This window comes from Thermobia domestica, chromosome 15 (assembly GCF_964235325.1).
Source record: "Thermobia domestica chromosome 15, izTheDome1.hap1.1, whole genome shotgun sequence".
Lineage (NCBI taxonomy): Eukaryota > Metazoa > Arthropoda > Insecta > Zygentoma > Lepismatidae > Thermobia > Thermobia domestica.
Window position 1 is genome coordinate 153,388,190 of NC_137468.1, and position 144,179 is coordinate 153,532,368.

Here is a 144,179-nt window from a genome sequence, read left to right on the forward strand (position 1 = left end):
ATTACCTATAATATCTGCTCTTGAAAGCCTATTGTGAAAACTTTAGGGGGCAGGGGAAATTTAGGGGGCGGTCCCCCATGACCTCCGTGGATACGGGCCTGTCGTGAGCCCCCTTCCCAGAGATGTTGACTTAATATATAGGTCAAATAACACAATAGTCTTATTTTTGGTGTACACAAAATAACTGCCAACCAGAATACCTGTGCCCTTTCACTAGCCCCCTCAGGAAATTAAAGCTATTGCCGTTATTGTCTAGCAGTTCACAGTCTTCTATAGTCGTTTTGCATGTGACTTTGAGCCCAAAGACGGTGTAAATCGGACAAAATTTGGGGATCTTGTGAAAAGAAGGCCATTTTTCAAGATGGCGCCCAGAGTCACACGAAACATATTGAGAAGCTGTCTCCCGGCTTTTTTTCTCATTTACATGTTGCTTTAAACACTCTGACTAAATTTCGTGCTGGTAACCGGAAATGCACGATCCATACAAATTATTGCACTTACGGACCGCAGTAGCAATGCCGGGGCTGATAGATAGTTTAGGACGTGAACGAAAGAACGTGAATCCAGCTATCAACAAAAGATATGCCCTTTTCTCATTGTGTTTACGACGTAGGAACAGAAAACTCAGTGCACGAAAACAGCGTTTATCCATTATTGGCTGTGCATCATGTAGAGGTTGCTTTATACACAATATGTAAGAAATTACGCGAAAGTTTTAAATTACTATCAGATGTCTACACAAACTTCTGATTTTCTAATAGAAAGAATCGGAAATCATATTCAGAGAAATAATACGTAATACCCTGTATTCCACTAATATAAATGTTGGCAGTTGCAATAATAACAACAGTAATAATAAAGCTCTAATAAAGTTACTGTCTGACTGACGATGAAAATTCTCCTATTTCCATCAGATGTAGGCTCTGCGTTTTGTTTGGCGATCGGTTTTAATGACAAAAATTAGAAGATCAAATATCGAATTTTGAAACCGACCAAAAAGCCGCTAAAAATTTCCCCCTCAATTTGGGAATTTTACCCTCCCCTCAATTTTATTTATACTTTTATTTTTATTTTTCTAAGGAAAGATCCCCAATATTCATATTTTCGAGTTAGAGATTTATTTATTTCTTGATTGTCATTTGAGGCCATTTTCAATTCTCCTACGGGTAAAACTAACCTTCCAATCGAAAAAGACTTGAATAAAGTGATTTATGGATCTCAGTCAATGGATCTTCATGGTTTTCTTTTCTTCTTGCATTGGGTCATCTTGTACTTCTCATTGAGCCATGAATCATTCCCTCTAACTTGCCTATTTTTTGCCAGAGATCTGCGGGAGAAGCCATCTGCTGGACGCAGGCTAATAATTAACAATAATAATAATAATAGTAATAGTAATGTTAGTAGTAGTAGTATTAATTGATAGCTTGTTTTAAAAGACGTAGGAAAAGAGCTCACGACCGCCTAAATTCCTCATTGAGCATATTACTGTGCCAGAAAATGAGCTTGAAATGATATCTCTGAAATAGTTTTCTCTTTTTATTAACCTTATGGTATCCAATAAAAAGAAATAGAAAATGGATAGACTCGCAAGGGCTTTGCACAGTAGGTTAGCTACTCTCTCTTAAGTACTTATTATAATGTAAAATTGTCAACAGTGAATGATTTAGAGCTCAATACTGAATACGAATTAATTTGATTTTTTTTTAAAGCCCAATGACTGTTTACTTCTGAAAAACAGTTGTGATTTAGAGCTCAATACTGAATACGAATTAATTTGAAATTAAAAAAAAAAAAAAGCCCAATGACTGTTTACTTCTGAAAAGCAGTTGTTAGTCGTTCCACTCAATTTGCCGACAAAATGGGCGTGGGTTGGAATCCGATTCCGGTCATGGATGTGTGTGTTTGGTAAGCTCGGCTATAGGCGCTCTTGTTATGAATAGGTAATCAAAGAGCGAATGTTTAAGGTGGATCGCTAGGTGTTCTCGGTGCTATGTTAAACGCCACTTGAATAGAGCGGCGTTGCCAGCTAGTGTCGAGTGTTATCTGATGCTAGATAATAAAAGAAGTAATCATGGAATTCTGCTTGGATAGTTACTGGAGAAATTAGTTTTCGACCTTATCGGACACAGTTAAGACCGTTTCTCGAACAGTAACGGTAGAATCCAGGAATTTTATATAACCGTTATATAACCGTTCTTCGTGTTATGTTTCACATTTTATTTAAATATTAATTTACATTTAAGGAAATAGATTTCGAGAAGAAACTTGCGCAGAACGCCATAATGCGCTGTTGTCAAATTTGTACGTTTACTGTAGTAGTCACAATAAGAAAATTCCTGGATTCTACCGTTACTGTTCGAGAAACGGACTTAACTGTGTCCGATAAGGTCGAAAACTAATTTCTTCAGTAACTATCCAAGCAGAATTCCATGATCACTTCCTTTGTTATCTAGCATCAGATAACACTCGACAATATCTGGCAACGCCGCTCTATTCAAGTGGCGTTTAACACACACACACACACACAAACACACACACACACATATATATATATATATTTCGTAATAAGACCATTACTTTAAAGTACTTTACGAATACAAATGAAAATTTCATAAAACTGAGCACTTGTAGTAAAATCTAACAGCAAGTGTCATTTTATGTGCTCATTGTAAAACGAATCCAATATTTTCTTTTATTTGTTACATTTTTCGGTATCGGAAGACACAACCAAATGAATCAGTGTCTTGTGTTGTAGCTGAAACATAACTCTATCTTATAATACAATATTTATAGCATGTAACATTTCATTATACAGTAGTTAAGGGAATGAGCTAAAACATGTACTGACTTCAGGGTGGTGATCCACCTTAAAAGTGGAACAGCGGTGACAGCATTTGGATAGTCCTGGGATCGATCCCAGCAGCAAGTAAACCTGGTGTGCTTTTCATGTTTTCTCCCCTCAATAACACTCTGCGAATATCGCGATATTACTTAAATATACACTTACCTTCCACTATTCGGACTGTCATAGGTGCCTAAAGACTATACATCTTTATTCAAGAAATTTCAAATAAAAAAAAAACACTATTCATTGATTCCCAGAAATGAACAATCTATTCCATATATTTGTGGCGGTGGACACTAACGTGTTAACAATGCAGTTCATGGATATATTACCATATATTAAAAAACTAAATTTAGTATTTTCTAAGATTTCAATTAAGAAAAGGAATTATAGAACAAGCTACATTATTACTCTGAACTTTCAATTTCCACAACAATCATTCAACACTCTGTGGAAATCAACAATCTGTAATATAATAAAATTTAAATGCATTGGTAGGTTACAATAAGATTCAATCAGACAGAGCAAAGAAACAAAGAAAAGACGAAAACACCCAAGGGAAACTGGATATTCAAATTTCCTATATTATATTTGATGATATCTATTTAGAGTGAAATTGATACCTTTCAGATTTCCCACATTTTTAGTTGACGGAAATTATTTAAGGAAATATCGTACTCTCTAGATTTAACAATTTCATGTTTTATTTAATAAAGGCAATTAGCTACTCTAAAACAGAGACTATAAAAAGCTGTTGTGCAGCTGTTTGTGGGACGAGACAGTAATAATAATAATAATAATAATAATAATAATAAAAACTGTAGTAGAAAATGAAAACAAGAAAATTTCTAACAAGAGAAGTAGGTGAAGTGGTACCCGGGAATCTGCATGTGTTATATATCGTTAGAAAGATCACTTCACATGCGAAATATCTCGCTTGAATGGGGCCTGTAAGAGGCGTAGTGACCATTGGAAGGTCTGAACAAGGCACGCTCCGAAACGCCACAAAACGAGGATAAAATAGGAAGCTATGATGTAATTATTTTAAGACGTGGTATATACAGGTTTAAAGGGTAGTTGATTACGAATTTGAAATCAAATATTTACAAATCAAAAGGCGGATCCAACCTTTGGAGACAAATTACAAGAAACAAGGTACGAATATGAAATTAGTAATATAGCGATATTCTATGTACGAATTGGATACCAAGTGTGTGAAATTAAAAATACAAAATAGTGTTATGGAAGTGAAAGCGGGTGGTAGAGGTTTTTGTGGACGCGGAATACGAATCCAATGTTAAAACTGCAAAATGCAATATGACGGGTCCAATATGGCGGAGAAAAAGGGCAAAATATATGTACAGAACGGACATATGTGATTATTGCACATGTAGTAGTACATAACAGGGCAAATAGATTCAGGTGATGTTTTATAATAAACAGGTAGCGAGTTTTGCTATCCAATCATTCCAAATTGAGGGACGGAATGAAGGGAAGTTTTTGTAGCGCACATGGAAGTTTTGTTATACGAACAGACTGCAATTATATACAATAATTATTTTTCTATCAGCTGCCCCTTCCCGCCCGTAAAGAGATACGCAAGGATCAGAATGTATTATATATCGTTGGAGAGCTCAAGGCATCAAGGACATTATTTTTTTCAATGTCCCATAACTGGGACGACCCGATTTAGTTCGTCATAACTGTAAGTAGAAAGAATCCTGCATTGCTTGTTGTTATGTATTTTGTTGTAAAAGCCTGTGTTATATCTGTTTCTTTGACCTGTATCATTATCATTACTCATTCTACACTCTTTAACTCATCCTCTTACACGCATAGCAGTCCATATCTGGAGGCTACAAGTGTACATGGTAATGTGATATCAGAAAGACAGTTGTTGTCTAAGCATAACGCATACATTCACTTCAAAACGCACACGTTTTCAATTCCATTGCAATGTTTCAGTTCTATAGCAGTGTTTTGTATTTTGTCCACCATCTTGGATCCACCATTTTGAATTTACACTTTTAGTTTCCGATTCATACATAGCGATCTTGAATATCTTTACATACCAATTTAAGATATATAGCTTGTTTTTCTAATTTGTGTCCGCTATGTTGGATCCTTCATTTTGATTTGTAAATAGTATTTGTTATCAGACTCTTATTCTGCTACCTTTGATATATATATATATATATATATATATATATATATATATATATATATATATATATATATATATATAGAGAGAGAGAGAGAGAGATAGAATATATATACCACGTTTCAAAACAACTGCATCATAGCTTCCTATTTTGTCCACGTTTTCTGGTGTTTCGGAGTGTGTCTTGTTAGGATCTTCAAATGATCGCTACGTCCCCTACAGGCCCCATTCAAGCGAGATATTTTACATGTGAGGTGTACTCGGTACGACCTTTCCAACGATATATAACACATGCAGATCCCCGCGTACCACTTCACCTCCCTCTCTTGTAAGACAAGAAACAAAACAAGAGTACAAAGCGCCTTTTCACTTACTCACTGTAGTTAAATTGCAGAAATCTATTACGTGGTCGGCATTGCCGGCCGCGTGTGCATGTACTCATAAGAAAACATTGCACCCGACAAAGCCGGTGCCGGCAGTAACGGCTGCGTAGTCGGGGGATGGTCAGCCGACAATGTCGATGCATGTGCAAGTTAGGATTTGATTACATTGAAACCGAGACCATCACCGGCATTGCCGGTATCGTGTGCAAATGTACTAAGGGTACTGTTTTGGAGTTGGATGTCTGCTGCTGTTGGATAATTAGTGAAGATATCCTGTGGAATGAATTCTGCCTGTATCTGCCTTGTTCTTCCTATGAATCGCCGCCTTAATAGTGTGGTTGAAGCGGAAGGTTAGTGGACTCATTATTGAAGAATTAAAAACCGGGAAAAGGAAAGATATTTCATTTAATTTTATTATTTATAAAACTTGGACATTTTTTTAGCCTACCTTCTGTAAATGTGCTTTCATAGAGCAAAAACTTAATTTTAGTTCTATGAGATTGATATTAGTTTTAATTTGCTGGTTTAGAAGTATATATATATATAGGGGCAGATCCAGAATATGATCAAGGGGGGCTAAACAATAGTTTGTTAACTTTACCGTATAAATTATAATAACACATTATATATATTACTATACTATCATTTATTACTACACAATATATATATATATATATATATATATATATATATATATATATATATATATATATATATATATATATATATATATATATATAACTAGATAAACACACATGCATATTGGTTACGGAAAATTAATAATATATCGTCATACTATAAACAAATAGACCAACACGTATCCCATATATGTACTAAAGAATATACATTGCATACTCTAATTATAATAAAACATATATAATATATCATACTAAATAAACAAATAGACCAACACGTATTCGATAGCTGTACTAAAGAATATACATTACATACTCTAATTATAATAAAACATTAATAATATATCATCATACTAAATAAACAAATAGACCAACACGTATTCGATAGCTGTACTAAAGAATATACATTACATACTCTAATTATAATAAAACATTAATAATATATCATCATACTAAATAAACAAATGGACCAACACGTATTCGATAGCTGTACTAAAGAATAAACATTACATATTCTAATTATAATAAAACACTAACATTGAAAATACTGTAGTAACACAAGTACATAGGCTTGCATTGGTAATTGAACGAAGTGCTGAAATACAGTACTGAAAAATTGTTCAATCTTTTTTCCAATCGTTTAACTCCATTCTCCTGGGCTTCATTCTAGAGAAAAGTATTTATAAGTTGTTCCACATCAACATTTGTTTCTTTACGAATATTAGATAGAACGAGGCCATTCAGTCGTTCTTCTGACATTGTAGTCCTCAAGTATGTTTTTAGTCGTCGCAGTGTTGAGAAACTTCTCTTTGTAGAAGCAGTCTACACTGGTACAGTAGCAAATATTTGCAGAAGAATTCTTATATTGGGATAAAATTCGTCGCAGTGTTGCAGTGCATTTACTGCATTATCAGGTATCTCTTGCTTCCATTCTTCTACTTTGTTCCACACTCTCTTCCATAAAGTAAGCTCAGCACGTAGCTCTAATTCACTTGGGTTTTCAGGCAAATCTCTTTCGTATATTAATGCAGCTTGTAGCACCGTAGAGTCATAACGGTGTCGATTTGCAGGAATCAATCCCTCAAGAGGTAAGATTTGCACTAATCTATTATCAAATCTACTCTTAAGCTGCTGAATAAAATGATCAAGGAAAGGGATGAATATTGTCCTTTTGAAATACTCCTCAGGGTTTCTCGAGGTTTCCCCATCCGTTGATCTACTACCGGTTCTTGGAACTTTAATTTCTTCCCCTATATAATCAGCTCTTTTACACGCCGAATTAAATATAGACGAGAATTCTACATCCACATTTTCTCTTAGTTCTTCAAATATTTGAAGAACATTTCTCACATTGGTAATTGCAGCCGACAGATCTAATTTTGGGCTCTGCAGATTCTTACTTAGCTTAACTGTGAAGGAGAAACAGTAAGCTACAATTTCCAGTGACACAATAAAGTAGCTACGTTTTACCGTAGCACTGTAGCTCGAAGCACTGCTGGACACTTCATCACTGTACTCATTTTCTAAGTACTCAAGTATTGCCACAATATGAGGAAACAGTTCTACAAATGTATTTATAGATACACGTCTTTCTACTCAACGTGTCGCACAAAGTGAATTTAGTTTCGTTTTCTTTGTGCTACAAATAACAGACTCAGAAATGACCGTTTCTAAGACATTGGCATTTCTGATACACTTAACTTCGCATGATTTATCTACACATAGGTTTAAAGAGTGGCTAAAACAGTGTGTGTAAACTGCGAGAGGCTGTTCTGCTAAAATACGAGCCTGAACACTGTTTACTTTTCCTGCCATATTAGCACCACCATCGTAACCCTGACCACGAAGGTGCTCCATACTTAAAATTAATCTCCCCAGTTCCTCTAGTAAAGCTTTCTTAACGGCTTCACCTGTTGTTGACGTCAGTTCCAAGAATCCGAGAAAATCTTTGATTACAAAATCAACCAGATCAACATACCGCACACATAAAATCATTTCTGACTTTTTACTAACATCAGTTGTTTCGTCACAGATAACCGAATATACCTTGGACCATTTTACATCTTTGACAATTGAAGAACGTATAACTTCACCAATACATTATATTATTTCATTCTGAATAGTTTTGCTTACGAAAGTACAGTTTTTCCCCGCTGTTTCTAAATGCTCTTGCAGAATTTTGTCCCCAGTATCTAACCTGAATGCTAACGCGCTTCTGAATATATCTTCCTTACCAACTAAACAATTATCTCGTATTTCGTCAGATAGAAGAGGCCCATCATCTCTGTGTCCTCTTAATGGTAAGTTATTTCTAGCACAATAGAAAATTGTCTTAATAATTTGTTCCAACCGACGTCTATTTGATGCTATTGTTTCCATCTTTTTCGTATCCAGAATAACACTGACTGACCTGGTATTTCCTTCTTTCATGTCCAAAAGAAATTGAGTACCTCTTTCTGCCGCAAAGAGATGGTATTTTGTACTCTCGTGATAACGTAATTCTTCTGATGCCTTTTTATACTCCATCATGGGTTCCTTCACCAATGACTTCAAAGGCTAAAAAATATACAGAAAAAAACGTTAAGTTGCTTTATTTACACACTCGCGTTTAAAACTCAACTGAAAAGCCATAATACTACAATGTCACATATTTCTCATTCTGAATTTTAAAAGGGAACTGAGAGCTCCAAATCAAAACGCACTTACACTATTAAATAAAAGTTTAACACTTTCTTATTTAAACACGGTATTTCATACATGTTCATACTTGTTTTTCAAAGAGTAGTAATCGCCCCACTTGGTCTCACTTTGGACTTTGACCCCGACTTTTGTGACGTCATAGGTCAAAGGTCAATGACCTTGGCCCAGGGTCAATGACCTAGGGGTACTTAGGACCACCCCCTCTAAATTTTGGCAGGGGTACCTTGGCCCACCCCCTAAATTTTGGCAGGGGTACATAGGACCACCCCCCTTAAATTTTGGAAATTGCCAAATCTAAAAATTTGGTATGGTAGCCTAGGACCACAGTATGTACCTCTAACAGTATTGGGTGTCTATGTCGTTCCCTTTTATGGGTAAAAAATTGCCAAAAAGTCAAATTTCGGGGGTTTTTGACCTAATTTATCCCCTTTGATGAGGTGTTATTACCCTATATGGTTATATGGGCGTATACAGGGGTCCATTCCCTTTCATAGCATATGGATATATTAATGCACCCCTTGAAATTTTTGGGAGGGGTACCTTGGCCCACCCCTTCAATTTTGGAAATTGCCCAATTTAAACATTGGGTATTATAGTATAGGACCCTAATATCTATTATGATAAATTTGGGTGGTCCACCTCATTCCCTTCTAGGGGTACAAAATTGCCAAAACTATAAACGTAAGCAATACGTTATACCACGTGTTTGGTTTTTGGCTCAATTTATCCCCTTTGATGAGGTGTTATTACCTTATATGGTTATATGGTCATGTATAGGGGTCCATTCCCTTTTATAAGATGTGGGTATATTTGTGCACCCCTTGAAAAATTTGGGAGGGGCACCTTGGCCCACCCCTTAAATTTTGGAAATTGACCAATTTAAACATTTGGTATTATAGTACTGCACCCTAACATGTATTATGATAAATTTGGGTGGTCCACCTTGTTCCCTTCTAGGGGTACAAATTTGCCAAAATTTTAGTACAACCACGTGTTTGGTATTTTGGCCCAATTTATTTCCTTGGATGAAGTCCTATTACCTTATATGGTTATGTATAGGGGTCTATTCCCTATCATAAGACATAGGTACATTTGTGCACCCCCAGGAGGGGTACCTTGGCCCACCCCTTAAATTTTGGAAATTGCCCAATTTAAACATTTGGTATTATAGTACAGGTCCTCAATATGTATCATGATAAATTTGGATGGTCTACATCGTTCCCTGTTAGGGGTACAAAAATTGCCAAAATATAAACGTTGTACCACGTGTTTGTTTTTTGGTCCATTTTATCCCCTTTGATGAGATCCTATGACTACAAGGGGTCCATATCCTATCATAAGACATGGGTATATTGTTGCACCCTTCTTAAATTTTGGCAATGGGGGTCCACTGAAATTGTCCAATTGAAGCATAGTACAGGACCTCAATATGTTTCGGTGGTCCTATTTTCAAATTTTTAAGTACAACCATGTGTTCGGTTACTGACTCAATGTATCCTCTTTGATAAGGTATGGACGGTATCTCCTTTCAATTTGGTAGTACCCTTCGGGTGTAGTACGGTCACGTGATCAATGATTTGGTTTTTGATGCGCGACGAGGTCCCTGGTCAATGTTCTCTAGGAAAGATTCTTGGCATTTAAAACTTTTTTTTTTCAACTTTTCAAACTAAAAAAATGAAAACAAAAATTGAAACGAAAAAATTTCGAAACAAAATTGTTCAAACAAAAATTTTAAACAAAAAATTCGAACATTTTTTAAACTTAAATTTCAAACAAAAAGTTTTTTTAGTTTGAAACAAAAAAAATTTAAACAAAAAAATTGGAAACGAAAAATTTCAAAACAAAAATTTCGAACAAAAAAAATTTAAACAAAAAATTTTGCAACAAAAAAATTAAAAATTTTCAAACAAAATTTTGAAACAAAAAATTTCAAACAAAAAATTTGGAAACGAAAAAAAAATTGAAACGAAACATTTTCAAACAAAAAATTTTGAAAGAATAAATTTACAAACAAAAAAAATTTCAAACAAAAATTTGAAAAAAATTTGAAAAAAAAATTTTCAACAAAATTTTTGAAACAAAAATTTCAAAACAAATTTGAAACGAAAAATTTTCAAATAGAATTTAAATCAAACAGTGATCAGCTTTCACGGTTAACCGTTAAACTTTATCCGGTTTTTAACTATTCGATTAACAAATAAACGGTTTTCAACTATTCGATTAACAAATAAACGGTTTTCAACTACTCGATAAACAGATGAACTGTTTCTTTCCTTTTCACACCAGTGAGTGCAAGAATTTACAAACTAAAACAAAAAAATTTGTACTCGCTTTAAATACGCATCATTTTTGAAACAAGGTGTTAGTGTTCATTATGGATACACAGTGGAAACATCCATTTACCTGTATTCTCGCAGGGCCTAGTGGGTGTGGAAAAACGTATTTTGTGAAGCGATTACTGTCACATCTCCCAACCATGATCAATGCAAAATTTCGTAAGATATACTGGTATTATGCAGAATGGCAAGACGTGTATGCAACAATGCCAGTTCCAGTAGAATTTCACGAAGGACTTCCACGAATGAAAGATTTTCAGCCTCAAGATGGACCACATTTGATTATTATTGATGACCATATGCGAGAAGTGAATAGTGATATTGTTGATATGTTCACAAAAGGATCACATCATCGAAATATTAGTGTGATTTTTATAACACAAAATGTATTTCATCAAAGTAAAGCAAATAGAAATATGAGTTTAAATTGTTCGTATTTGGTGTTGTTTAAAAATCCACGTGACAAGTCACAAATCAAGCATATGAGTTATCAAATCATGCCTAAGCATCCACTGTTTCTACAAGAAAGTTATGCAGACGCAACAAGAAATCCACATGGCTATTTACTGATGGATCTTAAACAAGATACACCCGATGAAATGCGATTTCGTACAAATATTTTTCCCGACGATTTGCATCATTATGTTTACGTACCAACAAAACATGTTTAAATTATTGTGCATGCGAAAAGAATGATTTAGTCTGTCACGATGTCTCCTACAGTGAAACACGCTGATCTGCTACGTGCTCTGCACAAAGCTAAACCAAGATTGCGTAAAGCTATTATTGCCAATGCAGACGCTTCATTAATTCATAGTATTTGTGAATGTTGTTATAATGTCTTAAAAGGCAATGTTCCACTGACAAGTGCGCAGAAGTCAAGATTAAAGCGTTACAAGAACACGCTCCGCTATCTGGTGGACAATACAAAATCATTGGATAAAAAGAAGAAACATTTAGCCGTACAACAAGGAGGATTCTTACCTGCATTACTTGCACCTATTGTAGGAAGTGTGTTATCCAGTATTTTGTTTAAACAATAAACATCATGGAACATAGCAAGAAGATGGTTTTAGTGCCACCAGAAATGCTTCAACGAATGCATGCATCATCATCCCGTGTGAGTGAAAATCGAGAATCTAATCTCGATCGTGAAATGCAATCTATATTGAATACATCGTATCCAAGTGATGAAGAAAAATGGAATCAGTACAATAGAATATTACAGAAATATCTTTATGTGATACGTAAACAAGAAGAACCAATACCACTTACAATTACATCAATGAAACCTGATGGTGACGTCCCGAATGTTGGCGATAGCACGAAACAAGAAATTTTAGCCGCAATACCACAAATGTATCGTAAGAAAGCCGAACTACTATTCCGTCGTTTAAAACAAGATGACGCAATTACGTGGGATCATAAAGGAACAGTGTACATCAACGATAATAAAGTACATGGATCCAATATTGTAGATTTAATGTGCGATGTGACTCGACCGAGGAAACATTCTAATCCTCAAGGCTGGGAATTGTTTTGCAACTACCTTGCATCGTCAAACACACCTCAAGAATTGATCGGTAATCCACGGAGATTAAACTATATTGTCAAGCATAATAGTACAACAGCATCTGAAGGATCTGCACCACCAAAACCGGCACCTGAATTATTTTCTTCCGGAGAAGCAGAAGAAGAAGAAGAAGATGATGATGATGTTTTAGAAGTCCGACCAAAAAGAAAACGTATCATTCCACAATGGTCAACGTACAAACCATGAACAAAAAGTTGAAATCCATTTATTACAATCCAGCACATCCTGCATCATTTTCTACTGCAAAGAAATTATGGCAAGCCATAGGAAAATCTATACCTCTAGCCAAAATAAAACTTTGGTTAAACAAACAACCTACCTACACGTTACATCGTCCTGTACGTCGTCGTTTCCGTAGAGATTTTTATCTTGTCAACAATATTGATGATCAATGGGAATGTGATTTAAATGATTTACAATCACTTCAAAACTATAATGACAATTACCGCTATATTCTTACAGTGATTGATGTGTTTAGTCGGTACGGGTGGGCTGTACCACTAAAATCAAAAAGTGCCGAGGATATAGTGAATGCATTTGAAATGATTTTCCAGGAGAGGAAACCAATTGTGCTACGTAGTGATCAAGGAACTGAATTTACCAACAAGACAGTACAAAAGTTTCTCAGGAAACACAACGTGCAACATGTTACAACAAAGGATCCAGATATTAAAGCCAGCATCGCAGAAAGATTTAATCAGACATTGAAACATCGTATGTGGAAATACTTTACCAAATATCAAACATACAATTACATCAAAGTATTGCCTTTACTTGTAAAAGCATACAATGAAAGTCGGCATTCCAGTATTAAAATGGCACCTGCAAACGTTTCTCAGGACAATTTACTGGAGGTGTGGCATAACTTATACGACAAAAAGCTACAACATTCAAAACAAGATACGGATTTATCTGTTGGTGATACTGTTCGTATAAGTAAAACAAAACGTATCTTTGACAAGGGTTACCTCGAGAACTGGACTTGGGAAATATTCAAAGTAAAAGCCATTGTACCAAGAAACCCACCAGTGTGTCGACTAGAGGATTTAAATCATCAACTCATCGATGGTGTTTTCTACAGAGAAGAATTACAACCAGTACCGCTCCCTTCGACGTTCCTCATCGATAAAATATTACGTACAAGAACAAATGGTCGCAGAAAGGAGTATCTCGTCCAGTGGAAAGGATATCCTTCCTCATTCAATTCGTGGATTCCTGCAATTTCATTGAAGAAGAAGAAGAATGGAACCTGATCAAGATTTTTACGTTACACTTCCCAGTAATAGTTCCATGGATTATTTTCCAGAAAATACATTGACTTCATATATTACGAAATTACAACGACGTGTAGAGTTTCGCCAGAAATGGGATGTGGCAATTGTAGAGATTCATTATCCACATTCTTTGCTGAACATTAACAGTAAAAACAATAAAATATATTACAAATCATCAAGTAGTAATGATCAAGAACCGTGGAAGGTTGTAACGATCCCTGTACGCTATTATAACAATATACGGGATCTTATTCATGCAATTAATATACATCATAAAGAAACCAATTTATTTATATCTCATGACGCAACTAATAATATATGCCTCATAAGACATCCCAAAAAGGAAATCCATACTTCTGTACAAATTTCACCAAGTGTTAGTTTAATGCTTGGATTTGAACCAAAAAGTGATTTAAAAATATGGAAAAGGGACAATATACACCGGATGTACGATTAGGCTTACCATCACAAATGTACGTCTATTGTGACATTATTGAATCTGTCATTGTTGGAGATACAATGGTACCCTTGCTACGAATTGTCAACATGGATCCTGTGAATCATACTTTTGGAAGTCATGCAGTACAAATCTTTAATCCTGCACATTATGTTCCGGTGGAAAAAATGAATTTTGAGCAAATACAAATCGATATAAGGGATAGCACAGGTCATCGTATGCCATTCACCTTTGGAACGGTGTGTACAAAACTACATTTCCGTCGTCGTCGTCATGACTGATCCGTATTTGCAATACTACCAAAAACAAGCGTTATCCGGTATCGGCAACGTCTATGTGGGAAGTCCCTATCAAGCAGGACATGGCATTGGAAGTTTCCTTGGTGGCTTATTTCGTTCAGTGTTACCACTTGTGAAGCAAGGAGCTAAAACTGTGGGAAAAGAATTATTAAAATCAGGTGCCAATATGATTAATGATGTTGTGATCTCGAATCAACCGCTGGAAGAATCGTTTCATCAACGTATGCAAGAGGCAAAAACAAATTTACAAGAAAAAGCTAAAAATAAGTTGAAAACTATGCTGGGAAGTGGATATCATAAACGAAAATGGGATGACTGCTCTCAGTTTGAGGTTGACCTTCCAACGATCAACAACACCATCAATCCTACAAAGAGACGTAAATTATCACATAAGAAGAAGAAGAGATCATTGGCATCGTCACCAGATATTTTTGATTAATTCAACGATGGCTTTCTTACATCATCAATCCTGTGAATGTGTAAAAAGTGAATTGGACATTTTTTCAACGTTGCCCACGCAAACCAGTGTTCTGGACAATCGTATTATAGGCTACAAACCAATTAGTTCAATAGCTGAAAATTCACCAATAGAATTTGTAGTGAGTGGTAGCAGTGATGAATATATTGATTTGCCACAAACCTTATTGTACATCCAAGCACAAATTGTGAAACCAGATGGTTCCTCCTTCATCAATACGGATAAAGCAATTGCACCTGTCAATGATTTTCTAAATGCTATGTTTAGTGAAGTACAAATCTACTTGAACAATAAACTGATTTCATTTCCGTCACATAATCATCCATATCGTTCGTACATGGAAAAACTGCTCAATTATAGTGATGGAGCTAAAAACACACATTTACAAACAGCAATGTGGTTTCAAGATACGGCTGGTCATATGAACGCAACCACAAGTGAGAACAAAGGATTTCAACAACGCTATGAACTGACAAAACAAAGTATGAAATTCGATATGATTGGACATCTTCATTGTGACATTTTTAATCAAGATAAATTTTTAATTCATGGAGTGGAATTACGTGTGAAACTTATTCCTGCAAAACCAAACTTTTGTCTCATGGCCGGTGAAAGTGGTGTCAGTGCAAAAATCAATATTCTAGATGCATCGTTGCAGGTGAAAAAAGTCAACATTAGCCCTAGTGTTAAATTGGCACACAATAAAATTTTACAATATACACCGGCAAAGTATCCTCTGACAAGGGTTCAAATGAAATCATTTACCATCCCGAAGGATATACAATCCAAAACTATTGATAACCTGTTTATGGGAACATTGCCAAATCGTATTATTGTAGGATTTACATCGAATGAAGCATCCAGTGGAACTATTACCACCAATCCATTTGAATTTCAACATCTAAACATTAATTTCTTTACACTGTACGTGGATGGAAAAGCTGTACCTTCAAAACCATTGCAACCCAACTTTGAAGAAAATCTCTACATTTCATCGTACCACACATTGTTCTCAGGCTCTGGCATACATTTTACCAATACTGGAAATACAATTTCAAGAGCCGACTACAAGAATGGATATACACTGTTTGTATTTGACCTAACTCCCGATTCTTCTGCTGGAGATTGTCACTATTGGAATTTACAACGACATGGAGCCATCCGATTGGAAGTTCATTTCCAAGAGAAATTAGCAGCACCTGCAAACTGTATTGTGTATGGAGAGTTTTCCTCACTCCTAGAGATCGACCACCAGCGCAACATTATCCTGGACTTTTAAATTACAAGGTACGTATACGTTATGTATCATTTCCATTCACGATGCTGTGCGATATAAGACGAGAACCCTGGACAAAGTTTCCACCTAATTCCTAGAGAACATTGACCAGGGACCTCGTCGCACATTAAAACCAAATCATCGATCACGTGACTGTACTACACCCGAATGGTCCTACCAAATTGAAAGGGGATACCCGTCCATACCTTATCAAATAGGATACATTGAGTCAATAACCGAACACGTGGTTGTACTTAAAAATTTAACAATAGAAACACCGAAACATATTGAGGTCCTGTACTATAATACCAAATGTTTAAATTGGGCAATTTCCAAAATTTAAGGGGTGGGCCAAGGTACCCCTCCTGGGGTGCACCAATGTACCTATGTCTTATGATAGATAATGAACCCCTATACATGACCATATAACCATATAAGGTAATAGGACCTCATCAAAGGGGGATAAAATGTACCAAATACCAAACACGTGGTTGTACTAAAATTTTGGCAATTTTGTACCCCTAAAAGGGAACAAGGTGGACCACCCAAATTTATCATAATACATGTTAGGGTCCAGTACTATAATACCAAATATATAAAATGAGCAATTTCTAAAATTTAAGGGGTGGGCCAAAGTACCCTCCGAAATTTTTAAAGGAGTGCACAAATGTACCTATGTCTTATGATAGGAAATAGACCCCTATAATAACCATATAACCATATAAGGTAATAGAACCTCATCCAAGAGGATAAATTGGGTCAAAAGACCAAACACGTGGTACAACGTATTGCTTACGTTTATATTTTGGCAATTTGTACCCCTAAAAGGGAACGAGGTGGACCACCCAAATTTATCATAATACATGTTAGGGTCCAGTACTATAATACCAAATATATAAAATGAGCAATTTCCAAAATTTAAGGGGTGGGCCAAAGTACCCCTCCCAAATTTTTCAAGGGGTGCACAAATATACCCATGTCTTATGAAAGGAAATGGACCTCTGTATACGCCCATATAACCATATAGGGTAATAATACCTCATCAAAGGGGATAAATTGAGCCAAAAACCAAACACGTGGTATAACGTATTGCTTACGTTTATATTTTTGGCAATTTTGTACCCCTAGAAGGAAATGAGGTGGACCACCCAAATTTATTATAATACATATTAGGGTCCTGTACTATAATACCCAATGTTGAAATTGGTCAATTTCCAAAATTAAAGGGGTGGGCCATGGTACCCCTCCCAAATTTTTGAAGGGTGCATTAATATACCCATGTCTTATGAAAGCGAATGGACCCCTGTATACGCCCATATAACTATATAAGGTAATAATACCTCATCAAAGGGGATAAATTAGGTCAAAAACCTCCGAAATTTGAATTTTTGGCAATTTTTTACCCATGAAAGGGAACGACATAGACCCCGAATACTGCTAGAGGTACATACTATGGTCCTAGGCTACCATACCCAATTTTTAGATTTGGCAATTTCCAAAATTTAAGGGGGGTGGTCCTAGGTACCCCTGCCAAAATTTAGGGGGTGGGCCAAGGTACCCCTGCCAAAATTTAGAGGGGGTGGTCCTAGGTACCCCTAGGTCATTGACCCTGGGCCAAGGTCATTGACCTTTGACCTATGACGTCACAAAGGTCGGGGTCAAAGTCCAAAGTGAGGCAAAGTGACGCGATTACTACTCAAAGTGACAGGATTATTTTTGAGTCAAACGGATTGCGCAGATCAATGTACAGCTATTGAATTAGGGTTAATCAGCAATAAACTTTATTTTGCCCGCAGGTAGACGAAGTGCGCTTGGGTTCAGAACTCCTCAAATCTTATAGGCTAATTTATGTACAAAGAACCTATACACATGAATACTAGTAATAAAATTGATTTTAATAATTTACCTAGCGATGCTGAGTTTTTTAGTTTGGCCTGTTAGCAGCAGCTATACTGACAAATATTGCTCAGCAGTAGACAGACATGGTGTGGGTTAACTTGTCCCGTGATCCACTTTAACCCTCTGTCACCCACTTCGACCCACTACCGATCAAAACCCATCTTCATCAACTCTGACCAATGATCCACGCCCTCCTCTCCATTGACTAAAGAGTTTATACAGTAAAAGCTCTTTATTCGCGGGGTATATGTTCCATAAATATGCCGCGAATACAGAAACCGTGAATACGGAATGGTAATTTATGAGATTATAGGGGATACGTTCCTAGGTGACAAAATAAAAAAAAACAAATACATAAAATATATATAAAAATCAATTTACTGTAATTGAAGTTTTTGACCATATTGATTAATTATTATCTTCAGGCTTAGGCAATTGTTTGAAGAATTTTGTAATTTTTTCTTGCTTGGCAGTTTTTAAAAGCTGCTTCAATTCAGACTGATATTCAGCAGTGGCATTAGCAATTTGCCTCTTAAAAATAAGACTTCGTTCCATAGACGGATCAATTTTCATAAAGAAATCACAAAGCTCATTTGTCATTTATAAATCTTCACTAAGATTTTTCAAATTAAATGTCACGTTTCCAGTGATTGATGAAGCCTCTTCTTCAATGGGCTGTGAATTTAACATTTCCTCCAAGTCAGTTTCAGTCAAATCTTCATCTTGCGATTCAAGCAATTCCTGAATGTCACTTGATTCTATCAGTTCGAACCCATCTCGTCCTATTCCATTCGCAATTTCGGCTATGTTAGCAGTCAAAGGTTGAATTTGCACACATTCTTCGTCATTTTCCGCAGTCAGAGCAGGCCACAGTTTTTTCCAGTATGACTTCAATGTGTGTGGCTTCAGTTCTTTCAATGATTCTTTCATGTTTACGATGCATTTTGCTATGTCAAATTTCTTCCAGCATTCCATAACATTCATATCAGGATTACATTCCATATTATCCAATACGATTTTGAAGGTTCGTCTAATGTAATAGAGCTTAAAGGTCTGGATTATTGCTTGGTCCATAGGTCGAAGCAAAGCCGTCGTGTTGGGAGGTAAAAATGTCAATTTTATATTTGGAGCATAGTTTCAAGTTCGCGAGGATGACCTGGTGCATTGTCCAAAACTAAAACTACTTTAAAGTTTAAATTCTGTTTTTTTTTTTAAAAAAAAAAACAAGTTTCAACTTCAGAAACAAAACAATTCCGGAACCAGTCACAAAAAATAGCGTTTGTAACCTACGCTTTCTTATTAGCACGCCAAAACACTGGCAGGTCGTCCTTGTTTTGATTTTTTAAAGCCCGAGGATTTAACAATCTGTAAAGCATCAGTGGTTTAATGACACAATCTCCAGACGCATTAGAACATAGCAGCAGTGTAACTCTATCTTTTGCTGCCTTAAATCCAGGAGCAGACTTTTCGCTTTTAGAAATGAATGTTTTGTTTGCCATTCCCTTCCAAAACAGTGCAGTTTCGTCTGCATTAAATACTTGCTCAGGTTTGTATTCTCCATCAGCTACTAAGTTTGCAAATTCTTCTTGATATCGTTCTGCTGCAGCAGTGTCTGCAGATGCAGCTTCTCCAACGATTTAATGTTATGCAATGATTGTCTCGCCTTAAATTTATTGAACCAAACTTCCGATGCTTGAAATCCTCCATCTGTACATTCACCACTACAAGTACCATCAGGTTCTTTAAAATGAGCGTAAGGACGCTTTGCCTTCTCCCGGACCATTGGATCACTCAGGGGCACCCTTTTTTGGTTGCGGTCTTCGATCCATAATGACAACACCACTTCCATTTTTTCTATTGCTGGATCACGAACAATCTTCGCTGACAGTGAAGTTGAAGCTACAGACGACCTTATTTTATCTTCGGATTATTTTAATCGATCGTACAGTTGATTCGTTGACATTGAATGAGCGTGATATGGATGCAAACGACTCTCCAAGGCGTAAACGATCAAGCATTTCTATTTTCACTTTAAGCGGTAACACAGATTTTCTTCGTGTCGAAACTCGTTTCTCATTTTTTTTTAGTTGACATTACTGTATAAATTAGGAAGACAGCAGTAGACACGTGTCACTCGATCACAATTTTTGTAACGAATGAAAAGACGAAACAATAAAACACGCAAAGCGGCTCTTAGCAGAGGACGGAACGTCTAATAATGTGGGACATTTAAAAATATTTTTTGTTCATTGAGTAATATGGTTGCTTTCATCCTGTTTGTTTACATTCTCAAAAACACCGATCGCGGCGAAGGCGGCTTATGTCAAAGTGCGAACCAATACAGCGGCGATATCATTTAACAACATACTTTAGGCAAAGTTGTAATAAGGTCTATTTTACATTTTATTAGTCCATTTGACGGCGTTTGCAAAGGATATTGGGTTGGATACCTATTGGAATCCTTTTTATTATTACGCATGTACGTACTGATTAGATCCGCGAATAAAGATATCTTTAGCCGCGAAAATAGGAATTGAGTCGCATTTTTTAAATCCGCGAATAGTGAAAACGCGAATGAAGGAAGCGCGAATAAGGAGCTTTTACTGTATTTGTAATAAAACAAGATTGATTTCCGCCACTTTCGGTTTCAACAGAGAGTTAAGAGAAAAGATGGTGTTTTTTTAGAACGTTAACTCGATTCCAAAAGGGAAAAACGCTTCTCGCTATCTATTACAGTTTCGATCTATGTAGATCAGTATCGAAACCGAAAGTGGTAGTGTATTTGTATCATTTCCGGTCTCGGTAGAGAGCTAAGGGTAGAGGCGGAATATATTCTTGGGGCACTTAATAAATTTCAGAAAACAGCTTCTCGTTATCTGCTACCGTTTTGCTCTATATCGATCAACGTAACAACGGAAAGTGGTTGATTTCTGCAACTTCCGGTTTGAATAATGGGCTAAGATGGAACTTATCTGCAACTTCCGGTTTGAATAAGAGTTAAGATGGAACTTATTCTTAGAATGCTAAATCGATTAAAAGAAACAGTTCCTCGGTATCTCTAATAGTGTCTACTCTATATAAATTAAACTGAAACCTGAAGTTGTAGTGAATTTCTACCACTTCCGATTTTATTAGTGTTAAGGATGGGGATGAAATGTGTCTTTGGGACGCTTCATCGACTCCAGAAACTGCTTTTCGTTATTTATCACAGTTTTGGCTCCATAGTGATAAATGTTAAAAGTGGAAATGGTTAATTTATGCTACTTCCGGTGGGTTGATCACCTCCATTAACGAACCTCACCAAGATAATTACTCCAGCTATCGATTGGAAACAACAGAATTAAAAAAAATCTCTTTCATTAAAGAGTTATCGTGCAGAGTAAAGGCTGGACGGATGTACTCCGTCCATTGACTCTATTGATATTAAAATATTAGTATAAGTTCAACTACCTGATCGTAATAAAGATGTGGATATATAAAACATACTGTAGTAATTTGCTTAGTACTGTATGATTTCATCTGTATACATGTCATTTATTATTAAAACTTTACTGTCAAGTAACACTATAAGTTCTGGTCTAAAACATGTTGATCACATTTATTTTCTAAAAGTTATCTACTGAAAGTACATGGGTCCCTAAAAAGCCAGCCTCCGAAGCTGAGTACTGAAAGTATTGCATTTGCTTGAAATTTGCCCACACCAAGCATTCAGTTTCCCCTGTTAATAATATACAGTATTACTTGAACGTAGCCGTTTCATTACGTCAGACCAATAATTGATGAACCGCGCCTCCCCATGCTGATAGGTACTAAACTTGAACAAATTCGCGATTCCAAAAACTATAAATTGGACAATAACGTCTGTTAAAAGGGTGCCTGGTAATAGTAGCTGCTGTGAACAGCCAAAACGTATGATTTTTTTAAAATGAAAGATATGAATGCCAGAATAAGAGGCACATTCATTGATATAGTTGAGAATAAGTGAATATTAATAAAATATTGAATATTGGGAATATGTAATAAATTGGATGTTATGAGAGTGTGTATGCGTGTAATATTGCAAAATGTCTGGTCACGAATTGTGACATGCACGGTAATATAGTTATCTAAAGCATAATGCGATGTACCGTTGTGCCCCTAAAGTGAATGTAAACAGTTTGTATAACGAAGAGCTTCGGTGAAACAAGTAAAAGCTTCTGGTTGACAATTATGTTTTATTTCATATAGCAAGGATACAGTAGAGAAGAATATTTCTTTTTGGATAGTAAAACATGATTTTGGTCAAGATCAAAATAGTGCGTCTTCCTATCAATTTGATAAACGAATCATCGAAGGGAAAATGATATGAGAGAAACATTGCGGGGAACCCATCAGTGAATGTCACGAATTCTGATATTTTTATTTTACTTTTCCAAAATTTTCGAATTTCTTTATTTATATTTTTTTCCTTTGCGCAAAACTTTATTTAGATATTACATCTGTAGGGCAGGTTCTGAGTTCCGGTTCTTTTTCCCATGACTATGGAGTGATTGAGTATATCTCTGGTTGCGAGCTATTCTTCTGTGCAGGCCACATAGATTGATAGCTGGTTAAACTGGCGATGTATAAAAGCGTACCTGGGTCCAGAGAAAGCGAACATCCAAGGAAACAGTAGACACGAAGATACACTTACAGACACAAACTATAATATATAGTTAACCTTACAAATTTGACTACGCCAGCCAGGATGATATTCGGTTATGTTCGATTATATCATTCTCAAGGAAGGATGGTGAAAAAAGAAAGAAAAAGCGAGTTGGAGAAAGTGGTAAATCTTTCTAGATGAGCGTGAATAGTTGCATATTGTCTGAGTAATTGGTAGATCCGGGGAATTTTATGAAAGTTTGTAAAAAGGGAAGAGAAAAGATGTCGTGTAAAAAGTTAAATGAGACCAATCGGTCTGTGGACAAGTATAGTTGTTGTGACGAACTAATAGAAGGAGTAAGCGTGTTTTGTGGCGATTGTCAATTGTGGATTCATTCCCAATGCCAGGTATTATTGGAAACGGAAGTCACCGAACTGCAACAAAGTACGGAACCGTGGTATTGTAAATATTGCACTGCAAAACGTGCGGCACAGGTAGACTTGCCGGCGTGCAATGAAAAAAATGACACGGAGAGGGGTTCACTTGTAGTTCTTCCGCAGGTGACCGAGCCAGGAAATGATACTGTATTGCAGGAATTGGTAGAGTCACAGTCCACGTCTAACCTAGCTGAACTTTTACAGCAATTTACACAAACATTAAGTCTAAAATTTGATCAAAAGTTTGCCAATGTCAATAATCAGTTAGAACAAGTTAATGCTAATATGATTAATCAGTTAGAACAAGTTAATGCTAATATGAATAATCAGTTAGAGAAGGTTAATGCTAATGTGAATGCTAGATTCCAAATGTAAACTTTGCGTTAGGGCAGATAAATCACAGATTTTCTAAAGTGACTCATAGTATTCAGGATCTCAATAATTGGTTTGAACAATTCAAGCTAGAGACAAATACCATTATCACAGAGAAGTTTGAACGTGTGAATAAAGACGTGGAGGAGGTACGTCAAGACGTCCAGGACCTTTAGTCCACTTTCACAAGTTACCGCGAAACAATGGATGAGCGCGTAACTGGTGTGGAAAAGGAGTTGCGTCTGTCGGAAGGTACCGTGAATCGTAGATGTGACTCTCTAGCTAAAGAAATTTCACGTCTCGAATCACAACAAAAAGACGACTATTGGCAACTTGAGATCAAAGTACAGACACTCACGAACCGCGTCATGAATAGAGTACCTAAGGGAAATAGGAAACGTTTGTATACTAGATCCGTTGATTCAGACGGCTCGGGTTCTGATGCTTTAGTGGAGGTTCCAGTATCTTCGGTTGGGGAAACTGGAACCATCACTACAGTGACGGTGTCAGGTTGCCTGTCAACGGCCAGGGATACAATTTGTGAAAATGTCACCCAACCTTCCAGTCACATGCATATGCCAAATGACGTGGTGAGACGGATGGATGAAAGAATTGATGGAAAGAGAAATGAAGGGGTAATTAGCCGCGTTCCTTTGACAAGTGTGACCTGTCTGCCACATCAGTGTTGCCAACTCACGCATGTTCCACTAATGTCACCTCAGGTTATTCCGAGTGGGGTGCGTACGAGCGTTGGAGTTCTGGAGGAGGGGCACAATCGTACGGGGACTACCATCTCCGAGAAACCTTCATTAGGTCAAAATTTAAATAATATTGTAAGTTTTGGACAAAATTCACCGACGGAAAGGGGCCCCATATTAGAGTGTGGCACTCCTCAGAACACCAATGGACGTGCGGACACAGCAAAGTGCAACAAACATATCAGTATCCGATTGTCAGAAATTCGGAACTTACCCATGTTTACAGGGGAATTCGGATAAGCTAGTTTATTCCTCGAAAACTTGGAACAGAGTTTCCAATTACTAGAGGCTTCTGACCGAGAAAAATTGTTATTATTGCCACGTTGTTTGGCAGAGGGGGCTAGAGCTTTGTATAAAACGGTCGAAGAACAGATACGAACCTACGATGATTTTGTTCGGTTATTCAGGGAGTTTTCTCTCCTTACGGATGGAGCGCCTACAGAAGAAATTCGTACAAAACATGCGATATGACCGGTCGAAATACCCTCGTTTGAGAGACTTCGCCTGGAAGGTGATAGCGGAGTATTAAGCGGTGGTGCATCATCCGGATGAAGGGGAACTGATCAAAATTCGACTTGACTGTTTGCCTCCGAATGAGTCTAAGCTATTAAGAGCTGTGGAGCCCAAGTCCACACAACAGTTAATTTTAAAATTAACCGAATTAGAGGGTTATCCGGAACACACTGGAGCTGTGACTGAGAAAAATGGAGGAAACCTTTTGTACGACAAGTAAAGGTCCAAAAGAAGTTTGGAAAAGGAGGGAAACAAACCAAGGAGTCGCCCTCACAAACGGAAGAGACTAAGGAAAAAACTCCGATGAGTAATTCATGAGATTCCTCCAGTACGGAAGAGTGGAAATCACGATATCCTTGCCGGAATCGATGGAGGAATGGAAATTCCTACAACCGAAATATGAGAGGTCGTGGCCAGGGAAGACCGCGGTATGACCCATACCGAGGGGCCCATGAGTAGCCTATGGCTATGGAAATAGTGGAGAATACGGGAATTACCCAAATGGATCCCAGGTTTTCCCAAATGGAAATGGAACTTCTGGTGGGATGCGTGCGGGTCCGCCATACGCATCGGGTGTACCACCACCTGGAGGGGGTAGTGTACCCCATACAACGCCTTCCCCAGGGGTGAACATGGCGACTGTGGCGGGATCGTGCCCATCTTACCCGACGTTCGCACCAACGTCAGTCGGAAGTCAAACGAATGAAAACTGGACGGGAAATGCATATCGCAGTTCTCAGTGGAGGAGATTGCGAACTGCGAGATGAATTCCCTCACTCCCCAAGAAGAAGGTAACGTCACTTCGTGTAAAGTTTCGACCTATCAAAATACATGTTTGGCGGATAATCTCGTTTTGGATAGTAAACCGTTAATCAATTCAAAATTGAACGTTTCGAAACAGAAATTTTGGAACATCGCACAATTGCTCCTGTGTTTTCGATTTGCTTTGTGATCGATGAATGGGAATGCGAGAGTGATAGTGACCGAGGGGTCATTCTCACATACCCGTCACCGACATTGCAATGCTCGATTGGTGGTTTATCTCTCATCTGTATCCTGGATTCTGGTGCGGATATCTCACTTCTGTCTATGGATGCGTGGAAAAAGATTCAATCAGTGTATCCATCTGCTAAGTTACGTCCGAATACTAACTTAACGTTAAAAGGATTTGCTGGAGATAAAGTTCATCATGTTAAAGGTTTTCAAGTTTTGAATTTAACCATTCAAGGTCATATTTTTGAAGTGCCACTATACGTGGTAGCCAAATTAAAACCCGATTGTATTTTAGATTATCCTTTCTTTATTAGATACACAGTTCTCCTGGATTGTAAATTGCGGAAAGCTTCTTTGGAAACATTCATCGGAAGTGGTAACGTGGAATCTAGAGCAACCCAATCGTTGTCTCTTCGTAATTGCTGACACTTCAAAAGAATATCTAAAAGAGACTCTCTTCACACCTTCGGTTACAGTAGATGATATTTAGGCGTACATCTCAAAGCGTACAGATCTTCAACCCAAACATCAGCAGCAGCTGGCTAAATTACTCTTAAGGTACCGACGCCTGTTTACGGAAAATCCGCGAGTGGTTAAAGTGGAGCCGTATCGCATACAGCTCTCCGACGACTCACCTGTGTTTGGAAAGATGTATCCGGTACCAGTTCACCTTCAAGAAAAATTTGAAGAGGTTCTGGGGAAATGGTTGCGTCTTGGAATCATTATTGAGGGACCATCTCCCTATCGATCTCCATTTCGTGGCTTGGAAATCCTCGGGCTCACTGAGGCCAGTTTTGGACCTGAGAGAACTCAATGAGAAGGTCATCTGTCCAAAAATCCAAGTTGAACCTATTTCCGATCTTATCGCTCGAGTCAGTGGCGCATCTGTGCTTTCAGGTTTAGATTGTACCCAATCCTATCACAGTATTCCTTTGCATCCGGACAGTTACAAGTACGTCAGCTTCGTTTATAAAGGTCATCAATATCAGCTGACGCGTTTAACTATGGGTCTTAAATCATCACCTGCGATATTTCAATCAGTCATGCATTCATTGTTCAGGTTATCATCGTTCAGAGAATATCTTATTATATACTTGGATGACGCTCTATGTTTTTCATCTTTCGACGATCATTTTCATCATCTGGAGACTATTTTCAAAATTCATTCAGCCAACCTTTCGTTAAATTTTCATAAATGTAATTTTCTTCTACCAGAAATTCCTTTCTTCGGACACATCATATCTGGGTCTTCAGTAAAGATACATCCTAAGAGTAACGAGGCCATCAGATGCTTCCCTCTTCCACGGATGAAGAAAGCTCTACGGATATTTCTTGGTCTCGTGGGATGGCGGAAGCGACATTTCAAAAACTTCGCTTAATTAACAGCTCCTTTTTATGAGTTATTAAAGAAGGATCGGAAGATTGAGTATTCATCAGAATTGTTACAACGATTCGATCATCTTCGAGATCTCTTAAGTAGTCCACCAGCTCTGGCTGAACTAGATTTTTCGTTAAACTTTCACCTTTACAGCGATGCCTCTGCAGAATGTCTCGCCGGGATCGCGGCGCAATTTCCTTCTGGTCAGGACGACCTAGAGGTGATTGCTTACCCGAGCAGGCGGATCAAACCACATGAGATCTCTTTATCCATCTTCCAGATCGAATTGGCAGCAGTTTTGCTTCTGTGCGAGAAATTTTCCTATTTCATTCTAGGGCGACGGACGATTGTCCACTGCGACAACGCCGCCGTAACCTATGCCTTTGGTCTTCGTAACCTGGACGCTGGAACCACTCGTGTGATCTTAAAACTACAACGTTTCGACCTCCAATTCGCCACATAAAGGGCTCGGATAACGAGATTGCCGATTTACTCAGGTCTCCTCCTGAGATACCGGAAGTGAAAGAAGAGCACTTTCGACCTTCTTGGATCTTACAGAAGTAGAACGAAAACAGTAACAGGATGCATATTGTGAGAAGTTGCATAGCATCTGGAAGAATTGTCATGACAATACACGAATTTGTAAAGAAAATGGTTTGGTTTATTTTCGATCTCCACAAAATTCCTATGGTTACTGGTCATTCCTGCCAGTATGACAAAATTAGTCGTTTCGGCGATTCACAACCGTGGACATCTGGGAGTAAAGCGATGCTTATCTTTCGCCAAGGCTATGTTTCACTGGAAAGGAATGCGTGAAAGTTTCACTCAATATGTTCAGGAATGCCTTTCCTGTGCACGCACCAAGTATTCGTATCGGGTGATTTGGAAGGGATCCTATCATGTAGAGGCCTCTTCTCCTCATGAGAAGCAATGCTTAGACCTGGTAGGACCACTCCCGAGTAGTGAGAGATACAAATATGTTCTCACGATTCTGGACGTTTAGTTGCTTTGTGTGCTTCTTTCCACTGAGAACGGCGCACGCAAGGGAGATTGTGGGGGTCCTTGAGAGGAGATATTTTTATAATCTACCTTATCCCAAATACTTGGTGAGTGACCAGGGCCCGCAGTTCCTTTCGCGAGTCTGGAAGGAGTTTTGCCAAAAACATCGGGTACATCATATATTGACCACGCCTTATCATCAGGCTTTCCATGGCATTGTCGAAAGAAGACATCGAGACCTCCATCGGATACTTCGTTTACATTGTCATGATAATCAGGCCAGATGGAGCTATTATCTCAAGGATGCGCAAGACTTATGTAATCATTCGGTGAGCAAATCCCTGGGATGCACTCCGGCGGAGATATTCCTTTCTTACTCAGCTTCTCAGGGTTTCAAACGAAATTTTCCTTGGCCAAGAGTCTGAATCTGTACCTGACGACAAAAAATTTGTTATTTCCATACCTGCAGTGAAACCGAAAAGCGAAAGGAAAGAAGATGAAAAGAAAGGAAAAGATGAGATAAAAGAAGGTTCTCTGGTCATGTTAAAAACCCATTACTTATCATCGGTACCAAAGACGGTATTCTCGAAATTCATGCTCACATATCTGGGACCATATTTGGTAACCAAACTTTTCAGGAATTCAACTCAACTTCAAACATTATCAGCAGAGAATATTGGAGTGCAAACCTACAACCTAAAACTCTTTTGATGTTCAGATCTGAAACGACCACAACTTCTTGGCGAGGCAGAGAATCCATGAAAGCACAAAAGCGTAAATAAAACATTTTACGATTTTGATTAGGTTAAGGGATTTAGATTAGTATAAATGTTAATTTTTTAGTGTAGATAAATGATGTTAGTGTATTCATGATGTAAGAATTTTTTTTTCTTGCAAGGACTCCGGAAGATGATACCTCTCAAAATGGAGTTATCATGTTGAAAAATTTTCGAGCCCCCTGTATAATAGTATAGAATAATATATGATGTAGGATATGTAAGCCATCTTGATAGAAAATCGTTAAAATTCACTCGGTTTTGGTGCATCATCTTCAATCTTGTCTTGTGTGACGTCAGTAGCACAGATTTACAGAATTGTCTATAATTGGTCGCTTTCCTTTGAAGTCTCTGATAATTAGCTCATCATCAATCTTCGTAACGTTACGTCACATTGTTGTTGTACTTTAATGGCGTCAGCCTTAAGAGAGCAGTCCCCAGTTATTGCCCGTCAGATATCAGAATAAAGTGGTAAAGAAAGCCGCTCCAGAACGAATTTTTCTACTAAAAGATATAGAGTTTCAATTGCAAAATTTGCGATATTTTTTGTGTTATTTATTTGGACGGAACGGAGCGAGCAGCGAGGAGAATTAGTGAATCAGCCCAATGTTGTGAATTGTCGTCTGTATGAAATATGGACGGAAGCTGATTACTACATGAGTAGGGCTCTGAATTTTTTGAAGAACCGTGATGGTTAATGGATATTAACCGGTTCAATTTAAATTCCATATTATAAAAAGGTGTGTGTGTGATAGTTATTTTCTCCTGGAACCTGAAATTCACTACGAAAACTTAAAAAAAAGGGTCAATAGGAATTGGTATCCGTAAGGACAACCATTGGATTCTTTGTGCATATAAAATTACCCAAACTGTAAGTAATGTTTTGCTTTATTTCTGAAGTGGCTCAATCGAAGTAACTTGGTAACCTGGATTTGGAAATACTTTTTTTGACATCGAAATTCACCGAGTTACATAGTTGTAAATATGGTGTTCAGTGAATTATAATAATATAACCATGTCTTCGTAAATTCCTTTCCCTTAGGATCTATACAATTACTGAGACAATATGTGACGGCTTAAGCTTATCTAGAAAAGGGGGGGGAAGGTAGAACAAACTACTGACGGAATATATACATGCGAGTGTAAAATTTTCGTTTAGAGTGGCCATTTAAATTCCTGTAATTCAAAGAAAGCCTAAATCTTGTGTAAGGTTATATGGAGTATTCTTTATTATTATGATTTTTTTATTGGGCTATGCATCGTTTGGCTGCCTATTGTAACCAAGCTAGACAAATAGGATAGGAATGACGTTCTCTGATATAGAACATTATATATATATATATATATATATATATATATATATATATATATATATATATATATATATATATATATAAGTTTTTTTAAACCGATAACTTATCCATAAAGTATTAGAAAATAAACCGAAGCTGTACTTTGATTAAAAGAAGCACGATAGGTCGTTTTGTCACAAGTTTTTCGATAGGGGCAACAGGTTTTCTACACCGTGCGAATATTCATTTTAAAAGTGCAGAAAAGTAACAAATTCGATTCCCATTAAAAGAATATTTGTCCTGGACTGCCAACCAAAACGTTTTTACGGTATATAAACAAATTTGTTGGTGTGAGTGTGTAGTGTGAATGTGTTTTAGGTTAGTGTAGGTTAAGGTTTTAGTAATTTCATGTGCATTTTTTGTAATAGTATGTGTAGGCAATAAATAAATAAATAAATAAATATGTGAAAAGGGTGCCTGGTAATAGTAGCTGCTGTGAACAGCCAAAACGTATGATTTTTTTTAAATGAAAGATATGAATGCCAGAATAAGAGGTACATTCATTGATATAGTTGAGAATAAGTGAATATTAATAAAATATTGAATATTGGGAATATGTAATAAATTGAATGTTATAGAGTGTGTATGCGTGTAATATTGCAAAATGTCTGGTCACGAATTGTGACATGCACGGTAATATAGTTATCTAAAGCATAATGCGATGTACCGTTGTGCCCCTAAAGTGAATGTAAACAGTTTGTATAACGAAGAGCTTCGGTGAAACAAGTAAAAGCTTCTGGTTGACAATTATGTTTTATTTCATATAGCAAGGATACAGTAGAGGAGAATATTTCTTTTTGGATAGTAAAACATGATTTTGGTCAAGATCAAAATAGTGCGTCTTCCTATCAATCTGATAAACGAATCATCGAAGGGAAAATGATATGAGAGAAACGTTGCGGGGAACCCATCAGTGAATGTCACGAATTCTGATATTTTTATTTTACTTTTCCAAAATTTTCGAATTTCTTTATTTATATTTTTTTCCTTTGCGCAAAACTTCATTTAGATATTACATCTGTAGGGCAGGTCTTGTGAGTTCCCATGACTATGGAGTTCCCATGACTATGGACGGTTCTTTTTCCCATGACTATGGAGTGATTGAGTATATCTCTGGTTGCGAGCTATTCTTCTGTGCAGGCCACATAGATCGATAGCTGGTTAAACTGGCGATGTACTCAAGCGTACCTGGGTCCAGAGAAAGCGAACATCCGAGGAAACAGTAGACACGAAGATACAGTTACAGACACAAAATATAATATATAGTTAACCTTACACTGTATCGACGCTTAGTTTGTCAAATGTAAGAGTTTCAACAAAGACATAACTCAAATACAACCTATAAATATTGAGAAAGACTTTGGGTGACTCAGGAAAATAAAAGGAAGCAAAAGTAGGCAACTCAATACATATTGCACTATTATTATTATTATTATTATTATTATTATTATTATTATTATTTAGTTGTATTGCAGTCGAGGTGGAAATATAGAAAGAAGTCACTTACCTGTTCTGTTCTTGGTATTTTTGCTGGAGATTCTTATGTTTTTTCGTCATGGATGTCTGTACAAAAAGATTTGCGTGGTCCAGCGGAGTTTCGATGCTTCGACAATTTATTAGAGTTGATTAGTATCACAAAACGATCCATTGTTTAAACGATCCTAACGTCCCGATAAAAGTTTAAAATTTGCACATACTTCAATAACTGAAACTTGGTCCTCGTAAATTATTCATGCAATACTGACAGATTTATGTTTGGTCTTTGCCAATGGTTTCGAGTGAGACCTCATCAACTTCCACCCTCCACACTAGTGTTGTCTATTAACTGTTCTAGTGCCAAACTAAGAAAAAGAAACATAAAGAAACCTTTTCCTCAAGAGCAGTTTGCTGAAATTGTACTAGAAATTGTGATCTGCAAAACTAACAGTAAATGGTCTTTGCGATGGATAATCAACAACAGTAGCGGTTCACGTTCTTTTCCTTCTTTTTGTTTAAAACACGTGAACTTTATGACTTTCTCGAAGTAGGTATTTTATGGCAAACACATCTATTTCTCCTTGCCGGGCGGCAAACATTACAGCGGAATGGAAAGATAGAAACGAAAGCTGTTTAGAAAAACTTTTCTTGAAAATATTATTAGTTTACTTTTAATATACTTCAAAAGATATTGCTATGCATTCACGTTCGCATTTTAATATTTACGAAAATATATTTGAGAAGCATTGTAAATTTGAAGTAAAAAATTCCGTAAGGGCACATAAGCTTTATTGACATTGCTGACTACACAGAAATTAATTAACATTATATAAACACAAATTAATCCAACCTGTGTAATCTGCTAAATTGTCCATTAAATAACCCCCTAATCTTTTTCTTTCTTTTTTTACATATATATATATATATATATATATATATATATATATATATATATATATATATATATATATATATATATATATATTGATTTCAATCAAAATTTTCAAATTTACGAAGGAGGTTCAATAATTATTGTCCCCGGCATGCTTAAAATATTTGAGCTGGGATGGATAATGGGGATATTGTAGCCTAATGTCTTAGATGCCTATATGCTAAATTTGAGAACCATAGCTGCTATATTAATATTCTTTTTTTTATCGTTTCAGGTGTTTGAGGTGGGACCTACCTTGAAAGATCGAGAAAACCGAACGAGCTGTCATCAAGTACCTCTAGAAAAAGGGGTTAAGCCCAAAGGAGATTCATCAGGACATAATCAGTGTGTTGGGTGATGGGGCTCCTTCCTACTAAGTGGTAAAAAACTGGTGCCGCGACTTCCGTTGCGACAGGGAAAGCTGTCAACAGGCCCCTGGTGCTGGTCCTCCAACAACAGCATGCACCCCAGAAAACATTGATGCTGTGCATGATACTATTATAGCAGACAGACGAATCACGGTGCAACAGTTAGCAGACATTATGCACAACTCTGTAGGCTCAGTAGAAACCATTGTGTATGAACACTTTGCATTCACAAAGGTGTCAGCGCGATGGGTACCCAAAATGTTATCTCGTGAACATCAGAAAGACAGAGTTCGATGTTCAAGGGCTGGTTTGGAGGTTATAGGGGCAGACCTGAAACAGTTCTGTTAAAGATTTGTGACAGTGGATGAGACGTGGTCCAACCACTATGATCCCGAGTCCAAAGGACAGAGCTTGGAGTGGCGGCACAGCACTTCGCCTTCCTCACGCAAGTTCAAGGTGCAAACATCAGCACGCAAGGTTATGGCCACAATTTTTGGGGATGCAAAGGGTGTGCTCCTTATTGACTACCTGGAGGTTGGACACACTATCACGGGGGCTTTTATGCAGCACTAATCCCTAAGTTACGCGAAGCAATCAAGGAAACACGGCGTGGGATGTTACAGCGAACAGTGCTGTTCCACCAAGATAATGCTCCGGCCCACAAAAGCCATCTTACTGGTGCCGCAATCCATGCTTCTGGTTTTTATATGTTGAAACATCCTCCCTACTCACCCGACCTCGCTCCTAGTGACTTTCATTTGTTCCCAAAGCTGAAGGAGCACCTCAAGGGGAAGAAGTTTCACTCTAATGTAGCTGTTATTGAAGCTGTGGAGGAATGGCTCACGGCTCAGCCGGAGATTTTCTTTGAAGCTGTCATAGTGGCTTTACAGCATAGATGGAAGAGGTGCATTACTATGAAAGGAGACTTATTGGAAAAATAATACTCCGTATAAGTCAGGGACAATAATTATTGAACTACCCTTGTATAATAAAGGTGTGTTACAAAATGTTATAAAAAGCGGAATTTCATCAATATAAACGACAGTGATTTTTAAATGTGTTTATTATTATTAATAATAAAAGTATTAATAATAATAATAATTATGATATAATATTATTGATATTACTATAATATTATTGATAATAATAATATTGATTAATGTTACCTAATGTTAGTGCGTATGTGTTTAGTTCACATCCTGTGCGCGGTTGACGGTGATACAGTAGAATTATCATCCCGTGATGATTCAGCTTGAGAGGCAATTGTAAAGCCACTTCAGTAAAGAGAGCTCCCCGACTTAGTTTGGGGTTCGATTCATTGATCACACATCACCCAAATAAAAGCTGCCCGGACCTAGAAATCTAGTAAGAAAAGCGCTGGTGATCGGTGTCCTGAAACCTCGCCCGGCCAGAACCTCGCCGCCCAAAACCCCGCCTGGCCAAAACCTCGCCGTCCAAAACGTCGCGGGCCAAAATCTCGCGGGGCCAAAACCTCGCCTGGCCAAAACCTCGCGGGCCAAAATCTCGCCGGGCCAAAACCTCGCCTTGCCAAAACCTCGCGCCCCAAAATATCGCCATACCCAAAATCTCGCCTGACCAAAATGTAAATGTTCCAAGAGATGATAAGGATGACGGTATAAAAGATGCTGTTTCAGAAAAAGTATCATAGGTATTTGACCAAGTCCCGCGATACCATATGAAAATTCTGTTTCTGTATTAGAGGATTTCAATATGAAGGTAGGGCGACAGGATGCTTTTAAACTGGTTATAGGGAACGAAAGTCTGCGTAAGGAAAGTAATGACAACTAACGGGGTTAGTTTCGTGAACTTTGGAACATTCAAAAACTTAACATTTCAACAAAAATCTAATAATATTTATGAAAGTATGAAATAATATATGAGTTTTACGACGTCCCTTGATTATGTCCTGTAGGTTAAAGAAGACGTAGATGACCAGGATGAAGGAAATGATCGAATAAAGAAAGTGGGAGGAAACGGGAATAACCCGAGAAAGCCCACGCACACGATGTTTTGTATCTTATTATTATTATTATTATTATTATTATTATTATTATTATTATTATTATTAGACCTATTATTATTATTATTTGTAATGAGGAATTGCATATTAAGAAACTCATTGGGTAAATTTTAAAGAAAACTTTCATTCGCGGCGAGGTTTTGGCCACGCGATGTTTTGGGTGGCGAGATTTTGACCCGGCGAGATGTTGGGCGGCGAGGTTTTGGCAACACGAGGTTTTGTCCCGCGAGGTTTTGAGCGGCGAGGTTTTGCCCCGGCGAGATTTTGTCCCGCGAGGTTTTGGGCGGTGAGGTTTTGGCCACGCGAGGTTTTGGCTCGGCGAGATTTTGTCCCGCGAGGTTTTGGCCGGCGAGATTTTGGGCGACGATGTTTCGGCCGCGAGATTTTGTCCGTATCCCCTTGCAATCAGGTAGTAGTAAGTTCCTGAACACTGAAAAGAATTATTAAACACCTAACTCTCCAAGCAGTTATTAGCTCAGTGAGTAGAGCTCCAACTTTCGAATTCAAGGGTTGCGAGTTCGAGTCTAGATCAAGTAGAAGACATTTTATCCTCGTTTAATTCTTAAAATGGAAATATTTTTATGTTCACTTTATCTCGTAATCTTGGATAGAGATGTTTGGATGCTGTACAAAGTATATCAAAATATAAGAAAAAAAGATAAATTACATGATTACGTTTGTAATGTTAACCACATTTTCACCTCTGTAGGACGTTTCTAAAATTTTTAATTTCTAGATCTCTCTTCCGCTTCTTTACGTGTGTTTTAATTCGGGTATTCTAATTTTTTTAATAGTTCCTTAGTGAATCACATTGCTCTTACATATGTTGTCCCCACTGGTGCAAATCCCGGGGGATTGAGGGGGACATGTCCCCTCCAATTCTGGAACTGGGGGGACTGTCCCCCCAATAATCCTATTTGAAATGTGTTTTTAGGCGAGAAATGTGATGATTTGTGTGCGACTGCCACAAACGAAAGTGAGATGAAATTGATGTCCTCCCAGAATAAGCCTCAAATCTGCCGCCTTCCAATGTTGAAGACAACTCTTCTACCCTGATTCTCCACAGGACTGCTTTTCAATTTCCTAAATATTTTGAACATCGCTTAAAGAAGAAATGATGGGAACGATTTTACCCGTCCCCCCCAATGTTGAAGACAGATTTGCGCCGTTGGTTGTCTTTCTTTCTCTTCTCTCTACATCATGTCTGGAAATTAATGTTCTGGCAAATAGACTACAGAGGCGATTTTAAAGTATAAGACAACCTACGCTATCAGTTATACACGTTATGATGTTTAACTTAATATGTAAGACAATAAATCGAAAAAGGTGTATATCGGTCTTTTGTTCCCCTTGGAAAAAATTCTACGCACGTTAATGATAATCATCTTGCTTACGAGGAAACGGTCTCAAGTGTAAACAACCGATTTGGCTGGGGTCCGCATATGTGTTACGGGAGACCAAACTAAAAGACACGTATTTTGACCTTTGAGCCAATACGCAGAAATTTCCGAAATACGGGGCCCAAAGTGGCCCTACAAGCTATAACTAGGAGGCGAACGACGTTACATGTACACAACCGATTTGGCTGGGGTCCGGATATGTGTTAAGGGAGACCGAAGTAGGAGACACGTATTTTGGCGTTTGGGCCCATACGCAGAAATTTCCGAAATAGGGGCCTCAAAGTGGCCCTACATGCTATAACTAGGAAGCGAATGACGTTACTTGTACACAACCGATTTCGCTGGGTTCCGGATATGTGTTACAGGAGACCAAAGTAGGAGACACGTATTTTGGCGTTTGGACCCATACACAGAAATTTCCGAAATACGGAGCCCCGAAGTATTCCTACATGCTATAACTAGGAAGCGAACGACGGTACTTGTACACAACCGATTGCGCTGGGGTCCGGATATGTGTTACGGGATACCAAAGTAGGAGACACGTATTTTGGAATTTGGGCCCATACGCAGAAATTTCCGAAATACGGAGCCCCAAAGTGGGCCTACATGCTATAACTAGGAAGCGAATAACGTTACTTGTACACAACCGATTTGGCTGGGGTCCGGATATGTGTTACGGAAGACCAAAGTAGGAGACACGTATTTTACTGTTTTGGCCCATACGCAGAGATTTCCGAAATACGGGGCCAAAAAGGGGCCCTACATGCTATAACTAGGAAGCGAATGACGTTACTTGTACACAACCAATTTCGGTGGGTTCCGGATATGTGTTACGGGAGATCAAAGTAGGAGACACGTATTTTGGCGTTTGGGCCCATACGCAGAAATTTCGGAAATACGGGGCCCCAAAGTATCCCTACATGCTATAACTAGGAAGCGAATGACGTTACTTCTACACAGCCGATTTGGTTGAGGTCCGGATATGTGTTGCGGAAGACCATAAGCCAAAGTCGAGGAGATGTAGTTTTTCTTCCGACCAAACCTGACAGGCCAGCAAACTTTACTTCCGCCACTCTTCCGGGTTTCCTGACACACGCCGTATCGATTTAATAATAATGTTCACTCTCTTGCACAAAAGTGTTCCGACCGGTTTCCACACTTCCAAGCCATAGAAATATAAGCGAAAAACGCAAACGTTCTTTCGCCCCGTTGACACCCTCGTGGTCAGCACATCCCCCCTCGACGGCTCGTGCCAGCTGAACATCTGTTCAGAATTACATGGGTACCACATACGCCAACTTCGTGGCTTTATTGAAAATCTAGCAATATGGGATCCTGTATATTTGACATTCCTTTTTGTGGGACTTAACAACAAACACAAGTCTTCATACTTTTGGATATATTGCAATATATTCCAACCCAAGCCAACATTCTCTACCAGTAACGTTATTCGCTTCTAGTTATGGCATGTAGGGCCACTTTGGAGCCCCGTATTTCGGAAATTTCTGCGTATGGGCTCAAACGGCAAAACTTGTATTCCTACTTTGGTCTCCCGTAACACATATCCGGACCTCAGCCAAATCGGTTGTGTACAAGTAACGTCATTCGCTTCCTAGTTATAGCATGTAGGTATACTTTGGGGCCCCGTATTTCGGAAATTTCTGCGTATGAGCCCAAACGCCAAAATACGTATCTCCTACTTTGAGCTCCCGTAACACATATCCGGAACCCAGCGAAATCGGTTGTGTTCATGTAACGTCGTTCGCTTCTTAGTTATAGTATGTAGGGATACTTTGGGGCCCCGCATTTCGGAAATGTGTGCGTATGGGTTAATACGCCAAAATACGAGTCTCTTACTTTGGTCTTCCCTAACACATATCCGGACCCCAGCCAAATCGGTTGTGTACAAGTAACGTTGTTCGCTTCCTAGCTATAGCATGCAGGGCCATTTTAGGGAACCATATTTCGGAAATTTCTGCGTATGGGCCCAAACACCAAAATACGTGTCTCCTACTTTGGTCTCCCGTAACACATATCCGGAACCCAGCGGAACCAGTTGTGTACATGTAACCTCGTTCGCTTTCTAGGTATAGCATGTAAAGATACTTTGGGGCCCCGTATTTCGGAAATTTCTGCGTATGGGCCCATACGCCAAAATTAGTGTCTCCTACTTTGGTTTCCCATGAAACATATCCGGATCCCAGCGAAATCGATTGTATACATGTAACGTCGTTCGCTTCCTAGTTATGGCATGTAGGGCCACTTTGGAGCCCCGTATTTCGGAAATTTCTGCGTATGGGCTCAAACGTCAAAATACTTGTCTTCCTACTTTGATCTCCCGTAACACATATCCGGAACCCAGCGAAATCGGTTGTGTTCATGTAACGTCGTTCGCTTCCTAGTTATAGCATGTAGGGATACTTTGGGGCCCCGCATTTCGGAAATGTCTGCGTATGGGCTAATACGCTAAATACGTGTCTCCTACTTTGGTCTCCCGTAACACATATCCGGAACCCAGCCAAATCGGTTGTGTACAAGTAACGTCCCACCCAACACAAGTACATACTGGTCATGTGTAAAGAATGTTCCTCGAGGTACATTGGAATGTACATGATAGGTACGTGAATAGAGCAATCATGTGAAATACAAATGTAAGGAATAAGGTTACTTCCGCCCAAAAGTACGTGCATGACACATACCGAGGAATGTATCTATTATGTGTATATCACGTACCGTGTATGTACTTGACACATTTACTTGGCATGTGCCAGGAATGTACTAGGCATGTCAGTAATGTTCCTTAGGACAGTGCTATTCAACCGGAGGTACGCGTACTTAAATCCTAAAACCTTAACGCTTCATTTTTACGTTCGAATGTAGAAGCACGTAACTACACGTTTAAAAAAAGGCACGAAACTAACTCTGAAAATAGATTCTCTCCTCCGGCATCTCTGTAGCAATTTATTTATCTATTAAAATGCTACAGTAACATTTAAGAGCAATTTTTTTTACCATGCAAAACCCGTAGAAGGGAATACCTTCTCTTGGGAGGTTTTATTTAAGACCATTTTTTTTTTGTTAAGGAGGAAGAGACATTATAATTTCTCTTAGAGAATTCGGGTCTGTGAGTAATAGATTTCATCCTCCTGCCTCTCAGAGGGTTACGCCCTCTCTTTGGCATGCGGTTCTTATATACAAAATATGCTCAGGAAAAGCTAGGGGATGGGCTAAGGGATATTCTTTATTATCAGCTGAAGTGGAACATCTATTAAGAGGGTTGTGAACTCATCATCGTTTAATTTCTTATCATCATTTTACATTTATTTTTATTTATGCTAATAAACTTAATATATAGAACTAGAATAACTGTAACAGTGCATAATGATAAAGTGCAAAAAACATACATATAGTGCAAGAGAATCAAAGTGCAATATGTGGCCAGAAAATTGTAAAGTAATGAAGATGTGAAATGAGATGAAGTGCTAGAACGTCACAAACATAAATGTATTAATTAGACAGATGCAGGGTTATATCTTCTGTCCCGGGGCGACTCGGGACTGATGAACACAGTGGGAAGCCCTTGTTAATGGTGAGGATATCTGTGCAATAATGGAAAAAGATGAGGAATGTGATCATCAATGAAATAAATGTCGTAGATTTCTCGTTCGTCCGGTGTCAGGTGCGTGTTGTTGATATACAGAGATATAAATATATTTAATGGTGATAGTTTGTACCGAAAGGTGGAGTCAGTGAGAGCGTCGGAGTGAAGGATGTCTAAAAAGAGCGGATGACCTGTGTGTATGCGTGAGCTGACGTATCTAATACGTAATTCTGCAAGATGTTCCGTAATTTTCGGAAAGGAGATGTATTCATAGGTGAGCCATGTGGGATATGGTAGTTTAAGGCGATAGGCTAGACGAATCACGTGTCTCTCCAGTATGCAGAGCTTTTCGTAAAATGAAGCAGAAGCATTGCACCAGGCCGTATGTCCATAAGTGAGGACGGGGCGGAGAAACGCCTTATAGGTGTGAAGCAAGACATCCGCTTTCAGGCCCCAAGTTGTTCCAGTGAGTCGGCGTAAGAGATTCAATCTATTTCTAGCCTTATCTGTTAGCCTCTTCAAGTGGGCGTTCCAGGTGAGCTTGGAATCAAAGACCACGCCTAAGTAGGTGACAGTCGATGTTGGATGTATAAGATATCCATCTACGGTGACTCGGAAAAGAGTTGGGTTCCTGTGAATTCTGGAACGTCTTTTAGGTGGCAAGAACACTATTGCTTGTGTTTTTTCTTCGTTGATAGTTAGATGCCACTTCTTACACCAGGTGATGAAATTATTAAGTGTAGTTTGAAGAGCAGTATTAAGTTGATGTATAGTTTTGCCAAGAGCGAGGAAAGCCGTATCGTCTGCATATTGAAAAGTAAATACATTATTCGGAGTTGGAGGTATGTCGGAAGAATAAAGAATATAAAGTAAGGGGCTAAGAGCTGATCCCTGAGGAACACCAGTAAACGGAAATATAGGCCAAGAGAGCACATTACCAACAGTGACGTAAGCAATACGATGTGTAAGAAAAGAATGAATGAGCCTCAAATAGCACATGGGAAGGTTGAGTGACTGAAGTTTTTGAATTAGTCCATAATGCCAAACCTTATCAAAAGCCTTTTCTAAATCCATGAGTATAAGACATGATGGGAATGCTTTGTTATACTGGTTTGTGATTATAGTGCTAAGGCGAAGCAATTGGTCATTAATTGAGAAACGTGGTCTGAAGCCTGCTTGATGAATAGGTAGTATGTTGCGTGCTTCCAGATATGAATGTAGCCGGCACACGAGAATTTTTTCTAGTAGCTTACTGAACACTGAAGTAAGTTGTATTGGTCTATATGAGCTGACAGAATGTATAGGCTTATTTGGTTTGTGAAACATGCAGACTTTCGATACTTTCCATTCCAGTGGATAGTAACCAGTTTGTAGGATGAAATTGAAGATTGCAACAAGGAGGACCAGTAGTGATTGTGGAGCTTCTTGGATATGACGGTAAGAGATGTTATCAATTCCTGGTGCTGTATTCTTTTTCCTCTTTAGTACGGTGTGAAGTTCAGCAGTGGTGATAGGTGCTGTAAGAGGATGTTCCGGATCTATGACATGCTCTGTGGAGGGCTGCAGAGCAGGGATGCTAGATATGTTTATCCGTTCTGAACGTGTGGAAGCGGCAGAGGGAGTAAATACTGACTGTAACTGAGTAGCAAAGGCGTTTGCTTTATCTTGATCCGAAAACAGAGGTATGCCATGGTCTACGAGAGGATAGGTAGTTTTGGTGTTCTTTCCAGCAAGTTGATTGAAACGCTTCCAATATCGAGAAGGATGTGCATCCTCAGATAAGTTAGTACAGGTTTTAATCCAATTCCTGCGTTTATATGCATCCAGATAGTTCTTAACTGTGCGTTGCCATTGACGGTGGTGCTGAAGAGATTCACGGTTTCCTGTTCGATAGTAATCACGAAGATGTTGTCGCGCCTTCTGTGCAAGTGCGAGGTAGCTTGGAGGCAATTTCGGTTTATAAGGATGAACTTGTTCTATTGGAATGTGATGTTGAGAGCTATGTTGTATTGCAGTAGTTATAGAATTGAGACAAGAAGCGAGGTCGATATCATTGGTAGGTGGTGTTACACTGTGAAGAGTATCCTCAATTTCTTGGCGGAATTCAGGCCAATGAGCCTTATCGTATCTCAAGACGGAGCGAGGCGCAATAACAGGACGAGCTGGAAGTCCATGTGTTAACGTTAGTTTAACTGGATGATGGTCACTACCAATAGAATCAAGCACCTCAAGCTGGCACTTATTTATTAGATTCAGAGATGTAATGACAACATCTGGTGTAGTTTGGCTTATAGGCCTGGTGTGCTTAGGAAGAACATGAATATAAAGATGATGATCGGTTATATACTGTTGAAATTCATCTTTTTCTCGAGCACTCCGACTGTGGATATTTATATCTGCCATGATAATGATATTAGAAAAGGCATTCGCTATGTATCTGAAATAGTCTAACGGTAAAGGTTGGCGTGGTCTAATATAGATTGTGCTGAAATTTATGGTTATTGATGGGAAGTATATGGAACAAAGTAGATATTCCGGGATATTATCGAAATCTTGTGGGGTATATGTTCTAATGGGATATTTTGGAGAATATCCTATTGTGACTCCACCTTGGGCACGAGCCATGTGGTCGTGATAATCATGACGTAGTAGTAGATACCCAGGAATGCGAGCTAATATATTTGGTTTCAACGCAGTTTCATTGAGTGCAAATACATTGATATGTTCCTCGAGTAACAGAGCTTCTAATAAACGTCTATGTTGAAAAAATGATCGAATATTAACAAAGAGAAAACTAATCTCCATAATGAAAAGTATATATATGAATTTAGACTGCAGTTTCCAGAGATCCAACATGGAAATGAACATAATTGTTGGAGTAGGTAGCATGAAGATTTATGTGAAAAATTGACTTTGCGGCAGAAATGATATGTTGCGTAATATGGGCTCTCTGGAAAGGAAAAATGTTTTGAAGAACTAAACTGGTGAAGCGGAGAAAATCTTCTACTGTGAGTGGAGGTAATATGGATTGATTGGGTTGAACTGTAGTGTCTGTTGTTTTTAATGGCACAGTTAATTCTGGACGTTCAGGTGCTGGTGCTGGTTTAGCTTTGCAACGGTAGCTGTACGTAGGATGAAGTCCACTACCACATGTGTTGCATTTAGGTGGCCCTTTGAGATTAGGACAAGTTTTGGTGTCATGGAGCCCCGAACAATAGCCACATTTCGGTTGATTAGGACAGTTGGCTGTATTGTGGTCATTGTATATCTGACACTTTTCACAGCGAATCGGTAATGGTCCGTTAGTCTTAGACGGTTCAACCCGATGTAGTCGCTTATATATCGGTGCACCAAAACGAAGAAGGTAATCAATTGTGTCTTGACGCTGTGACAGAACACGGACTAGATAAGTCGGCCCATTATTATTTCTAATGCGAATGCATTTGTCAACTGAAATGCCTTCTTGTTTAAGTTCCTCCTGAATTTCTGCATCTGTTAAATCGGGTGGAACACCTTTGATCACAACTGACAGAGAAGGTGGTTTTCTAGGAGGCGGAGGCTGCTTCTGTCGTTTATCCGTCAGTTTCGACAGTTTAGCATTCTTACCAAAGATTTCATAAGATGCTTTATTCCTTATAGTTATTCCAAAATTTGGATCCTTCGATTTAAGAATATAGCCATTTTTGGTCTTAACTATTTGAGCTAAGGTGTCCCGTACTCGAGGAACGTACTTCATTATTTGAAGAAAGATCATTTTTGGATTAGTGTATTTGACGTCGTAGTCAGTAAGAAGGAAGTGATGAAGTTCGATATTAGCTTGTGTTGAAACGAGATTTGAAGACACCGCAGTAGGATTATGCTGTGGATCGACCTCGATATCCATTGAAGCCAGAGGTGAACGGGACCGTATACGTTTCGCAGATTGTGTAGACTCGTTAGATGGGTGCCGATCTTTAGATGTGTTTGGCAAAGGCTCGTTTCCCCACGAGAAATGCCGGGTGCGAGTGGATGGTCCTCGGTATGCCGGTTGTGATAGTGAAGTGCTTGGATTAGCATGAAGCGTTTGTGGTAAGCCAGAGTGTCGACCGAGATTCGATTGTCCAAGTGAATTGCCAGAGTCCGCCATAGTGATGATGAAAAATCCTAGGGCCGAAGCCCAAATGAAAATGAAAATGAAAATGAAAGAAAAGATTATGAATGAGATTCAAAAAGCAAGTTTGCCCTCCGAAAGTGAAAACTTTCGTCAACCCTCTAAGTGTTGTACGTGTGCTGTGCTCACAAATGCGTTTGCTACACTTGGTCCTGGCTAGCACATTAACATACACAAGAGAGGTTAGGCTCCTTGGATCAGTATGTATTTAAGACCAACCGAGCTCTAACCTATAACCTTAGCATTCAAACCTTTGATTTACGGTTATTTGTGATTTCACGTTTATAACAAAGACAAATATTTGTAAAAGAGTGTAGTTTAAATAAATTACTTAAAGAAATATTTTTCACAAAGTTTATCCTTTTAAATTATTGTTCAAAGGCCTTTGCCTTTAGTAAGCCTTCTCCGAAATAAATGCAAATGAATTGTGCTGCCATCTTTGGAGCTCTTTTAAAATACGCATATATGTTTGGGGCCCATCCTTTCGACAATGAGATCTCAGAAACTACAGGCTCTAGAAAGATGACGTTTTCACTGATCGATTGCAAATTTCATGTAGATTGTCCAGTTCTAATTGAATATTTAAAAAAACATGGGCACTATTTCTTTATTACATTTTTACGGGTACATTGGAAGTGTTGAAATTTAAAAAAAAAATTAAGCATCACTTCCTAATCATTATACATTCCAACACCACACTGTTTTATATAGGGGTTGTATATATCTCCGGCATTTGTTTCATAGCCAAATAATAATGGAAAAGGAAGGATAACCATTTCTCCAGTCTAAGATGATCCTTTTTTGGGAGTGTTTTGCCCAATGAACACCATATATAACTGACATTATATTAATTTTGTATGTAATGCATTTGCTTATTACATACTTCATGCAAGAAGAAAGAAATCACTGGTCATACATGAATTAGAAACTCCAACCGGAAGTAGGCTCAAATCTTGCAAACGGTGCGAGATATTCAGAAAACTAATCGAAAAATCTCCCCTTTATGATACCCCTTGGCTATTTTTTAATCAATACGTCTTTAACTTGTGTCTGTAAAGAGACATGTACAGATGTTGTAAGGAATGATAAGGCGATTTATGCTCATATGCGAATAATGCGCTGTATAGAGAGCGCAGGTTCAGCTAGTTTCTTGCAAAAATTCTTCAATTGAAGATTTATAATCGCCACTGATTTTCAATTTTGTCGATATTATCTTCAAATTCCACAGAAGGTGAAAGAAGAAGCTAAATCAGTAAAAGATGTTTCACTGGTTTCAAGCTTATTGCCACTGAAAAGCGACATTTCCTGAAGTATGTCTATATTATCAGGCTGAATTTCTTTAAGGAGTTAGTTTATACTTAAACTTACGTATTCCCGAAAATTTTATTTAACGTCTAGTTTTAACGTACAGGTTTTGAGCTAATTCTCTGCTGTGTAACGTCACAATATAACCATCAATGCTAATTTTATGAGGACAATTCTGACAGTGGGGTTTAGAATGTTACAACCTAGAGAACGCATCAAACGTCATAAAATTGCAAAATGACACACAGAATATATTAAAATGTGGCTAAACTCAGAAAGTGGCTATAGAAGTGAAAAGCATATGGCTAAAAAAGCCACTATTGGCTCTTTGGAAATTTTGTGAATAACGACGTTCTCAAATTGGCAACCCTAGTCGCAATACGAAGCAACTTATGCGCAACCAGGCCATGGTACATGGGGTATGTGCCATTCACATTCCTCACATTCCAGTGAAGCATGTAAAAGTACCTTTCAAGTGTCAGAAACTCCTCGAAAGGCACGTACCTAGCGACACACGCTATGCATATGAAATGTACATTTCTCAAGTACCAGGTACGTAAACGATACATATGGAAGTTAAATGGCAAGTTCCTAGAATGTACCTGGTTGGGTGGGGTCGTTCGCTCCCTAGCTATAGCATGCAGGGCCATTTTGGGGAACCATATTTCGGAAATTTCTGCGTATGGGCCCAAACACCAAAATACGTGTCTCCTACTTTGGTCTCCCGTTACACATATCCGGAACCCAGCGGAACCAGTTGTGTACATGTAACCTCGTTCGCTTCCTAGTTATAGCATGTAGGGATACTTTGGGGCCCCGTATTTCGGAAATTTCTGCGTATGGGCCCATACGCCAAAATTAGTGTCTCCTACTTTGGTTTCCCATGAAACATATCCAGACCCCAGCGAAATCGGTTGTATACATGTAACGTCGTTCGCTTCCTAGTTATAGCATGTAAGGATACTTTGGGGCTCCGTATTTCGGAAATTTCTGCGTATGGGCCCAAACGCCAAAATACGTGTCTCCTACTTTGGTTTCCCGTAACACATATCCGGAACCCAGCCAAATCGGTTGTTTACACTTGAGACTTATTCCTCGTTAGTTACTATATTATATTGTGTTATTCACGGAATAAATACTTGGGTATTTTATATAATCATAAGAACCTTATTTATTACGGCTCTTGCTTTACGACAACAAAACATTCATGTTCAGCAAAATCAGTTTCTATTTTTAAATGAAGACAGTGAGGCGAATGTAATAACTCACGAACAATTTTATGATTTGCAAAAAGTGTCCTATGAACAGGTTGTGATAAATTCTTGAAGAGTGAAAAGCACCATTAAACACTCGGCTTTTAAAGTAGATATTAGCATACTCGGTAGAGCTCTGACTTTTTTCCCTGATTTAATACCTGAAATAGAAATATTTATATCTCCCCTTTATCTCGTAATCTTATATGGAAATGTTTAAATGCTGACATAAGTATAATAGAATATAAGAAAAGAAAAATTATGTGATTACTTTTGTAATGTTAACTAAATATTCACCTCTGTAGGATGTTTCTAAAGGTTCAGATTTCTATATCTCACTTTCGCTCCCTTACGCGTGTTTTAATTCGGGTGTTCTAATTTCTATAATCCCTCAGTAAAAACATAAATCATAGAGATCTTTTATCTCCTTCTCTTATCTCTACATCATGTCTGGAGATTAATGCTATGACAAAAGCCTACAGAGACGGTTTTAAAAAGAAAGACGATCCCCGCTGTCAGTGATTACACATTGTGGTGTTTAATTTACATATACAACAACAAATCGAAAAACTGACAATAGAATCTCCGCATAGTGCACTGATGCTTCAAATTTGTACTTTTATTCCTTATAACTATTTTAATTTCCTAACTAAAATAAAAGCTCTTCAAAATTAATCACATTTTCTTACACAACACGCCCTTCCTTTGGATCGTTCGTGATCACATAACTGTCAGGGCGATGTAAAGGTGCTTTTGGCGATGAGGATACATGTTCATTTTTGGGAAATACACTGTTTGTACTATCATATATTTTTAAATAGCCTGAGTGTGCTGAACCTATTGGAAAGATATGGCAAGAATTAAAAATTTTGTAGCACAATAAAGTCGGAAGTGGTAATAATGTTATACCCTGGGACGCTGTTTTCTTTTTATACAAAATACAATCCTTTATTGGAAAATATATTGCCTGACGTTTTATTTTGGAATTTCTGTCTTCTTGTTCTAACCAAGAAAAATGTATTTATAAATGGGATCTTTAAGTTTCGCGGTTGCCAGATTTGGTTCATTCTGAATTGAAAATGAATTTGAATCTTCGTGGTTGAAAACGAATACTGGATTCTCTGACTTTTTGTGTTAATCGGATATAACCCTGGGGGGTTAGAAAATGTTGAAAGCGTCCGCTTCCGTGTTACATTTTCCACTTACATATGATACGGAAAATCATAAAATTCAAATTTCATTTAGCCATCTTGATATTTTTCTTACGTTTTTCGTCTGCCTTAAATAGGACAAACTGATACAGTCCGTTTTTACATAAAATTGATAACCTAAAATATCTAAATGATTGTAAAATGTATAACAATGTTTGAGATTCAAGTCGGAAATTGCTAATTTTCCTCGCTAGGACTCGTTGTACGGCTACAATAGCAAATTGAAAGGTTTGTGTCCTCTGGAAAGATTTCAGGCTATTGAAGTACCCCAGAAAGCGTGGGCTTGAATGCATCAAAGTATAAGTAAAGAAGAAATTCCGGTCTGTTCCACGGAGCAAAAATAATTGCCTGCTTAATCTGATTTCGTGCAGTTTCTTAGGTTCTTTCCAACGAAATGGGGTGTCCTTTTATTTAAGACTCCTTCAGGGAAGTAATGCTCCCGGAAGTAGGAACTATATACACCGTTCTGATTGGTTGGCGTTATCTATTTCTCGCCACGTAGCGTACAGATAACAAAAATTTTAAACGTGATTGAGCATGCTAGCGCAACGGGCTAATAATGGCAATCACTTTTGCCGTGGATTCAAACCCGAACCAAGGGAAGTTTTTTTTTAAAACTTCATAACACTTTTTTTCATTAAAATAATACTCCAAACGTAATTTAATTACGTGTGCAGTTTTACTATACGGATCCATAGTATAAGTAGTAGTAGTAGTAGTAGTAGTAGTAGTAGGAACGGCATAGAACCCCGCAGGGCCTCTAACCTCAGACCCTCACGAGATAAATTTAACCTCAGCTGCATCCTTGAGACCAACTTAAAACAGCTGGCAAGGGTAGCGCGCGGAAAAATTACTTTCGGGGCATTACTCTCCCGAAAGGGTCGTTCCTTTTTTAGCACCGAAAAAAGAGAGAATCTGCCAGTTGACTAAAATTAGGTAAAAATGAGCGAACAAAGAAGTGACTTTTGAAAAAGTTTTGACTTTCTTCTTCATTTTCGGACGTTGACAATTGGCGATAAAATGTGTTATTCTTTCTGAGATAGACACGCCCTGTTTGCTGGTTGTTTGTTAAAGCACGTCTAGAGAAAAATATCCTAATTTTGCCTTTCAGGGAAAAGTTTCAAACTTCTTTAATTCATTTTCGAAACAGCATTTTAGTTCGTCTATAATGTCATCGAAGCTATCTGAGCCGAAAAAAATGGAAAAATTACCTTGAGAAACACCTTCCAAGGAAAATTTACTAAATGCTTCATTCCACTGGTGCCTGTATCTTAAAACAAGGGCAGGAAATAAATCAAAGGAACCAGGAGCGGCTGGAACTGAAAATGAAGTGATTGGAAAATCTCCATAAACGTCGTACGAACAAAGGCACTTACGTCCTGATAAATTGGCTAACATTTCTTACTGTCTGGAATGATCTTAACATCGATATGACGCGCACCAGGTCGATCGAAATGCATCTGATTTCTTCCTTATTAGCATTATTGCAGAGTTGTACGGACTCATCGACGGATCAAAAATCTTATTTTTTAATACAATACGGTAACAATTTATTTTCTGACTTCATCCCACAAGCGAAATGAAATCGGAAATTGATGAAGATTTACTGAAATATTTTCAGTAAGTTGAATTTTATGTTGATATCCTTTAGCACAATCATAGTGAAATTCATTCCAAGACAAATAAGAGTGGAACTCTTCTATTAATTCATATTATTTCTCCTTTTGATGATGTTCTTAATCATGATTTATATCCACACGAGTTTTGTCATAACTCTGGGAAAAAATGTTTACAGTGTTACCTGATGTATATTTTTGCTGCGCTATTTTGTCTCTGTCCATGCGTACTGTTAGTAAGAGTTTCGCTGAACCCAAACCAACACTCTCTTTAAAGTAGAGTTTGCTTTGAGTGTCTTAAAATGGAAATTACTGGATTAGTTTCATCTATTGTTTCGTTGACAAAAATTTTGTTTCAGAATCAATTAACTTGTTTGGGAAGAAAGAAATTGCGATCACTCATAAGATCATGTACTTTCTTTAGTGTTACTTGCGTACAAGAATTAGGAGGTACAACTACAGAATGTGCTACTAAAAATTGAGGTTGACATAACTTACCAATATTAGAAATTTCGTCTAGAGATACATATAGTGGCAATAATATTTAAAAACTGAACGAATTTTTGTCGCGGCTATACGGAAAATCTTTATAAACTCTGAAAGGATGCGTTCAATTTTGACCTTTTAAATTGAATTTAACTACTGCAATTTGATCACATTTTGTGAGCTTGTGTTATAACATGTATAAAAGTCTTGACTTTCACAATTTTATCCTTTTACTCAAAATGTAGCCTGAAATCATGCTAATAATACGGCCACTATCAAGTAAGAAAGAATGCTAGTTGTTGTCAATATAAACTCTAATGTGAGGTAATCCGTGTTGATAAAAAAAAATAGCACTGAATATCTTTCCTCATTCACATTACTTTTGTACTTACTATTAGTAAAAATTTTCTGAATATTTCGGTGCGACGTTTGATTTATAACGTTAGCTGTATTGATAGAAGCAACAGCATGCTCTTCGGAAATATTTGTGTATAGCTGGGATACATGAAAGAAGCAGGTCTGCGATCGATGTGTAAGATTTTCTTCATTGCTTTCCGGCTTCACAGATATTTCTACGTGTAGGTTGGAAGATTACTGTTGCTCAGTCATGAGCTCGGTAAGGATCACATGGTGCTATTTAAGTTTTTGTAAGTGACCAAACAATTCCGTTTGCGTGAAGACGAATGTGAACTTTCATTAGCGTTATGAGAAGAAATATTTAACACTAGAAGCACGGGGCGGTCAATTTGACCGTTTTTTCTAACTTTTCCTATTCTTCTCTAACCATTTTACTTAGAAATCTGAAAGTCCTTTACTTTTTATCATTTATAGTGTAGACTATGTGTAAAAATTTTGAAGACTGTCACGTCATTAGGGGGGGCGCTATGTCGCAATACCCCCAGAAGGACGAAGCGGTCATTTTGACGCTTGCTTATACTGACACTGAAAACATACTTATTTGCAATTAATGGTCCGTAATTTCTTTGTGGTTGTGGTGTGTGAAGTCATGGTTATTGGAACAACACTTTGCGCGCGAGCCGACGTACACTCATACATTATATATATATCTGTGTGTGTGTGTGTGTCTGCTTTGTAGTTACTACGATCTATGTTTCCAGATATAATGAAAAGTTGATCACTAAATGTCTTTGTTACTAACATTTCTGACATACTGTCCATTCTAAATATAAGGAATTGTATACCACTGACATTTACAAAGACAGCAGCGATCACATACTGACAGTATATAAATGGAAGAGGAACAAGAGTGTAGCTATTTTCAGTACTATGCAGTTCGTGTGTTACAAGATAAGAATAAACCTGAGACTGTACTTCATTACAATAAAACCACATTTGTTGTCCATGTCGTTGACCAGATGCTTCGGAATGTTCTGTAAAATCACCCAGTAGGATGTGGCCGGTTCATGTGTTTTATCATGTGATGGAAATAGCATATATATCTCAATTCGTAGATTGTTTATAAGGAAGTAATGGAAAGATATATAAGAAGAAGACAATTCCTGAGACAGCTCGCAGAATGTTTGACTAAAGCTGAGCATGTACAGAACGGAAGTGACAGTTTCTCGGATGATGAGCAACACAATGCAAGATGAGAAAACGATGCCAAATTCTGCTATATAATGGCAATAAAATTACGCATGTGTACAAGATACTTAATAAGTGTGTTTGTGGGAAGTGTCGGTAAAATCAGAGAGCAAGTGTTTTATAAGAAGCGTGTTTCTCATTGAGTGTTCAATTTGAAAGGGAGACTGTGAAAGGAAAGTGAATAATGTGCAAACTGTTTCCGTATAAAACGAAAACTGATTCCCATCACTAGCCAATAGATTTTCTGTGGTGAATGAAAGAATTTGAAAATTTATTCAAATACAGTTGTACTCTTATAGTGAAAAATATTGTATCTTGCATATGACTGTTATAATTTTGCACACAATACAGGACATTGCGGCAATCTAAAACATTTACCTCTAAATTTCCTTTGCAAAGTACTATTTTTAAATGATACTTCAAAATTTACTCTAAAATAAATACACAGCGTTAAGATTTTTTAAAATTTATATTTCTTATCGTAAAAATATATAACATATCTGTTTTTATTACATACACTGAGAAAAAATGTAGATGGCGTACTTAAAAGGATAGGTTACATGCGTAATTCCTGTAGTTTTTGGACTTAACGTACAGCAGACGTATAACTGAAAACGCATGTTTTATAATACTTTCTGTATAAGTGTTCCATCTATACGTACTTTCCATATGAAACAATGTACGCGGTCAGGATCTCACATACAAATGGACGTATATAACATATAGCTGACGAAGGTATATGCATGTGATAAACGGAAAACTGTTAGATGTCAAACATCCTGCAACGGCATGATGTAACACTTAAGTGCAGTGCCTACGTAGCATACGGATAACGTATGATCCGTACTGATTTCTATAGTAAGCAAGAGAATACCGTATATTTGTACAATCCGCGGCAAAAAACCTGCAACATGAGGATGTAAGTTTATTGTGAAACTACGCCTAACAGCACAGGGAATGAACATAACGTCTAAGTGGAATGAATCAAGCCAGGATAAACCTCGGCCTCCTCCCGTGCACACTTATTTTGAAGCAAAAGACTTCCTCATTTCACAATAAACTTATATGCTCATGTTGCAGGTTTTTTGCCGCGGATTGTACAATATACCGCTGTCTGGAGAACGGATTTTTCTCTGTGTACTTATAACACTGTAGTAAAAGTAATTTCTACTATACTATGTAGATTTTTATTTCTAGGTACTTATTATGAAGTAATTAAACCATTAAAAATTATTATTAGCAAATTGCAAATCTGGTGCCATAAAATAATACCAAAGAAGATATCCAATAAATCACCAATAACCCGCTTCTACCTTCCAAGATAATGTAGCGGTCAAATTGACCGCTTATTCCTTAGCGGGGGTAAATTTTCCCAGTCCTTCTAGTGTTAAACAATTCTTAATTTGCTTCGCTCGTTGTTCACCAGCCGGAAATAAATCACGTTCTTGTTTTATGTTAAAAAAAACTTTCTCCGCTTGATACGCAAATCGATTAAGAAATTAATCCTTTCTTCTGAAGCTAAATGCTTTGTAAACTCAATGACAACAGCAAATGTTTTCTTTGATACAGCTAAACAGAAAAATGACAATAGATCTTGTATAATTAAGTTTACTTGATCTGTTACGAAATATTGGGATCAAAATGTAATATTAAATACCATTTATCAAAAATGTAATTCGAAACTAGTTAGATTTTGGCTGTTTTCTGTCTCGTCTGTTCTAAAACTTATAAAATAAACTTATCCTGAAATACGTCCATGATTGTCGGCTTTATATTTACATACGTAAGATTGTCATATTCTGGAGTACATTGCAATGCAAATAAAAACCAACGAACTCAGTCACTTAAACAATAAGACAAAAGATGTCTTTCCTGTACGTCTTTTAAAGAGTATACTACTGAATCCATGAATTTGTTCATGAAGCTTGCCCTAAAGCACAGTCATTGTAACTGTTCGGTCCAAAGAGAAGGGAACGACCTGACTGTTGTCCATTATAATAACCATGTTTCTAATTAACTAAGCGTTGAGCTGTAAATCAGTTCTCCAATATTGAAAATAATAACTTACACCAGATATGTATCAATTCATCAGTAAAATAAAATCAAGTTCTTATAGTTAGATTAAAAAGCTGAAAGCTTTAAGTTTTATGTCTCATGGTTATGCCGGCTAGGCTAAAAGAGATGGTGATGATGAGAAATGAATGAAATGGTGGAATGCAGAATGTGCGAGGAAACGCAAGAACTTCAACAGAACCCACGCACAAGGTGTTTGTCCACCACAAAGATCACTTGGTCCGTCCTGGGGTCCAACCAAGGACCCCAAGTACCAGAGGTGAACGCTCTACCACTGAGCCACCGCTGCCACTATAGTTAGATGAAATATTGATATCAACTATAGCTAAACAATATTCACTACTTTCTTAACTGCACTTTCCTTAATTATCTTTCATTCTTGATGATAACTATAGTTGTTGACGATTGTATTTCATATCCGGTCAAATCTGCCAGGGGCGATGAATGGATTGTAACTCAGCTCGGTGATGATATCCGGATCGTGGCCTAGACTTCCTTTATAGGTTGCTTCTGTAGTGAACTCACATGTTCCAAGTCTGGACGGCCTTGAGACGGTCTTAGCCTCCAATAGTAGTTGTGTCTTCACTTCATTTCAACAAGAGAAGTGTGTTCCAACAGTTTTGATAGGAGAGAAGAATGACGTTTTAGATCATTCAACCGGAAAGCACTTGCAATGCAAAGGAACGTTGTGTAATGGTTGAAGGAATATGAGTTTATGGTTTATGAATTTACAAATGACGAAATACACGCAATGATTTTACTAATACTCCTCTGGTAATGTACAGTCTAAGTAAAATGTCTTTTGCAGTTGAACTGCTGAATCAAATGAGATTTCAAACATGATTTTTAAGATGATGAGATTTTAACTTAATTAAAATAGCCCAATGAGTATGTAGACGTAATAAGTTTACAGTAATTTCACAGTGGATTTTCAGTTAAACAGCTACAGTTTCAGCTTTATTTACCGGAATTTCCTAACTTGTACATAATTTTCTTCAGAATGAAACCAACTTTCTGATAGTATCCAGCCCATGCCCTCTTAATGTACATGGAAAAAAATATTAGAAAAATCGGGTATATCTTCGAAAAATCACTTTCTGGTTTGGTTTCACTACAACGGCCGCAGGTAAAAACGTAGGATCTGAAATAATTTCTGGACACAATAAGACCGATCAAATTATCGAGGTTGATAACCTCTTCACAATGAAAGCAGCTTTCAGAGCGGACAATTTCCTTTGTCCTCGTAACTTACGTGGAAAGGTAAATCTCTTTCCGGTGTTTTGAGCTCCCTAGAACGGCCATGACTGAAGATACTATCGTACTATCAAACAATATTACAAACAGCACTACAGTCTTCGCTGTACATACCACGCAAATCAAAATCCGCCTTCCTTTCAGAGTTCCGTCTAGAAACAATCCGAGAAACTGTAAAAATTGCACACCCTCCGTCTCACAAAACCAATCACCAACATACAGGTCGGTCAGAAAAGATTCAGGTTTATGCAAAAAAAAAAAAAAAAATGCTTCCACTATCAGAGACCTCTTATCACTGCTCGGAAATTTTTTTCAAGAAAAATAAACAAACTAGATAGAAGAGGGCTATATTAATTAGTTTTCTATATTTGAAAATGCATTATAAAACCATACAATCACAACACGTTTTTGCATTTATCATTCGTGTTTTGGAAGCTAGACACAATATGCGTTATCACGTGTATTTTTTCGGCCACTTAAGTCTACTGAAATTTAAGTATGAATATCCCGCGGCCAAGACAAATGGCGCCAGTTACGTTTTCCCCTACAACATTTCTTCACCCAAAGGAGGAAAGAAAAAAATTCTGCTGAATAGATATTAATGGCAGTCAATAGATGCCACATGTTTATGGCACGATATACTTGCCACGTGAGTGGAGGGCGTTAATTTTGAAAAATTAGTCAGTTCAAGGCAGGGCCAGCAAATTGTGATTTTTATTCTGGCTTGGACAGTTACCTCCAAATAACAGATTATTTCTTCACGCACTTATAGTAATACTAAGTCGTTAAATAAATATAAGAATCCGAAAAGTACAGACTAATACCAATGATACTGATTTGTACGAAAACACTAAAGAATATTCGAAGTAGTGATATCACTGCGAAAGGTTGGATTAGGCCGAAAATAAAGTTCTGCAACAGTCACATTTGTCTTAATTGTACACTAACAACACATATACTACAAACGCGTTTGGACAAATAAATCGTCACGTAATATTGAAAAAGCTAGAAAACTACATACGTTTGAATAATTTAGGTGACATTCATTAAAAAGAAAGAAAGCATAGATCTTAAATGTTCAATATTAAATATTTCAGTTTAACGTTCCACGATTTGCCAATTAGGCTAAATGAGAAGGAATGATGAAGGCAAGTGAGTGGTAGAATCGGTGGAATGAGATTTTTTTTTCATTCGCTCAGCCGCGTTACTGTCAGCCGGTGCCTTGAGCATTGAAACCCGCGAAGCATCATCATTGCGAATGATTTCTCTTTTGGGTTTATTTATTTCAAAATTTTGAAGAAAGAAAGGGAAGGGGAAAAGGACGTGAAACTAAAACAAGGGATTGGACAAAAAATAAAAGATAAAAAACGAACAAAAAGAAACAAAAATAATTAAACTTAATATTTGCTTAACTCTACTCTCATTTCTAGTCTGGCGAGATTTTGTGTGTTTTTTGTTTTATTGAGTTTGTTGCGTGTGTTGATTTGTATGTCATATATTTTGTGTTTTGGTGTTTACCTTTGGTTTGGCAGCACGCATTTTGGTCCTCGGCGAAAGCACGGTAATCCAGTGCTTGGGTTCCAAGAGTCTTTTCTCCGGTCCGAGGACTTCTTCACACATTCTTCCACTTGCACTCATCCTTCTATTCTTCTGTAAGTTTTTCGCCTGAGTTCGGAGTATTCATTTGTCGAATTTTCCAATATTTTGCAGTCTTCCTCTACTTCTATTATTTTTTCAGTGGTTTTTCTCTTATTTGAGTTCTTATTTCTAAAATTTCTTCTAATAAAGGACACCACATGACATGGTGCTCAGGAGTTCCTTCTTCTCCGCATTCACACATTGGGCTGGGTTTTAGCTTGATTCTGTGAAAGTGTTGTTCGTATGGTCCATGGCCTGATAGGTAATGAACCAATCCATATGTTGGATTTAAATGATTTATTTTTAGTCTGTCGACGATGCTAGGAAAGATTCTATGTAATCGTTGCGCTCCACTGTATTCCTGCCATTCTTTATCCCATAGTTGTATTATGTTGTCATTAATTTCTTTCTCATCTTTTAGATCCCTGTTAAAAGTTTCTCTAATTTTCCTTTTCTCTTATTTTCTTAACCAGTAATTAGTTGCCCTTTGCAATAACACATACTTCATTGTTTGGATACCAAGGATTATACAGAGTACGCTATGTGAAGTAGTATTGAAAGCTCCAGACATTCTGATTAATAAGTTTCTTTGTGGTCTATTGATTTGGTTTTTGTAGGTCTTATTTCTGAATAGTCTCAATCCAAACGCTGGATGCGTACGCCATGGTAGCTGAGAAAATAGTTTCTTGGTATAGTCTTAGTATTGTTAATGGTAGCCTGTATATGTTTCTTGCAATAGTGGTCAATTTATTCGCTACATTGTTTCCCCTTCTTACTATATATTCCAAATGTTCATCAAATTTCAGTCTGTCGTCTAACATTATGCCAAGGTATTTTATGCTTTGCACTCGTTCTACTCCTACTCCATTTAATTTTATGATCGGATTTCTTTGCAGTTTTGTGCCGAAAATTAGATATTTGGTTTTCTTTGATGACATCCTTAATTTACTCTCCATACTCCATTCTTCAATTGTTTCTATTATCTTTTTTAACTTTTTCTTCTAATTCCCTTCGGCTGTTTCCTGATGTTGTTATTACGACGTCATCGGCGAATGCCACTATTTTATCAACTTCTTGTTTTTTGTTTATTTTTTCCAAGCATGGTTGTAATTCTATGTCCCTTAGTAGGGGTCCTAATATTGATCTTTGCGGGCATCCTTTCTCTGTTTTAATTACTATGTCGCCCTCTTCATTGGGTATTATTATTTTTCTGTTTTCTAGATAGTTTCTTATCAGATTCAGTAAGTATTCTGGCATTTCCAGTTTTTTTTTTTACATTTTCAATCAAGGATGGAAACCATAAATTATCAAATGATCCTCTATGTCAATGAACAGCGCTAATACATATTTCTTTTCGTATATCTTTTCTTTAATATCATCTAGAAGAGTATTTATGGCATCTTCTGTTGATTTTCCTACTCTGAATCCAAATTGTAGTTTGTCTTCAGTTACGTTTCTGTATTTTTGGATTGTGTTTAATATAACTCTCTCAAAATTTTTTGATATATTTTTAGTAAGCATATAGGTCTATATGAGTTTACTTCGGATGGATCCCTTTTTGGTCCTTTTGAGAGAATAATTTTGATGCTTTCCACGGCTCTGGAATTTCTTGTTTCTTTATTAGTAGGTTGAAAAGCTTCGTTAGGTAGGGGACCCAAAAGTCTTCTTGTATATTTCGTTTCAGATGCCATCTATACCCGGAGATTTCTTGTTTTTAAGTTTTCTGAAGATCTTTTCTATTTCTTCGTTAGTGACTTTGTCCGATTCTGGTACAGTTCCTGTATGTTGTTCACCCATTTTGTTTCTTAGTACTATGTTTCTTTCTGTGTCGTTATTGTTTTCATCTCTGGGAAAAAAATTGTTCGCTAAAACTTTTAGAGTTCCTTCTCTGTGGTCCATCTAATTTCTTGACTGTATTTAATACTAATTGGTTTATATTTTGTGTTATGAGTTTGTATGGTATATTTCATGGATCAATTCAATATTTTTCTTGAGGTAAAGATCCCAACTTCTTTTCTTAGCCTCTAATATTGCTTCCTGATATTTATTCTTTGCGTTTCTATATTTTTCTAATCTTCTTTCCTTTAGTATTGGGTTATAAGTTGCTTTATAACTTTTCCGGGCTGACGTTGCAAGTCTTTAATCTTTGTAGTTTAGGTGTCCAAAAGTCTTCATATACTCTTCTTTCTTGACTTTCCGGAGTAGCCTCTTTTAAAGCTTTTTTTGTTGCTTGTTCAATTTCGTTGATTATTTCCGTCAAGTTTTCATCTTCATTTATTTGGGGTAGATTTAATTTGTTCTTGAAAGTAATCCAATTTGTGTTAGCTATATTAAAAAAAATTGTTCTTTTCCACTTTTTTCAAGTTTCATATCAAATAGTATTATTTCGTGGTCGCTGGGAGTGAGTTTATCTCCAAACTGCCAATTTTCAATCCTACTTGTTATTTCAAATGTTCCACATGTCACATCAATATGAGAACTGTCTCTATTTCCTACAAAAGTTGGTCTGTTTCCGATATTTGAGATTACAAGTCCGTTTTGCATCACAGAATCTTCAACTATTTCTCCTCTATCATCTGTTTCCGGGGCACCCCATAAGATTGATTTTGCATTTGTGTCAGCAAGGACTAATATTTCCGTATTATTCCTCTACCATATTATGTCTTTAATTTTGTCTATGAAGTCACGTGTTTCTAAGCGGTATTGGAAATACGCATTTATTATCCAGAATTTCATGTTTCCACACTTAATTTCAGCTGTTGTTATCCAATTGTTACTACATTGGGTTAGTTTAAGTGCTTCAATTTCTCTACTTATGAAAACTATAACTGTTTTTGATTCCTGTCCTCCGTACATTATTTTTGAGCTTGCTGGAAAGGTTGTTAATTTCCCTTTTAGTAAATATGGTTCTTATATTACTACGATATCAATCTTTTGGATTTCTGTTAGCCTTCTAAGTTCCATTGTGGCTATTTTACTTCCTCGTGCGTTATTCTGCATAATTTTCAAATACTTCTGATTTTCATCCATATCTGGTATATATGTAGGCATCCGTTCCTGATTTCGTTGGGTCGAAGTATACTCTACCGTGCGCACGCACCAGTTGTTTGTAAACATTTTCTAACGTCCATTATATCCCTCGTCTCTCAAACACCTCATCTATTAGATCGAGTAACTCCCATCCGTTTGCTGGGAGATCATAAATACGCAGTTCAATTCTATCAGCTTCCTCCAAGGTTGAAAATGTTATAGTTCTTCCATTTATATGAATATCTGTTACTATCTGTGTTAGTGCAGTCATTAAAATTTGTTTTTCTTCCAATTTTGCTAGCCTATACATATGGTTTATGTTTTCGTATAATTGTACATTATTTATTAAAATTTCTTCATTTAATGGTTTTACTAGAGTATTTTCTGTTCTTGAAACTTCCGGATCTTGGATTTCTTGTATATGTTCTTCTTGAATTGGGAAAAGATATTTTTCTTCGCCGTGGACAAATGATTCATTAATGTTCGGGGTCTGTTACGTACATTTATAATTCTCTTCGTTAAATTTCTTTTTCCTGTTAACTAGAAGTGTTTCCAGTTCTTTTTTTACCTTGTCGTTTTTTGTTAACTTCTCCATTTCGCTTTCTTCAGTTTTTATTTTCGATTTTTCTTTTTCTTTTGTATATGTTTGTGTTTCTTTCTCTCTCTTTTCTTTAGGTAGTTGTCCTTTTCTTTCTAGAAAATTTTCCAATCTTTGCTTGTCCGTACGTTTCTTACTTAGGCTTTTTTTCTTTGTATTTACTAATTCTTTCTTTTTACTGTCCATAGTTTATTTTAGAAATTATCCTTTCTCTAGCTACTTTGTATGAGACACATTCTTCCGTTTGTAGGTTTTGACATACTTTTTGTCTTAGTTTACATGGTATACATATCTTTTCCCTTTGTCTTCACATTCGTCGCTTTTATCTTGCAATGAGCCACAATATCTGCATCTCACTTTTTCCTTATTGTCGCAATATTTCGCAACCTGACCGAATTCTTGGCAGATAAAACATTGTGGAACGACCAGGAAATTTTTTATTCTATGTGCCTCAATCGATGTAGACTTTTTCTTTTTCCACATCTTCGGTTCAACTTCTATCACCAAGTGGTATCGTTTTTCTTGTTTCTTTCCTGCTCGAAATCTTTCTTTACTCTTTTTGGCTTCTTCCATCTCGTTTTCATCGAAATTATGTTCGATGAAAACTTGGAGTAGTTCTTCATTCTTTAATTCAGACGGTACCCCATATATGATCATCAACGGGCTTTTCTTAGTTTCTTCGCACTTGAAATTTTTCCTTATTTCTTCTTTAGCCATTATTTTCCTAATGTCTTCTTTCGTTGCGGTTTCAAGAACTACCATATCTCTGGTAGTTCTTAAACCAGTTATCTTTAACTTCTCTTTTCGTGGATCAATAACTCCTGTTAATCTTTCCGCTGTTTGCTTTGATGTTTCTCCTTGATTCGGTTTTGTTATCAAGGCCGGTTTTTGTTTTTGCTTGCATTTCCTGTATCTTTAGTTTTTTTCAGTAGGTTTTCTTTTTTTAATTACGACTGTCCATAGTTGTTGTTTGTCGTCGGTTTCCGTTTTTTCTGTTCTTCATGCCTATCTTCAACCTTTCTGGTTAGCGTTTGTATTTCATGTATAACTATGCCTGTGTCCGTCTTCTGTTTGTCTGTTAATTCTTCGATTTTATTCCTATATATGTTTCTTTGTTTTTCCCATGATATCTCTGCTCGTCCGAAAGCTTGTTGTGTATTTACTTGTTCTTTTTCTTCTTCAAGTTTTTTTTGTTAGGTATTTATGTTCATCTTCTAATTTATTTAGCTTCCTTGTTTTCTATTGTTGTTGCTTTTTTAGTTGATTTCTGTTTTCTGTGAGTTCTTGAATTTCTGTTTTCAGTCTTTTATATTGCCTGTCTCTGTCATTCTTAATTTCTTTTTCCTCTTTTAGCTCCTCTATTTCCTTTTCTAACTTCACGTTTATTTGCTGTAGCTCTTCCATTTGTTTTTTCTCTTCAAAGCGGCTGTCTTTCTGGCCTGACATAATTTCCATCTCTGTTATGTTATTAGTTATTCTTTCTGGAGGTTGTCATATTTCTCCTGAAGTTTATTTACTTTCTCCATTTGGTCTAGTTGTCCTAAAAGCTGTGCCCTGCCCTTAACCCATACTACGACCCCCTTTTTTAGTTTCTCAAGGTGGGATCTTCCTATCTTTTTCCAATCTAAGATATTTTCTATATAATTCACTTCTTGCTCCAATTGCCCCATTGTGTCGAATCATGTATCTTTTAAGGTGTTTATTTTAGTTGATTGTTTGTATGTTGTGGATTCTTCTCTTGCTAGTTTTCATTGTTCTGTTTCTTCCGTCCTAGTTTGGCGTACTATAGGATATATTGGTGACTGGTCTCTAGCTGGCGTCCATGGAGGGGATCGATACATCGCCATTTTGTTTGGAATGAGAATATAGTAGGAATGGGAGTAACCAAAGAAACTCAGACACGATGTTGTCCAACTTTAACTTACTTGGCCAGGAATCGAAAAAAGAGACCCCACGAACCAGAAATAAGAACTCTACCACGCAGCCTCCTATGTTAAATGTTGAGAAACAAATATTAAGTATTATTACTTTCGTAGTCGTTAGCATTGACCATATTAGAAGAGACAGGTTTCTTTAAGTCTGGTAGGTAACTATATTATTTTCTTATATCCAACAGGCATATCCAAAGGAGGACCCTCGAAAATATTTTGATTGAACAACATGAGACTTACCGTCCGTTTCATCAGGTAAGGCATACGACCTTGATCTCTAGGTTACCGTGGAAATTATACTATTTCCCATCGGGAATCGAACCTAAGTGTTTTGTACTGAAGCAGCGTAGATTAAACCTTGAATTCAGCTTTTTAATTATTGTTTATTATTTAATACTGCAGTTCGAATGTAATTTTGTTCATATAGGTATTTTCCTTTTTCTAAAACAAATATGCATTTCTGTTTCATTAGTGTCTTGCAACATATGTTTATTTAAATCGTGGAAACGGAACGACCCATTACCTTCGTGAGTTTACTAGAAGTTGTTGCACATTCTGGAATAATATGAATTTATGGCATGAATCAATTAACACATAATTAGAAATAAAGTTTAAGATTTAAAAGAAACTCTGCTGGTACTGTCTTAGTATGCGGTTTTGAATATTACCTTCGTAAGACCTGGAAGCACCTTCAGAGACTGCCGGAATTTGACATGACTATACATACTCAAGTATGATTTTTTCAATAAAGAAAATAAATTGGCATGCCATTGCAAAATATCTTTTCTATATAAATTATTGTTGTGTTTTCAAATTCCGAATTGAAATATTTAATTTAATACACTTAGGTAAACTCTAACTTTTGAGTTGCCCTTAACAAAAGTAAAATTACTGACAATAAAGAAAACGAGATTTGTTTTTAAGCTTCCAAGTTTAAAGATCGAGCTCTTACAATTCTGAGTTGATAGAAAAAACAATTGGTTGAAGCCCTTTACTGAATAAGTAGCCACAATGATCGCAAATATATCAATTATTATTTATAAGTGTAGTTTTAAATGTGACATTAGGATCAATACAAATATATAATTTATGTAATACTCAAGATTTTCACCTATATGGGCAAAATTTTATACTAGACATTTTTCTACCTCCAGCAAGAATAATAAACTGATCCTCTGAACTAACAATAAATCCTTTAGCAAAAGAAAAATTTTACAATATTGTTGTACAATTTATACTTTAAAAATAAGACCTGCTACTGTGAGAAACACTATTTTACACTGACTTACTTAACATACTCCAAAGAGTACTAAATTTATTCGTTGCGTGTATTAAGCTTATGACTAGAACGCGATATAAAGTATCTGCCTTAATGCAATCCGAGATGTATGACTTACATGATTTCTTAAATTTACCTTCAGGTTTAACAATGTGGGACACTTCGTACTGATGACCTTTTCAAGCAATATTTGCGCTTTTTCCAGTCCAAATTTAGTTTGAACAATTTTCTAAGTACAAAAATTATTTCATAATGTAAGCTAGAATACGGTAAATCAAACGTGTTATTCTTAGTACTTTGTCGGCCTCCATCGCCTGCAAGACCTGCCAATACTACGAACTAATACTCATCAAATTAGTTTTTGAATTGTCAAATTTAAAGCCTTTTAACACACTACGGAACAATTAGATCGCTTATTTCTATCTGCTAATGCGTTCCATGAAATTTAATCGTGCAATGAACACTTCCTCAATAGTGATGTTTTGCAGTTGTGCAAATTCTCCAAATATAATTTCCTAACTGCTTTTCAGAGTATAATGGAATATTATCTGTATAAGCAATTAAATCTGCGGTAATCGACTGTAAACTCACTACTGCACTGATCACAATAGCAGTTCTCGAGTACATTAATTGTGCTTTTTTATTATTTTACCTTGAGCCCTTTATTAACACATCGTTGGCATTAGAAATGTTAATAAGTCAACATGTGCGTTTTTAAGTCGGGTTTTCGCTTGAATCTTTTGCCACATATATTACAACAATGATCTCTCTCCCCTATAAGAGTTAACATATGCCATTACAGATATGATCTTGCCTACAATCCTCAGCCACAATCGTTACAATACATATGCTTTTCACCTGTAAGAGTTAATGTATGCGCTCTCAAATGTTTCTGTTGTTTGAAACACTTGCTACACACATGATAATCTTCCATTAATTTGCATGAGTTACCATGTGCTTTCTCAGATCTGATTTTACTTTGAATCCTTTTCCACACTCATAACAAAAGTGATGTTTTTCACCTGTATGAGAATACATATGCATTTTCAGGTTTGCTTTATTCTTTAACAATTTTCCACACTCTTCACAACAGTAATTCTTCTCATCAGTATGACTTAACATGTGCTTTTTTAAATCCCATTTAGTGTTAAACCTTTTACCACATTGAAGACAAACATAGTTTTTCTCATTCGTGTGAGAGAACATATGTTGATCCAGATATGATTTGTTTGCGAATCCTTTACCACATTCCACACAGTAGTGATGTTTCTCGTTAGTATGAATCGACATATGCTTTCTTACTTCTGATTTTCGCTTGAAGCTTCTGCCGCACTCCAGACAACACTGATCTTTCCTAATTGTGTGAGTAATCATATGATTTTTTAAATGTATTTCGAGTTTGAACGCCTTATTACACAAATTACATTTATGATATTTGTCATCTATATGAAGCAACATATGTGTTTTCAAGTATGTCTTATACTTGAACTTCTTTCCACACAAGTGGCAAGGGTGACTTTTCTCATCTGTATGAGATAACATGTGAGTATTCAAATGAGTCTTTTGTTTGAAACCTTTTCCACACGTCTGACAACAATGACGACTTATATCTGTATGAGTAAGCATGTGGTTTTTCAAGTACATGTTATGTTTAAACCCCTTTTTACATATATGACAGCAGTGTGATTTCTCATGTGTATGAACAAGCATGTGAATATTTAAATGTGATTTCAGCTTAAAACTTTTTCCACATTGCGAACAAGAATGATCTTTCTGATTAGTGTGAATTAGCATATGACTTTCCAAATGGGTTTTTTTTTTGAAACCTTTTCCACAATCATCACAATAGTGATGTTTCTTATCTGTATGAATTAACATATGCACTGTAACACTTCCTTTTGTCTTAAACTTTTTACCACACTCGAAACAACAGTGATCTTTCGCATCTGTATGAGTTAACATATGCCTATTTACTTCTGATTTTCGCTTGAACTTCTTGTCACACTTCGGACAACAGTGTTTCCTCTCACTTGTATGAGTCAGCATGTGCTTAGTCAAATCAGATTTCACTTTGAACCCTTTGCAACACTCATGGCAATAGTGACGCTTCTCACCGAGGATACTGTAACAGAATTTCGATTAAAAAATATCAAATATAAAATAAATAAACTCTGGCTTCGTACACAAGACCGACAACGTTTGGGAGGTGACTCCTGACACCAAGATAAAAAGTATAGAACAACCTGAGTGCAGAAATGCTTCCTTTCGAAGTTACAGATTGCAGAAAATTTAATAAAAATGAACTTTAAATGTCCATACCTCCAAAACTATGGAACCTACCGTAGTCGGGTCAAGACTTCACTTAGGAACTAATATGTGCCCCATTCAAAAAATCCACGTGTGAGAACCGTAAGATACCCAAGGAACAATTTTTATACAGGGAGTTCGCCTACAAGCATACAATTTGAAGTATTCACCAACTACATTTATAAAACTTGTTACGGAAGTACCGCAGGATTTTGGAACATGGATATTTGATTAGGGCACATATTTGTTTCTAGGTGAAGTCTTGACCCGACTACGGTGGGTCCCATAGTTTTGGAGCAATGGACGATTAAAGTTCATTTAATCATGTTTTCGGCATCCTATAAGTCCGAAAGGAAGCATTTGTATACCCAGGTTAGTTAATACCTTGTCTCATCTTGGTGCCAGGAATCCTCCCAACGTTGTCGGTGTTGTCTTGAAACACCCTGTATAATGCACCTTTATAATAGCCGGAAATTAGTTTTACTCATGTGACCAGTACTATGTTTCTGAGTCTGTTGTAAAACGTACCTTTCCTACTTCTCTGGATTTAATAACATTTTTAACACAGCAGATAATATCATCTAACTGTACTCATATTGATAACAATGCCTTAGGTTGGAAAAATATGGTGTAAGAAAATTAATTAAATGAAAAATAAAGATATATTTTACACTGTTACTCTCGAAAACTGTACATCATACACGAGGCAGGAAGTATAGATAAAACCTCCAACATTCATTTACAGAATGTACACAACACAGCGAGGAATTATAAATTTTACATTGTTACTCTTGAAATCTGATTAACAAAGACGAGGCATGCTAATACGAATAAAACGTACGACACAATTCAAAACAAAGCGGGAAAGGTGTCTGCTGGAATCACCTGTAGGAGAGACTAAATTTAGAAGGGGATTGAGTCCTTGTCTGTGGCTGACAAATTCCAATTGGCACAGTTGGAAAGACACCATGCTTCGTGACGAACGGATAATTTCTGGTAAGCGACATTCACTTACCATTTCAAGCATATGAAAAGTGCACCTTACTAATTAATATCCTCTGCCTATCCTTAACCCTCGAAACACCTCTGAAGCAACGTGGAATAGTCACAGAAGTTGTGAAAGATAGCAAATGGAAACCACTGTTCAGCATGCAATGCATCATTCTTTTCGGTGAGAGGGGGATGTAAGCGGAAGTCTGGGCCGGATACGTTTTTCTAGAACGAACCACTCAAGTTCATATATGTTTAGGTGCGCGGATAGAGTAGGCTAGCGGAGATATTCAACTTCATTATATGTTCCTGAAACAACCCCAGAAGAACTCCGCCTGTGCTAAAGTACACTTTTTCCACCCTGAAGGGGCGTGCAAAATTGTGACATGTAGAAATAATTGAAAATGACCAATATTAGTGTTGAAGTCGTAGCTTTTGGGGTCCCAAGGTTCATATCGAGCAGTTCTAATGGCCTTTACGTTCAACTTCCAGATCCTCTAGCACATCTAATACGGAGAGTCGAAAGCAGTAACATATACAATCAGGGTTTGAAAAAACCGGGTTTTTTTGAAAAAGCCCTACCCACCTGGGCCCATATGGGTTTTTTCGGGTTTGAGTTTTTTCGAAATATTTCAATGTTTTGGGGGTAAAAGTGTTAAAATGTGATTTATATTTCAAGATTATCATTGTCACAACTTGTCACAATTGTAACAACAATTTTCTATTCACTGCAGTTTTGAAAAAATGGCCGCCATTTTGAAATTTTACGTTGGATTGCTGCCAAAGTTTATACAGCTAATTTAGAGTGTCTCGTGCTTCTACTCTGAACATGTCAACTTGAAGACCAAAAATTGCACTTTGTAGCGTGGATATCCGCTATTTTGAAGAAACAATGGCTGCCATTTTGAAATTTTACGTTGGTGTGCCTCCAAAATCTATACAGGAAATTCAGTGTGATTCTTGCTTGTACTCTGAAAATTTAAACTTAAAAGTGGTACCCTGTAGTATATGTGGTACAGGCAGACGAACGAACAAATGTAGATCGAATGATCCCAGGAGCCCAGTGCCTCAGTGTATTTATTATATAAGAGTAGCAAAAATGAACACCAAATATATTAATTTAAAACAAAGTTATATAATTCATGTTTTATATAACAAATGTTTCAAAATGTCTTATACGACATAAATATTTTCCAGTGTAAAATAAATAGTTCTATTGTTGGAGTCATGGGCGGCGATTAGCGGGGGCAAAGGGGGCAGTTGCTCCCACTTTTTTGAAATTACCCATCAATGTATATAGTTTCATTTGGAAATATAAAATTTTGTATGTATTATTGGTTCATAGAATAAAAATGGTGCCATAAATTTTTTGTCGTTCCATGAGTACGTATTGCTTGTCTTTCCGTGGAATTAAGAAAGCTACAGGAATTGCGTTTGAACTGCCACTAAAAAGGGCCCAAAAATTAACCCATTGGAGCGCCACAATTCGAGCGTACTTTAATTTATTCTTGCAAGGGCTCGATATGTTAGTCAGCCGCTCTGGAACTAATTGAGATAACATTTCGCAAGAAAAGTTCTTAGCAAGTTATTCTTTAATTGCACAAAAATCAACAGTTCCTAAAATGTATTTTCTTCTCTCTAATAATAAGGAATATTTTGATTTGATATTTTTCAGTTTAACATCCTGTTCAGCAGCGAAGTTATACAAGACGTGGACTTAATGATCAACGTGGAGTCCAAACCACGTGAGCTCCACCCGGGAATCGAGCCCGGGTCTCCCACGTCAAAGGCGTGTACACTAACCGCTTAGCCACGCATGAGCTCAGTAATGAATATTAATTTTGCAGTGTAATATAGGAGTTTAGAGGTGCACATATACAGTTTTGTATATACAATTAAATTTAGTAAATTTAGCATAATTCTAGGTTTTAGGATTATTTTGTATAACTGAAATGTGAAGTGACTAAGTATTGCTGAGATTTGATATATTACAAGAAAGTGAAAACTGTACTTAATGGCAGCGGCATGTTTTCGGAAGCTCCAAAAGTATTTCTTTAAATGTCGTAGCATATGCTTGTAGTATTCACTGTCATCCTAAGAGTAAATAACACACATAATAACATGCGTGGAATTAAAAATATAAGTTGTTCATTAATTCCCAGTTTCATTATAACTTTTGCAAAATAAGCCTCATTATTCATTACTATGATTATTTGATTAATATTATCCTTTCTGTTTATATGTTTTGCAAATTTGTTATTAAATAGGCCCCTAATCTTATCACACAATTATCCAGACAGATATTCATGAGCAAGGAATCAATTCTCTCCTTAGACCTTTGTTGTTTAAGAAACCAAAGGGCTAGTATCTACTTGAGTTGCTCTTGTCAATTTACTTAATAAAATATGAAACAAGATATACGGCATTTTAATTGAAAAAAAGACAGTATCCTAATAGTTATACAACCTTTCGTCATAGTGTTACAAGCAACCAGGAAAACTAACATTGATATCATATATTCAGATCATGTCTTGTCCTCCCCCACCCCACACTTTTAACGTCCAACCGCCGCCAAGGTTGGAATTCACTCCCGATTCTTCGTGCGTTCAATTAGAGAGAATTTCCCGAGCACTTGTTGCAAGACGGCTTTTTCCAAAAATTTAATTTAAAAAGAATTAACACAGACATAAAATGTTAATTCATATTTTATAAAGTAAATGTTTCAAAATGCTTAAATGAAATTCAATATCTTCCAGTGTAAAATAAATAGTGTTATTGTTGAATTATTTAGTTGCGACGCTTTGTGTGTTGAATTGCGGGAATTTCCCGAGCACGTCTTTCGCGTTTTTTCGCCCGAAAATTCAACTTTTTCTTGGTGTACATCGAAACTTCCACTAGTAAGGAAGTTTGAATTCAGCATTTGAAATAGTAAGAGTTACGTAATCTTCGGAACTCCGAGCATTAAGCTTCTTAAATTTGGCAAGAATTTTTACGCTATTGCTGGTGTTGATTCTGCAGAATGCTTATTTGAAGAGTAGCAACAAATGACTGAACTCAACTGTTGTTGTTGGAAAACCAAATTTTACTGAATACTTGTGTTACCATCAAAGGTTATAAAACAATAATACTAATAGTTTTACTAATGCACTACATATTTACTGGTAGTACCGGCACCTATGGCCTTAAGCCCGATGAGGGATAACGTCCGAATCAGCGAGCACAATTTTGACGGAAAGTATTTTCTAAAATATAAAATTGCACATCTTACTTCAAACACGCTATAAACATAATCTATACATTAATTTGTTCTACAATTACCTCAAGCTAAGTTTTTTAAAATTATATTTTTAATTCATTCAGTGCATTCAGAAGTTTATAAAAGTCTTATGTTGTTGTATACCTTAACGTGAAAGCATTTAATTTGCCCAGGAAAGGCCAAAATCCGATAAAAATCATTTTCAATGTAATTACCTTAGTTGTACCAACAATATGTTAACAAAAAGCTCAAAAACCCAGGTGGGTTTTAAGATGTGTTTTTTCAGCTGGGTCCAACCCGAAAAAACATACCACTTGGGCAAACCCTGTATACAATGATCCAAAATGACTGAAATTAGTGTTGAGTTCATAGTTTCGGGATCACCGAGATAAAGAGCAACACTTTTGGTACCATTTATGTTCAAGTTTTACCCATTTGTCCCCTGTATTGGGAGGAATAGTGACACGAAAAAAATAATAATAAACACTCACATTAGTATCGAATCAACAGTTTTCGGAGTCCCTGAGTTTGTTGTTGACATTTCCTATACCATTTAAGTCTGAACGGTTAGCTCACATTGTTGGTGGGTAAGGGTTACCATGTAAAATGAATGGAAAACGGGGATAGTAGTGTGAGGTGAAAAGGAGTATTAGATTACAATCGCAATCACATTTAATGCCGTGAACGTGCATGTCAGCTGGATTTTGAATTTACAGGGACACCATCCAAGGCGTTGCTCGCACAGCTCTAAATATTTTAATGTATGTATATAAATGTATATTCCAGCGTAACTCCGGAATGTCCGGAGCAACTTTACCAAACGTTGGTAGAGTTACTTTCAATCTAAGAAAGAAAATATTGCTTTAGTGATACCCCAAGGGATGGAAGTTCGGAGGAGTGACATGGAAAAATAATGTAAAACAACTGATCGTAGAATGTTATCCATTGTTTTCTTAGTCGTTGAGATGAATAGTGATGCTTACAATGGCGTTTACGTCCAAATTCATCCTGTTCCTCAGAGGATGAGGGGTTGGGAGACTTCAAAAATGAAATGTCAAAAACTACTGAAATATTTGTAGAATTCACCGTTTTCGGCAAAGCGTTTCTAATAACTCTGGAAGGTAGTTTGTACCCACTTCAAGATGAGCTTTTTAATCACATCAATTACTCACCGTGAGAAGGAATATACAAGCCAACCTTCACAATCGAGAAAAAATGTGTATGTGTAAGTTTCGTCTTTTAAATGAAACAATACATGTTAAAATTGTGCTAAAGAGGAGAGGCTCCGAAGGTGCCAGTTGGCGATTTTGCTCTAATTTTGCACATAAATAGTGCCCCACCAGAAAGCAATAGATCTTGAACAATTTACGGTACCGCCTAATAGCACTTGAGATAAAGGGGTTTGTCTGATTTGCCAAATTAAGGCCTCAATGATTTATCCCTTACAAGCAAGGTTTTCTAGTCTCGTTTTCGTGAAAAGTTGGAGGAAAACGCGCCTAGTAATCATAAAGTTGATGGTCCGCACTCACTCCTGGATACTTTTTTTTAGTGATTTCTAGACTTAACTGAATGTAAACAAGTAGTAGAAAATGGATCGATCTGGCTCATATGAGGCCAACATAGAACAACTCAGGAGCCCCTGGGAAATTGAGCACCTTACACCGTGAACCCACGGTCTTTCACGACCTCCATTTTAGGGGTGAATTTGTTCCCTTTTATGAGCACTTTTTAGGGGGTGTACTCGTTCTCTTTTATGACCACTTTTTAAGGGGTGAACTCGTTCCCTTTTATGAGCATATTTTTCAACCCCTACGAACATCACACAGCAGAGCAGATAACACATAAGAGTACGTAACATAACAAGGGTGTACTCGTTCTCTTTTATGAGCACTTTTTCAACCTCTATTTTAACATAGCAGAAATTACGAACACATAGAAGAGCAGATAACACATAAGAGTACCTAACATAACAAGGATGTATTCATTCCCTTTTATGAGCATATTTTTCAACCCTTATTTCAACATAGCAGAAATGACATAAGACTACGAACATATAGAAGAGCTAATACAAGAGTATGGCTTATTTTCCAACCTCTATTTTAACATAGCAGAAATTACACTGAGAGTATGAACACACAGCAGAGCATAAGACTACGTAACACACAACAACCTCCATTTTAGGGGTGGACTCGTTCTCTTTTATGAGCATATTTTCCAACCCTTATTTTAACATAGCATAAGACTACGAACACATAGCAGAGGTGTATTCGTTTTCAACCCCTTAGCATAAGACTATGTAACATAGCAGTTACGAACACATAGCAGAGCAGATAATAAACACAACAACCTCCATTTTAGGGATGTATTCATTACCTTTTATGAGCATATTTTCGAACCACCTAATAACATAGCACAGATTACATAGCAGATTTAATACGGCTTATTTTCCAACCCTTATTTTACCATAACACAGACTACGAAACATAGCGGACTTAGCACAGGGGGTGTATTCATTTTCTCCACCCCTAATTGAACATAGCAGAAATTACACTGAGACTACGAACACACAGCAGACCAGAGAATACATAAGATTCATTCCCTTTTATGAGTACATTTTAAGGGGTGTACTCGTTCTCTTTTATGATTACTTTTTCAACCCCTATTTTACCATAGCAGAAATTACAACCCCTATTTTAAGACAATGAATACCTATGTAACATAGCGATTCGATACGCTCTTTGAACCGATTTGGATGAAACTCGGCATATGGGGGTTTTCGACCATGCTGAGTACGAATATCATACTTATTTTTATCTGGGTCTTATAGTTTATGTGGGATACGCCCTTTGTATGACAATTTTAACCGATTTGGATGAAACTCGGTATATGAAGGTTTTCGGACATGCTGATTACAAATATCATACCTATTTTTATCTGGGTCTGATAGTTTATGTGGGATACGCCCTTTGTATGACACTTAAAAACTAATAACTCAGAAACGAAGCAACGTATTGAAGTGCTGTTTCCACATTTAGTAATTGGTCATCAACCACTGCAAGTTTGAAAAATAATGACCATCGAGCAAAGATATTTCATTTTAACTAGCTGAGAATTTTAAATCATCTTGTATTTAAACAAACGAAAGGATAAATTTTATACCAACGAGAAATGCCATTTTATACCATTTTGTATTACTGCAATAAACGAAGGAATACCAGAAAAAATAAGTGAAGAATGAATAAAATTAAGTGGATTATTTCAATAATTTCAAACAAAAATTTCGAACAAAAATCTTTGAATTTTTAAAACGACAAAACTTGGAAACGAAAAAAATTCAAACAAAAAAATTTCAAAACGAAAAAAATTCAAACAAAATTTTGAAACGAAAAAAATTTCAAACAAAAAATTTGGAAACGAAAAATTTTTTTAAAAATTTCAAACGAAAAAGTTTTAAACAAAAGTTGTCAAAAAAAATTTCAAACAAAATTCTGGAACAAAAAATTCAAACAAAAATTTGAAAGCAAGAATTTTCAAACAAAAAGTTTCAAAAAATTTTACGTTTCACGGTTAACCGTCAAACTTTATCCGGTTATTTAACTATTCGATTAACAAATAAACGGTTTTGATCATATTTATCAGTGAGTGCCAAATGTTGAACGAAACCAAGATTTTTAAATGTTAAACAAAACTTAAAAACTGAATGCAGCAAAGATTTGAAAATCATCAACCAATCAGATTGCACGAAAGATAGTGATCAACCAATCAGATTGCAGGAAAGATAGTGATCAGCCAATCAAATTGCATTAACAATAACTTTGCTAGTGTCAGATTACATCACCTTATGATTAAATTTCAAACTGTTGTAGCATGTATTGCCTTTCGTCTATGAGTCATAAGATTCAATAAGGTTAGCTATCAGATTTCAAATCAATCACCACCAATGATCTTAGACTATGAGCTGTGACTAAAGTTCAATGTATTGTTTCAAATTTCGCGCCTTATGTTAAAATTCTGTTTATCACCATTCCCAAATTTAAAGAATACTTCTCTTGATATACCTAAGTCTTAGAATTAATCATATCATTATATGTTCAATAAGGTCAATAATGTCCGTCAATTGTTTACCTGAGTAGAACCAACTGCTTTCTAAAAGTGTGTGTACTCAAACTTAAGAAGTACCACAACAAAGGAAATGAATCCCTGTACACTACCTCATCAAGGACAATCACGTGGTACAACGTCTTGCTTACGTTTATATTTGGCGGGAATAATCAAAACCAATGACGTAATTTCATTTGATAATTCTCAAATTATCCTACAAAGTTTCAATGTACCAATGTTCTGGACTCCTAATCCCATCATAGGTTAATAACTGATCACGTGATCATACTCATATTTGACAATGATTTACCCAATGAATGAGATACTATCCAATTTTAAGAACAATTACAAATTATTGATATGACAATAAGAAATGTACCCCTCCCAAAATTTAAGACTGGTACACAAATACACCTGTGTCTTATGAAAAAGTAATAAATCCTGTACTTATTCAATAATAAAGCCGGTCAATAACCTTTAAATTTTGAATATTTGGTCATAAGAGGAATACCAATGGGTCCTAGAAAACGTTTACCGAATTTTGTTATTTGATAATTCAAAAATTTAAAAGGGGACATAAATATATAAAGGTAATAAACCATATAACGTGCTAAATAGGGGTCAATAACTTCCGAAATTTGATTTTTGGTAGTTCTTTACCCATGAAAGGGAACGATGTGGACCATCCAAATTTATAGTGGTATATATTGAAGTCCTGTACTATGATACCAAATGCTTATATTAAACAATTTCTAAAACCGAGTGGATGAGCCAAGATACCCCTCCCAAATTTTTAAAGGGTGCGTCAATGTACCCATGTCTTATGATAGGAAATGAACCCATATACATGACCATATAACCATATAAGGTAATAGAACCTCATCAAAGGGGAGAAATTGGGCCAAAACCAAACACATGGTACAACATATTGCTTATGTTTATATTTTAGCAATTTTTACCCATGAAAGGGGACAAGATGGTCCACCCAAATTTATCATGATACATGTTGAGGCATGTACTATGATACCGAATGCTCAAATTGGAAAATTTCCAAAATTTACGGGGGTTGGTCATGGTACCCCTTCCAAAAATTTAAAGGTTGCATCAATGTACCCATGTCTTATAATAGGAAATGGACCAATATATACATGACCATATAACCATATAAGGTAATAGGACCTCATCCAAGGGGATAAATTGAGCCAAAACCAAACACGTGGTTGTACTAAAATTTGGCAATTTCGTACCCATGAAAGGAAACGAGGTGAACCACCAAAATTTATAGTAATTTATATTAGGGTCCTATACTATAATACCAAACATATAAAAGGGACAATTTCCAAAATTAAAGGGGTGGGTCAAAGTACCCCTCCAGGGTGCACAAATGTACCTATGTCTTATGATAGGAAATGAATCCCCATACGTGACCATATAACATATAAGGTAATAGGACCTCATCCAATGGAATAAATTAGGTAAAAAACGAAACACGTGGTACAACGTATTGCTTACGTTTATATTTGGGCAATTTTGTACCCCTAAAGGGGTACGAGGTTATAGTAATATATATTAGGGTCCTATACTATTATACCAAATGTTTAAATTGGGCAATTTCCAAAATTAAAGGGTGGTCCAAGGTACCCCTCCCAAATTTTTCAAGGGGTGCATTGATATATCCATGTCCTATGAAAGGTAATGAACCCCTGTATACGCCCATATAACGATATAAGATAATAACACCTCATCAAAGGTGATAAATTAGGTCAAAAGACCAAACACGTGGTTGTACTAAAATTTGGCAATTGTGTACCCATGAAAGGGAACGAGGTGGACCACCCAAATTTATAGTGATACATAATAGGGTTCTATACTATTATACCAAATGTTTAAATTGGGCAATTTCCAAAATTTAATGGGTGGGCCAAGGTACCCCTCCCAAATTTTTCAAGGGGTGCACCAATATACACATGTTTTATGAAAGGTAATGAACCCCTGTATACGCCCATATAACCATATAGGATAATAACACCTCATCAAACGCGATAAATTAGGTGAAAAGACCAAACACGTGGTTGTACTAAAATTTGGTAATTTTGTACCCATGGAAGGGAACAAGGTGGACCACCCAAATTTATAGTGATACATACTAGGGTTCTATACTATTATACCAAATGTTTAAATTGGGCAATTTCTAAAAATAAAGGGGTGGACCAAGGTACCCCTCCCAAATTTTTAAAGGGGTGCATTAATATACCCATGTCTTATGAAAGGTAATGGACCCCTGTGTACGCCCATATAACCATATAGGGTAATAACACCTCATCAAAGGGGATAACTTAGGTCGAAACCAAACACGTGGTACAACGTATTACTTACGTTTATATTTTGGCAATTGTGTACCCCTAGAAGGGAACGAGGTGGACCACCCAAATTTATCATAATACATATTAGGGTCCTGTACTATAATACCCAATGTTTAAATTGGTCAATTCCCAAAATTTAGGTGGTGGGCCAAGGTACCCCTCCCAAATTTTTTCAAGGGGTGCATTAATATACCCATGTCTTATGAAAGGGAATGGACCCCTGTATACGCCCATATAACTATATAGGGTAATAACACCTCATCAAAGGGGATAAATTAGGTCAAAAACCCCCGAAATTTGAATTTTTGGCAATTTTTTACCCATAAAAGGGAACGACATAGACACCCAATACTGATAGAGGTACATACTATGGTCCTAGGCTACCATACCAAATTTTTAGATTTGGCAATTTTCAAAATTTAAGGGGGGTGGTCCTAGGTACCCCTGCCAAAATTTAGGGGGTGGGCCATGGTACCCCTGCCAAAATTTACAGGGGGTGGTCCTATGTACCCCTAGGTCATTGACCCTGGGCCAAGGTCATTGACCTTTCACCCCAGTCATGAAAGAGAGTGAGGATGAGTCGCGCATAACGGGACCCCTACTACTGTAATTTTTGAACTACTGAAATGTTCTATTTTTGTATCAATCAGAAAAACCCGAAGAAGGGTCATTTTAACAAGTTCATAATTTCTGTAACGAAAGAATAATTTCGATGTTCTACTTTTATAGCAACGAGAAAAAATGAACTAGCTGAATACACGAAATAATAAATTTAAGTGACCTATTCAATTTTGTACCAATGAGAAATGGCATTTTAACTGGCTCAGAATTTTACTACTCAAATAAACAATGAAGTATTTAGTTTTGTACCACCGAAAAAAAAAGAAATTGCACCATTTTGGAGTATTCAAATAAACAAAGGAATTATAATTTGTGTCAACTCTAAAATCAATTAAACGAAGTAATGCATTTGAGTGAGCTATTTAATTTGAAAAAACCGAAGTTGAAATAATACAAAATGGTATAAAATACTCAACAAACAAAGGAATAAGCAAAAAAGGATCATTTATATCATTTTAAACTAGTCTAATAAACGAAGGCATAAATATGAGTGAACTATTTAATTTTGTAGCAACCAAAGGATCATTTTAACTAGCCGAGTATTTTCACGAAAGAACAAAATTGTACTAATCAGAAAAAGCGAAGAAGACCCATTTTAACTAACTGAGAATTTCCGTACATTTTTGTACTATTTAAACAAACGATGAGATAAATTTGAGTGGCCTGTTTTTTGTACTAAGCAGAAAAATCGAAGAAGGTCCAATTTAGCTAACTCAGAATTTATGTACCTTTGTACTAGCCCAATGAACGAAAGAACAAATTTGAGTGTTCTACTTTTTATACCAAACAAAGAAGAACCATTTTGTACTACTCAAACGAAAGAAAAAACGAAAAAAGACCAATTTAACTAGCTCAGAATTTATATACGTTTTGTTTAGGTGTCCTACTTTTTGTACCAGCGTGAAATGCCATTTTAACCAGCTCAGTAGTATTCAAATAAACCAAAAACCGAAGGATCATCTTAACTTGCTCAGAATTTCTGTACTTTTGTGCCATTCAAACAAATGAAAATACTAAATTTGGATTGAGTATTATTTTTTGTGCCAAGCAGAAAATGGAAAGAATTTGTACTGATCAGAAAAGGCGAAGAAGGATCATTTTATACCTTTATGTGCTACTTAAATAAACGAAGGAATAAATTTGAGTGATCTATTCAATTTTATACCAATCAGAAGAAAAGCAAAGAAGGGCCATTTTAACTAGCTGCGTATTTTGTGCTACACAAATCAACAAATGAATAAATTTGAGTGACCTATTCAATTTGGTATCAACAAGAAATGCCATTTTAAAGAACTCACCATTTTATACCTTTTTGTGCTATTTAAATAAAGGAAGAAAGCGAAGGAGGCCCAATTTAGCTAACTCAGAATTTTATACCATTTTGTACTAATCAAATAAACGAAGGAATAAATTTTTGTGACCTATTCAGTTTTGAAAACAAGCAGGAAAAGAAAAGAATTAACATTTTGCACTAATCAAATAAACCAAGGAATAAATTTAGATGGCCTATTTAGTTTTGTACCAACCACGAAAAAAAAAGCGAAGAAGTTCCATTTTAACTAGCTCAATATTTCTGTACCATATTAACTAACTCAAAGAAACGAAAGAATAAATTTTGAGTGGCTTAAGCAAAGAAGGTCAATTTCTACCTTTTGTGCTATTAAAACTGAGTGACCTATTTAATTTTATACAAAGTAGAAAAAATTTTGTTTGCAATTAAAAAAAACGGAGAAGGTCTATTTTATGTACATTTTGTACTACTCAAATTCTATTTCTGTACCAACCAGAGAAAAACAAAGATATACCATATTCTGCTACTCAAACAAACGACGGAATAAGCTCAGAATTTCTATACCTTTTTGTGTTATTCAAATAAACAAAGGAATAAACTTGTGTGACCTATTCACTTTTATAGCAAGCCCCTTTTAGTTTTATACCAACCATGAAGGTCCATTATAACAACCTCGGTATTTTTATAACATTTTGTATTACTCTATTTCATTTTTGTAACAATCAGAAGAAAACAGCTCAGAATTTTATACCTTTGTGGTGTTACATTTAGTATATTTTTGTGTCATCCAGAGAACAATTTAAATTGACTCTCACTGACAATTCAATTGCCAGAGTCCAATGTTTGTAAATTACAATACTACAAATTGATCCATTTATAAAATAATATAGTTAACAGTTCAAGTTCTTCTATTCTTACACAATCAAATGCATATGCTACAGTGGGCTCAGTGTTCGTTTACAGAATTAAATAATTGTTTATCTTTCTCTAAAAACATTTCTACTATTTTGTTGATATAAAAATGAAATGAAATGTTTGAGTTTTACGTCCCACGGTTATGCCGGTTAGGCTAAAGGAGACGGTGATGATGAGTAATGAATGAATTGGTGGAATGAAGAAAGTGGGAGGAAACGGGAGAACCCCGAGAAAACCCACGCACACGGTGTTTGTCCACCACAAAGCTCACTTGGCGGGGGCTGGGATCGAACCCGGGACCCCAAGCACCAGAGGTGAACGCTCTACCACTGAGCCACCGCGGCCCCTATTTTGTTGATATAATAATCACACTCTGTAATGTATTCATATACTAGATTAATTTTTTTCTCCAAAGTATAAGTGTTCTTAATATTACAACCTTTAAAATGCTTCTTTAAATAAAGTTTATAGATTTTCTCTCTCATTTCACGTTTAATTAAGATCGTCCACACCTTTTGTAATAATTCGTAATCATACTGCAGCAAACAGTTGTGATCTTTTTCATTCTCATTATGTTTAGAACATGCTTCACATAATAATACTGAATTTGGTGTATACTCATTAAATAATTGTATAACACATGTATTACTAATACTTTCACTAGTACACCCGCACTCATTAGCTTCCACTTCAAAACAGGTAATATTTGAAATACTGTCATCACTTTCTGGGAGTATTTCATCATCATATCTATTATACCGTCTAAAATAATACACATCTTCTATTTCCTGTGTTGGATATATGATTCTCACTTTACCACGTAATTCATCTGGCAAATCGGGGTCAGACGGGTGAATTAACAGTATAGGTTTTTCGTTTTCACGCTGAATTTCTTTTCTCTAGGTGAAACATAAACAATTTCTATGCTAGTCACTTTTCTGCTCTTCAGCAAAAACCAATCAAATAAATAATTTTATATATCTACAATAAAAACATTCTATGCATTCTCCGTGTTTAATAATATGTTTTCAAGGCAATATAACATCATGATGTATGTTCTATTATTTTCCAAATATACTCCATAAACTTATATTCCATTATAATAAAATACATAAATGCAAAAATATATATTTGTCTTTTTGAACTTAGACGAGGAAGGAAAGTAAAAAAATAATTGAATCGTTGAACAATAGGCAGTACCGTAGGACCCACACTATACTAGCAATACAACTGTTAGGTAACGCATTCGTAACGTTGCTTAAATATCTGCAGAACTGTTTATAGATGGTATGGAACATGGAACTTTGAAAACTTTTTTTCCCTTGATGAGCTGATTCATACTTTGACATGATTCCTTCTGCTGTGATAAAAAATAGCCAAGCATGCTGTCATAATTTGTCATCCTTCATCAGTTTTCTTTAGTACGCTAATTGCTATCGAGTCTGCTCTACAGAATTAAATTAAAATTCAATGTATAACGCAACTCTGGATGGTTAAATCTTACGTTCAAAAATGTAGTTAATGACAGGAAAAATTGAGACTTCAGTGTAACACAACAAAGGTATAAAATTCTGAGATTTTTTTTGATTGTTACAAAAATGAAATAGAGTAATACAAAATGGTATAAAGATACCGCGCTTGTTATAGTGGACCTTCATGGTTGGTATAAAACTAAAAAAGGCTTGCTATAAAAGTGAATAGGTCACACAAATTTATTCCTTCTTTTATTTGAATAACACAAAAAAGGTATAGAAGTTCTGAGCTTATTCCGTCGTTTGTTTGAGTAGCAGAATATGGTATTTCTATTTTTCTCTGGTTGGTACAGAAAGTAGAATTTGAGTAGTACAAAATGTACATAAAATAGACCTTCTCCGTTTTTTTTAATTGCAAACAAAATTTTTTCTACTTGGTATAAAATTGAATAGGTCACTCAGTTTTAATAGCACAAAAGGTACAAATTGACCTTCTTTGCTTAAGCCACGCAAAATTTATTCTTTCGTTTCTTTGAGTTAGTTAATATGGTACAGAAATATTGAGCTAGTTAAAATGGAACTTCTTCGCTTTTTTTCGTGGTTGGTACAAAAATTAATAGGACATCTAAATTTATTTCTTGGTTTATTTGATTAGTACAAAACGTTAATTCTTTTCTTTTCCTGCTTGTTTTCAAAACTGAATAGGTCACAAAAATTTATTCCTTCGTTTATTTGATTAGTACAAAATGGTATAAAATTCTGAGTTAGCTAAATTGGACCTCCTTCGCTTTCTTCCTTTATTTAAATAGCACAAAAAGGTATAAAATGGTGAGTTATATAAAATGGTATTTCTTGTTGATACCAAATTGAATAGGTCACTCAAATTTATTCATTTGTTGATTTGTGTAGCACAAAAATACTCAGCTAGCTAAAATGGCCCTTCTTTGCTTTTCTTCTGATTGCTATAAAATTGAATAGATCACTCAAATTTATTCCTTCGTTTATTTAAATAGCACATAAAGGTATAAAATGATCCTTCTTCGCCTTTTCTGGTCAGTAGAAATTCTTTCCTTTTTCTGCTTGGCACAAAAATAATACTGAATCCAAATTTAGTATTTTCATTTGTTTGAATGGCACAAAAGTACAGAAATTCTGAGCTAGTTAAAATGATCCTTCTTCGGTTTTTTGTTTATTTGAATACTACTGAGCTGGTTAAAATGGCATTTCACGCTGGTACAAAAAGTAGGACACCTAAACAAAACGTATATAAATTCTAAGCTAGTTAAATTGGTCTTTTTTCGTTTTTTCTTTCGTTTATTTGAGTAGTACAAAATGGTTCTTCTTTGTTTGGTATAAAAAGTAGAACACTCAAATTTGTTCTTTCGTTCATTGGGCTAGTACAAAGGTACATAAATTCTGAGTTAGCTAAATTGGACCTTCCTCGATTTTTCTGCTTAGTACAAAAAACAGGCCACTCAAATTTATCTCATCGTTTGTTTAAATAGTACAAAAATGTACGGAAATTCTCAGTTAGTTAAAATGGGTCTTCTTCGCTTTTTCTGATTAGTACAATTTTGTTCTTTCGTGAAAATACTCGGCTAGTTAAAATGATCCTTTGGTTGCTACAAAATTAAATAGCTCACTCATATTTATGCCTTCGTTTATTAGACTAGTTTAAAATGATATAAAATGATCCTTTTTTTGCTTATTCCTTTGTTTGTTGAAATAATACAAAATGGTATAAAATACTCAACTTCGGTTTTTTCAAATTAAATAGCTCACTCAAATGCATTACTTCGTTTAATTGATTTTAGAGTTGACACAAATTATAATTCCTTTGTTTATTTGAATACTCCAAAATGGTGCAATTTCTTTTTTTTTCGGTGGTACAAAAGTAAATACTTCATTGTTTATTTGAGTAGTAAACTTCTGAGCCAGTTAGAAGGCAACTTCTCATTGGTACAAAATTGAATAGGTCACTTAAATTTATTATTTCGTATATTCAGCTAGTTCATTTTTTTTCTCGTTGCTATAAAAGTAGAACACCGAAATTATTCTTTCGTTACAGAAATTATGAACTTGTTAAAATGACCCTTCTTCGGGTTTTTCTGATTGATGCAAAAATAGAACATTTCAGTAGTTCAAAAGTTACATAACGGTCAATTTTCGTTTGTTTAAACAGTACATAATGAGCTAGTTAAAGTAGCTCTTCTTCTCTTTTCCAGTTGGTACAAAAGAAAATAATCCACCTAAATTTTATTCATTCTTCACTTATTTTTTCTGGTATTCCTTCGTTTATTGGAGTAATACAAAATGGTATAAAATGGCATTTCTCGTTGGTATAAAATTTATCCTTTCGTTTGTTTAAATACAAGATGATTTAAAATTCTCAGCTAGTTAAAATGAAATATCTTTGCTTTCTTTCTCGAAGTAAGCCAGTCACATTTATTCATTCTTCACTTTTCTCTGCTTGATACAAAATTGAATAGGTCACACAGGTTTTGTATAAAGTTATTAAGGCTTAAATATTTGACCATTGACCTCGATAGTCAGTACTTTTGGAACATGTAATAGTTGATGACGTATTACTAGATTTGGAAACAGCACCTTAATACGTTGCTCTATTTAAGAGTTATTTGCGTTTAAATATTTGACCTTTGACCTGGAACGAGTTCACCCCTTAAAAAGTGGTCATAAAAGAGAACGAGTACACCCCCTAAAAATGTACTCATAAAAGGGAATGAATCTTATGTATTCTCTGTGTGTTCATAGTCTCAGTGTAATTTCTGCTATGTTCAATTAGGGGTGGAGAAAATGAATACACCCCCTGGATCGTCCCTGCAGGGCTGCCAATGTTTGGCAGGAGGTGGATAGTTGCCTATCGATGGTTTATCGACTCTTACGGAATAAGGGCTTATACAGAGTTGCGCACGAAATGATCCACCATTTGTTTTTTAATTAACGTTTCAGGGGAACAATAAATCGCGATGTGCACTTTTACAGCAGTAGAAGTATAGTCTGGAGAAACAGTTGAAGAAGAAATTGACACCTAATTCACCCTGTCGCCGCTAGAGAGCTAGTTTTGAAGATGGCTGACAAGAGCAGACTGACCACAGAGCAGCGCTAAACAATCGTGCTTTTGTTCCATGTATCAAAAAGTGTTATTGTTGCTCAAAGACGGTTTCGACAGAGTTTTAATACCCGATGGGCTCCCTCCAACAAAACCATCCACAGACTTCTATGAAAACTTTCACAGGGAAGGAACAATATTGGAGCCGAAGCGTCCTCGACAGAAGCCTGTGTGTTCGCCTCAGAATATTGAAGCTGTAAAGTTGCAATACAGAGGAGTCCCGGGAAGTCGACGAGAAAGGCAGCAGTGCAACTTGACATATCAAGACGTTCGTTCAACGAATTCTGAACAGTGACCTCCATTTTTATCCATACAAGATGACCGTTGTGCAGCGATTCACAAATGATCACAAGCAGCAGAGATTAGTATTCGCGCAATGGGCAGAGGGTAAGCAACGAATCCTTCACAACGTTTGGTTTTCTGACTTGGACGGAGTGGTCAACCAACACGGAGTGGCCTTCACAACGTTTGGTTTCCTGACCGTTTGGTTTTCTGACTTGGACGGAGTGGCACTTCCATTTGGACGGAGTGGTCAACCAACAAAATGTGCGTTTTTGGGCCAATGAAAATCCGGATGCTGCAGCGCCTAAATAACTACCGCCATGACTTTTTCTTTAAAGATTTACCTTTCGAAAAATTAATTCAATGCGCTATGTCAAATGAAAATCTGAAAAATATATTATCTTCCTTACCATAGAATGATGACAAGGATCGTGACTAAGGACGATAAATTTTATTTATTTTATAACCGTATTAAATTTTAAAATAACTCACGTGAATTAAGTGCAATTTTAAGAAATTAAAATTAATGCTATTAACCTTGCATCAGGGGGAAGAATTATGAATATCTTAACTGTTTTAGGATTTGAAGTTTCTTTCTCGCTTGCATGCCACCATATTTATAGAAAAATAATTTTTAAAGCCATTTACACAATAGGACTTATAGAACTTCCTTAATTTTTTCCATATGCAACTGTTTTGAAATTATTACACAATTAAAAAAAAATTGTAGTTTAATACTAAGAATAGCTACACTGCTTACATTTAATTATTTACTTGTTTAGAAAATTTGTCAGTTCGTCCAACATATCTAACAAAATTCATTTGTAAAATATACCTTCCTCAGAACCACTCACATAAAATAAGGATACTTAAGAATGCTGTGATTAGATGAAAGAGAACACGTAACATCAGTATAATGCTGATTTCAGTATGGCCATTTTATTAAGTATATATATATATATATATATATATATATATATATATATATATATATTGTAGAGGTATATTGGTTTTAATATTTTATTTTTGGTGATTGGAATAAAGATTTATGAGAATTAAAGTTAAAAGAATAAAATGTTATGACGATGTTAGATTATGTCATATTGACACGTGCGTTTGTTTGTTGATGTAAGTTGTCACACATGGTTGTGTTTATGTTATGCTTATATTGAAATCCTGGCGAGACGCTAACTCGTCGGATTATGTAAAGATGAAAACCAAGAACAGTAATGTCAGCTTTGTAATGTCATCAATGTGTAATACAATTTGTTGTTAACATTGACACAATTTGAATGTGGCATAACATTCAGATTCGCAAAAATTGATAGTCTGGGAATTTGGTCACGATGTAATACGGTTTGAAACAAATGTTTTACCAATAACTGAAGTAAAAACAATTGAACAACATGACGAATTCCATCGTCTGGAATAAACCACAAAAACCCCGAGTTAGAGAGAATCTGGATCAGATGCAGATCAGAGGTGGATGAGTCTTAGATCCGTCAATAGCAGCCGAACAGCGGTCTGAGATTAGTGGAAGGCCACAAGTAGATCAAGGGTTGATCTACACTACGTTTCAATTACGCCTAGATATCATCGAATAATGGTTGGTCTTTAGTTGGCAATCTGTGGAGACCAAGCACAGACACCAACCTTGTCCAGGAGAGATCCAGAGGCAAGCAGTAAGAAGTCATCGTTCCACACAGTCACAGCATAATCAAGGTATGCGTGCCTCAGCTGTGTTGATCGTGATCTAAGTTCCAGGCATTTAACGATCTGTGATCTGAACCATTAGGCCATATTCACTCTTTACACACACAATAACACAATGACATTAAATAGTCAAATACATAAGTTAAACGAATTATAGAGTTTTTATAATTATCCTCTCATTTAAACATTTACCTACTCATTTTGGATAATGAGTAGTAGCAGCTTCGTTAAGTCACTACTAAAATATCCCCATGCTTTATAGGCACGACGTAAGGAAGTTGTTAATATATATATATGTGTGTGTGTTAACGTTATATTTCTCACACCTTTCATTTTTAATTAAACCCTACCCACACATGTTTCGAGGTAAAAGTATTACTATCGTTACCAGTTCAATTTAGACAGGGTGTTCTAAACAATAAAGCCAACGTTTAAGTAGTGACACCGAACACCAAGATAATTTCAAAAGTTTATATGCGCCTATGGGAAAAAGTGCTACCTTTCACTAGTAGTATTACCCAAAAGCGTGGAAAAGATACACTGTAACATGTGTTAGTTCAAATATGAGGGTCGTCAATTTCAGTGCACACAAGTCACACATATGGCACCAAAAATGCATATTTCAGCAATGTGCAATGTCTGCGCATGGAATTCTCTACAGGACATAATCCCCAGACACGCTCTCAACAGAATTCTCTGCTATGCGCTGATTTAAAGGCTCGTTCAAATTAAGCAAAAGGTGCCCTTTGACAGCATTGAGTACGGAATGCGTCAGCAGGAAGTCTGAAATGTTAGGGAACGGCAGCTCAACGGTTCATTGTGTTCGGAAGAAGGCAGTCGTGTGATGTATTATTTTAAGTTTACAGGTGAAAAAATGATATATATATAGCTATATATATAATGGAAAAATACATTCCAGCAATACCGTAAAGAGATGTCGTTATAACGTAGTATGTTTGACTTAAATATAATCAAGTAATGAATCACCATATTCCAAATAAAATTGAAGCGATGCAAGCGATTAAATAATTCAGAACTTCCTTTTTGAAATCATACATTCCGACTTCCTTTGTTATTGTGTTTATTTATTTACTTCTCAATATTAACTTGTAAAGTCAACAGCGTTCGAAGGTGGAAAAAACTGTTAAATGAATAGGTAATTTGGTGGCAAATGGCACTTACAAAACAGCAACACACGTCTTTGCAATACATGACGAAGTATTGAACACAACTAGAACTAATTATTGTAAATAGTGTAGACTAGCTTTCGCTATAAGATCATATAATGAGTAGGAATCGTAAGATTTAACTTTCTGATACAAACTTTCATTAGCAGGTTCTGCTGCATTCTAAACTACAAGATTTTTTCAAAGAAATTCCGATCAATATAGTGAGAGTTGAATTAAGAGCTAATAGAGTGGTTTAAGGTAACAACATATCAGGATTTTACAATAATTATGATAACTGAATTACGTAGTGAATTAAAAGATATACGATACATTCCTTCTGTTCCGCACCTGACATTTATATTTACAACATTGTCTTCATATGAAGTGTTGCTACAATATCAGGGCGCGTAAATAAATAAAATTTCATGTTATTTAATATTTACTGAATTAGACCATAAAGTGAAGAGTTATTCAGTATACGTTCCTGCATATCAAATACTTTATCGTTCTTATTTTCTTCAGTACAACAACTGAACTTCCTATTGTACTTGGTATTTAAGACCACTATATGATTTAATAATGGTTCTAAATCTCTTGTTTTAGGGATTGTGAAGTGATGAAAACATGAAATGAAATGTTTAAGTTTTACGTCCCACGCTTATGCCGGTTAGGCTAAATGAGACGGTGATAATGAGAAATGAATGAAATGGTGGAATGAAGAAAGTGGGAGGAAACGGGGGAACCCCGAGAAAACCCACGAGCACGGTGTTTGTCCACCACAAAGTCCACACGCCGCGAGCTGGGATCGAACCACGGACCCCAAGCACCAGAGGTGAACGCTCTACCACTGAGCCACCGCGCCCCCGGATTGTGAAGTGATGTTTCTACTAATGAATACTTATTTATAAAAACAATCACTACTCAGCAATGCGTCGATGGTGAATGTAAAATTGGAGAATTAAGATTAAAAATAGAGAGGAGGCCCATACTAGCTTACAGATACATTTGTTTGCTTATTTCAGCAGAAACAGTCCAACATCTAACGAATCTAAATTTATTTCAGTAGGATCTGTAAAACTTCTTACGACGCTAAGTCCTTCCTAGTGTACACCCAGTTATTTATGATTACATTAGCTTACGGCATAGGAAAATTAAGCCAAAAATGGCCCGAAACCGGAAAAAAATTATTAGAAACCAAATTTTCATTTCAACACATTCTATGGACTCCCCTTATACTGCACACGAAAGTCCTAAAAAATCCCACGTGGGCAAGCGCCTGAAATGACGTCATCAATATGGCGGCCACGTAACTACGACTACTTATGCTTATGCGGTAATATCTCATCACATAACTGAGATACAAACTTCATTCTGCTGCCAAATTAAAGATAAGGTATCGTATAAGTGATTTCTGCTAATATCGTTCTTACGTGTTACCGTCATTTGTAAATATGGCGGTTATTATCTTAAAAGTAATTTTCTCCGTTTCATTTTATTTGTTTTAAAGTAGATTACTATGAAACTATCGGATATACGGAAAAACACCTCGAAATAAACGTTATAGAGTGGAGTCTCACTTTTCTAAAGATACCAATATTATTTCTGTGTCTTAACAATTAAGCGAACTACTCCATTTTGTGTAGCGTAAGGTGCTGAAGTTTTAGCACTTAGATTACGCTAAACATGTGAGAATATTTTTACAAATAAAGCCGGAAAAACGTTTGGAAAACAAACTTTTAACACATTTTCTTTAAACCGCAGAGACTTCTGAGGGAATCGTCAAAAATAGCACATGAGCAACCACCTGAAATGACGTCATCCATATGGTGACCATGCGAATACATTCATTTATGCTTATACGAAATATCTCATCACAGAACTGAGATATGAACGTCGTTCCGGTGCCAACTTAAAGGTACATGATTCAAATTATTTCTGTTAATATCGTTTTTATGTGTTACCGCCATTTTTAAATATGGCGGATAATATCTTCAGCACTTAGATTACGCTAAACATGCAAATACTTTTAAAGACGAAAAACTTTTGGAAAGCTAATTGGCATTTCAATAATTCTTTTGTGCGTCTGTAACTCCATAAAAACTTGCCAAAAGTAGAAATGGGCAGTGGCATAACATGACATCATCAATATGGCGGCCAAGCGATGGCGATAAAAATTATGCAAAATTTAAACAGGCATTTTTATATTATAATAGGGTTGAGTGTGCTCTAGGAATATATTAAGTCGATGAGTAAATAAATATGATGGTATATTCACAAATGTTGAAAGACAATATGCAATTCATTGTTGTCGGTTCACTTTGTACACGTGCCGTCTAAACCCTACATTGGGCGGTCACAACCCGTGCTAGGATTTAGGATTTAGATTTCGGGCATTGGACATCTAAGGCCATTTAGCCTTTCACGATTTGAGGGATGACGTCCCTTAGCGAGCACACAATACTCGCAAACGGAAGGAAGGAAGCGGCCTGGGACCTATAAGTTAGGTACCATTCCGGAATTTGCCTGGTATAAATGAGGAAAATCCAGAAAAAGCTCATTCAGGGTGGCTGGTCTGAAAAAGCGTGTTACACTTTTTCGACCGAGTGCCCGCACCGGGAATCGAACCCGGGACCGCTTGCACCAAAGGCGAGAGCGTTCGCGACTACGCTACACGGCGCCACCCAACCCGTGCTGAGAAAGGGGGAACGACCCCTTCATTACACACCTGCTACCGCATGCCTTGTGGTGAGCTGGATGCTTTGAGGGGAGATAGGTTTGAGTGGTGCTTGGAATCATGTAACTATCTCGAATGTTCAGCACCCCGAGCAGCTTTTCCTCATAGACTGTTCCAACAAGCTCGACAATAACCTACCGGAGGAAGTGAGGCCTAGTCTATCCTCCGAAATGGCCAACTAACTCGTGCCATTGTATCCGGGAGAATACGTGTAACCTCATCACGTTCTCAGTGAGGTAAGTAGCTTCTGCTGGCGCCCCTAACGGCCGAGGTGAAGTTTTCGGCTGTTTTCCGAAATGGGCAACTAAGCTGTGCCCTTGAATCCAGGATATAAGGCTACATGGTACTCCAGCATGTATGAAAGAGTGAGTAGTTAGTTTACCCAGGGAACGGGTCGAATGCCCTAATGGAAGGATGATGTAGGTACTGCCCTCAAAGAGCGTTTCGTACGTGCTCTGGAGTCCGGGATGGGATACCTAGTATCCTAACGGACACTTGTACCTTAGGGGCGCTGAGGAACTGGGACCGTTCATCCCAGGTTTTGTTGACCTTACTGGGTGCAGAGTCTACGACCATCAGGGTAGCTGCCACTACCAAATGGCCATTGTCTTTAAAGGTAGACAGTTTACCTCAGCCATTGGGTCTGGTAATATATGGTGTAGCTCTACTGTAATTAGAGGATGTTCCGTATTGCTTGAGCGACCCTACCGAGGGAGTATGTGGTGATCCCTCCCAATGGTGGCCTACACGTACTATTGGATTCAGAATGTAGTTTTTCTAAGACATGTACATGGTACCTAGATATGTAAAAGATAGGTAGCCACGTATTGCGTGAGCTACCCTACCAGGGAAGACACGGCTTCCAAATGACAATGTCTGTGTTGAACACACGGTCTACATCAGTCATTGGTTCTGGTAATGTACAGTGTACCTCTGCCGTAATTAGAGGAAGACCCGTATTGCTTGGATGATCCTACCGGGAGGGGAGTGTCAGATTCCTACATGTAGGGGGACTGAACTTCGACTGGGGAAAAGTGTTTATCCCAGTGAAAGGAAGGGAACTTTTTAAGATTAGGGATGGCACCAAACTTAAATGGTGACTTAACACGTACCATTGGATCCGGGATGAAATATGGGAGTATCTCGACGTGTGTGTGGTACCTCTACACGCGAAGGCGGTTGCAAGTTGAACAATAGAGGTAGGCAGAGCCCTGGATTGAACTAGCCCCCTCGGGCAATGCCTGGGGCTCCCAGATTGGGTTAGACTCTGCCGGGGTGCGGTCATACCATGGGATTCGGTAGGTCATGGGGACCAATCCCAGGAATCTGGGTAACGATGAGTATTTGTGGGAGATGAGCTTGCTCTGAAATGCACGGGTACCATGCCAGCAGAGAATGGAAGGACTGGCTCGCTAGCAATTCTCTTTTACCAGTAGGCAGAACTTCTGTCGCACAGTGGACGTACCCCACTCCCTAAGAGAATAGGGTTTCACGCCAAGGTGTCAAGGTTGGGGATAGATCTTGACAGTGCACCACGTGCAAGAAGACTAAGAGTCAGAACAAGGAACTTCGGGCACCTTGTCTTGTTTGGAAGAGCCTGTTCATCAAATAGACCGAACGGCCGCGGGCTCGCCTCCACGCGTACACTAGACCTCTCGATCCTGATGTTTCAGAAACTGTAAGTGCCGAAAAGGAGGACTCCGCTGCACATCCATGTGTTGAGCGTATGCGGGAGAGTCATGCGCAAACAAACTAGTATTAAATTCAATAGAAGACGACGATTATATTTCTAAAAATCTTGAAGAAACTTAAAAACCATCTTCTAAACGATTTAGAAACATTAATGAATGAAACAGTTAAAAGGAAATTGTAGAAAGCTAGGTTTTGTAATTTGTAATGCAGTAAAGGGTTTTTAAATTTTGATTAAATATATATGTTATGTTGTTAAACAAAATTTTAAATATGTGTTCTTTTATAACAGAAAACTATTTAATATTTATTATTTTAAATAATAATTTTGTTTGATAATATAATGAAAAATACAGACTTTTTTCCATTACAAAGTAAAATAAATTAACGATATCAATGTTACTTTAAAATACTAAAACTATTTCTTATATATGTATCTGGTAGTTTCATAATCTGGTTTGAAACAAATAAAATGCAATGGAGTGAATTAATTTTTAAGATAATACCCGCCATACTTAAAAATGTCGGTAACACATAAAAACGATATCAACAGAAATCATTTGTTTCATCTACCTTTAACTTGACACCAGAACGACGTTCATATCTCAGTTCTGTCATATTTCGTATTCGCATGGTCGTCATATTGATGACGTCATTTCAGGTGGTTGCTCATGTGCTATTTTTGACGATTCTCTCAGAAATCTTAGCAGTTTAAAGAAAATGTGTTAGAAGTTTGTTTTCCAAACGCCTTTCCGCATTTAATTTTAAAAATAATCTCACATGTTTAGCGTAATCTAAGTGTTAAAAATTCAGCAACTTGCGCTACACAAAATGGAGTAGTTCGCTTAATTGTCAACATACAGAAATAATATTGGTATCTTCAGAAAGGTGAGACTCCACTCTATAACGTTTACTTCGAGGTGTGTTTCCGCATATCTGATAGTTTCATAGTAATCTACTTTAAAACAAATAAAATGAAACGGAGAAAATTACTTTTAAGATAATAACCGCCATATTTAAAAATGGCGGCAACACGTAAGAACGATATTAGCTTAAATCACTTATAAGATACCTTATCTTTAATTTGGCAGCAGAACGAAGTTTGTATCTCAGTTATGTGATGAGATATTACCGCATAAGGATAAGTAGTCGTAGTTGCGTGCCCGCCATATTGATGACGTCATTTCAGGCGGTTGCCCACGTGGGATTTTTTAGGACTTTTGTGTACAGTATCAGGGGAGTCCATAGAATGTGTTGAAATGAAAATTTGCTTTCTAATATTTTTTTTCCCGTCTCCAACCCTAATTTACCTATACTATTAGTTGGAAGACGAAGAAAAATTACTGAACAAGGTATTGCTGGAAATAAATATGTATGTAAAACATAATTTTGAACAAATTAACTTCTAAACGTACCTGAGCTTCTGATGATTGTTAGCTATTTCTCGATATTCACTTTCTTTTACATTTTCTTCGGTCTGATCTCGAATACTGCCAAACATATGAGTGCTTGATTGTTCCGTACTGAGAGTAATTCCACTGAATTCAGAATCAAAAGAACTCACATTACTGTGAAAAAGTTTGGCGTTTGCAGTTAAATCACACATGGATAAACGCTCCACCAAACATACTGGATTTGACGATAGTATCCGATCTATTACTGCAGCATTCACGTTACCTTCTAAGGCAATTTTAGATTCAGTCATCGAAGATTCTCTTAAAAGTTTAAAATCACTATCTCCCTCCATTCCACTTTCTTCTTTCTTCCATTCCAAATATGACATAGATGTTGAAAGAGGATCCTTAAGTTCCAACTCATTAGTTTTGCTATTATATAATTCATTACTGTAGTTTTCGATGGACTCATTTTCAGTTTTCATCTCAATAAAAACGATGCTAAACAATCGAAAGGCAATTAACAATTGTTTACGTTGAAGGCTTGAGTGCTTCAATATTCAGTGTTTCAGAGATACGAACAAATCTGAAAGTATTACAAAATATTATTTACTATTGTATAACAAATAGTCAATGATGTAAGGTAAAGAAAACTATTTGATTCCAAAATATTATACACAATGTATGAATATTAAAATATTGAGTGCCCCATAAAAGTACGGTTCTAGGAAAGCTATACCGAGATGATTTAAATAAATGATATATAGAGGAGACTTAAGGTGATCTCGTACCCCTAGCAACCTTGAAAGTTAGCCCATTAAAAAGCATAGCAAAGTTTTTACTATTTTCTTCTTTATTATTAAAGTTACAAAATTTGAACACACCTAGAGGAGACACATATCTATGCCCTAGCTGTTTTAGATTTTGGAAAAAAAAAACAGTAAAAAAGCTTCCATACTTGACTTTAAAAACTTGGCAACGCAGCTTGAACCCTCCCACACAAATTTTTAGCAGGTGCCTGCTTTTTTTGAAATGTCTATTTACTCCTGTGTGAACCTCTCCGTCCGCGTCTAACGGTCGTCTTTCTGTCTGTCCTTCGAGTTGTGGTTGCTTGAAATGTGAATGTCGACGGATAATCACTTTATGAGTGAGAGCAGGATATATAGCAGTACAAATATGTGTGCCGTCAAAAGACAACAGAAAGCAAGATATTCCTGCCAACCGAGGAAAAATATTTCTTTCGGCTTCAGAAACATAAGAAAAGAGAACAAAGAAGCGCTATTGTGTTTCATATTTCCGTGGTTATTTCTTGCGTTTCTATGTAGCTTTATTTCTATGCAGTATTTGAATGTTGAATGAAAGATGATAAATTGAACGGTTGTTAGATAGGTAGACAGATAGACGTTATATATATATATATATATATAGAGAGAGAGAGAGAGAGAGAGAGATAGATAGGCATATAAATGCAGAAAAAATTCCAAGTGATTAGAAATTTAAAAATATAAATAGCTAGAAAAGGTATATAGGACCTAACACATCAAACTGAAGTTCTCGAAAAGTATGTACATTAATAAAGAAATACCTTCAAACAGTGACGTACTTCAAGAGGTGTTGGTGCAAGTTGTAATCCCTCCCATTGAGTCTTTCATATACTATTGAAATGGGAAGATCTTAGTTCGATCTCGGATCAACAACAATCTTCCTGTGTGGAGAAGGGACTTACATATACGTATGTACATCACAATATTTAGAAAATGTAAATGGGTAGAGAATATATACACAAAGGCAGAGGCCCCCATTTCCTCCTCAAGGTTACCATTCTTCCCATTTACTGTTCTCCCACCAAATTTACCATTCTTTATTATGACAATTACTTATTTAAAAATGTTATTCATGCTAAGTTCTTCTTATACTTAGTGTTCATAAAAGCATCATTGTAGTATAATTAAAATTCGATTGCTCCACTTTCAATGACAAATTATGCCCTCTAATCTAAAATAATAATAATAAAAGAAATAATATACTAATAATAATAATAATAGGCGCAACCTGTACCCCAAAACCTGACTGTGAGCACCCCTGTAATCCACAGAAGGCTAAGAAATGAAGTTTCTTTGTTTAAAATCTTTCCCAATCCTGTAAAACACCCTCTAACATCAACCAAAATTTCTTTACACACATTCTTGGGCGTAACAAAATATATTGCTTCCTTTGCGTTTGCGTAAAAATATCACTATTCTAAATGCTTCCTTTTTTATGTTTCCTGTTTTTATGTATGCGCACTTCACAAAATAAAATTCCCAGCGTACTTACTGATTAAATGGGATACTCAGGTGAGATCCCCGATTGCAATACGTACGTTTCCCGAGTTTCCCAGAAGGAAGTATTGCGTCGCACACTACACCACACATCTTTTAGGTGAGGACTGTTAGTTTTATGCAAAGATGGAAGACTATAAACAAATGCAACCCAGTGAAATTAACAATAAACAAAGAGACGGATCAGATTTGGAATCTAAAGATGTGGGGGCACATGTTTATACGGAGACGGACAGTGTCAGAGGAATAAGTCTACAACTGTTCTACGAAACACAATACAAAGGGATCCTATTATTATTATTATTATTATACTTAAACCCGACAAATGAATATTTATGGATCGCCTATGCCTTCAAACATAAGTGGAAAACATTCTTGCGTATCTAATTTTATCCTATAGGGAGGTATGGAGACTTGTAAGCGGACCCTGAGGGAAGGCCCAATGGCCCAAGCACTAGTGTTGCCAAAGTTCAAGTCTGTACATAATAAAACTAAAGTAACCCTAAGTAGCAGTGTTACAACTCACCGCTACCCTACCACTCAGGAAGCCGTCCTGGATCCGTCCCTGATCGAGACTTACACTGTCGTCTCGAGTCGAAAATATGTCATGTGGACAGAAAATGTATGAAAAATGTCATTTTACAGCCTTTCGCTTTGACTTCCTTATAACTTGGGGGAGGCCCGTTCTAGTGAGCTAATTGACGAGGTGATGCCAGGGATTTCTCCTCTGAGAAATCTTTATTTCCCTTTCCAAGAGAAAATTTTCATCCCAGACAGGGATAACCTCCAATCTCTTACGTGTGTGATGGCTGGGTGCGTATATGAGTGAAATTCATCCGCCCTGAGAAAAATATTCAATTGGCACACTGGCCCGTCCAAATGCTTTTTTTTTTTTTTTTTTTTTGCGAAATAAAATAGTAGTGTTTATTTTGCGAAATAAAGTACTGAGGAATCTATTTACACAGTCGTCAACGGGCCCGCAACTACGGCGGGGGCTAGGGGGCCTGGTCCTTTCCTATTTTTTTAGACCCTCGAACCACAATGCATCCGTATGATATTGATATTAAGAGACTTAGAAAGAGACCTAGAATTTATCAAACTTAGTTCTCTTCTGTTCGAATTCACATTGAAAGTTTGCACAAAATATTTTACACGAATTTGATCGAGGATGTACTTACGCACATGATACAATCCTACAGCGTTCAGGTGCCTTGGGAAATTCATTTATTAGAAAAAAATCTAAAATTAGGAAATGCTAGTGTGGACATTACATGGATCTCTATTTTTTTCCTTCTGTACTTCCAGGAAAAGGGAGATGCAGACATTACACATGAGTATACGGTAATTTATAAAATATTGCATTGTCACCGGACGTATGTGTATGAAAAATTTAAAAAGTTCTAGATCTAGATAGTATAGAAGAGGGCATGTGGACAGGCAACAAAGAACGAAAGTGATTTATAAAAAAGCAGGACTCAGGAATTTTGTCCACATGGCATTTCACTTCCTTCAATTATTTCTGAAGAGAGGGTTTTGACCTCGCTTCCAAAGGGTAATTTTGTCCTAGATTGATTCCAACAACATATTTTGCTATAACCTTTCCCAAAGATTACAAACTGACATCTGTACTATGTTATTTTGCTGGAATGGTAAACTGACAAGTGCCAACTACCCTTCCAGGAATTCGTAGAATGAAAAGAAAGAAAAAAAAAAGAGGGAGAGAGATGAGAAAAGAAGGTTTTAGTTGTACCGCTGTTTATGAGTCACCTGATTCCAACAAGTTGAGCGAGACAGAGAACTAAACTTGCCGCTCGACCCGGAAAGGAAAATTATACCGTCGCAGGGAGTTCATGTCTTACTGCTGCCATATTTTCAAAGTTAAAGATAGAAGCTTTCTTACTGTGTTTCTTTTTTTCAAAATCTAAAACAGGCAAAAGATAGATATGTGTCTCCTCTAGGTTTGTTCAAATTTCGACGTTTGTAACTTTAATAATAAAGAAGAAAATAGTGAAAAACTTTGCTATGATTTTTAAATGCGCCAACTTTCAAGGTTGCTAGGGGTACCAGATCACCTTAAAGCAAGTTATCACCTGATTTACGATAGAAGTCAATTTAATAGTATTCAAGTTATCTTAACATCTTAATTTTGTTTTGCATACTTCTTAGAATATTTTTAGATACTTATGGCAAAATTTGATTACACTCACAGAGATGCACTTCCTTAATTCAGGTTCTAATAAAAAAAAGTTATAAATACGAAATAGTGGAGAAAATAATGACACTACCGATTAAAAAGATTAAATACGTACTTATTAACTAGCTACTCGAACAATTAACTATGGAATGGCTGAATATATAATTTCACGCTTGCTGATATATACAAGGTCTGTCCCGAAAATAATGTGTCCATTTTTATGTTAAGAAATTTATTGAACCGATTCGTACAATTACACAATATTCTTAAAAATAGATCCCTACTGTTTCAACACACTTGATCCAACGCGATTTACATGCTTTGTGTGCGTCCTGGAAGTCCATCACAGGGATGTCCTTTAGTAACCTCTTCGTAGCTGCTTTGTTCTCCAGTCTCTCCAGGCTGTCCTTTGAGGGATATTTTAATCTTCGGGAACAAAAACAAGTCGGGCGGGAACAATTCAGGACTGTAAGGCGCCTGAGATGCGTTGAGATGCCGGTTTTGGTCAGGCAGTTGGTCGTTATAAAGGCAGTGTAATTACAAGCATTGTCATGGTGCAGCTTCAAGAACTTCTTGATCTCGCGCCTGACTCGCTGTTTTAGCCTTTTCAGCACTTCGACGTAGAATTTAGAGTTGAGTGGTTGGCCAGGTGGAAAAAATTCAAAATGGACAACTGCCTTGTAACCGAAAAAAACAATGTGCATCGCCTTGACCTTCGGGTTGCTCATTCTTGCCTGTTTTGGGCGTGTGGACGACGTCGTGTGCCACTATGCTGTCTGCCTTTGTTTCTAGGTCGTATTCGAAGATCCAACATTCGTCACCACTTACCACTCCATTTTGATTTCGACCGTGCACTCACACAAATTTCACTGAAATAGGCACTGACTCTCCAGGAGTTTGGGGCCGACTGGGGCTGCTCGCGCTGTGTTCCCAACACTCTACTCACCTTTCTCCGCAAGTGGTTACTTTCTGCGACGTATACTCGCGGGAGAGCAAAATGGGGCACATTAATTTCAGGACAGACTTGTACATATGTATATATATATATATATATATCATTGATCAAAAGTGAAAAAGTACAATGACCACCGTGATTAGAGAAAAATACCATAGGCATAATCAATTAGCTGTGGCTTGTAAACTATGAGGAGAAGGAACTAATACATGATGTACGTGCCAAAATTATGCCGACATACTGGACTACAGATACAAAATTATTTAAGTGATAGATAGAAGTTGAACTTTGTTGGGATGGTAAGAATATGGACTTTTCAATGAGTTTGTCGTAACTAAGCACAGTAGCGGGAGTACTGTAGGGAAGAATCGAGACTGCCCTGGGCCCATTCCATCTGAATTCAGGCAGGTATATGCAAAATAGATTAGGTGACTATCTCTGATTTTTTTGAAAAAATATAGTTGGTAACCCTGTTGGAGATATGAAACCTGCAAAGAGGTTTTTCCCAGAAAAAAAATTTGCCTTCGAGTTATGGGCTAATGAAATTCGGACGAAAATCACTATTTTTAATAAGAAAGTGAATGAGCAAAATCTTGAAAGACACGTAATTCAGTAACTACCTGTGATAATTGGATGATTCTTTTTTTATTTAGAAGTGCTCAGATTACATTTGAGATTCTGATATAAAAAAAACTCGAATTACAGTCCAACAAGAGTATTTTGTAAACACCGGAAAACTTAGTAAAAAAGTAAAATGCAAGAATTTTGACATTTATTTTCCGTATGAAAGAATGAGAGAATAACCGTATTATTGTGACACAATATAATACTCCTGGGATCCCTATTGATAATTTTGTTTCCCATCTACGATGGCACATGGGTGAGAAAACGTGAGTGAAAGCATGATAAAACGTCATGTTCGCCTGAAATTAGGACGGATTTTCTCCCAAAAGGCCATTCTTAAAAAATCTGAAAATCTGCCTGAACGATCTTTCATTGTTCCCTATGTGAATCATGCACAAAGAAATAGAGATATTTGTGTATTAAATTTTTCGCAAATTTTTAAAATATTGTGTTGCACAGGGGTCGGGTATGCAAACACGCTTGGCGTGGCAGTTCTTTTTCTTTTTTAATTTTCATCGTTTGAAGAAGTCAATCGAAACGTACAATGATGCAATATTCTTATATAAATGTACACTAGAATATATATATATGGAATTTAACATGTTACAAAAAGTGGTCGATTTAAACAATTTTGTGGTATGTACAAATAACATGAAAAATTAATCAATAGCATAGTTAATTATTACATACTGGCTTCTCTCTCTGTAAGTCATGTTGAAGCAAAGAGGTCTTGTACCAGCATCACTTCTTTGGAAAGGAATTTGTGATAGCGTGCTGAGGCACAAGTAGGAGACGGCGGAGTGAGTTTTAGAAGAACATCTTTCAAATTAACGTTACACTCATCGTTTTCAGCTGGCCATTTAAAGGAAGTTGCAGGTCCATGAGGAATCATAAAATACACTTTAATATCGCGAAATTCCTGTGAGAGTGAAACTACTTGACCCACCCACCACGGCTTGTCACAGACGCAAGCAACAAAATCTCCAATTTGAAGATCATTCAGAGTATAATGTATTCTTTTGGAACTGTTAGTTACTTGTATTTTTTCAAGTACATGTTTCGTGCTTCTTGCCAAAAATGTGCCCGTATTGTCGACCTGCCAAAAATGACTAGACTGAATACCAATCACAGGTTTAACATTGGCCCACTTTTGTGATTTTGGATTTCTGAAGTCTTGATTAGTACGTGTACTTACTAATAAGAGCCTTGTGCCTTTGATAAGAACGGAAACGGTGTTGACAAACAATTCTGCATCCCTTATAGCTCTTACCGAGTCATTTCGAATATTAAACGTTGTTCCGTAATGTTTGCAGAGCCCACCTATACCGTCACATGCACTTTTTCCGTGTCCCGTTGCCGAGAAGATCCATCTTCTCTTGATTGAATTGTCTTGGAAATGTTTTTCAAGCTCATACAGCTGGAGCCTGTTTTTAAAATGAGAAGCCGCTCCATCTGAAATATAAATTATGAGCAATTCATTGTATGAGTCGGTGATTTCATTAACATCTTGATGTATCAGTTTGATTGCACAAAGTGCATGAGCACTATCATGTTGCAAGTCATTGCTCACTACCGCATAACCTTTTGTGTTGCCATTGAAGTACAATACACACGTAAATATAGATATATGTGAATTGCGCCAATGATAACTTTGGATTTCATCTGGCAAAACAACAGACCAGTTCTCGGCAAAATCGAAATGCAATACCAAGGATATTTCAAGAAGTGTAGATTTTTTTTATTTCCGCTATACTTTCTCCCTGGATTTTTCGAATATAGCTATGAGTTATTCCTTTTGAAATCCAGTACTTTATATGCTTGAAAAATCTATTTAGGTTTCCAGTTTCTTTCACAATATCTCCTCTATCCCGTAGTGCATACGTGATTTCATCAGTATCTTGTATCTCTAAACTTTGTTCCGAAATTGCATTTAGTCCTGGGCAATTCTCACATTCTTGCAACCAACACTTTTCGGTAGGATCGCCACAGACACACAAAGAGTACAGATCTGTATCTACTATATTTCGTCCAGTAAGATTGCTCAGGGATGTACATATGAGATTTATATTGGTACAATAAATACATGTGCATGTTTGTTTCACCGGCTGACATTTAACCCATTTGGGACGTAAAGAGTAAAATTTAGAAATAGATATCTTTATATCGGGATGTATCATTCATCAATCTGAAGGCTTCTTTGATGGATCGGGTCATAAAACGTTTAACTCTTTTTACTTTTTCACAGTTTTCATATACAGAAACAACATCTTTTTGATTCGAACTTTGTCTAGAACAGTCTTTACTACCATCTACGTAATATGACAATGCAGTCTCGAGGTAAGCGGTCGGTAAAGGATGTCCTTGGTACGGATCTTTCGTTGCCCACATACCCTTTTCTTTTTTCACTTTGCGTGACTTATCTATTAGATACTTTGTCGCAGATGGGATGCGTTCGACGATCATGCGTTTACTGAAGGTTTCAGGTACTCTTTCACGATAGGGTGATTTCTCTATTGCACAAGTGATGTTGGAAAACCACATTTCACAATTATTGCAACTCTCGGACGAACTTCCTGAGGAACACGGTACACTCACACCAAAAGCATCTTGTAATTTTCCAGACACTGCCGTCGAAAACACGTTTTCTAGTTCTTCTGATTATCGTTTTACGTACGTGACTCTTCTTTCTTCCTTCACTTGCCTTGGTTTTTTCACGGGCGACACTTGCGTATCAAGTACACTTATGCTACTACTAAAGTACCAATCACTGCACTACTTGGAACGTAGATTGGATCTGAAGTCAGTGAATCGTCATCTGCAGTCATTTGATCTGTAATAATGATCGCACTATTTGGTTCAACCGAAGCAGCTGGTTTCTCGATCCGAGCCTTGTAATAAATAAAACAGTTTTAGCATAAGTTATCAGCACTGTTTACTTGTACTTGTGATCCGAAATAATTTTGTAATGACTCTGAAAGATCACCAACAACAGTAAAATTTTTCGTGTTACTTTTGTATATTACTTTCTTGTGTCTTTTTAGATAATCACTGCACTTAAGTCTCTTGGTGCTATATTGTGAAGACATATCTGCAATGCTAACTAACTTTTATATACATTAGATAGTATATCTATTGTGAAACACAAACAAGACGATGCATTGACATGCGCAATGGGTAATATCGTTGACATCCAACACTTCACACAATGCAGTGTATCTCCAATGCAGTCTAAATGCCAAATGGGAGCTATTCCAGAGCGTTTGATGTACTGTAAAACACTTGCATCATACCTAGGTACATGTTGCGCAATACTATGCAACTACCCAGTATCATGGTTGCATACATTACAGGCGCCAATGCTATACATGATGCATACCCGGCCTCTGTGCAACACAATATTTTAAAAATTTGCGAAAAATTTAATACACAAATATCTCCATTTCTTTTTGCATGATTCACATAGGGAACAATGAAAGATCGTTCGGGCAGATTTTCTGATTTTTTAAGAATGGCCTTTAGGAGAAAATCCGCCCAAATTTCAGGCGAAAATGACGTTTTATCATACTTTCACTCACGTTTTCTCTCCCATGTGCCATCGTAGATGGGAAACAAAATTATCTATAGGGATCCCAGAAGGAGTATTATATTGTGTCACAATAATACGGTTATTCTCTCATTCTTTCATACGGAAAATAAATGTCAAAATTCTTGCATTTTACTTTTTTACTAAGTTTTCCGGTGTTTACAAAACACTCTTGTTGGACTGTAATTCGTGCTTTTTATATCAGAATCTCAAATGTAATCTGAGCACTTTTAAATAAAAAAAAGAATCATCCAATTATCACAAGTAGTTACTGAACTACGTGTCTTTCAAGATTATGCTCATTCACTTTTGTATTACAAATAGTGATTTTCGTCCGAATTTCATTAGCCCATAACTCGAAAACAATTTTTTTATGAGAAAATCCTCTTTGCAGGTTTCATATCTCCAACAGGACTACCAAATATACGTTTTTCAAAAAAATCGGAGATGGTCACATGCCCCCCCCCCTGCCTGAATGGAGATGGAATGAGCCTCTGATACATGTGACGTAAAAAAGCTGAAAGCAGGGAATATTTTAGCACTTTCCCGTAAAACGTACTACAACGATATAATACAAAAAATTAGCATATGATTTTGAAGCTTCATACTAACCCTTTAATTTCGTACCACTATCATTTGGATATTCTTTGTTGGGATACCGGAGGGTCTTTTCAAAAATGTCTACAACCAAAACCAAAAATGCATAGCACCAAAGCTCTAAGTTCCAACTTCCCAAAATAGCTTTAAACAGCTTACCCTTGAAGGAACATGATGGACCTATCAATGTGTGTTTCCAGTATATTTTTAGCCTTTTTCCTACCACTAGCTACAAACAGAAGGAGAGAGAGCAGGGTTTGCGTCCTGTAGTGTGTTGGTGAAATCAAGCGCAAATGTTGGCTGTTAAACTTGGCTGTTTTCGCTCCCTGTGTGGTTCAAGATGTGCGTTCGCGCCCTGTGGTGCGTTAGCGAAATCTTCACTGTAAGGCTAGTTTTAGACGGAAGCATTTATCGCAGCATTTCTCGTAGCGAAAATCGTATCATCGATATCCTACCGTTTAAAGTAGCAAATGCTATAGCATTTCCCATGCCATGGCATATCCTATAGCATTTATTGTCGATAGAACCTGCTTTTTTTCGTAGCATTTTCTCCAGCATTTCTGATCCGATTGCAGCGCCGTGGTGCGTTAAAAGGAAGCGAAGATTTTGTATCAAATATCGATGCTCTTTGTTTTGTGGGAAATTGAATTGTAGTAAAGAAAAATAAGTTGGTGTAGGGATACTATTATTATGTTGATTTTAAAAAATTAGGAACATCCTTGTTTGTACAAAGTTAAAAGCGTGCAGTTTCACTATACGGATCCACACAGAAATTCATTAAAAAAAAAAACTTCCTTGTTTCATTTATAGTACCTTCATCAATCATTTTTTAGGTATGCTCGTACATTCTCCGGTGCAGGTTCACTTTAACAGGTCTTCTTCAAGACAGCTGGCAACGTGTAGTTTTACTTTACGAATCCATAGTATAAGTAGTAGTAGTAGTAGTAAGAGGAGGAGGAGTAAGTAGTAGTAGGTGTATTAGTAGTAGGAGGAGTAAGTAGTAGTAGTAGTAGTAGTAGTAAGAGTAATAGCAGTAGTAGGAGGAGTAAGTAGTAGTAAGAGTAGGAGTACTTAGTAATAGTAACAGTAGGAGTAGTTATAGTTATAGTAAGAGTAGTAGTAGGAGGAGGAGGAAGAGTAGCAACGGGCAGTAGTAGTAGTTGGAATAGTAGTAGTAGTAGTAGCAGCAGCAGCAGCAGCAGTAGTGGGAACGGGTTAGAAGCTCCGAAGGGGTTGGTTGGGTTCTGTTCTCGATACAAAATGGGGAAATTACAGATTTGCCAAAATTTTGTGGCAGCTTATTGAAGATTACGTGCATTTCAGGTTCGACCTTAATTTCTATATTTCCACGTAAATACGCATCTCAGATGTAAGTGCACACCATATGTCCATTACTTATACACTACTCTATTATTAAAATATTAGAAATTTCTTCTGTAAATTTTAAAATCTATGGATCTGTATAGTATGACTGCACCGTTAAAAGTCCTTTGTATCATAATAAGCATATGCGAAAAGGGGCTTTAGAAGAAATAGTGACTGAAATATGTTTTCAGTATTGAAGCCATAATTGCGCTCTTCTAAAGTGATTTGTTTGCTACGTCACGACAAAATGCTACCGTGTAAAAGCACAATATACTTTTGATGCTATAGAATATTATACGAGATTTTTGGCAGCACATCTGCTACGAGAAATGCTACGATAAATGCTTCCGTCTAAAACTAACCTTACACTCAACCACTGCCTTCTACATCCGTCCGCTCCCTCTAAGCTGCCTGCTCAATCAGCCAAAAAAATGCATGTACCTTTCATCACGAATTCGCCACTAGGTGGCAGGTCCTACCATGGCATCCTACGTTTGACAGTCAATCCTGGTGCGTTGCAGTTTGACATCTGTACGTACACAATACATGCTAATAGAAAGAATGTAAAGAAATCTAAATGGTTTGCATAAAAGATATAATATGCGGTAGTCATTGAAGAAGTAGAAAAAATATTTGTTCAAATAGAAACACATTTGTTGATGTTACGGCTGAGGCACAAAAATGAAAATACGCTCAATCATATATTGGCCTAAATAGAATATATATAATTTTATGCTTTCGTGTGAAGGAACTCTGATGCTATAAGCAAGAGTGCCGATCCTGGGGGACGGGGGCCCCGTCCCCCCGCACTGTACTTATGAATATGCGATATTCGGTATAATTTGAATGCAATTTGTCTTAAAATCCTCATATGTCTTCTGCATCTGAATGCCCCCCTCCCAAATTTACTGAGAAATCGGCGCCATTAACTATAAGAGTAATTATACAGGGTGGTTCAAAAGTAGGTATACGCCTACACCCCTGCATTGATCAGGTATACCCTCTAACATTGCAGCTTATAGGTTCATTTGTTTCGGCTGTTCCGAGCTTAAGATACAAGTACAAAGACATTAAGAATAAATAATAAAGAAACTAAGTCTACCTTATGTATAGCAATAAGAAATTATATAAAAAGCAATGGGTTGATCAGTAAGTTACTGTATACCTACTTTTGGCCCCCCTCTCTCTCTCTCTCTCTCTCTCTCTCTCTATATATATATATATATATATATATATATATATATATATATATATATATATATATATATATCATAAGGAAGTTTAAACCCCAACACTAGTCATTACTAATACAAATGTGAAACACAAAGAATTGTACCTTTTCTAATAAACTTTGGGCTATCGCAAACCACACCACAACATGTTATATAGATTGTTTTTACTCTAAGCCAAGTTGTACATTGTTTTAATATTAAAATTAGTGTTGCCCACGATACGAGACAGCAACTATGAGAAACGAGATGACAAAGCTGTCTCACAATATAGCAACAGCTTCTTGAGGTGAAGTAGCTTAAATCTTGCCTCGAGAGCATGAATATCCAATATATACAAGTGAGTATCGTTTCTGACTGTAAAACTACAGTAGACTTCCAAGCTATGCAAATTGGATAGAAATACTATATTGAAGACATGGAGTATATTCCTGGGACTGAATCGATTACTGAGAACCAGTTTTACTAAAATATAGGGGTGCAGAGGTTATTTCCCTGAGACCGTGAATCAATTTCCGAAAACAGTTTGTGGCTATCTATCACCGTTTTGAGTTATAAGCTTTACTGTTGAAACTGGAAGTGGTCGATTTCAACCAATCCGGCTTAAGTAGAAGGTAGTCCAAAAAAGATGGAAAATATTCCAGGGACACTGAATCGATTCCCGAAAACTGCATGTCGATAGCTCTTGCCGTTTTTGCTCTGATACCTGTCAACCGAAGGACATAGCCGTTCTATAAGACTGCCAACACTTACACATATTATAGTTTGGAAGTCTAATACTGGAGATCTTTTTCATTTTATAACTCCTCGTCAATATACCTCATTGTTTAACTCATCAAATGTGGAGTATACAGTTAGTTTATTGACTTAGAGAGTTTCGTACATGGAACTGCCAAAGGCTTGAGGAAAAAACGGAAAATCTAGTATCCCTCATGTATACCCCTATTAATGTTCTTACATAGTTCATTGTCGGATGGTATTTCATGAAATAACACTCCATTGTATTCAAACTTGACTTTTCTTGTTTTGCAGAATGATACCCAACAATATAAGACCATTTTCTTTTCTAAACTATTGGAAAAGCGTGGTCATTCCTATGCAAACCATAAAGATTTACTCACAAAAAATGGGCAGTACGTGCTGCACTCTAGCGTCGAAATTAGAAAACAAGCGTTCATGCGGGAGGCAATGGTTTTTGAAAAGAATGAACAGGCAGGTAAGTGAATCGAGGAGGCGGTGCACTCAACTGTTTTCGTTGCTTGTGTGGTTCAACATGTGTATGTTACAAGTGAAATACAAAGTGCTTTTTTGTAGGTTAATTCGTGTGAAGAGAGCAAAAAGGTGACATAATTCAACATAACAGTATAAAATGTCAATGATTTAGAAGGCCTACAGTCTGTATTTTGATTTCAAAAGGCAAACAAGAACAAAACATGACCTTCTCATGTTTGTTGCATATCTCCTAGCTAAAATTTTGTTCATAGCTGAAACAGTAATGGGCACTGCTGTTCCGATTATCTAGCAAGAATAATCAAACCACATAACAGTTTGTATCTTTTGTATAAGAACCACAATAACGGGGTATTTGAAAGCAGACAAAGTCAGCCTTTACACATCCTGACGTATCACCAGTTACGTGACCTTTGCCTGACGAAATCCAATTTTCATGCTTCTATAAAGTAATTGATTCTTATCTATTCCATCACCTTCTAAGCAAAATATATCGATAGATTCTAGTTCTCAGTGTGAGAAGTCTACACACACCACGAGAAACACCGTGTGAGGTGACTGATCTGGTACGTGATATAGAATAGCAATAACTGTTGGTGAATAGACTGCGAAAGTTACATTGTCTTGAGCAGTCTGTATTACTGTGTTCCGTAACCGCGATAATACAATTTTTCCGTTTTCCAAAATCGCAAAGAACTTGGCATTTTTGCACTAATATAGTGTCATGCCCGGAGTTTGTTCACAGTTATTAAAGTGTCTGCTGACTTCATTCAATAAATCAGAATTTATTACGCAGTGCATTAAGGAATTGCCAAAAAACAAGAAGCAATAGTTATGTAGAGTGAACCATGACATGCTCGACAGATTTTCGTTGATCTCAGTAATTGCCTCTTAACTTCGTTTGCAACAGGCTTTGTTATTTCAGGTATCTGTACGACAACCATGCCAAAATATGTCAATACAAACAAAGATATTGGCCTATGTATAAATCACTTAAACAAAATGTAATTGAAGAGCCACTTGCAATGCAGCGAAATTTTACTCCTTATTATATAAGTAAACTTTCGGTTAATACAAATTTTTGTAAAGGTCGCCGACCAGTCTGGAGAAGCTTCTTCTTAACTGCGGATGAAGTTTCTTTGCTTGAGATATTGAAATTGATTTTCGTTTATCCGCAAATATACTTTTACTTTTCTACGTTAAAAATTTCAATATTATCACGGATTGTAAGGTAGCCTGGAATTTCGTACTTTACATATCTACAATTCTTTACACTCCTTTGAAATTACAATAGCAGAAAACTATAAGAATTTATTAGAAAATCTGCAATGCCAAAGGAGAATGGGGTATAAATTGTTTTCAAAATTACAAATGTCTTACAGTCGAACTTGAAAATTGTAGTGCTGCAATTGACGAATAATGAGACCTCTTCGACTAAGAAATTTAGAGCATGAAAGAAAGCTAGTATGGAAAGTGGAGGGAATCATAATACTTTGGTGATCAACACCGAAAAAAATCACAACTAAGCTTCTCTTAAACTATAAAAGAAAGCACATTTGGTTAGCTAGAATAACTAAATAAATTCATTTGTTATACACTTAAACTAGGTAACAATTTTATATTTTGGAATCCCGGAAGATCTCTCCCCATATTTATTTTGCAAACGTCATGTGAGATGGGAAAGTAGTCTCTAAATTAAAAAGTAGGCACGAGAGTCTAATAAACTTTCAGGCTTTGTAGACTATTATATCATTACCTTGTAAAACCATTTAATAATGGGACTTCAGAACAGCTTGACTCGAGCCAGCGTGAAATCACTAGTGCAAAGTCGAGCCAAATTAGAACGATTCATGCCGAGGCGAATGGAGTATTAATGAGTATTGGAAGAATCACAGCGATGCCATGTTGAATACAGCTGGCATTCGATGTTCATGATCGGTAATTACCTGCTGTGACGATGGGTTTTGGCAGGTGCTTATTATTCGTTATACGACAAAGAAAACAGAAAAGTCGTTTGTTTACTAAATAACATTATCTGAATTCAAAGGTGGTATGTTAGTAAATGAAAGGCTTAATATAGATTTGAGAGGAGGAAAAAATTAAGATATGCTGAACAACTGTGTTTGAAACCGGAAAATATTCAGCTATCTTTCGAACAGGTTGCGGGTCCAAAACTTTCTGTAGATGGCAACGCAACGAAGCAAAAATTCACAACAAAGAAGGACTTTGAATATAAAATCCCAAAATGTAGAAACAAAGAATTCAACCAAATTGTATAAGGAAATGGACTGCAACATTTTACGTCCTCTCTTTGTATGTTTTCGCCGAATAACAACATTTTCTTGTTACTCTTAACTAACAGCGGTCTTAAACTTCTGTTGTTGTACTCTTTCCTTGTTGAATTTCAAGAAGACTTCTCAGTTGTTTATACTGTATGGGAAGATTAAATTATTAAGGAAATGATGTAGATACTGCAAAGAGATCAGCTATCATAACGTCAAGTTCTAAAGTATCCATTAGGAAATCGAACCAATGTCTATGATCAAAACCAGACATGTAGATTTCTCTGGCCACGTCGGAGATGAAAAGATGGTCCGAAGTTACTTTCCATATCTGTGCTGAGATGTACCGCGCCGATGCGACCCACCCGTGCCATACAGTGCGAAAACATCTATTCCTTAAAACACTCGTTTATCGAAACTGGAAATAACTAACTCTACGGGCTTTGCTACGTAGAGTCCAGTTTATAGTTTGTATTTCTATTTCTGTGAGATCCATCTTAGTAGTGTTCCCTGATCTGTACCTAGGGTCTCCGAATGCTCTAATTCCAATTGAGTTTCCAATTAAACTTTGAAAGCATGGTTATTTTTTCTAATGTCGCTACATACTCTGCGCGTCTTACCCTCCTAGACTTAAAAACCAATATCACTGCTCTAAACCCAAGCAGTATAAATTATGCAGATTCACGTTAGGTAGTTTCCGCCATTCACCATTCTCATCCCTTTTACGTCCGAATACTCGCCTTCATGTCTTCGTGGATATACTTGTGGTTTGTTAATGTTGATCCTAGATATCTAGAAGTATCCAGTTTGTCAAAAGTAATATTTGATATTTGAAAGTATCCATAATTATCAGTATAATGGTCAGGGCGAACTTTATATTTAGTTTTCTCAACATTTACTTGTAAAGTTACGTCCCTCCTTTCTGTATTGCTTTACTTCACAACAATGGGCAATACTTACTGAGCGAAAGTCATACATCGTCTATACAAATCATAATCATATATCATCTTGTAAAATTTTGCATAATTCGTAGTTTTCTGGAATATTTTTAGGTAGTTAAAATGAATAGGAACATAATAATTTGCACTGCCAAGGTATTTCTCCACAATGTAGCAAACGTGTATGTTATGGTTAGAACTATCCTACAGTTATTAGTGTGAAACCATGACAATTGGTTTAATCTAGAAAAGTGTGTTTTTTTTATCATATATTTTTTTTATAATCCTCATATGTGTGCATAACCTCCATTGTTCAGGAGCCTGGTCCTTGGTGACACCCGCCTTGCGTGTGACCCAGTCCTGCTGCGCTCCTGCCCTAGGTTAGATAATATTTTTCATCTTTATTGGCGAATCTAACACAAGCTAGTTAGTTTCCTGCACTGATTAATGTATTTTGCACAATAGTTTTTTAAGCAAGGATTCACACCAGTTTGTATTAATATTATGAATCTGCACGGAAATATCTTTCGAGGTGCCAAGAAAATAAAATGAAATGAAATCTTTGAGTTTTACGTCCCACGGTTATGCCGGCTAGGCTAAAGGAGACGGTGATTATGAGAAATGAATGAATTGGCGGAACGAAGAAAGTGGGAGGAAACGGGATAACCCCGAGAAAACCCACGCACACGGTGTTTGTCCACCACAAAGTTCCCAAGAAAATAAGTGTACGGATTGCGTGCAGGTTTACTTTTGGCACTACACCCGAAATAAGTAGTGAATAATATAATTCTTTCTTATCGTCCCCTAAAAGTTTTGCGCTGGGTAACATGATAATGTCGCACTTTGATTAGATAAAATTCAATGGAGTCACCAGAAGCAGTGGTGGAAAAATTAGAATTCTCTTGGTGTAAATGCATGCCGAAGAGACCTCGCGATCGAGGTCGAGGTTTAAGTCGCGGTCGCTACCTCGATGTCTAGGTGGCGATGGATGAAGGGCGACGGAGAAGGAGAATTTTGCATTTCTCATAGCGAGAAGGTCGCACCCTTACTCTTAAGTTCGCAGTTTAAAGAGAAACATTGCTGTGACGCATGTGAAATTATTGCATAAGTGCATAAAAGTCACTGCGAAACCACATTTTGAAATATAAAGAACCAAACAGTTTATTCATAAGGATGGACGCGAGACGAGATGTGAGAAATGCCGAAGTCTCGTCTCTTGTTTCGCAAAAATATTTGAGTCTCATCTCTTGTTCATCTCTATCATTATTCTAAATCAAAGACTTTTACATTTTATTTAATTTTCTGTGAAGAAATGGCTTCCTTCACCACTCAGCGAAAAATCGTTTCCCAGTAAAATTTAATAAATAAGTAAATAAATCAGGTGTCTTTAATTTTCGAGGTGGAGGGGGTATTAACTGCAGCAAATAAAGTTTCGGCACTGCAATTCCATTATTCGACGTTTCCTCTCTATGCAAATGCATTTACAGGTATTTCATTACCTTATATCAATAACGAATTTATAAGAAACTTTTTATTAATCTCGGAATTGGGGAGAAGGCGTGGAGTTTTAAGCATAAGTATGATTAAAAGTAGCTTCCTTTTTTCTTTAAAAAATCTACAATTTACGGAGAACAGCCCGAAAGCCCCTCCTCTGTGGCCGCTACTGCCTTATATAATAATAAGGTACAGTACAATTCTCAAATAAATAACTTATCTGACATTCCCATTTCAGTTGCTATTTTCTCCCATTCTCTATTTAAAACATTTTTATTATGATGTTTGTGTTTCGTATTCCATAGTGCTGGAACATTCTTCAGTAGTTCTATTATGTCTTTCATATTTAAATATAATAGTGCAACAAAACCTCTCGAGCATAGACACACACAATCCTCTGCAGGCGAAATTCTAAATAAATGAACACTTTATTACGTGCAGCGCTTCATGGAGAGCAAATGAGAACACGAGCCACAGCGATGCTTCCGCTGAACATCGATGTAAAAACAAACTGTTGTTCATCATCGCGACCACTAATTCCCCCTCGCGGTCAACCTCTACGTCGCGATATGGCGTAAATCTTCGGCATGCGCTTACCCATTTGAATCCATATGTTTGTGCCAGTATCTAGGGTGCGACAGCGACTTTAACCTCGATCTGGATCGCGAGGTATCTTCTTCGGCATGTCCCTACCCTTATGACTTAGTAATAAATTTTAGTTCCGAATAGTGATGGGTAAACTCCTGGGAAGATATTTCTCGGGAGTATTCCCTGGGAAGATTCTCAAAAATGGGAATTTATGTACAATCACAAAGACAATTGCATTGTGTTACTATATTATAATTTCAAACTTAAATTCGTTTTTATATCACAGTATATTTTTACTGTTGTCCTAGAGGACTCTTTAAAATGTATATTCTGATGTTATTTTATTAATATTTTATTATATTTAGAGAGTACGCATAAATGGATATTTATTTACAATATGTTCTATGAAAGTAAATATGTTTCAAAAATGGTATAGTAAGTCCACATACTTTTAAACCGCTAAACAGTTTAAATTTACATGTAAGTGGATTTTCTAAACCTGACTCTACTACTGATATTATATACATTAAATTTTTTAAATGTTATAAACAAATTACGTTTGGTAACTGTCAGAAGACACATGTCCCACCATTTTCTCAACATTTGCGCATAAATATGTATGTTCACAATATTTGCAAGATATTTTCCTATCTTTATAACATTGCCACACACGACCTTTCTTCCAGCCATTTCTCGAAATTTCATGCGTTAATTCACATGTAAAACAAATCCGATTACCCCTTCAGAAATTCGAGTCAGGGAGAGGAGACAGACCGACGTCTATTACTAACGGTGGTTCAGGGTTTATTAATAGTATTTCATCTCTATTTCTACATAACTCTACATTACTTTACAAAATTGATTATTTTCATCATTTGTAAATTAGTACTTTGCTACTTTTGGTTATTGCTTAGCTTTGGCGGCCCAAAATTTGGACCTACTTTTTACGATATTCTATTCCGATGGGGTTGTTTTATGGCTTCATACGTTAAATTACGTTACCAACATTAAATTCAGACAGCATTGCCGAGCGAGCGTAAAAGAGTAAAGGCGGCTTTGAGCGCTTAAGGGCACGATGTTTTCTATCTTCGTCACCAACAATTCACTTTCTTTTCTCACATAAATCACTTCCACTTGCCTTTAATGTTTATACAAATTCCCTACTGCCCTAAAAAAATTGTTCGATACTCCCTTGAGTAATTGAACAACACTATCAACTCATTTGTTCCGTAAATCAACCTACTTTTTGCTAGTGTTGGCCCCCCAATACTAAACAATTACCCTACTTTATAGTGCAAATGGAAATGGAACTTTAAAAATCATATTATTAGTTATATAAAGTACAGTCAAAGAATTTTAAATTTTTTAACCTCCAAATTCTTTAAAACCTAGAAGTAAATCATAATATATTAAAATAAAGTAGTTAGCCATATGGTTCCTATAATTTGGAAGATAAAGTAAAGAAAGGGAAATAAATTCCTTCCCGGGAATTTATAGGCCAGGGGAAACAACCCGGGAATATTCCCATTTTTACATTCCTTCCAACCGAGAGTATTCCCTCTGCCCATCACTAGTTCCGAATTTAAGGCATAAAGACTATAGTGCAAAAAAATAGACGAACCTGTGCTAGGTGGATACTAAAAAGCACGAAGTCAGAGTAGGGCGAAGCTGGTAAGACCACGCGACATTGCGGAGTGCGTCCGGAAGGAACAGGCGCGGCAACGAGGGTAGTGAAAAAAGTGGTTTTTGAAAATGATCCTAGTTTCAACAGCACTTGTTATAGTGTCATACTAATAACGCTGCATTTGTAAACATAAAATACAGTTTATGTGCACTGTGCACAAATACACTGAAGGTGGAAAATAGCATCTAATTGAGCCACATTTCACATGTTTCACTTATTTTATCCATCGTAAGGCATTTCTAATGATTTTACACTAGCAACACTATACCTCTAAACCTAAATACAGCTGTAAATTTTGAATTTAACTCTGTTGCCTCAACAAATTTTGTTCCTGATATGTCTTAATGCAAAGTATTGAATATAACCTGCACGTCGTCCAAAATGTGGTGTGCCCAACCTACACCAGCGCCGCAGAATGCGTATTGGAAACACAAAAATTGAAATGACATATTACCTTCATTTCCCGTTATATTGTAAATCTCAACACAGGTTACGTATGTTTCTCTTTCGAAATAATAATTCAAATTTATTCCGTATAGTTTACAAAAGAACGACTCCCTAAAATAGCATATTTAACAAATATTCCAGAATCGTCTTTAGGTTAAGTTCCAAAGTTGGGCGTCCGTTTCCATGAAAATTTTTAAAATTTACAGGAAAGATTTGGATAATTGAATCGTTTGTGTGCTTGATAATATATAAGGGTCTCGAAAAATCTGTTTATTTGTTATATATAAGCGGTTATAAACATGGGACTGTACGGCGAGCGGAGGAAATTACTTGGCGCAGGGTAACCGAACAGTTTCATTATGGGAAAGTAACGAGCATTTATTTTATCAATATGGCGAATGTACAAGGGCAATGAAGTAACAGTTTTTACATTTGTGAAGCAATACGTTGATAACGAGCAAAATCTTTTAAAAATTTGTGAAGAGCACGGATTAATGAACCTAATAACAATTTGCAGAAAATGTGGAAAGAAGATAACAGCGAAAAAACGTGGCGAAAGCGGACGCCCAACTTCGGAATAAATGCCTCGTCTTTATGTAAGCGCAGAAAATATGATGCACTTACTAAAAAAAAAATAAAATAAATAAAATAAAATAATAAAAAAAGAATAAATGGTAATAGTATACAACAGTTCCTCATCGTGTTCCGTACTCGAGGTTAGTTCTTACTCTTGCACCACGTACAGAAATGGTGGTATGTCATGTACAAGTGGTAATAGAACACATAAGAAACCCAGATCATGTACTCACACTGGAATATGCAGTATGAGTACACTGTAATCTGCGTTTCTTATGTGTGCTATTACAACTTCTACATGAAATACCATCACGTTTGCACGTACGTAATGCAACAGTAAGAACTATCCACGAGCACAAGACATGCAATATGCGTTCAAGTCCCCCCCCCCCCAAACACACACACATAGTGAAATATAAAGTACAAGGGCACTACAGAGGCGCACATAAAGTGCACCGTACTCGAGGATAGTTCAATTCTTGCACCACGTACAGAAATGGTGGTATGTCATGTACAAGTTTCAGTCGATAAGTAAATGAAAGTCGCTTTCTTACCCCATTTTCACGTTCCTAGATCCTCAATGAATAATTCGTAAAAGACTGAACTTCGTGAGTCCTCGGGAAATGATGAGGACCTGTTGTATACTATATCCGAATAAATTGTCGTCAAGTATTTGCCTAATATATTGAGTATTACTAATTTTATTTACCAGCTTATGATAGTATGCAGGCTCAAGATTGGAATGACTATCAAGAGAAACTCGTAGGAATAAATTTAATTTTCTTCATTCAATTGTGCCTCCTAGCTCCAAGCACTGTTGCCAACACTTATTGACAAAACGTCGCTAACTTCAGCTCCAAAAGTCGCTAGAAAGTCTATCTATCTATCTATGCATCTCCCTTGCGGGGGATTTTAAAATTAAAGTCACAGCACTAAGGCCAAGTTGACTGTTTCACTAAAATTGTCTTAAATCTTCTTGTTGTTATTATAATTGTAAAAAGAGGGCCCGTTCCAAAATGGACGAATTGGCCTGTTTCAGATAGTTCTGTTTCCACACTAGTTTGTTATTGAAAAAGGAAGGCAGAAGCGTAGAATATACAAAAAATTATGTAAAACACTATAAAAATTCTAATGCATTATATTATGTCCAGAATGGAAATTGTTGTTAATAATTAAATTGAAATAGTTAAAGAGCATGACGCTCTATAATGTAAAACATTCTACGCCATCTTGCCAACCCCGCTAGAAAGTCGCTGAGAGAGATATTTGCGATTTTAAATCTAAAAATGAGGTTTGGTTTCTTTCCTTTTCTTTCTTCGCTTTTAAACAATAAAGTAAAAAATGTATACGTAAAGATAATTAATTTAAAAAGAAACCATTTAAAATGACGTACCTATTCGCAAACAAACACTGGAGTTATTCTGTACCAGTCTTCGAAACGCTAAGTTATATGTAAAAAAAAAAAAAAAAAAAAATGCAAAATATCCAAAAAGTCATTACAGCTGCTCTACCAATTAACGTAAATTAAATCTCATATTTTGAGTTGCGCTTGACAGAAACGGCTACTAAATTTGCCTCGTGTCTCTTCCTCCCGTGCGTAATTAAAGAAAACAGGAACTATTCTGGGGAAAAAATAAAACGCCCAGACCGCACCCTTTAATATACTGAATTTATAAAAGACACAACAATATGCAATACACAGTACAGTAAAAGCTCCTTATTCGCGCTTCCTTCATTCGCGTTTTCACTATTCGCGGATTAAAAAAATGCGACCCAATTCCTATATTCGCGGATAAAGATTTCTTGGGTAAAACTTAATTGAAGGGTACACATCTGTTATCGTGATTTTCATCGGAAGATTTGCTTCTTCCCTGGAGATCGTTCCACGTGAATACCCACATCACCCTCTGGTGAGTTAGTCATACTTGAAGCGACCACTTTCACATGTTTGTCATAGTTGTTATCAGCACTTGCCCGGGTCGGTAAGACTTATAGATCACATTTCAAGGGGACACATTATTAGAAATACAATTCTGAATTTTGGCAAAATTCCTATTTAATCTCTTTAAAGTTGAAGAGATAATAACGAAAAACTTGAGCGATGTGTTTTAGAATCAGTTTCATTCTAATATAGATGCCGTTATTGAGTCTGTTATTATTGACCATGAATATTTTTTATTATCGTAATAATTCACTTTTGTACATTTTCTTTTAAAAAAGTACAAATAAGGGGATTTACCCTGACGTCATTTTGTACTTAGAGGCCCCGGTGGCTCAGTGGTACAGCGATCATCTCTGGTGCATGGGGTCCTTGGTTCAATCCCAGCTCGCGCCAGCTAAACTTTGTAGTGCACAAACTCCGTGTGCGTGGGTTTTCTTGGAGTTCTCCCGTTTCCTCCCACTTTCAACATTCCACCATTTCATTCATTTTTCTTCATCAGCGAATTCTTTAGCTTATCAGGCATAACCGTGGAACGTAAAACTCAAATATTTCATTTTTTCATAAATACTCATACCTGTTAAGAGACCAAAAATAACATACCATTCCCATTTTTACAAATAACACTATTGCCTCCGCATATACCACACAACTTCAAAGCTTAAACCAGATGCCATTGCAAAAGAAATTGTTTCAGTCCATAATTGACGATAGTTCTACATAGCCCTGTAATGCTTTTAAAGGTGTCTATGTCAGGGTTGTTTTGTTTAAAACAAAATGTTTAAAACAAATGATTAAAACTTGTTTTAAACAATTGATTTTGTTTAAAACAAATTTTATATACATTTTAAACATTTTGTTTTAAACACATGTATTTTTAAGACTTGTTTTAAACATGTTTATTTTTATTTTATTTTATTTTTGTAAAAAAATCTGCCGGAGAAAGAAAATGGTCAAAAAGTGCTTCCAGGCCCGTAGCCAGTGAGGGGCTGGAGGGGGCACGTCCTCTCTAAATTATTTTTGCCCCTCTAAAAAAAACACGCTGAAGAGAATTTTCAAACTGACACAAAACCAGTGAAATTCTTGCTATTATAATTACCAAATTAAATTTAAATTTGCGAATTCTATCCATTTATGTGTAAAATTATATGTTTCTTTGCTAGATGCACCAAACATCTTCAACTGCCTTTATCCATTTCAAGAATATTAAACCATGCCATGTTATTGCAACCACGACAAACATCCAAGAATACCAGGTGTTCTTCCAAACAACAGTATCATAGTCTACAACGTTAGTTGTAAATATAAATAAACTGTAATGTCTCTCTTATTTTGGAAAGTAGAAAATTGAGTACAAACGTTTAATAACACATATACTTCTATTTAGTATTGATATAATCTAAAGTTGTAATATAATTTTGTTCTAATGTTTTAAAAAAAATAAATACTTCAATTTTAATTAATATAAAACAAAGTACCTCGCAAAGAGCTCGTATTAAGCACACAAAAATGAAACAAAAAATTACGTTCGATTATACATAAATAATAACATTCTCTTTTAAGTTTTTCTATTAATAAATGCATGTGCTTTGGTCTCAGTATTTTTATGTCATCATTCTTAGGACTTAATACGAACAAAAAGCTGCAGTAAAGGCTGACGAGAAATTAATAATTTGTAAAACAATGATACAAAATAGCCCTTACCACTGGTCTAATGAATAGAGCGCGCGTGTTTGAATGTGATCTCGGGGTTTGATACCCATGGAATTCTTGAAATCGAGAGCAATATGGTGGTTCGTATTCCCCTTTAAACTGCAAGCTTCGTGTTTTTTATAGCCTCGGTACTGAAAAAAAGATGCTAAATTTTAACAAACAAACAAGTTGGCCTTCTACAAAATGAGAATGTGAAGGATTTTTTTTTATTTAGAAAGAAACATAAATCAATTTTAATGAACATATAATGATGCTATTATACAATAAATCATAATTGGAGTATTTTGTTGTAACAAAAAAATCTATGTCAAAATATTTTGTTTATAATATTTTGTTTTCTGCAAACGGAACAATCCTGATTAATGGGACGTGTGCTAACTCTAACATTCAGTTAATTAGCTTTTGTTTAGTGTAAATGCGACGTACAACGACGTTCTCCATCTACGGTTACCATAGCACTATATTGCCCTAAGCACTTCAATTGTATTGCATTGCTCCTTTTTTTTTTAATATTTGTGCGTTAATGATCAATGTTCTTAATCTTGAATTCGTGTACTGTAATACTGTCAATACAGGATATTAAGTATAAAAGAAACTATAGTTGTTACAGATTCTGTAAATAATTGATATGTATGCAATTTTATGGTGTTGTGTCATCTCTTAATCATTGCCCCCTCAGTATTCACTTCTACTCCCCTAAGAAATCAGGCTGGCCACGGACCTGAGTGCTTCTCATTCAAAAGACTATTTTCTTCCCATGTGAATGTTTTGATTTATTGTGGCTACAGCAGGTCAATGTGGTGATCCTACAATTTATTTTGCCTCTTTTTTGATCCCTTGTTTTTAACGTTCCTTGTATTGTTTAAATGCTTACCAGTTAACTTGCGAAAAAGTGTCGTAGTCTAAGATTAGACTACTTATAGAACATATTAAAAAATAAATAAAGGAATTATCACGGAAACAAGTTTTTGTGTTGTATTCAGAAAACAAAGGATTCTTTGCTAAAATGTGCTTCTGAAATATCGCAGGCATTCGTTGACAGAGTACATGTTGGTTCTCAGTTTCCACACACACATACTTTAGTGAAAGAAAGAATCCGAAATGAAAGGAAGAAAAACTACGTGACAAGGTGTAATCTAGAGTTTTATATGATTGCCGCTGGAGAGGGGCGTCCGTTTAGAGGTCATCCGCCCCTACCCTGAATTTCAGATGTTGGGAGTGTACTAATGCAGATTTCCTGAGTAAAATCCACAGAAAAAAATTTGAAGTCCTTATACCGAAATACGGACTTTGATCACCATATCTATTGACCGTAAGGAACTATAGGCCTAAATTGCTCTCTTGTATATTTTTTGGCCTAGGATTCCAAGGGTTTCACTACTTTCGAGTTTCGGTCCTACTTAAAATTCTGGAAATTGGGCCTAAGCAACTTTCCAGTTTTGATAATCTATATTTCATCCGTATTTATTCGGTGTAAGGACCCCACTTTTTTTCTGTTGGACTTTGCCTATCAAAAGGTTTCTAAAACTGCCTTACTGTCCCAAAAATCTGAGATTCATGGTAGGCTGCCCTCTTGCCCCCACTGACGCCCCTGTCTAGTGGCAGTCATATGAAATTATCCCAAGGCCCTTTCACGTGGATTTATTTCATTTATTTCGAACTCTTGACTGCGAAGATATTACGTTTTGAAATAGAATTCATTTGCTGAGCAAAACTAAACCTTATTGAAAATAGACTTGGACCCATTGTGCTCTGAACGCCCCAAATATTACTTTTCTTCAATAAATTATTGACTTGAGAAAAAACAATCAATTACATAGGCTTGCAGAGAATATTCTAAAGTTAACACAACGTGAAGTGTGCTTCAAATATTACTTTTTGAAAATTTATTATTTTAAAATAGTTTTATTGGCATCAGTGTTCTAAAATAGTAATCAAATTTTGCAACTGAAATCTCACCCGCCTCCACGAAACGTGAGTTTAGCCCCTAAGGGCATAACTAGGAAACGTTCAGAAACAGTAACCCCAAAATGACTTGTCTTAGGGCTAAATGACCGCACAAGCGTATTTCTGGTAAAATTCTAGCCTTAAAACATGTAAAATGACTTCCTCTCCATTTGAAATTTCGAATTGCAATCAAAGATGGCCGCAATGATACTTGCCATCGCACCATCTGATGTATCAGACCACTTTCAAGTTTCATCATCCTCCCTCAACCCGTTCTCAACACACAAGGGTGCTACGTATATCGTATATCGATAGACTGTGTGAAATCTCCATAGTAAATAATTTTAAAATCTACCTAAAAAGCTTATTACAACCAAGTAAGTACTTATGAGAGTTACCGGCAAGAGAGTGTAATATAAGGGGTTCGTGATATGAAATAAGTTGAGAATTACTAATCTATACTGAAATATTCTGTACCCAACACAGTGTAGTCTTAACAGGGATAAAATAAATGAAAAAATCGGTTGCAAGCAGTGGTGCTATTCAGCCGGTTCTGACCGGTTCGCTAGAACCGGTTGTTAAATATTTCGAGTTCGCAGAACCGTTTGTTATAACCAGACATAATAGTATATTTTACCTAGTTGTACCCAGGAACAGTAAATTTTAGTTTAACTATCTTTGTTTTTAAAAATTCTCATAGTTAAAGGGTTAAACAAATGATTTCGTAGAACTAAGTATAAACGGTTTATTTCTGAATCTCAAATGCTCAGATATCAAGAATGTAAACAGGGATCACATGAGTGTAGTGATGAAGGTGATTTACGTATACTTGAAACGTATACACAGGGATTTATTTGTAGCCAGGGAAGCCTGGGAATTTCCCCCCTTCTAAGTCTTGACTTCCCAGCCTCTAAGTTTAATTCAGTCTTCCTAGCCTGGAAAGATATTTTCCCCCTTTCATAGGCTACATAATCTGTTTTAAAATACAATAATTCAACTTCATGTTTTAGTAGCAATTCTTTATAAATATTCCCCCCTTCTACAAAATCCACAAATAAACCACTGCGTATACATATTTTCAACACTTGCGGATCCATTGCTATATTAAGGTTTTTCCAATACTTTTTGACAACCATCTATGTTGGGTAATTTGTTTCCTAGATATTTGCAGCAGTACGTTATTTCATCACACCATCTTGTATTAAAATGCTGTGTAGATCGCTTCTTGCCAGTTGTGGTATCCAGTAAAAAATTTGCTTTTGTCTACCTTACGGTTTGTTTTCTAAGAGAGTTTTTATCTATTAACCTACCTATAAATCTACTCTCTCTCTCTCTCTCTATATATATATATATATATATATATATATATATGCAGGGTGAGCACGAAACAGTACCTGATTTTAAAGTGTCATATAATTAACATTTAATTGAATATTTACTTTGTACAGAGCTCATTAAACTCAAAGTATTTTCCCATCTATCTTTTCAGAATCCTAGTTCTGACCAGGGCAGCTAGAGGGCAGTAATATCGAAAATGACGTTCACCCCACAGCAACAAAGCTGGTGCGTTTTACAATTTGCAAAAACAAGCAGTTTTGTGAGAGTGCAGCGTGATTTCAAACGACAATTTAATGCTGATCCACCCACACACAAATCCATTGTGAAGTGGCATAGAACGTTTATTGAGACGGAGTGCATTTGTGATCAAAGAAAAGGACATTCAGGGCGACGTCCAGTCTCCGAGGAAACTGTGGAGCGCGTAAGAGCAGCCTTCGTACACAGTCCACAGAAGTCTATACGTAAAGCTAGCAGAGAGTTGCAGATGCCACAAACAACAGTAAGCAAGATCTTACGCAAGCCTTTGCGGTGTTACCCGTACCGACTGCAGTTGGTTCAGAAGTTATACCCACAAGACAAGGTAAAGCGCCGTGAGTTCTGTGAGACTATGCAAAATTTTATGGAGGACGATGAAAACTTTCTGACGAAGATCATTTTCAGCGATGAGGCGACATTTCACTTAAGTGGAAAGGTGAATAGACACAATGTAAGGATATGAGGAACCCAGAATCCTCATGCAACTGTAAATGTGGAACGTGACTCACCGAAAATCAATGTTTATGTGCAGTATCAGAGCGTCGGGTGCACGGTCCGTTCTTCTTTCAGGAACAAACAATTACAGGTGAAAGTTACTTAGCATTGCTACGTAACTGGTTGATTCCGCAACTTAGTAATGCAAAGATAGACGACTTCGTTCTACAACAAGATGGAGCGCCGCCACACTGGCATCGTGCTGTACGCAGGTTTCTAAACAAGAACCTCCCACACCGATGGATAGGGCGCCCTGGAGTCAATGATCAAGTTCTTTGCAAGTGGCCTCCAAGATCACCTGACCTCACTGTTTGTGACTTCTTTCTGTGAGGATTTCTGTAGGACGTATGCACCTCCACTACCCGCAACTCTGAACTATCTCCAAGAACGCATCAGTGATGCTGTCAACTCCATCACACTGGATATGCTTCACAACGTGTGCTTGGAACTAGATTACCGCCTCGATATTTCCCGCGTTACAGGTGACGTGCACATTAAGTGTTTGTGATTTCAATTATTGCTACAAAAACTTTTTGAGTTTATATATCACTGTTCAAAATTTCAGCAAAATATTCCTTTGCATATTAAATTTACACTAATTTGAAACCTGGGACTGTTTCTGTGCTCATCCTGTTTATATATATATATATATATATATATATATATATATATATATATATATATATATATATATATATATATATAAATGATATGTATGTATATTTATACAGAACCGGTTCTAAAAAAATTAGAATAACATCACTGGTTGCTAGTAAAGGGCAAGAAATCTTAACAAATAAGTTACTACACTCTTTTGAAATATTTGTTTAAAATCATGTTTTAAACTGTCCAAAATGTTTAAAACAGGTTCTTTCGTGTGTTTTAAAACATGTTTAAAACATTTTAAATATCTTTTTCATGTTTTAAACACATGTTTTGTTCCTTTTTTTTAAACAAAAGAACGGTTTTTTTTTCAACCCTGGTATATGTTGACTGGCCTGTAAACTAGTTGACAACTAATTAAAATGTGTACCCTAGAAATTAGATCGTGTAAGTCTTACTGCATAGGGGTTGGAGCTGATAACAACTATGACAACTGAGGGGGGGAGAGTCGCGTAGCCTCTCGCGTGGGAAAATCAAGTATGATAATTGGTCAGGTGGAACGATCTCCAGGAAAGAAGCAAATATTCTGATGAAAATCACGATAACAGATGTGTACCCTTGAATTGAGTTTTACCCGATTTCTTTATTCGCGGATCTAATCAGTACGTACATACCTAATAATAGAAAGGATTCCAGTAGGTATCCAACCCAATATCCTTAGTAAACGCCGTCAAATGGACTAATAAAATGTAAAATATACCTTATTACAACTTTGCCTAAAGTATGTTGTTAAATGATATCGCCGCTGTATTGGTTCGAACTTTGTCATAAGCCGCCTTCGCCGCGATCGGTGTTTTTGAGAATGTAAACAAACATATTGAAAGCAACATTATTACTCAATGAAAAAGTATATTTTTGAATGCCGTCACAATATTAGACGTTCCGTTCACAGGTTCGTCTATTTGGTAAGAACCGCTTTGAGTGTTTTATTGTTTCGTCTTTTCATTCGTTACAAAAATTGTGATCGAGTAACACGTCTCTACCGCTGTTTTCCTAATTTATACAGTAATGTCAACTAAAAAAAAGAAAGAAAATGAGGAACGAGTTTCGACACGAAAAAAATCTGTGTGACCGCTCAAAGTGAAAATACAAATGCTTGATCGTTTATGCCTTGGAGAGTCGTTTACATCCATATCATGTTCATTCAATGTCAACGAATCAACTGTACGATCGATTAAAATAATCCGAAGATAAAATAAGGTCGTCTGTAGCTTCAACTTCACTGTCAGCGAAAATTGTTCGTGATCCAGCAATAGAAAAATGGAAGTGGCGTTGTCATGGATCGAAGACCGCAACCAAAAAGGGTGCCCCTGAGTGGTCCAATGGTTCGGGAGAAGGCAAAGCATCTTTACGCTCATTTTAAAGAACCTGATGGTAGTTGTAGTAGTAAATGTACAGTTGGAGGGTTTCAAGCATCGGAAGGTTGGTTCAATAAATTTAAGGCGAGACAATCATTGCATAACATTAAAATCGTTGGAGAAGCTCTATCTTCAGACACTGCTGCAGCAGAACGATAGCCAGAAGAATTTGCAAACTTAGTAGCTGATGGAGGATACAAACCTGAGCAAGTATTTAATGCAGACGAAACTGCACTGTTTTGGAAGAGAATGCCAAATAAAACATTCATTTCTAAAAGCGAAAAGTCTGCTCCTGGATTTAAGGCAGCAAAAGATAGAGTTACACTGCTGCTGTGTTCTAATGGATCTGAAGATTGTGTCATTAAACCACTGATGCTTTACAGATCGTTAAATCCTCGGGCTTTAAAAAATCAAAACAAGGACGGCCTGCCAGTGTTTTGGCGTGCTAATAAGAAAGCGTGGGTTACAAGCGCTACTTTTTGTGACTGGTTCCGGAATTGTTTTGTTTCTGAAGTTTAAACTTATTTAAAAAAAAAAACAGAATTTAGACTTTAAAGCAGTTCTAGTTTTGAACAATGCACCAGGTCATCCTCGCGAACTATGCATCTAAATATAAAAGTGACATTTTACCTCCCAACACGACGGCTTTGCTTCAACCTATGAACCAAGAAATAATCCAGCCCTTAAGCTCCATTACATTAGACGAACCTTCAAAATCGTATTGGATAATATGGAATGTAATCCTGGTAAGAATGTTATGGAATGCTGGAAGAAATTTGACATAGCAAAATGCATCGTAAACATAAAAGAATCATTGAAAGAACTGAAGCCATACACATTGAAGTCATACTGGAAAAAACTGTGGCCTGCTCTGATTGCGGAAAATGACGAAGAATGTGTGCAAATTCAAATTTTGACTGCAAACATAGCCGAAATTGCGAATGGAATAGAACGAGATGGGTTTGAACAGATAGAATCAAGTGACATTCAGGAATTGCTTGAATCGCAAGATGAAGATTTGACTGAAACCGACTTGGAGGAAATGTTAAATTCACAGCCCATTGAAGAAGAGGCTTCAACAAGCACTGGAAACGTGACATTTAATTTGAAAAATCGTAGTGAAGGTTTAAGAATGGCAAATGAGCTTTGTGATTTCTTTATGATAATTGATCCGTCTATGGAACGAAGTCTTATTTTTAAGAGGCAAATTGCTAATGCCACTGCTGAATATCAGTCTGACTTGAAGGAGTTTTTAAAAACTGCCAAGCAAGAAAAAATTACAAAATTCTTCAAACCATTGCCTAATCCTGAAGATAATAATTAATCAATATGGTCAAAAACTTCAATTACTGTAAATTGATTTTTTATATATGTATTTGTTTTCTCATTTTGTCACCTAGGAACGTATCCCCTATAATCCCATATAAATTACCATTCCGTATTCACGGTTTCTGTATTCGCGGCATATTTATGGAACATATACGCCGCGAATAAAGAGCTTTTAGTGTATACACTGCAACGAGATATAGTCGAAAATTGATTTGCAATGCTCTACAGTGCTGATGAAACTACAACGCACGAACAAGATGCAGCTTTCTGAAAGGTTGTATTGTCTGGCCTGCGACATGCTACCTAATCTGCGAAATGAAAACCAGAATGAGATTCCTTTGAAAGAGTAGTATGAGAAACAGACTGTCACGTGAGAATCTAACTTCACTTTTGAAAATCACTGTATCTTACTAGGGATCTACTTGAACCTGAACGCACAAAGTGGGAGTGATGTATATAGTTCCTGAAAGCTTGGGTCAAGGTAAGATCAAAACTGGTTACCAAAATTGGTGAGGTTTCATGCATTATACAACGAAATACAACATGATAAGTTATATTTTATTGTATATTTGTTGCGGAATAATACTTTTCAATATATCTGGTGATGTATACTGTGAATAAAAGAGACTCTTTATGTATATTTAATGCCATTATTTCATAAGAATTCACTCCTTCAAGATTTTTATAACGTCTTAAAATCAGATGTATATAATTTGAGAAATACATTAATTGGTATTTCGGTTTCCTCAATCTTCTAATCTTTATATAATGTATTTCACAATTTCGAAATTGAAATGGAATGTTTCAAGTTACTAGTAACACTCACAGCTTAGAATATGAAGTAAATTCTAATACTAAATATAATAACGAACTTAATTCCTTATATTTATGTAAGTTAGGTAGTAAGTTTGACCACGTTGAGTAGAGGTGTCGGCGATTACGCACATTGCCTCTTTGGTATGTTGTAGATCGACACTAATAGTTAGTCAAAGGTAATGCATTAGGAATTTCTGAACGTTTTTAACTTAAAGTGGTCCAGAGTAGTAATATTGTCTTATTTTTTCGTACACTGAAACTATATTTAAATACGTATGTAAATATATTTGTTCTTCTGTTTTATTATAGTAGTGGCATTACAAAATTAAAAATATAAGAAAGTTTTACTAATTAAATACATTTAATACCTAACATAGTGCAACTATTAATTTAATGTACGATTTTGCATCAGGTCTACGTCACAAAATAATAAAATACTACATTCCATTTCTGCCAAATATACGGAGTTGCTAGAAAAGATTGCCTGTTATGTCTCGAGCACATTTTTCTTACAGTTGGTTGAAGTCAATACGTAAAAAATATTATATTACATATCTCTTTTAGTCAAATAATTCTCTGCGTTTAGGGTAAATAGAGAAGACTGCCCATATATATTTAATATCACGAATTCATAAAAGATTCTTTTTGGGATATTTTTGTTACGTGTATAAGATGAGATTTATATTATTCAAGAAATTTATTCACACCATTTTCCATTCTGTTGAATTTTCTGAACTTTGTATAAAATTGTTTACAATGTAGAAATTGAAATGGATTGTTTCACTTTATTAGTATATAATCGAAGTTTAGAAAACTTGATAACTTTAAATAAAATAAGAAATTAAATTCTATATATTACTAAAGTGAGGTCTTAGAGTTTGAAACATCGCACCTTGTATTCAGTAGATACAATATGTCGTTTCGACGTATGTTCTTTCACATTTTATAGAATGACAATACTCTCAAGTCAAAATTATTGTGTATGAATTTTTTAACTTTCTTTATTTAAAAGAATATCATAGTAATAATATTGTTTTACTTGTTTCCTACATTGAAATTATATTCTTATGTAAATACATATTATTTTTGTTTAATTAAGGTAGTCGGTGTACAAAATGACAAAGAGAATAAAATTATTTTAGCATGTAAATAAAAAATTTCGTGTTTTTATTAATTTAGTTGTTCATTTAGTGTAGATTTCTGTATGATGTCGATGTCATAATATATTAAAATCTAACATTCCACTTCTGTCAACATATACAGAAGAGCTGTAAAAGAATTTCGGTTATGTCTGGAGCACTTTCTAGGAGCATTTGGTTGAATACAACATGAAAAAGATTCATATTATATTTTCCGCTTGTAGGCAAATAATGATTTGCAAAATTTCAGGTCATGTTTACGGAAAGTGATAGACACTCGCTATATGTATTTCATGTTCTGATATCGAAAGCATTCCATCGTTGAATAGTTTTGTAGATTCTATAAATTCAGCTGTAGATTTTTCTAGGAACATACTAACGGTTATTTTGGATTTCTTCAATCTTCTGAGATTTGAATCAAGGTGTAAAAATTGAAATGGAATGTTACAAATTGCTAGTTTTAGTTGTTCCTTAGAAAGGTTGATAATGTGAAATATAATTTAAATTCTGTATATCGCTTTCAGTGTGTTAGTAAATGTAATCAATTGTGAAATTATTGAAGTTATGCAAGACGGGTATGCATTACAAATTTTTCTCTTCGGTTAGCCTGACAGTAACCTTAAAGTAAATGCTAATGTTAGAGAAATAATGGTCTTCAACTTTCCAAGTAACTTCTTTACTCAAATTAAAATCAACCCGAATTTAGTTTAAAGTTGAATTTGAAATGATTAGCTGGGTGCATTGTTTGTGCTGTTTATGATCAACCTCAGGATATGAGAAAAAAGTAGTAAATGTTTGTTTAGTTTTGCGAACATCTGATATCAGAATGAAATTTCTCCCAATGGAGTATTAGAATTTCAATACTACAAATTAATAGGTTTTAATTTGGAGTTAGAAAGCGAAGTAATGCATGAGAGAATACTATGGTGTTATTATGTTGAATTTCGAAATAAAAATGTGAAAAATTGAAAATAATTCAATTATGCTTTTTTGTTTCTTTTGCGCAGCGTAGAATATATCTTCGTTAAACCACAAGTAGGAAATACAAAGTAAATTTCATTATGTCAGTTCGCGGTTTAAAATAATGATCCTGTGTCTGATTCCTTTAACTTTATTCCTTTGCATTGGTTTCAGCTAAAATAAAATTGTGTTTCGCCTCTACAATGGAAAATGTTAATTCCATAATTTGTCATGTACTGAAATTTAATTCCATAATTGTGTAAATACATATTGTCTTTGTTTCTTTAAAATACCCCCAAAGCAGAATGACAAGCACAGTAATGTTATAGTAACTAAATATAACATTAAATATTTTAAATGCTTCAATTATTAATTTAGTGGAATATTTTGTATGAGGTAAACGTCACATATAATCGTAAAATCTAACATTCCATTTCTCCAAACATAAACGAAATTGCCATAGATGATCGGCGCTTATGTCTCGAGCACTACCTTTTCAGTTTGCTTGAATACAGCATGAAAAGTTATATTTCATTTTATGATGGTAGGCGAATAATACTTTTCAGTATATCTGGTCATCTTTACGGTAAATAAAGGAGACTTATTATATATGTTTAGTGTCATTATTTCATAAACTTTCAATCTTTGAACATATTTGTAACGTATATAATATGAGCTGGATATAATTTGAGAAATACATTAACGAGTATTTCGGTTTTTTCAATCCTCTGTTCTTTATAGAATATATTTTACAATCTCGAAATTGAAGTGAAATGTTACAAATTACCTGTAATACTTAAAGCTTAGAATATGAAATATAATATAATACTAAATGTAATAACGAACTTAATTCTTTATATTTATATAAGTGAGATAGTAATTTTAATAGTCGTCAATGGTGTTGTGTAGAGATATCTTGTCGGTGATTATGCACATTGTCTCTTTGATATGTTGTAGAACGACATTAATAGTTAGTCAAAGGTAATGCGTTGGGAATTTCTAAACGTTATTAATTTAATTTGGTCCGGGGTACTAATATTGTGTTACTTGTTTCGTACACTGAAATTATATTTCAATACGTATGTAAATATGTTTGTTCTAATGTTTTATTAGAGTAGTCGCATTACAGAATGAAAACATAAGAAAAATTTTTAGTAATTAAATATAATCTTTAATACTTCACATAGTGCAACCATTAATTTAGTGTAGGATTTTGTATGAAGTCAAGGTCACAAAATATTAAAATCTCACATTCCGTTTCTGTCAACATATACAGTATTGCCGTGAAATAATATCGGTTATGTCTAGAACACTTTCTTACAGCATTAGGTTGAATAAACGTAAGAAAGTTTCATATTACATTTTCCGCATGTAGGTAAATAATGGTTTCTAATATTTCTGGTCGTGTTTACGGAAAATGATAGACACTCGCTATATGTATTTAATGTTCTGATTTCGTAAAAATTCCTTCGTTGAATAGTTTTGTAGAGTCTATAAATTCAGCTGTAGATTTTCGAGGAACACAATAACGGTTATTTTCGTTATTCTTCAATCTTCTGAGATTTGAATAAAAGTGTAAAAATTGAAACGGAATGTTTCAAATTGGTAGTTTTAGTTGTAGCTTGGAAAGTTTAATAATGTGAAATATATTTTAAATTTTGTATATTTCCTTAGGCGAGTTAGTAAATGTAACCAATTGTTAAGTTATTGAAGCTATGTAAAGGGTTCTGCAATAAGGATTTCTCTCTTAGAAACGCTTGACAATACCCTTAAAGTTAATAGTAATGTTCGCAAAATAATGATTTTCAACTTTTCAGGTAATTCTATATTCAAAATCAATCCGAGTTTAAAGTTGAATTTGAAATGATTACCTCGGTGTATTTTTGTGCTCTTTATGATCAACCTCAGAATATGAGAAAGAATTAGTAAAGTGTTTGTTTGGTATTGGGAACATCTGAGATCAGATTGAAATTATTTCCAATGCTGAATTATAAATAAAATACTATAAATTAACTTGTTTTCCTTTGGAGTTAGAAAGCGAAGTAATGGATAAAAGAATACTATGGTGTTATTATGTGAAATTTCGAAATGAAAGTGAGAAAAGTTGAAAATAATTAAATTTATCCAGTTTTTCGTAGCGTCTTATCATTAAAACGCTAACGTTTTCGAACATTGTATCAATATTTTTAGGATTGTGTAGATGAGCTGATATTTTAAGATAAAAAGGAAATTGTTCTTTAAGTTGACCTGCCACATTTAAATCTAGCACGTGTGTTTCGTCTCGAGTTATCGTGGAGCTGGTATTGAGAATTGGCCAACACGTTTCGTTAGAATGGGTAAGATTTTAAATAAAAAATATAAGTGGTAAATTGTTTAAATTGTTGTTGTTGGTTCCTTAGAACATCAGTCTATTCTTACATACAAATTATTTACTGCGCAGTAAATTGAAATTACACATTGAAATTATATTCTATAGGTATGCAAATACATATTGTTTTTGTTTCGTTTAGGATGCGCACGAGTCGAGTCGAGTCGAGATTTAAGCCTGTCTCGACTCGTCTCGAGAAGATGTTGTCTCGGCTCGTGTCTCGACTCGACAGTCTCTGTCTCGACTCGACTCGAATTCGAGTCGAGACGTCTCGAAATTCCAGTCGAGACAAAATATACGAGTTAAAATATACACACACATCACCCAGACCATTATGACTACCTACCTAATTGTTAGTATGTCCACCTTTTGGCACGAATAACAACGGCAACGCGTCTTGGCATGGTCGCAATGTTCCTCGGTGGGTCGCTGGAGAGAGTTGGCACTAAATATGCACACACAGGTCATCTAATTCCTTTAAATTCCGGGGAGAGGGTGAAGCGCCCTCACGTCACGTTCCATCACATCCCAGATTGATCGATTGGGTTCAGATCCGGAGAGTTTGGGGGCCAGCACATCACTTGGAACTCGCTCCTGTGTTCCTCGAACCACTCGATCACACTCCTGGCCTTGTGACATGGTGCATTATCTTGTCGAAAAATGCCACTACCGATAGGAAACATGGCCGTCATGAAGGGGTGCAGGTGGTCTGCAAGCAGCGTGTGATGCCTCGGCCGTCATGGTGCCTTGCTCGAGCTCCACTAGACACGTGGATGCTCACCTGAATGTTCCCCAGATAATAATTAAACCGCAGCCAGTTTGTCTCCGTCCCGCAGTACAGATGTCAAGGAGCTGTTCCCTTGGAACACGATGGATTCGCACCCTCGGATCGTCATGATGAAGAAGATATCGGAATTCATCAGACAATGCAACGCTCTGCCATTGTGCCAAGGTCTAGTGGCGATGGTCACCTGTTCATGTAACATGTTTGCAACATATACAATGGGAAGTCGTAAATTCGAACTAATTGGCAATACAGGTAGTTCGGATTTTCAGATTGTTCGGATTTTCGAAAATGACCAAGAAAATGCCATTTAGGCTTACATATACTGTACGGTATGTTCTTCTATCGATGCAGTGGTTATTCAGTACATACAGTAATTACAATACCGTACGTTAAGGCTACTTACATTTAATGTTTCTGAAGAACCTGCTTGTACTCTAAATAATACTGTTCTTGTAAGTCATATTTAAAACTTATTTTCCTAACAAAAAATAAAAATAAAAATATGTATGACAAACAATTACATATAAATGAACTTTTGTAAAAATACTGACTTCACATAACGTCCATGGACACGCTATTGTTTGTTTATCGCTAGCGTTAAGACAAAATGTAAAAAGCTTCTAGGGACCGCGTTCGGGTTTTTGACGTTAGGATTATCGACGTTCTACTGTACTTAAGCAACAGGTTTTAATTCTACTTTACTCACATATACCGCAAAAGTGAGTAAATTTGAGCAGCGAGAAATATATTAAGTGAAACTACTATATCGAGTATTCTGTAGTAATATAGAAGTGAGACTACATGATGGTGCTAGTCTGTGAAACTTCCGTTAGTTATTATTACAGACTAGCAGAATATCCGTTCTTCGCACGGGGAGAATACGTTTCATTTTGGACACAAAGGGCACCAAAACTGTCACCAATGAACTTGTGGAGCCCCAAAACTATGAATTTGACATTAATATCGATAATTTTCAACTATCTTTACATATCACCATTCCCTATCAGAGTACTAATGGGGCTGAATTTGTGGGTTTAAACGGCATCTTCTGTTCATCTCAGCGACTATGGATTCGAGGCCATTTTCGATCATGTATATGTATAATATATATATACAGAGGCGGATACAAGGGCGCTATAGCCCCCCCTTCACACTCAAGTATACACTGCATAAAATGGGCTTCAATCCTGCTTTACACTGGATAAAACTGCAAACTATGGTTTAGCCCCTCCCTTGATCATATCCTGGATCCGCCACTATACTGTATATAATGCTCAAAAAATTAGGGGTTCAGCTGAAACATCACACAAGACCTTACAAGACCTTAAGATAGTGTACGAAGAAGCTTATGTTTGACTCATCATACAAGAAGGAATGCTTTAAGATACACTAGAAAAATGGGGCACATACTGGTGTTGGGGTACGGAAAACCTTGTTCACATGGCTCATGACACAAGACGGTTATGTGTGCATCTCTCGAACTGCTCACAAACAGGCAAGGCAACAACACTGATTGTTCCTTAATATGTCATATGATTACTTCAAATAGCCAACAGAGCCTCGCACCTGCGTCGTATGGATTCAATCAGATTATCGATGAGTTATGGGGGGATGTTGTGCCACTCATCCAGAAGAGGACTTTGGAATGATTGTTGGATTTACGGGCCTAGCAGCAATTCGTCTGCCAAGCATATCCCAGACATGCTCAATTGGAATGAGATCCGGAGAGCATGCTGGCCACTTCATCTGAGCGATACCCTCAGCATCCAGTATCTCATCGACTAACCGAGCTCTGTGAGTACGAGTATTGTCATCCATGAAAAGGAACGAATCACCAATGGCACCAGCATAAGGAAGAACAAGAGTTTTCATTATCTCATCCCTATATCTCATCCGAGAGCCGTCAAAGAGCCATTTCGAATGATGTGGAGCTCAGTACGCCCACCAATGCTGATTCCTGCTCACACCATCAGTCCACCACCATGATACTGGGATGTTTCTCGCACAAACATGGGATTGTGTCGTGTTCCACACTCTCTCCAGATGAAAACACGTCGATTATCAGGCCCCACACTGAATCGAGACTCGTCAGAGAACAAAACATTGCCCCATTCATTGCGTATCCACCCAAGATGTTCCTCCGCCTACGCTCTTCGATCAACACGGTGTCGTGCAGTTAATGGGACACACGCCATAGGCCTACGTGCATAGAGACCAGCTTCTCGAAGGCGACTGTGGACCATTTGAGTGGATATTGTGCGTCCTGTTGTTGTTCGGAAGCCTCGCGGGAGCAGAGTTGTATTCTGACGCCGGTTTCGACGGGCTGTTAACAAGAGATAACGATCGTCTTTGGCTTTGGTTGCTAGTGGACGGCCCTGTCCTTGTCTTCTTCGAACACTTCCAGTTGTTTGAAATCGATTCCACAATCGGGAGAAAACACTTTGTGCCACTCCTATGGCATGTGCCGCCTCCCATTGTGACTGACCAGCTTCCAACCTGCCGACAGCTCGCCATGCCAACGATTCTGGTAAATCACGTTGTTGCGCAATTTCACTACGTAGATTTGTGACGCACTAAACACAATGAGAACAAAGGTATCTTGGAGCTGGAATGTGTTGGCAGCGCCACACTACAAAATGATATCTGGTAGCGGCACATCACTGATCACGTGTACAGATGTTCCAAATGGTTCGTTTGTACGTTGGGCCTTCATGATTTTAATCTGAACTGGACAAGATACAGTGTTCTCATATTAGCTAAATATACCCATTCTTCGCATGGAAGTCAAGGCCTGTGGAAGTATTACCCTCATTTCCGCGACCGCGAAAACTATGGATCTGAGAGTAAATCGATCATTTTGGATTACTTTTACATGTCTCGATATGCTCTCCCCCCAACCACCCACGCTGACTCCCGGCCCACATACAATGGTAGCTGAATTTGCAAGTGATCGCTAATGAAAGTGTCACCATTTATCTCAGTGACCGTGAAAATTATGGATTTGACACTAATATCGGTCATTTTGGAATACTTTTACATCACTCGGTATACCCCCTCCCGCTGATTCTTGGTCCACATACAATTGTAGCTGAATTTGCAAATCATCGCTAATGGAAGTGTCACTATTGATCTCAGCGATCGCGAAAACTATGGATTTGACACTAATATCGGTCATTGTGGATTACTTTTATGTCTCGATATCTCAACTCCCCTCCCCGGTGACCCCCGGCCCGGTGCCGCATAGAATGAATTTGGAAGTTAATCCGATCGGAGTTTCACCATTGATTTCAGTGACTGCGAAAACTATGAATTCAATACTAATATCGGTTATTTTCTACTACTTTTACATGTCGCGGTAAACGACCCCTGAGACCCCCTAGTTCGAATTTTGACAAAATCGTTTAACTCTGTTCTGGAGCCTGGTCCAAGGTATTCGTGACTAAAATTTGGTAACTCTCGGTCCACTCGTCTGATCCCCAGGCCGCACATAGACAGACAAACACACAAACAAACTCTTTTATTTTATTTATATTAGACAGCTGAACATACCCGTTCTTCGCAGGGGGGCAGTATTTGGAAGACAACGCTTGTTGAAGTATTACCATTCATTTCTCCGACCGCGAAAACTATAAATCTGACACTAATATCGATCATTTTGGATTACTTTTACATGTCTCGGAATCCAACCAGGGGGGTCTCCCCAGGTGACTCCCGGCCCGAATAGGGTGAATTTGGAAGTTAATGTGATCAGAGTTTCACCATTGATTTCAGCGACCGCGAAAACTATGAACTCAACAGTAATATTGGCCATTTTCTACCACTTCTACATATCCCTGTAAGCGCCCCCTGAGACCCCTTGGTTCGAATTTTGAAAAAAAATCGTCTTGATCTGGGGCCTGGGCCAAGGTACCCCTGACCAAAATTTGGTAATTCTCGGTCCACTCGTCTGGTTCCCAGGCCGCATACAGACAGATAAACACACAAAGAAACTAACTATTTTATTTATATTAGACTAGATAGATTCTTGCAAATTATGCCAGATTTTCATATTATCTTTCCAAACTAATTTTAAAGAACCACTCCTACTTATCTTTATATATATATATATATATATATATATATATATATATATATATATATATATATATATATATATATATATATATATATATATACAGTATATCTATATTTATATTTATATATGTATATAACAAACGCAGGAATTACCCCCTAAATAACGCTCCTGGAGGACCCCTTTCTCAAAAAAAACGCTAAACTATAATCTAATTTAATATTACTAAATATTAAAAAATAATGACTTGCAAGGTGACGTCAATTTGGCAGTCATCAAATCCATTTTATACTTTCACTTAATCCAGTGGATATTAATATAACAATTACAAGACACACGCGCATATAAATACTCAGAAACAAGCACATACACACGTACACATACACAAATATGAACACTTCAAATCTATTTGCATCTGGTGGACTGCGCTGCATCAAGCACTGTTTTCTTCGTCAACATCATGTCATGTATCTGCATTATTTGATTCATCCACAGATTTGTTGTTTGTACGCATCATTCAGTTTTGCATTTTCGGGAGGGTTCAGGGTTCTTTCTTCATTTAAAGAGTCGGTTCTCTGTATTGGAAAGAGAATCAGGGGAGGAAGGGGGAGTTTATACTTTATGAATGGATAACATTTTAAGAAATATATACAAAACATGCCGCTTCCGACGCAGCACTGAAGCATTTCTTTTAGCGGTGCACTACTAGTGGTCCCCTGACGATAATACCCTCTCCCCTCTCAAGTTGTAAAGTGAGAAGGGACAGAAACATCCCAGATAACCTCACACTCAGGGTTCAGTTGACAATAATAAAACTATTGGTAAGTAAACATCTTGTGCAGAGTCACGTTTTGCTTATTTTTGAACTTTTCTGTGAATTCAACAATACAACAACGGAAATAGTAACTGGTTTTATTACTCGAACCATCGCTTCAACTAATTCCCAACGGTCAGTGAGCCATCTAAATTTTCGTTCTTTTTCTGTTCTCCAGAGGAAAGAATGAGATTTTGCCAAGATGCTAAAGTCAAGATGCTAGATGTAACGGACCGTTTCAGCCGACCCGTTTACAGAATAATGTTTCATAATAATTTGGTAATGTGCACTTTTATTTCAACTTTCAAATGTCGACAGATTTATGTTTATTTTATTATTTGTTATTTGCCGATATTATCTCAATCTGTACTTGTTTATTTTCATTTATTATTTGTTAATTAACTTGTGTTATGTGCAGTGAAATTCATATTCCATTTTTATTAATGTCTCTGGTAATAGGATATTATATTCTTTATCTGCACCTAGGATACTGCACAATGGACTTTCTAGCAGATATAAATTACCTTTGAAAATTATTTTTGTAACCAAGATTGAAACAAAATGTAGCGTGATGTACATTGTGTAGTCGTCGTTAAAAAAAGTAACGACAAATTACTTTGAAATTAATTTTGTTCGATTTGGCATAAGAAGTCTGTGAAAAACTATATATCTATAAAATATATTTACCTCGGAATCCTAAAAGTGACATTAGCTGTACGAAATATATCGGATGTACTTCTAATTTATCATTACCAATACAAGTAAGTTGATAAAGTCATCATACTTAATTCATGAAATGATTTCTGAAGACATGCTAACTTGACCATCTAATGTTTTATCAACAATACATTAAATCTTATCAATGTACTTATTCATTTATGTTGTAATTCAAATTTCTCCGTTGGGTAATATAAATGTTTCTTAAAAGAAGATTAAATATGTTAATTAAGTCTACGTATGATTATTTAGTGGCATATTGTTATAGTATTGCCACGATGAACAGAAGCAATTGTATAGTGAAAAGGATTAATATTGTATGAATTGCAACTGAGATGATATGTAAATATGTTTGTAATGCTCACATTAATTTTATGGTCGTTGGATAGTCCGTTCGTTATTGCTTTCTACAACTTAACTACGTGTACATTAAACTACAGATTACATCCGATTATATTCACCTTCTTCCGAGAGCCACACCGTCGTGTTTCCGAACTTGCCATCTGGATAAAGTTCTAAATTTAAAGACAGTTTGTTGTCCAAACAGTAGATCAGGACAAAATAACTAAGCTAGTTACACCTTTCATCCTGCGTCTACATGGGGAACAGAAGGGTGTTACACATCAAAATGGCGACTGTGAACAGGATTTATCAGGTTGCTTTAAGAATAGCTTTCTGATTGAGAAACTACGGCGGAAGTTGTGTTGTCGTTGAAGAAGTGTGGAAATTCCAACTTATTCGCTATTATACCAATGTTTACATAGGATTCCGGGGTATTTAATGAAGATATAAATGGCTGTTAGGTTTAATAGACTTTCCAGTGCCAATAAGCAGGACGATGAGGATGCGTATTGCGCGTCCGATTCTAATTTATTATCGAGTGACGAAACCGTAAACTCTATAATGTGTAAACGCTGTGGGTCTTGGTACCGTTTTGACTGCATGCATATATCACATGAGGAATTTGATTCTTTAAATCATAGTGAAGATAGTGAAGTGGAATGACTATGTGTCCGGTGTGAAGCTAAAAATAGTACACCCAGAGACGGAGTGGAAGACAATACGTCCATACTGTGTTTGTCTTGGAGTAACGCATCGGACAATTTGAATGGCCCTATCAACTCTCATACAATTCGGTCAGAAACAAACCATGTTGAGAAGAGCATGAGCATTGGTACTACTCGAAACGTGGTCGAGAAAAATAATCATACTGATAGTATGTCATCAGAACAAAGAGAGGAAATTACACTACAAATGATTTTGAGTAAGCTGTGTCAAGTAGTCGAAAAGGCATAAGAGTATCATGATGGACTTCGAACTTTGCGCCGAGACGTTCGAGCTATGGGGGATGTTATAAGACAAGAACAACAGACAAAAGCGACCAGACATATGAATGAAGGACAGTCAAATGATAATCCGTTGACATTACTACAACCAGAAGATGAAAAAGTTGCCAGTCTAAAGGAATTATTTAGTGAAGAAGAAGAGTCAACTGAAATACTGGTTGATGGAAATAGCAACTTTAATCTGCTACCACAATCAGAAGGAATGAAAGACGACTTTAGAACAACTTGGGAAGATAGACACAAAGATTTGAAGATAGAAACCGTTTGTATGGAAGAAAAATTTGAGATAGTTAGTTCGGAAATGCAAAGAAAACAAACAGAAGTAGTCAGTTGAAGCAATATGTTGTAGAAGATATAACACAGTATTCAGGAATATTGACGAATGTGGAAGCACTGCGAAACGAAAGTTCAATAAGTAGTAGTAATTTGCATGAAGTGACTAAATGTAATATGGAAGAGAAAGGAGAACCGAACCTAAATTATATAGAAATGAAATTATATGATATCAATGACGAAGGAAAGTTTGAGTTCCCTGAAGACAGAAAGGACGTAAATGGACCTAAGTTTGTTGAAGAAAGTAATGCAACCAGTAAGAGATCTCGTGAAAAAATAGTTAAGAAAGCTGGTCGAAAGATGAATAAGTGGGAAGAAGCATATGTACAGAACATTTATTTAGAGAAAGCTGTGAAAAACTACAAGAGGAAAAGGCGAGAACATGATTCAGTTGCAAATGAGGCAAAAACTGTGAAAAGGAGAAAGAAGCATAATTTGAGTTGGAAGAAAAGAAAACGAAAATCTTGGCTTCAGTTCCAAATGAACGCAGTACGTGGAAATACAGTGAATGATCACAGGAAGAAGAGGAAACTTAAAGCGCTAGTTGAAAGGAAACATGGTAGATCACAAGTAAAGAAGTATGTGAACAAAAATTTGAATCGGGGAAAACGAATTGTTCAACGAAAAGTGAAAAGAAAGAAAATTAAGAGTGAAGTAGAAAATGAAGAGTACTGTAATGAGAAACAAGAGACGTGGAATTCTAACAAAGATTGGAAGTTTCTGAAAAGAAAGCATACAACAAGGAAAGAAAAGATAGTTTGGAAAAGGGAAAGATGGAAGGAAAATATGTATATAGGAAATGAAAATTTCTGTTTATTCTTGTCAATTCTGTTCCAAGTTTTTTTTATTTGTTTCGTATTTACTTAATACTTAAATACGTATATTGGACCCTCTATAGTCATACGCGTATTTAAAAATTGTGCTTTATTGAAAACTGTGTTTTAATTCTTAACTTGTTAATAGTCGTTATACACATATGTTGTACTGTATAATTTCATTTGCACAGCTAGAAATATGTCTTGTTAAGGGTCTTAAATGTTTCCAAAAATTGTTTTCTAATTCTTCGCAACAATTTTTTCTCTTAAGCCCGTCGCATAGATGTTAAATGTGAGTGAATTATGCTAGATCTAGCACCAAGATGCTAGATATGGCTTCACTGGCGGGCTTCGATATCTACAGAAGTTTCTGCCAAAGCATACAAAGAAACAATAGCACAATAGTTTCGGTAATATCTGTGTGGTCCTTCGGTAGGCTACACATCCGGTAAGAAGCTCAATTCTAATTGTAAAATTGGTAGGAGGATAGAGTAGTTTGGACTGCACCCGTGGCCAAAAGAAAAGACTCGTAGCCGGCTTGTATAGATAATTAAATTCAAATTTTCAAGTATCCATTTACTGAATGCCCATATCATGTATGCATGCATTTGCATGCAATATTTAATAAGTAAATAAATTACACACACAATTAATTATGTCACTGATAAACGGTGTTTATTGAAAAGAAATCCTCTCCAAACAATGAAGATTAATCTTAGACTGTAGAAATGGTTATCCTTCGTTTTCATTATCATTTGGCCATGAAACAAACGCCTGACAGATATTCAACCCCTATATACAACTATGTGATGTTGGAATATATAACTCGTAGGGTATGATGCTTTACTTTTTCAAAAATTTCAGTACTTCTAGTGAATTGGAATCTTTAGTTTTACGTTCCACGGTTATGCCCGTTAGGCTAAAGGAGACGGCGATGATGAGAAATGAATGAAATGGTGGAATGAAGAAATTAGGAGGAAACGGGAGAACTCCGAAAAAAACACGAGCACGGTGTTTGTCCACCACAAAGTCCACAGTGCGCGATCTGGGATCGAACCAGGGACCTCAAGCACCAGAGGTGAACGATCTACCACTGAGCCACCGCGTCCCCACAGTACTTCTAGTGTACCCCTAAAAATGTAATAAAGAACTAATGGCCATGTTTTTTTAAATATTCAATTAGAACTGGACAATTTACACAAAATTTGGAATCGACAAATCAAAACGGCACGTTCCTAGCACTTGTGGGTTTGAGATCTCATTGTTGAAAGGATTGGAGACAAGCATATAAACTTTTCTGTGAGGAGAAACATACACGCGTAAATCTAGTATTTTAATATATAGATAATAATTGGAATAGTGCTATTTTTTAATATTCGCAATATTGAAATTTTTGAACTTACATTTTTCGCGGTTTTTTAAAAAGAGATATAATTACTAGTAAAATTAACCTAATACAAACATATTTATTTTTTCAATTTTTCCGGAATATCGAAAAAAACGTTTTTTAATAAAAACAGGTTCAAAATTTCCAGAAATTTGACAACACTAGTTCAGACACACTTGTACACTGCCCAGCATTAAACTCTGATCTTAGTTCCGACGCAGTTCGCTGCCTGCTGTGTTTTACCAGTCTGCCCAGCCTACGACGTCCGACATCTATAATGAGGTGGGGGTGCCCAACCCCTCGACATTTGGACGTCTTTTCCCCTTGGTTTCGCCACTTGTTGAAGACAATCACCACAACACTCCTCGAACACTTGACAAGTACTGCAGTTTCTGAAATTCTCGTGCCGAGTGTTTCTGAGCGAGTACTTTCTTCAAAATAATATTAAAAATTATAGAAAGATTTTCGAGACATTCGAGTCGAGTCGAGATTTTTACCAGCTGTCTCGACTCGACTCGAAAATTCGAGGCGAGAAATACGTTTGTCTCGACTCGTCTCGAATTTTACAAAGTGTGTCTCGACTCGTGCGCATCCCTAGTTTCGTTAAAGTAATCGCTGTACAGAGTGACAAAGAGAATAAAATTCTTTTAGTAAGTAAATAAAAAATTTAGTGTTTTAAATATTTAAATTATTAATTTAGCGTAGCTTTCTATATTATCGCGAAAAGTGTGCTCAAATTTGATAGGAGAGGACGACGAAGTTTTAGGTCATTTAACTGGAAGGCTTGTGCAATGCAAAGAAATGTGGTGTGATGGTTGAATGGACACTACTCTATTGTTTGTTTTCTTGCTAATGACGAAATGAATTGTGGTGACTTTATAAATACTTGTTTGACAATGTACAGTCTAATTAAAATGTCTTTTGAAGTTGAATTGATTAATGAAATGAGGTTAGAAAAGACTTTAAAATGATTCGACCTTAATAGTAATTTTAATAGCCCAATGAATATATACTCCGAATAACTTTATAGTAGCTTCATACAATTGGACAATACCACACACCCCGACAACGAGGTTAAATACACGGAAATTGTAATTTCTCCTAGGACATATTGATTGTTAAAAAATATAATCCAATATTTTTTTATTTCTTTTATTTTACACTCGTTAAATTATAATTTTGACAAACAGGTATAGTAATGCTAATTTAAGAGAAACATAACATTGAATTTATTCTTTCTGGTAGTAGATACGCAATCTTAAGAGCAGAATAAATAGACTATAGAAATAGAAATACCATAATGGAATCTCTTGAAATATAAATAAAATTGAGCATATTTGTTTTGGATTATGTTACAAGAATTTTCTGAAATCACTTTTACATTAAAAGTTTACTTATCACATGGTTATGATATTGCTCGCTTGTTTCTGTTGTACTAGAGAAGATACACCTCCTTGAGCTCCCTTCGAGGCGGCAACGTACCAAGAACTGACGAAACGTTGCCATGTTGGACCGTAATGGATATACGTTGGATTAAGAAGGATGCTGAACGAAAATCTCCAAAAACTATAGATATGCGTCTGCCTACCTTTCTGATAAAATCAAGACTTCTAGAACCCCATGCCCCACTGGTATCGATGGATATTGGAGCAAAAATAAATTTATATAGGATATTATTCTATTATCTTTTCTTTTCTGCTTCTACCTCTAGCAACTTCTCCAGCGTTCATAACAGTTAATGGAAGGCTTAAATGGGCAAATGTGTTCGGACATGTAAAATCCCACATTAGTGATTTGTCTCTCATTTAAGGTACTAATGTCATGCCGTCAGGTCCTTTACAATCGGCACTACAACAGCCTGACGGTTCACGAATAGAAGGAATTCCTGCTGTTCTTAGGGCTAGCAAAATGATGTCATTAACAGATAAGTGTCTGGTGTTTCTGCCAATGCTCTTCATGCATGAGAGGCATGCAGGTCGCGTTGGGTATCCTGATCCCCGCAAGCTGGACAGCGATGTGGCTTACAACAGTTGAACCTAGTCTTAAGGCTACCTGAGATTCGAAAGGTTTCATTAGACATGAAAAGACCTAATTGGGGGAGGTAACGCAGTAAACTATGCCCAGCATGAAGGAATGACGCAGCAAGAAGTCTGGCTTCATCCTCTGGAACAGTAACGGATTGTAAAAGAAGTTCATGGAAATGTGCTGCTATTGGTGTGTAAAGATGCCTGGGAACCTCTTTTGCTGATTTCTGGAAGGTCCGTATCTG

At 36.4% G+C, this 144,179-nt stretch overlaps 1 protein-coding gene across 3 annotated transcripts; it reads right to left on the reverse strand.

Moving 5' to 3' along the window:
- Nucleotides 1-8,447: 8,447 nt before the first annotated feature.
- LOC145671305 (uncharacterized) lies at nucleotides 8,448-116,184 on the reverse strand. 3 transcript variants are annotated; one of them, XM_081740279.1, is made up of 3 exons: nucleotides 116,029-116,184; nucleotides 93,234-93,798; nucleotides 8,448-8,580 (listed from the first exon to the last, which is right to left on the reverse strand). In XM_081740279.1, exons 2-3 carry the CDS (start codon nucleotides 93,695-93,697, stop codon nucleotides 8,574-8,576), a joined length of 471 nt encoding a protein of 156 aa, XP_081596405.1. In that variant the 5' UTR covers nucleotides 93,698-93,798; nucleotides 116,029-116,184; the 3' UTR covers nucleotides 8,448-8,573. The 3 variants fall into 3 exon arrangements, with proteins under 3 accessions (XP_081596405.1, XP_081596402.1, XP_081596403.1); XM_081740276.1 differs by lacking the exon at nucleotides 8,448-8,580 and adding an exon at nucleotides 64,264-65,907; XM_081740277.1 differs by lacking the exons at nucleotides 8,448-8,580; nucleotides 116,029-116,184 and adding exons at nucleotides 64,264-65,907; nucleotides 115,874-116,008.
- Nucleotides 116,185-144,179: the final 27,995 nt, after the last annotated feature.

Coding starts and splice junctions, on each gene's coding strand:
- LOC145671305 (XM_081740276.1), bottom strand. CDS start 93,697: ATGAAAACTGAAAATGAGTCCATCGAAAACTACAGTAATGAATTATAT. Junction 65,908..93,233: donor AACAATCATCAGAAGCTCAG/GTACGTTTAGAA, acceptor ATTCTGTTACAG/TATCCTCGGTGAGAAGCGTC.